The sequence below is a fragment of the Podarcis cretensis genome, assembly GCF_951804945.1.
Source record: "Podarcis cretensis genome assembly, chromosome: 16".
Lineage (NCBI taxonomy): Eukaryota > Metazoa > Chordata > Lepidosauria > Squamata > Lacertidae > Podarcis > Podarcis cretensis.
This window is the reverse complement of record NC_137186.1, coordinates 9942690-10057908: the sequence shown is the minus strand read 5'-3', so window position 1 is coordinate 10057908 and position 115219 is coordinate 9942690. Positions and strand designations below refer to the sequence as shown.

Sequence of the window (115219 nt, the reverse complement as noted above, 5' to 3'; positions counted from 1 at the left end):
AAGAGGCTATTTCTTCTTCCTGGGGTTACGGTCTTTAACCCAACTGTGAATTTCTATTTCATTTCTACCCTATTAATAACATAGGGCCCATCTCGGTCCGTACAGTGACATAGAATGAGGGGGGCACTGGGGTGGTTGCCCCGGGTGCAAAATAGGGGCACAAAATTTCAATACCCAGTGCTGCCTCAATATACTCGGTGCAAACCAGGAAGTGACCTTTCCAGATAATGGAACGACTCTTCTTTTCTTATCTTTGTGGCTGCAATCTCCTGGGTGATGCGGACAGACACCATTAGGCAGTTGAATCATAGCTGTCAGCTTTTCCCTTTTCTTGCGAGGAATCCTATTCGGAATAAGGGAATTTCCCTTAAAAAAAGGAAAACATTGACAGCTATGAGTTGAATGCACATGCTTATACTCTCTGTCCCCCATCCCCCAGTGCTGCCACAGGCACTGGCAACCAAAGCTACGCCACTGGTCCAGCATCCTTCCTGCTGATGGAAGGCCCCCAGGTAGGGCACTTAAAGCATCCTTGATTGTTTCTCTCCAGCATCTCTCCAGTTCAGGGGTAGACTGCCTTAGGAGATGGAGGCTCTGTTTTGAATGATCCTGGCTGTTAGCATAAGAAGAGCTTCTGGATCAAGGCAAAGAGGCCCATCTAGCCTAGCATCCTGTTCTTACAGTGGCCGCCCAGGTGTCCAAATGGGAAGGCTGCAAACAGGATCCGAGCAGAAGAACGACTCTCCTGTGGTTCCCAGCAACTGGTATTCACCCACTGTGGCCAGTAGCTGTAGCTCTGCATGAGTTTGCCTTGTCCTCTTTCAAAGTTGGTGGCTACCACGGCAGCTTCATCAGCTATGAACCCGAAGAAACACTGCAAAACTTGGAGTTCGTAGTTCGGGGTTTGTAGTTAATGATATCTCATCACAGCCTCTTCCTGGAGCAAACCTTCGTCCATCCTTTTCTCAGTCCTCCCTTTCCTCAGTCCTAAGTCTAGGAAGTTTGCAAGCGGGACCTGAGTGCGACTGAGATTCAGAGGCATCCTCCATCCAAGCATGGAGATTCAAGTCTGCCGCACAGCTACCTTTGTGAGGATGCAGAGGGCTGGGATCCCAGCTGCCCGCCGCCACTGAGCATCCTGGATGCCGTTCTCCAGATGTTCTCTTGTAATCCTGGCCTCGCCCCAGCTACTTTCCTCTTTTTGCCAAATAGGGCAGCTCGAGATTATTTGGGGAAGGAGGGGTCTTATGTAACTACAGTTACATGGGAATGTGTGGGTGGGGCTTTCTTAAAGCCTGTTGCGGAATTAGGATCGCTGCTGTTCACACACACACACACACACACACACACACACACACACCTGCTCTGGTTTGGGGCTACGAGAAATCCTGGGGTGTCAGAGGCCAAGGATCTCGAGTACAAACTAATTTCCAGAGTCTGCACACCTGGGTTTACTGTTTTCTTCAGTCTTCACCTATACTAGCAGAAACTTTTTGTGTTCTGTGTCAATTGATCCAGATTATCTCTCGCATCCTGGCCCTGGGGACTGTGTACCCAATATTCTCTGCCCGCTAGCTCAGGTTCAGTATCGTACAGGGTTGTAGCCAGCTAAGTTTTACTCAGAGTAGAACCACTGACTTTACTGAGTGCCACTAACTTAGGTCTATTATTCTCAGTAGGTCCGCTCTGCCCATTCCCAACCATCATCACCATCTTTTATTTTGCTGGGGATAGCTCAGTTGGTGGAGCACAAGACTCTTAATCTAGATGACCCTGGTAAAGGTAAAGGGACCCCTGACCATTAGGTCCAGTCGTGGCCGGCTCTGGGGTTGGGGCGCTCATCTCGCTTTATTGGCCGAGGGAGACGGCATACAGCTTCCGGGTCATGTGGCCAGCAGGACTAAGCCGCTTCTGGTGAACCAGAGCAGTGCATGGAAATGCCGTTTACTTTACCTAGAGTGGTACCTATTTATCTACTTGCACTTTTGACTTGCTTTCGAACTGCTAGGTTGGCAGGAGCAGGGACAGAGCAACGGGACCTCACCCCGTCGCAGGGATTCAAACCGCTGACTTTCTGATCTGCAAGCCCTAGGCTCTGTGATTTAACCCAGTGGCATAGCGTGGGGGTGCAGGGGGGCCGGCCGCACCGGGTGCAACATCTGGGGGGGGCGCTCGCCGCCTCCGGAGTCGCCAAAGAGCCTCGGGCGCAGGCTGTAGCAGAGCCCCATGTCTCGTGGAACCGGCGAGCTGTGCGCGCGTCTGGGCTGAAGGCGTCCGGCAGGCAGCGGCTCTCAGCGCTCGCCGCGGTCCCCGCGCGTCAGGGCTGCGGAGGGCGCGCCAGGCAGCCCCTCCTCACAGCCCCGCCGCCACTGCTGCTGCAGCTGCTGGGCCATGTTGTATTTTCCTCGCCTCTCTGCCCTCCTCCTCCTCCGGGCAAGCGGCGTGGTTTGGGTGGCAGCGCCAGCGGCAACTCGCCTCAGATCACCTGACACGGACCCGCCGCTGCCGCCGTGGCTACCTTACCGTAAATACCCCAGCCCAGGCAGCAGCAAGAAGAAGCTGGCAGCGGCGGCAGGTTAGGGGTTAGGGGCGCAAATTACTTGCCTTGCCCCGGGTTAGGGGGTGCAAATTACTTGCCTTGCCCCGGGTTAGGGGGCGCAAATTACTTGCCTTGCCCCGGGTGCTGACAACCCACGCTACGCCGCTGGTTTAACCCACAGCGCCACCCACGTCCCGATGACCCTTGTGGTCCCTTCCAATCTTACAATTCTATTATTTATTAATTGCATTTATATACCATCTCCCCCACACCCCAAGGAACTCAAGGTGGCATATGTTGTTCTCCCCTTCCTCATTTTATCTCCACAACAACCCTGTGAGGTAGGCTAGGCTGATAAGCACTGACTAGTGCAAGGTCAGCTAGGTAGCTTCATGGCTGAGCGGGGATTTGAACCCAAGTCTCCCAGGTCGTAGTCTAACACTAACCACTACACCACACTGCTTCTGAATAATATACATTTGTTCATTAATATCAAATACCAAACCTGCTGCCCAGATAGCTGCAGTTCAATGTTGCAATTTTTATTTAAAAAAAATAAAATTAAAAAATAAATTTATTTATTTGAGAAACCTGCTGTTTCCATCTGTGGATTTTTGGGTAGCTGTTTTTTTTAATTGTTCATTAATTGTTCTCCTTGTTCATTTTACTGGCAGTGCTGTTAAGTGGTTTTCTAATTTGATCAGTGTATAAGAAATATTTTTATCCTCTCTTAGCTCCAGCAGATCCCGGAAGTAGTACAGGTGGCTTTTAACCTTGACCTTCAGGTGTGCTGGGCAAATGCGAGCCTCTCCGGTGTGGGGGACAGGCAGTGGGGAGGGGCGGGAATGTCCCTTCCCCGATTGCTTTGTGATTTGCAAGGCCATCGAGTCCCAGGCTTTGCTGGCTGAGGCAGAGCAGGGAGAGAGTTACCTGGATGCTGTGTCCATGGCAACCTGCCACCATCAACCTTTGGAGGAAAGACAGTGTGTGTGTGTGTGTGTGTGTGTGTGTGTGTGTGTGTGTGTGTGTGTGTGGATGGGAGCCTCTTAGAGAGCAGAAAGTGGGAGAGCAGAATCAGGGAGGGGCGGGGGGCAGGCGAGAGAAGCATTTCCCCAAAATAAGCAGGTGGATTATCAACAACTCGTACATTAGTAAACCCATTGCTTTCCCAATTACTGGTGGCTGATGATCAGGGTGCACTTGTGCCAAAGGAGTTTCCTTATGAAGATCAAACCTGTCCCTATTATTATTATTATATTATTATTATTATTTCCTTCCGTCCTTTTTGTTCCCTTTCTCTCTAATCCTCTCTTTCTTGTCTTTTTGATTCTATCTGTTCTAAATATTACTTTTTTGCATTGTGAAAACTTTAATAAAAATTGGGGTTTTTTTATTTTAAAAGTTGCATACTATTACAGCGAAAGAACACGTTCTTGGTGAATTGGTGAGCTGGATTCTCCACACGGGGCAGAGCAGGACTCTCCATTTGAAGCCCAGCAGAGCTGCTTGCCAGTCAAAGTGGACAATACTGAGCTAAATGGACCAAGGGTCCAACTCAGTGTCTGTGTGTACTGTATGTATGTGTATATATATCAAAGTTTTTAATCAATTTTAATTATAATCAGTCTATTAATGTGGCAGCCCCAGCATGTTGGAACCATAGCATAGCTGTCAACTTACAGATTTGAAAACAAAGGACCAGCAGCCTCGAAAATAAGGGATCAGCAGCCAAAATAAAGCATCAACAATTACTTTGAGAAAATACATATTTTATTGTGTGCAAATGGTTTTAGATACCTATTAGGTCCATGAATTACCATATAGCATATATTCAACACACAAAAAACAGCAACAATTTGTTGTTGACAAAGGACAGCTGGAAATAGAAAGGGCCCCATTACCTTCAGTAGCTTATTTAAGGGACATCATCAATAAGGGACAGTAGCGGGACATGGCGCTGGGATAAGGGACTGTCCCACCAAATAAGGGACGCTTGACAGCTATGGTTGGAACTGCCTGCCTGTTGACCTCAGGCTGGCACACTTTTCAGAACCTGCTTAAAACATTTCAGCCTATTGAGACATGTAGAAGTCACATGTGTTTTACTCTGTTTTTATTGTAAATATTAATTATTCCCTTTCTTAAAAATAATGTTTTTAACTCTATCTCTTATTGTCAGTGGGGAGCAGTGGTTAGAGCACTACACTCCAGCCTGGGAGACCAGGGTTCAAATTTCCACTCAGCTACGAAACCCACGGGGTGAATCATTTTCTCTCAGCCTTGCTTACCACACAGGGTTGTTTTGAGGAAAAAACTGAGAACTATGTACATCCCCTTGTGCGCTTTGGGGAAAAAATAGGATATTAATGTAGTAGTAGTAGTGGTAGTGGTAATAATAATAATAATAATAATAATAATAATAATAATAATAATTGTTATGTACTGAAGTTCTCACCCTGGGCCAGCAGGGGGATACTGTAGATAGTTATGCAAATGAAGGATCGTAAGTGACGTTCAGTGATTGGATAGTTTTAGAAAGTTGTTACAGTAACGTGGTACTGGAGCTCTATATAAGCAGGCTGACTGAGCCCTTCAGTCAGTTCTGTCCTGGCCTGTGAATAAACAAGAGCTGTTTGAAGAATCGCTGTGTTGTCTGATATGTTCACCCACAACTTAACAACAACAACAATAATAATAAATAAATAAATAAATAAATAAATAAATAAATAAATTTTTTGTAACCCACTTAGATGTTCTATGTACAACCAAGCAGTATGTAAATTTTATTAAATAACTGAAAATAGACACCGGCTCCATCGTCATAACAACCACTTTGAGGCCTGCCAAACCATCCCTAAAGTTGCGATTTTCCCAGAAGCCTCCAGGTTTGCCTGTGGTCTTTCTCTCTCTTTTTGGCTTCATCTGGCATTCCACTTGGGACTCTGTATTTGGCAGATTGGCTGTTTCTCTTTTCTTTTTGTAAGGCTCATGGATGAAAGAGATTTATTTCTCAAAGGCAAGGACTTCAACAAGAAGTGTGTGTGTGTGTGTGTGTGTGTGTGTGGAGTTTGGCTTTCGGAACAAAGACTGCAAATGTTTCCCACGAAATTACAATGGGCACTTTTTCCTCCTGGCTTCCATGGCGATCACTCCCGGTTACGTAACAAGTTTGGACTCTTTTGCAGAGGACAACTGGAGGGAGACGGAAGTGGCCAAAGGGACAGTGTGACATTGGCCGGCCGTCAGCTCCCAGAGCGGTCATCTGGGGTGCAAGTGGAGAGAGACCGTTGTGCAGCGGTCAGTGGTCACAGGCTGCGTCCAGGCAACATGGAGGGAAACTAAGAAAAGTCTTGGGAGAAACTATGAGCCTAGATTGGAGAGATAATCGTTCCGGCAGAAAGGAGAGCTCTAGAGATTTATTTGTGATCTTTGTTTTTTTGTTTAATTAAGAGTTTACAACTGGGAATCGCAGCAAAAACCTTGCAGCACTGAGTGAGCCTGTTCAGGGTTCCAATGGGCCAGCCATGCCCCACTTGGGGCTACTCCATTCCATGCCCTCTCTACCCAGTTTCCCCAGTTTCCTTTCCCAGTGGACACTTAAATGTTCTGTGGCTCCTTGGGCCTCACTGGCATGGCTCCCAAGAAAGAACATGTGTCACCAAGAAAGAGGAAAATGTGGCTGTGTTTATGTCTCGGTGCCATTTTAGAAAGAAAGAATGGCTACAATTAATAATAATAATACAAGAAAACTCACCCTGGTGGGGAAGACAGCGCTGTGTACCTGCTGCGGTCTAAGCACTCGTTGTGAATGGTCCACTTCAGGGCTCCCTCCTGCCCTCCCTATTTCGGGTTTAAAGTACACTAGATAGTCCTTCAGGCAGAAGATACATTCAAATAAGGTCAGTGGCGTAGCGTGGGGGGTGCAGGGGGGGCCGGCAGCACCGGGCGCAACATCTGGGGGGGGGGCGCTCGCTCGCACTCGAGTGCTAAAATCCACAGGTTAGGGGGCGCAAATTACTTGCCTTGCCCCGGGTGCTGACAACCCACGCTACGCCACTGAATAAGGTGTTTCATAGAATTCGTACTGTTTAAACGGAAAGGGTTGGAACTATCACAAAAGGCGTTGAAATTCTAGAAGGTTGGATAGTTAATGATGGAATGGTCTCAGGGGTGAGGTGCACATTTTTATTCCTATTTACGGTATTTCTTATTACTTTGCCAAAAAACAACAACCTTCAAATAGAGGACATGTAAAGGACATGCAACACATACGTATAAGAACATGAGCCAATGGTCCATCTAGTAATAGAATCATAGATTTGTGGCGTTGGAAGGGACACAAAGGATCATCTAGTCCAACCCACTGGAATGCAGGAATCTCAGCTAAACATCCAGTCTAGCATCCTGTTGTCAAAGTTGGCCACCCAGACCCTTGTGGGAAACCCCCGCCCATCCCGCAGCTTCCAGCAACTGTTATTCAGAAGCAATGATAGACCTCTCCTCCGTGAATCTGTCTGATCCTCTTTTAAAGCCTCCCAAATTGTCAGCCATCTTGCAGGTGGGAGTTCCACAGTTTAACTCGGCGCTGTGAGAAGAAGGTCTTCCTTTAACAGTCCCGATCGCTTCATCGGATGTCCCCGAGTTCTAGGGTCATGAGAGAGAGAGAAAAAAAACAGTTTTCTCAATCCACTTTCTCGATGGCATGCATAATTTCATAAATTGCTTTTGTGTCACCTCTCACCTTTTCTCTCTAAACTCCAAATGCTGCAATCTTTCCTCATAGAGGAGTTGATTCATCTCAATGATAATTTTGTTGCCCTTTTCCGAACTGTATAATACCCATCTAATTGTTTTAACCTGCCCAGGGACCTTAGGGTGAAGGGCAGATAGAAGAAGAAGAGTTTGGATTTGATATCCCACTTTATTACTCCCCTAAGGAGTCTCAAAGCAGCTAACATTCTCCTTTCCCTTCCTCCCCCACAACAAACACTCTGTGAGGTGAGTGGGGCTGAGAGACTTCAAAGAAGTGTGACTGGTCCAAGGTCACCCAGCAGCTGCATGTGGAGGAGCGGGGAATCGAACCCGGTTCACCAGATTATGAGTCCACCGCTCTTAACCACTACACCACACTGGCTCTGAAGAAGAAGAAGAAGAAGCAGAAGAAGCAGAAGAAGCAGAAGAAGCAGAAGCAGAAGCAGAAGCAGAAGAAGAAGAAGAAGAAGAAGAAGAAGAAGAAGAAGAAGAAGAGTTTGGATTTGATATCCCGCTTTATCACTACCCGAAGGAGTCTCAAAGCGGCTAACATTCTCCTGTCCCTTCCTCCCCCACAACAAACACTCTGTGAGGTGAGCGGGGCTGAGAGACTTCAAAGAAGTGTGACTGGCACAAGGTCACCCAGCAGCTGCATGTGGAGGAGCGGGGAATCGAACCCGGTTCACCAGATTACGAGTCCACCGCTCTTAACCACTACACCACACTGGCTCTGAAGAAGAAGAAGAAGAAGAAGAAGAAGAAGAAGAAGAAGAAGAAGAAGAAGAAGAAGAAGAAGAAGAAGAAGAAGAAGAAGAAGACGACGACGACGACAGGGCCTGAGTGGATATTTTTGTGGGGAGGGGATGTGTTTGGTACTCTTGCAAACTTCATGTTTCCTTAGTCTAAGCATACAGAAACCTCCCCAATTACTCCCTTTTGGAAGTATTTGTGCTGGCACTCACCACCTGATTTCACTTATAGAAGGAACAAAGGAAATTTATACACACACACATCATAAATCTATTCTGTTTTCAAAGTCATTCAAAAGACTCGGAACAGAAGGAACAAAAATCTGCATCAGCCACTTGATGCAGCTGTTGTTTGAGTCAGAGTGAAAGGCGAGGGAGCAAGGAGGTTGTGGGAGGGGCCTTAGCTCAGTGGGCGGAGCATCAGACATAGGTGAACCAATGATATGACTCAGATGTCTAGGCTTCTATTTAAGCCCTTTATTAAAAACGATGAGGACTATAATATATTTTTTTTTGGGGGGGGGGGTAAGCGCCATAACTCAGTGGGTAGCGCATCCACTTTGCTGGCCGGAGGTCCCAGATGCAATCCTTGGTGTCTCCAGATGGGACTGGGAGTCACTGCAGACACAATTAAGCTGGGTAGACCAGGTGTCTTAGTTGATAGGCAGCATCCAACATTCCTATTTAAACCAGCCCTTCATTTAGACTTGGTTAGAGTGTGGTGCTGATAAGGCCAAGCTTTCAGGTTCGTTCCCTGTGCGGGACAGCTGCATATTCCTGCTTTGCAGGGGGTTGGAACAGATGATTCTTGGGGTCCCCCCAAACTCTACGGCTCTATGACTGACAAAGACTAGATTCTTACTTTGCTTTGAGGGAGAGTGTATTGCAGGCATGGCCAAACTCAGCCCTCCAGATGTTTTGGGACCATAGCTGTCAACTTTTCACTTTTCTTGCGAGGAATCCTATTCAGAATAAGGGAATTTCCCTTTAAAAAAAAGGGAAACGTTGACAGCTATGTTTGGGACTACAACTCCCATCATCCCTGACCACTGCTCCTGGTAGCTAGGGATGATGGGAGTTGTAGTCCCAAAAAACATATGGAGGGCCAAGTTTGGCAATGTCTGGTGTATTGACGCAGCAGATTTGCATGCAAGAAAGCTCCAGGTTCATTCCCTGCCTGAAACCCTGGAGAGCTGCTGCCAGTTGGTGTGGACCAGGCTTCCTCAACCTCGGCCCTCCAAATGCTTTTGGCCTACAACTCCCATGATCCCTAGCTAGCAGAACCAGTGGTCAGGGATGATGGGAACTGTAGTCTCAAAACATCTGGAGGGCAGAGGTTGAGGACGCCTGGTGTGGACAGTACAGTACTGAGCCAGGGGGACCAAGGCCACTTCTTAGGGGAGGGCCAGGAGGCTCTTACAAGTGGGCCCCAGCAGACCCTTCCATAGCTGTCAATGTTTCCCTTTTGTTAAGGGAAATTCCCTTATTCCAAATAGGATTCCTTGCAAGAATAAGGAAAAGTTGACAGCTATGGACCCATTCCCAAATGCCCTGCCCATTGGCAGGGCCAATGTCTCTCCAACCGCAGAATCTTCTTGTAGAGCTCAGATTTCTTTCTTTTTCGGCTTCGGTATTTTCCTAAGACCATTCCGAGACAGACGGTTCTGTTGGTTTTCCAAGTAACCCTTCACTAATGGGCCATCCTGAGTCAGCACCCTGCAGTTCCTTCAGGAAGTATCCGATGCAGATCCTCGCTGGCCGGAGGCAACCTTTGCATTAAATGCAAAGCGCAAAACGCCTCGCTCCTGAGAGTTTGGAGGAGAGGGGAACCCCGCTGCTCCTTCTGCATTTGATGTCGTTGTCTAACGGGATGTGAAATTAAAAGCAATATTTCTTAAACGAACCCGTCCTGCTGCCTAGGGCAAGCAGGACGCGGGCAGAGAGGTGTAAAGCGTATGGCACCAACCGTCGTTCTTGCTTCAGAAATAGCATTAATGTGCTCCGTTTGGTGGCTAACGCCCAGGAACCTTTAAGTGTACTATCTAAGTGCACTTTTCTCAAACTGCACAGTTGGTGCCCTGTGCCATTTTACTCTTCGGTAGGCCAGCTATGAAGCGGGTTTACTGCCTTTCGTCTTCAGGGGGCTTTCTGCATCCTGCTGCCAAAATGGTTTAACCTCCAGTGTTACACAACACTCCCCCCTTTTAATAATCTAATTAAATAATCGTCCTTCAACAGCCAGCAGTCTGTGGCTACAGAGCAGGCTCAGGGGGTCGCATTTGAGACTTTATCGCTTTAGAGAAAAGGAGAGTAAGAGGTATATAAAAATATCCATAGCACAGAGGGGTGTTTTTCCTCCCTTGTTAACATCCAAACTGGTGGGAATCCAATGAAGGTGAATGTTGGAAGATGAAATAAAGTATTTCTTCACATTAAAGGTAAAGGGACCCCTGACCATTAGGTCCAGTTGCGGACGACTCTGGGGTTGCGGCGCTCATCTCTCTTTATTGGCCGGTGTACAGCTTGTGGGTCACGTGGCCAGCATGACTAAGCCGCTTCTGGTGAACCAGAGCAGTGCACAGAAAGGCCTTTACCTTCCCGCCGGAGTGGTACCTATTTATCTACTTGCACTTTGACATGCTTTCAAACTGCTAGGTTGGCAGGAGCAGGGACCGAGCAACGGGAGCTCACTCCGTTGTGGGGATTCGAACCGCCAACCTTCTGATCGGCAAGCCATAGGCTCTGTGGTTTAGACCACAGCGCCACCCGCGTCCCTACTTCTTCACATAGCACATTGTTAAACTGTGGAACTCACTCCCACAGGAGGCAGTGATGGCCAACAAATTGGGTGGCTTTAAAAGAGGAGTGGGCAAATTCATGGAGAAGAGAGTTATGTGAATGGCTGCTAGCTGCTATGGCTCTGCTCTGCTTCCACAGCCGGGGGCACCAATGCTTCTGAATACCAGTTGCTGGAAATTACAGGAGGGGAGACCTGCTTTTGTGCACAAGGGGGTTTCCCATCTGGCTGGCAACTGTGAGACTAGGATGTGTGACTAGATGGACCACTTGTCTGATCTAGCAGGTCTCTTCTGCTCTTAGTCTTCACTGGTCTGGTTTTGAGCTTCTTTAATCTCTCCTAGACCCCTCCACCCCCACTTTTGGTACTAAATTCAGGTGTTCCTTGTATTTGGTTGGTTACTCTTTTGGCTTCCCCTCTATTCACAGCCTGAACGCTGGAAATAGAGAATGTTAATTCGTACAGCATCATCAGAATGTCTGGTTTTTGGAGAGGGATGACAGATCAGTAGTGCACCCATAAGGTCTCAGATTCAATTCCTGCCATCTCCTGTTAAAATGACTGGGAGATAATGGAAGATACCACTCTCTGCCTTGGGGGGCTTCTGCCAGTCGTAACTGGTGGTACTGGGCTTGATGGGCAAATAATCTGACCCGGAGAGAGGCAGCTTTGCAGAGCAAGCCTAAGGGCAAGTCCCTGCCCCAAGGAGGTTACAATTCGGGGAGGGAGGAACAGGAAAATAGAACTGATGGCTAGGGCCCTTTGGGGCTGGGAAGGCAAGGAGCCCAACAGTAGGTGGCGCCAGAGCCAATGAGAGGCCAGGCCAAGAGATTATAGCTTTGCCCCTGAGGGAGCTGAGCCTCTTGGTCAGAGAAGAGCTTTTTGCAAACACTCAGCTGCTTTTTGTGTTAATAGATGTAAAACGCATCAAGACTGATACTCCTTTTCTTCCTGGCCTGAATCTTCCAACCTTCCAAGGATGACCTCATGTCCTGGTAAGAGGAGACGGAGAAAAACTTATCCCATCCACTTTATCTCCTCCCTCTCAGGTGGGAATACATACTCTCCAACATTTCTCTGATGAAAATAGGGACTTCCTGTTCCATCATGATCATTTTATTATTTATCCTCTGCCCATCTGTTTTTTGTTGTTGGTGGTGGTTCAGCTGCAGCTTTTTGCTTCCAGAAAAGAGATAAACAGCCACCATGTGGGACCCTGCCCTCTCCTGATATGGAGTATCAGAGGTTGGATGGCCACCTGTCATGTATATTCACTGATATTCCTGCATTGCAGGGGATTGGAATAGATGACCCTCGGGAAGTTATCCAGATCGGTGGCCATTTCTCTCTTTCCTGGAAGCAAAATTCATAGTACAGTGGTACCTCAGGTTAAGAACTTAATTTGTTCCGGAGGTCTGTTCTTAACCTAAAACTGTTCTTAACCTGAGGTACCACTTTAGCTAATGGGGCCTCTCACTGCCGCCGGAGCCCGATTTCTGTTCTCATCCTGAAGCAAAGTTCTTAACCCGAGGTACTATTTCAGGGTTGGCGGGGTCTGTAACCTGAAGCATCTGTAACCTGAGGCGTCTGTAGCCTGAGGTACCACTGTATGTGCTTTGGGTAACCATATGATACACCAGGCATAGGCAAACTCTGCCCTCCAGATGTTTTGGGACTACAGTTCCCATCATCCCTGACCACTGGTCCTGTTAGCTAGGGATGCTGGGAGTTGTAGACCCAAATAATCTGGAGGGCCGAGTTTGCCTATGCCTGTGATACACCATGTCCCTGTTCACTCCGGGGATCAACTCTCATTTCACTGTATGTTATATGTCTCTATATGCGGCTTTATTCGGTCAGATCTGTCTGCACTGACTGGCAGCAGCTTTCCAGGGGTTCATATAGGAATCTATCCCGGCCTCACTTGGAGATGCTGCCGGGACTGAACCTGGGGAGGCCTCCCATTGGCCATTTTGGGAACAGAATGTTGGACTAGACAGAATCACAGAGCTGGAATGGGTCACGAGGATCATCTAGTCCAGCCCCCTGCATTGCAACAATCCTTTGCCCAAGGTGGGTTTCGAACCCATGACCCTGAGATTAAGAGTCTCACGCTCTACCGGCTGAGCTATCCCAGACCTGGCCTGATCCAGCATGGCTCTTGTTAAGTACGCGAACAAACATACATAGATTAAAGAGAGACATATTTATTTGGTTTGGAGTTGTTTCACTCCATCCTTCCATGTGCACCTCTCATGAGGGATAGAACTGACTGGCAGATAAGACTTGTTGTTGTTGTTTAGTCATTTAGTTGTGTCCGACTCTTCGTGACCCCCTGGACCAGAGCATGTCAGGCGCTCCTGTCTTCCACTGCCTCCCGCAGTTTGGTCAAACTCATGCTGGCAGCTTCAAGAACACTGTCCAACCATCTCGTCCTCTCGTCTCCTTCTCCTTGTGCCCTCCATCTTTCCCAACATCAGGGTCTTTTCCAGAGAGTCTTCTCTTCTCATGAGGTGGCCAAAATATTGGAGTCTCAGCTTCAGGATCTGTCCTTCCAGTGAGCACTCAGGGCTGATTTCCTTCAGAATGGAGAGGTTTGATCTTCTTGCAGTCCATGGGACTCTCAAGGGTCTCCTCCAGCACCAGAATTCAAAAGCATCAATTCTTCGGTGATCAGCCTTCTTTATGGTCCAGCTCTCACTTCCATACATCACTACTGGGAAAACCATAGCTTTAACTATGCGGACCTTTGTTGGCCCTTTATGGATCACTGCCTTGCCGTGGCGAAGGGGCTTGAATAACTCAGAGAAGCTATGAACTATGTCGAGCAGGGCACCCAAGATGGACAGGTCATAGTGGAGAGTTTTGACCAAACGTGATCCACCTGGAGCAGGAACCGGCAAGCCACTCCAGTATCCCTGCCAAGAAAACTCCATGGACAAAGACAACAGGCAGATAGACAGACAGACTGGTATAAATCAGACCAGGGAAGGGATGGAGAGAGCGAAGACAGACACACGCCGGCGGGTGAAAATCCCACCGGCAAAGCTTCGCAGCGGATGGGCATGCAAAGCTTCACCTGTTGATCTCCCCACCTGCCTCACACCCCGCACCTCGGTGCCGCGGACTCCTGCCTGGACTCGCGTGTCCGATGGATCAGCCTCGCGCGGCGATCCCGAGAGAGCCAAAAGCGCAGCCCAGCCGTCCGCCCAGTCGAGGGCAAAGGCGCGGCGGACTCCAATTCCCGTGGTGCCGCGGGGCGCGCACAGGCGCACTGGCCGCCGGTGCCTTTGGGGAGGGGGCGGCGGGCGGGGGAGGGGGTGATGTCAGCCCGGCGGCTGCTCCCGGGCAGCCAATGAGCGGCCTCCGACGGCAGGTGGGCTTGGCTGGCGGCGCGCGCGAGAGGCAGCGCTGGCTGGCTGGCCATTCAAGCCCCGCTCGCGGCTCGGCTGCAGCAGCTGGCGCCGGCAGCTCCGGGCCGTCGCTTCTCCGCCGCCGCCGCCGCCGCCGCCTCGCCACCCCGCCCCGCCCCGCAGGCTGGGCATCCGAGGGGGCCGCTTGGATGCCCCTGCCCTGGGGGAGGCAGCGCGCTGAGCCCGGGCAGGGGCAAGCCAGGGCCGGGAGATGGAGCCGTCGGGGCCCTTCCACGACTCCGGCGTGGGCGATCTGGACGCCGACGAGTCGCGCCCGCCTTGCCCGCCCTCGGGGGACGAGCCGCGCCCGTCCGCCGCGCCCCCCAGCTTGGCTCCAGCGGCGGCGGCGACGACGGCGGCGGCGGCGGGTCCCCTGCGGGCTCCTCCCCCGGTGGCCGCCCTCCGCCCTTCCTCCCGCCAAGGGAGCCAGCCCAATGTAAGCGGCGAGCACTGGGCGGCCCCGGGCCACTCGCCCAGCTCCAGCGGCGGCGGCGGCGGCGCGGGCACGGGCGGCAAGCACCGGCAGGCCAGCCCGCTGGCGCACCGGCGGGACAGCAACCCCTTCACCGAGATCGCCATGAGCTCGTGCAAGTACAGCGGCGGAGTCATGAAGCCGCTCAGCCGCCTCAGCGCCTCCCGTCGGAACCTGCTGGACGCCGAGGCCGCCGCCGAAGCGCAGCCGCTGCAACTTCTGGGCGCCGGGGCTCACCCGCCGGAGATCGTCATCTCCCGGGAGGACAACCACTCCCCGCAAGGGCTGCACCCCAACACGGCCGGGCTGTCGGGGACCGGAGGTGCCCCCCACAAGCACCCGCCCGTCGGGGGGCCCTCCTTCGCCAAAGCGCCCAAGCGCAAGAACCAGAACATCGGCTACCGCCTGGGCCACCGGCGCGCCCTCTTCGAGAAGCGCAAAAGGCTCAGCGATTACGCGCTCATCTTCGGCATGTTCGGCATCGTCGTGATGGTCATCGAGACGGAGCTGTCGTGGGGCTTGTACTCCAAGGTAGGCGCGGCTCCCCCCGCCCCCCCCCGGAGCCTCGGAAGGCGTGTGTGTGGTTTTATTTGGGGGGCGGATGTCCTGGAAGGCGCCTTCCAACCTCTCCAAAAAGCGCGCACCGGCGCTCTCCAAACCAAGAAGGCAATTTCTGAATCGCGACGCGTGACTTTGTTGGGGAGGGAGGGGGGAAGGAAAAAGGGGAGCCACGTCTAAAAATTGGTGAGGGTACCTTGCATCGTTTTGGGGGGGTGGGAGGTGGCGTTAACATATCTCAGTCGTAAAGAGGGTGGGATGGAAAGCTGCTCCCCCCCCCACCCGCCAACAGCAACCGAAGTTGCGCGCATGAATGTGCTCCCCATGGTAACGTTAGCGCCAATTGAAGTTTGCCTGGGTTTTCCCCTCCCTCCATTCACAGTTGCGGTTGATTCTTTTTTGGGGGCGGGGTGGCGGAAGGGATGGCATGCTTAGGTGAGAGGGAAGACTCTGGTGGCTCCTCCCGCCCAAATTGCTCCCTTACCTCCCCAGAAAGAAGGCTTGATGGACCCCCCCACCCCCTTCTCCAGTAAGAAAGGGATACAGGTGGTATTGGGGGGGGGGAGGCGGTGAATAGAGAAAGAGAGAGAAGGGCGGGGTCACAGTGCTTTCCCCCCTGCTGTGTAATCCAAACCGTGCCTATTCGGAATTAAATCCCATTAAACCCGGCGGGGTTTACTCGCATGTAAATGGGATCGGGCATGCAGCCTGGAGTGCATTTTCCCACCTAGCCAGCTTCCATCTCTGATCGCTATTGGAAGATGCTTGGGGGTGGGGAGCAGGAAAAAAATGATCAGTGGGTTTCTGCTCACAGTATTCTTATTTTTCACCCCCCCCCCACTTGACTCTTTGGCTTGCACACCCTACTGCCGCCTCCATAGGAGAATATTCCAGGATTGGGGGTGGGCATTGGTTGTAGTACATCATAGCGGAAAGGTGATGGGTTGCATTTTGAGAGCTCCCCCACCCCCTGATTTAGAGCCAAAATTGTCCTCCATGTTCCCCCTCTTTCTTCAATCGGGGTTTTCCATGGGGTAATCCGGCTGTTGATTTCTGTAGGGAGCTACTGGGGGTTGCAGCTGCTTTTCAGCTTGCAGTCGTGTGATTTTTGACTAGAGTGTGTGTGTGAGAGAGAGAGGGGAAGATGATGGACAGGAAACCCCTTAATCATTTGAGACAGGAGGCACCCCCTTTCTGGGCCCTGATGCTGCTGGGTTCGTGGGCCCCCCCCTTCTGAATCTGAAATGCACAGTGGTTCTTCTTCCCTCCTCCCTTGTGCTGCTGCTGTAGCTCAGTGGCATAGCATCGGCTTTTGCATCAGAAGGTACCTGGTTTGATCCCCAGTGACATCTCCAGGTAGGGAGGTCCCCTTCTTGCAACCCTGGAATGCTGCTGCCAGCCTGTGTAGACAATATTGAGATCAGTGGTCTGAACTCAGGCAGCTCCCCATGTTCCCTTTTTGCTGGCCCTTTTCAATAAAAAAAAGGCACCTAAGAAAAGCCTGGCTGGATCCGGCCAAAGGCCATCTAACATGTTGCTCTCAGTAGGGCACACCTTTTCCTCCACTAGATTTATGCCGGAATTAAAGGGCTTTGGGGATGAAATAACTCCTCAAACCCTTGTTTAGAGGTCCCTCTAACCTGACATTTGAGCTTCATGGGTACCAGAACTGTGGGGGGCAGAATTAAGGGTGTTGCTCTGGTTCGGTATCTGCTGAGAGCTTTTATTTCTTCGGAGCTGCCTTCCCTTGGGGGCTGTTTGCTCCCTATCTGAGCCCAGTTAGCCTTGCGCTGTCCTGTGGCATGGAGTTCCAGAGGTTAACTCTGTGCTGAAAAATTCCCCTGTTTCAGCTCATTGATTGTGGAGATGGGGAAACTCAAAGCACTCTGTATGTTGCTGGACTTCCGATGGACTGGTCATGAGCGATGGGAGCTGGAATTCCGCCACAGGTTCTCCATCCGTTGTTAAAGGAGTGGTGCTGGAGGAACGAATGTTTAGACAATCCTTGGTTGCGTGGACAGCTAGATACTGCTACCAACAATTGACATAATATTAAAACGTATTTATTTATCGTTAAATTTCGTTTACAAATAATTTCCCAGCGGGCATCCCAATGCCTTTTGCAATATCGTGAAAGCATATATCAAACAGCTGCATGTGTTTAAAAACACTTAAAATATTAGCGTATTTTAAAGACAATCTTAATTTTATATATAACACCCATCTTAAAACAGAACAATCGCTCCTATATCATATAGATACAAGTGAGCTTAGCATGTCAGACTCAGACCTGGGAGAGCTGGGTTCGAATTCACACCCAGCTGTGAAGCTTAGTAGGTGACCTTGGGCCAATCACTTACTCTCAGCCTAGCCTACCTCCCGGGGTTGTTGTGAAGATAAAATGGGGTGGAGGGGAACAACGTAAGCTGCCTTGAGCTCCTTGGGAGGAAAGGTGGGATACAGATGTAATTCATAATAATAATAATAAATTATAGTATCATTTGTGCATATGATCCTTTGGGAGGGCGGGTTCTGTTCTGAATCCTCGCTGCCAATTAATGTCATTGGGTCATTCCCCAAATTTCAATATTAGGAGGAAAAGGCAATCGCTTTTTCTACCCATCTCCTTGACACCACTCCCATTTCATAAGTTCCTGTTATGCACACACACATCCCAAATCACTCACCTTATTTTCCTTTTTTTAAAAAAATAAATTATATTTATTAAAATTTCAGTAAAAAAAAGGTTACAAAATTGATGAAAACAAAAACAAAAAATACAAATTACAGAAAAAATAAAAACAATTAAAAGTAAATCCCTCTTTCTATATCTTAGAGTTCATTTACTTATTTTCATGACTTCCTCAAACCTCCCTTTTTTGTATTCCAGTTCAGATAGTTAATTCAGCAAATCCTTACCCTCTTTGTTTTATCTTATTTCTTAATCGATTTTTACATATTCCTGTTTAACCTTATTACTAAAACCGCTTCGTTTCATTCCGACGTCATTTTAACATTCAATAATTTTCTCACTCACCTTATTTTCCAACCTGAGGATGAGGAATCCAGTGGCCCTTTCCAATATTGCTGCCTTCTGACTCCCATCTCAACAGGCCAGTGCTGGCTGGGGATGATTGGAGTTGTAGTCCAACAACATCTGGAGAGTGACAGATGTTACCAGCCCTGTTTTATGCCACATTTGAACCGTACATTTCAAGCACCACAATACCACTCTAACCAGTCATGGCTTCCCTCCCTCCTCCCACAAGACTTATGGGAACTGCAGTTTGTTAAAGGGGCTGAGGGTTGTTAGGAAAACCCCGGTTCCCTTCGCAGAGCTACAATTCCCACTTCCCTGTTAAGAGGCATTGATTGTTAAACCACTCCTTAGGGAGGAAGAGCAGCCTACAAATGATACATATAAAAAACAGACAGCTGGACAAAACTGGGAAGCAAGATGTGGTGGTGGAGCATTCCTTGATGTTCGCTCCCCTCTAAGGAGCCTGGTATGGAGAGATAGACTGCCACCGGACATGGAAGTTCATATTTAGGCAAAGGTAAAGGGACCCCTGACCATTAGGTCCAGTCGTGACCGACTCTGGGGTTGCGGCGCTCATCTCGCTTTATTGGCCGAGGGAGCCGGCGTACAGCTTCTGGGTCATGTGGCCAGCATGACTAAGCCGCTTCTGGCGAACTAGAGCAGCGCACAGAAACGCTGTTTACCTTCCCGCCGGAGAGGTACCTATTTATCTACTTGCACTTTGATGTGCTTTCGAACTGCTAGGTTGGCAGGAGCAGGGACCGAGCAACGGGAGCTCACCCCGTCTTGGGGATTCGAACTGTCGACCTTCTGATTGGCAAGTCCTAGGCTCTGTGGTTTAACCTGTAGGGCCACCCGCTCACAGGTGGATTGATTTTGCCCCCTGAACTAGCTTGTTTGGAAAAATTGTTCCATACGCCACAGTAGTGGCATAGAGAATTTTAGGCTTGGGGGTTCAAGCCTCTCTAACTCCCTCCCTCCCTAGGCTACCTCCCCAGCCATTCTGTTTAAAGACTCTTCTTCGTATCCTCCATGGATGTTTCTGTGTGGCTGGAATGCATTCTTGAACTCTGATAATGCATCTTGTTTTCCTTGGAGGAAAATGTCATGGAAATGTAGAATCGTCACTTTGGAAGGGACCCTCAGAGTCATCTCGTCCAACTCTCTGCAGTGCAGGAATCTCAGCTAAATGTAGAAACTAGCCAAAAGTACGGAAGTGAAAATGGGCATCTGTTGCCCCGCCCACTTTGTCCTCTGGCCCCGCCGACACCTGGCATGTGGCCCCCAGCAGGCAGTGTGGCCCTCAGACTGAAAAAGTTCCCCTCTTCTCCTCCCATCGCTGAGCATGTCCTGTCTCCCTCTGTTTTGCCCCTGCCCCCATTTGTGTGTTTGGCACTGTAAGCTCCATGGAGGCTGAGACCTAACTTCCCCTCTAGGAATCTCCCTCCGGGGACGTCTGTGCTGCTGCTTTTCTTTTCACAATGACACTCTGCAGCATTTCAAGGTGCCTTTCCTTCTGGAGGGCAGAAAGTGCCTGCGGTGCTTTAGCTGGAGAGCATCTGACCAGCAGGGGTGAATGGCAGGACTTGAGCTATATGAGTGCACAGGGGGCTGGGGAGGCTGCAACTCTCCAGGTCTTGTTGGACTCCAACTCCCAGCAAGCCTAGCAGCGGCCATGGCCATGGCAAGGAATCATGGGAGCTGTAGTCCAGCCAATAATCTGTAGGACTAAAGGCTCTCCCATCCGTGACCCAGGTGAAAATTTTAATTTTAGTTTTTTAATTTTAATTTTGCTGCTTCTTCCTGGCCTCTTGCTAAACACAGATAATGGTGGGGGGGGGGCGTCATGTCCCCACGGGGGCCTCTTTTCTTGCTTTGTAAGGGAAGGGGCTGAAATTGTATGTGTTTTTAGGCGTAATAATACAAATCTTTATTTATACCCCGCCCTTCCCAGTTCAGAAAACCGGGCTCAGGGCAGCTAACAACAAATTTAAAACACTTAATTGATGCGACAAAAAACAGCATAAAATACAGTATAAAACGTGAATAACAATAAATTCAGAATTCAAAAATCAATTTAGGGGTGAAATCCATCCAATAAACATTAGATGATCACCAGGGCTAGCTGGCTAAATTAGTTCTATTTGGGCCAGCGAGGAGACCTGGGGAGAATTAGCTGCGGGATCCCAGAGCGGGTAATCTTCATAAAAAAAGGAGGGGGAGGGAAGGAAGGGGAATAAAAGACCAGGCTAAGTTCAAGCTGAAAGCCAGGCAGAATAGCTCTGTCTTACAGGCCCTGCGAAAGGAAGTTAAATCCTGCAGGGCCCTGGTCTCATGGGACAGAGCATTCCACCAGTTCGGAGCCATCACTGAGAAGGCCCTGGCCCTGGTAGAGGATAGTCTGACTTCCTTAGGGAATGTCCTAGATCCTATTCATTCCGAATTTCATTTCGATCCCCCTCCCCATTGCCCTTCCATCAAGAGTCTGGGGCAGACAAGGGGAAGGTGCGCTTTAAGATTCTGACACCCGAGGAACATGCATTTACGGCTATTGCGACCCCTTTGTGCCACGGGACTTTAAATCTCAGATTCAGAGAGGAATCATAGTAATGTAGAATTGCAAGGGGGCACCAGGGTCATCTAGTCCAACCCCCTGTAATGCAGGAGGCTTTTGCCGAATGTGGGACTCAAACCCACGACCTTGAGATAAAGAGTCTCCTGCTCTACTGACTGAGCTGTCCAGCACCTAGGAGCTTGCAAACTCTTTGGAGCTGAACTCAGTACTGGGGGAACTGAGAGCGGTGTGGCAGTTAGAGCGCTATACTCGGACTGGTAGAGATGTGGGTTCAAATCCCCACCCAGCCGATTATGTTCATGGGGGACAGGAATCTTGCTCCAATAATAATCTCTTGGCCTAACCTACCTTGCAAGGTTGTTGTAGCGTAAGGGGGTGGAGGGAGTGGGGTGGGCGTGGCAGAGCGGAAGGCGGGCAGCCCAGCAGTGGGTGGAGCCAGAGCCAATGGGAGGCTGAGCCGTCCCCTGATTGGTTGTAGTTAAAAGGGCAGGTAGGTGGGGTTGGCTGAGGACAGACTGAGGCTGCCAGAATGAATCTTTCTCAACCTTGGGCTAATTGCTCTTTCTTGCCTACCCCGCAGGGCGGTTGTTGTGTGGCAAGAAAATCTGGCAGTTGCTCTCTCTGCACATAACCTTCCCTTGCAGAGATACAGCGCTGGGGGAAGCAAGAGCACCACCACCTCTGAGCTCTTTTGAGGAAGAGGTGGCGAGAAAATGCAAGGAATAAAACAAGCAAATAGACCTTCCTGGCTGGGTGGGTGTGAGACGGTTTGTCAGCTGGGAAAGTGCGGCTGCTGTGCACATGCGCAGGAGGCATTCTCCTCCATTAATTCATCTGCTTGTTCCTGTACTGCATCCTAGCCCAGGGAGAGAGCAAGCACACCGCGTCAGACTTGCAAAGTTGTGGGTGGGATTGGGAATCTTAAGGGTGAGCATGTGTCCACCGGGACCTCTCTGTCTGGCTCTCCACGCCACACCCCTCGCTGGTTCTGCATTGCACCCCGATTATTTCCCCCAGGCTGGATTCCCGATTGTGGCTGCCTCAATTCCCCGCCCCTTCCTTAAGCGCTCTGCCTCGATGCCCTGTCTGCATTATGGCTATAACAACAGTCATACTGAGGAGTAGTAGTTTGGGTTTGATATCCCGCTTTATCACTACCCTAAGGAGTCTCAAAGCGGCTAACATTCTCCTTTTCCTTCCTCCCCCACAACAAACACTCTGTGAGGTGAGTGGGGCTGAGAGACTTCAGAGAAGTGTGACTGGCCCAAGGTCACCCAGCAGCTGCATGTGGAGGAGCGGGGAATCGAACCCGGTTCACCAGATTACGAGTCCACCGCTCTGAACCACTACACCACACTGGCTCTATACTGCCTTGCAGGGTTGTTGTGAGGATTCTGTGGAGTGATGCATAAATGAGGGTTAGGGAAAACTGTGACCCCCCCCACACACACATTGATTGCATTCATATCCCACCATTTTCTCCAAGGAGATCAGGACAGTGTACATAACTCTCTTCATCTCCACAACAACCCTGTGAGGTAGGTTAGACTGAGAGGGAGCGACTGGCCCAAGGTCACCCCATGATCTTCTTGGTCAGGTGGGGATTTGAACCTTGGTCACCCAGGCTCTAGTCCAACACTCGAACCACCACACTACTATGGTAGATACTGCAGGTCTCATAATCCCTGAACATTGACCATTCTGGCTGGGGGCTGATGGGAGCTGGAGTCCAGGAGACATCACTGCACCCTTCTGTGAGTGCATTTAACATGTGGTCCCTGATTGGTTGGGACATGTGTTTAGGAAGCCATTGAGGCCTTCCAGGTGTTGCTGGACTTCAGCTCCCATCATCCCTGACCATTGGCCATGCTGATGGGAGCTGGAGTCCAGGAGACATCACTGCACCCTTCTGTGAGTGCATTTAATATGTGGTCCCTGATTGGTTGGGGCATGTGTTTAGGATGCCGCTGAAGCCCTCCAGGTGTTGCTGGACTCCAACTCCCATCATCCCTGACCATTGGCCATGCTGATGGGAGCTGGAGTCCAGGAGACATCACTGCACCCTTCTGCAAGTGCATTTAATATGTGGTCCCTGATTGGTTGGGACATGTGTTTAAGACGCCGCCGAAGCCCTCCAGGTGTTGCTGGACTACAGCACCCATCACCCCATGTGCTATCTGGGGGCTGCTGGGAGCTGGAGTCCAGCCGCCTCCCCCGAGGGCACTGGGTCCCCCCCCCCAATCCCTGGGCTGAATGCTAAGATATTCTCCCTTGCCCTGATTGCTTCTGATTTCGACACCACCTTCCCCGCTCTCCTGCCAGGCTCGCCTGGGTACCTGCGTGTCTGCATTTAGAAGGCTGGAGGAAGGAGTGAAGTTCTCTGTGGGGAAGGGAACGTTGGCATGGGAACTCTTTCCAGGGCCTGAGAAGCCTGGCGGGGAGGCAGGGCTGCTCTTTGGGGACTTGCCAAGGAAAATCACACACCCTCACACTCTTCTCCCCACCACCACCCGGAAAAAAAAAAACCACACAAAACAAAACCCCACGAAGAATGTGTGTGACGCTGGCACTTTGCCACCCCTGGGGTTGGTGTGATCCGTAGTCTGCCCCTTGTTGCAACACAATAGCAGGTCCCAAGGTTAGGCTGGGGGAAGCGTTTTTGCTTTCTTCTCATGCCAGTTGGTAGCTAAATATATCTCTTGCCTTCTCTCTCTCTCTCTCTCTCTCCCCCCCCCAATCTTGATTCTGCATTCACTCTTTTCCCAGCTCTGAGGAAGAGCAGCACTTGATATCTTTTTTAAAAATATATATATTAAGGAGGTGATGGAGATCAAGGCAGCTAAGCAGTGTGAGCTCCCAGCCCCAAATCCCTGATTCTTTGTGAGTTGAGCTACTTTGTGCGGGGGAATCTGCGCATCCTCAGGGGCACCCTTGTTTTAGCCAGATCCTTACCTTCTTATTTTGCTTTTTTTTCAAACCAACCCCCCCCCCCCCAGTTGAATTTTAATAGCAGCTTCCAGGAAAGGGAAAGGAAAGGAAAATAAAAGGAACTAGAAAGATTAAGTTGTCAGAGTTCCAGGGTCTGGAAACCAAGCCTTATGAGGAGCGGTTGAAGGAGCTGGGCATGTTTAGCCTGGAAAAGAGGAGATTGAGAGAAGATAGGACAGCCATCTTCAAATATCTCAAGGGCTGTCACATGGAAGATGGAACTCCTGCTCTGGAGCGTACGACCTGAACAAATGGTTCCAGGTTACAAGAAAGGAGATTTCGACTGAACATCCCTTAGGAGACTGTGCATCTTTGCATTAGCTGAGATTCCTGCATTTCAGGGGGTTGGACTAGATGACCCTTGGGGTCCCTTCCAACTCGACAATTGTATGGTTCTGTGATTTACTGAGTTGACCATTCCCTTCGTTACTTAGAAAAACATTAGTGCATTTTTGTTTCATTTTTATCAACATATTTGTTAATCTTTAAAAACTTCGTACAGAGGAAACAATGGAAAAAACACAGGATGAATAATAATAATAATAATAATAATAATAATAATAATAATAATAATTTATTATTTATACCCCGCCCATCTGGCTGGGCTTCCCCAGCCACTCTGGGCGGCTTCCAAAAAAATATTAAAATACTATAATACATCAAATATTAAAAACTTCCCTAAACAGGGCTGTCTATAGGGCTGAAAATAGACCCATAAATGTATCTGCTTGCTTGTTTAGATGCTCAAGTTTGTCACCTGAATCAAAGCTACTACAGTGGTACCTCAGGTTAAGAACTTCATTCGTTCTGGAGGTCTGTTCTGAACCTGAAACTGTTCTTAATCTGAGGTACCACTTTAGCTAATGTGACCTCCTCTGCCGCCTCCACCACACAATTTCTGTTCTCATCCTGAAGCAAAGTTCTTAACCTGAGGTACTATTTCTGGGTTAGTGAACTCTATAACCTGAAGCGTATGTAACCCAGGGTACCACTGTACATACCAGATTTTATCAATTTGTCCTGCCACTGTTGGAGGGTTACTTTCCTTGGGCCCTGCAGGCTCTCTCTGTGAGGTTCTGGATATTCAAAATGAAATTGCAGAGATGCAACAGTCAGAGCTTGGTTTCCTCCTTCCCTCTCCCAAACTGACTTTTATTCTCTCTCCCCTGCTGATGTGTAAATAAATCTTGCCAGCCCAAGGTCTGGTTGGAGCGTAGCTGTTGTGCCTGTTATGAGTTTGAGCTGAAATCTAGGAACTGTGAAATTTTTAGGAGGGATGATGGGTCAAGTGAGATCCTGGAAGGAAAAACAAGCACTCCTGAAAGCTGTCATCCTCACTTTGTTTTTTTTTACCTGGGAGTAAATCCCATTGGACACAGTGCGGCTTCCTTCTAAGTAGACTGAGGACTGCACGGTTAATCTTGTTTGTTCAGTGAGAGAGGCCGTAGGCACAGTGTGAAATTTCTCAGATGAATCCAATAGAGCTTAAAGATCACCATAGAATCATAAAATTGTGGAGTTGGAAGGAACCCCAAGAGTCATCTAGTCTAACCCCCTCTCAGTCTCCTCTTTTCCAAGCTAAACGTACCCAGCTCCTTCAACCGTTCCTCATAAGGCTTGGTTTCTAGACCCTAGATCATCTTTTTCTTAAAAAAAAATATTTATTATTTTCCATACAGAAATATAACAAAAGAAAAGATTGACAATAATAAAGAAAAAAGAATAACACAGAAAAAAGAAAGAGAAAAAAGAATATAAAACATAAAATACAACAAATCTTCACTACACTAACACTTAATTAATTAGAATCCATCTTCATAAACATATTATTTGACTTCCTTAAATCTCTTCCATCTGAATTTCTTAGTAATTATTGTATAGCAGTTTCCAAAATCATTATTTCATAAACCATATCACAGTCATAATCATATTTCGACCCTAGATCATCTTGGTCGCCCTTCTCTGCGCACGTTCCAGCTTGTCATCGAGGCCACATTCACAACATACATCATAGCTTCTCCCAAAGAATTCTGGGAGTTGTAGTTTGTCAAGGGTGCTGAGAGTTGTTAGGAGGTTCCCCCCATTCCCCTCTCAGAACTACAGTTCCCAGAGTGGTTTAACAATCGATTCTTCTTCCCAGGGAACTCTGGGAATTGTAACAAAAATAAGAACACATTATTGTTATTTTGGGTGTGACTAGTGCTATACAGAGTCCAAGAGGACAGGGCCCTGCCCCTGTGAGCTTACAGTCTTACAGATTTGACCACAGGTGAAACAATAGAAGAAGACTGGAGGCCTAAGTAAACAAGGAAGTGGTATGCAATGGTTAAGCTCAGTTAACAGGCACATTTTGAATTTTGAGAGAGCACTGAGGGCGCCTGTCACAAAAAAGCTGCTTATAGGGGAATGGGCACGGCCTAACGCAAAATGGCTGCAGCATGACACAAAATTAGAGAGACAGCCACCCCATGCAACTGTATTCTTACCACAGGAAATCAGTTTTTTCCTGCTGATCCTGATTGTGGCGATTACACAATATTGATTTTTTTTACACACACAAACTGATGCTGTTGGTGTCTAATAGTAACAGGGAGCAGCATTCCACAGTAGCAGAAAAAAATATGCAAGGTGGCCACAGTCACTCTCATTTTGCAGAAATCGCTTAGGATGTCCCTGCACATTTCTTCGTATTTATTAAGGGTGCTGAGAGTTGTTGGGGTCTCATATTCCCCCTCACAGAGCTGCAATTCCCAGAGTGGTTTAACAATCGATCCCTCTTCACAGGGAACGGTGGGAATTGTAGCTCTGTGAAGGGAACGTAGGCCTCCTCTGAAGAACTCTCAGCACCTTTAACGAACAACACTTCCCAGAATCCTTTGGGGGGAAGCCATGACTGTGATACCATAGTGCAGGCATAGGCAAACTCGGCCCTCCAGATGTTTTGGGACCATAGTTGTCAACTTTCCCCTTTTCTTGCGAGGAATCCTATTCGGAATAAGGGAATTTTCCTTTTTTAAAAAAAAGGGAAACGTTGACAGCTATGTTTAGAACTACAACTCCAATCATCCCTGACCACTGGTCCTGTTAGCGAGGGATGATGGGAGTAGTAGTTCCAAAACATCTGGAGGGCCGGGTTTGCTTATGACTGCCATAGTGCTTTAAACAAGGGTGTGAATATGGCTTAACAGAGGCAATTTCAAGTACAGTGATACCTCAGGTTACATACGCTTCAGGTTACAGACTCCGCTAACCCAGAAATAGTGCTTCAGGTTAAGAACTTTGCTTCAGGATAAGAACAGAAATTGGGCTCCGGCGGCGCGGCGGCAGCAGGAGGCCCCATTAGCTAAAGAGGTGCTGCAGGCTAAGAACAGTTTCAGGCTAAGAACAGACCTCTGGAATGAATTAAGTACTTAACCCGAGGTACCACTGTACAGGACCCGGCCAAACAGCTGTGGTGGTAATAATGGTCACATATACACCATCCATCTAAAGCACTGAGTGCTGTAACCAGTCATGGCTTCCCCCAAAGAATTATGGGAACTGTAGTTTGTTAAGGGTGCTAAGAGTTAGGAGACCTCCTCTCCTTCCCCTCGCAGTGCTACAGTTCCCAGAGCGGTTTAAGGAACAGTCCCTTCTCCTCTGGGAATTATAGCTCCGTGAGGGGAAGGTGGAGTCTTCTAACCACCCTTAACATATGTCGTCTCCCAGAATCCTTTGCAGGGGAAGCCATGACTGTTCAAAGTGGTATGATGCTGGTTCACATGCAGACTGCAGATGGGACCAATCTCTTTCTGTCATTACCCACTGCCAGCCAGACCAGGGCAGAGGAGGTGGGGGGCAGCGTCCACAGTTGAGGGGACAGCTTGGCAGCTTTCTCCTCTCGATTCCATGCTGTTTGGCTCAAAGTAGAGGGTGGCACGCCGCTCCCCTTGCTTCCCGCTTTTTGCGGTGGAGCTGGAGATTCCTGGGAGCTATAAATAATGCTCCGCAACCGCGCCTCTCCCCACCCCAAAAGCCCCAGTTCCTTCCCCCTGCCCTTCCCCGGCCAATCCTATTGTGTTGAGGAAATTGGAGCTGAGTTGGCAAGGGGCACCCTTTGCGTGGGCGGCTGGGGAAGAGGGGAACTAACAGCTGTGAGCAGAGGCGGGCAGAGAATTCCCTTCCACCAGGGCTGGGCTCGAGTGGCGCCTTGCCAGCAGTGCCCCTGCAGGGATGCCAATCAGCTTGCCTTTATCCTTAGAAATCTGCATGTTGCAGTCGTCGTCTTCTTTGAAATGGGCAACATTTTGTGCCGAAACCTTTGCCAGTTCCTCCCTCTCGCTGCTCTGCTTCGAGCCCCCATGGTCTCCCAACTGGGGTATGCCTTTTTATTTTGTGGGGCGGGAGGAACAGAGTTTTTCTTTTTGGAGGGGGGCTGAATGCAGAGGAGCGGCTTCAAGCTGTTTATTTATTGCATGCATATCCCACCTTTTCCTGTACAGAGCTCAAGGTGGCTTGCATGGCTCTCCCCCTCCTCTGTTAATCCCCACAACAACCCTGTGAGGTAGGATAGGACAAGAAGCCATGACCCCAGTGAGCTTCATGGCCGAGTGGGGATTTGAACCCTGGTCTCCCAGGTCGTCGTCCGACACCCTAACCACTGCACCACACTGCCTGTTATTACATTTCTATCCCACCTTCCTACAGGGACCTCCAGGCGGCATACATGGTTCTCTCTCCCTCTCCATTTTAAACTCACAACAACCCTGGAAGGTTGGATAGGCTGAGAGATTATGGCTACAGTGGTACCTCGGGTTAAGTACTTAATTCGTTCCGGAGGTCCGTACTTAACCTGAAACTGTTCTTAACCTGAAGCACCACTTTAGCTAATGGGGCCTCCTGCTGCCGCCGCACTGCCGGAGCCCGATTTCTGTTCTTATCCTGAAGCAAAGTTCTTAACCTGAAGCACTATTTCTGGCTTAGTGGAGTGTGTAACCTGAAGCATATGTAACCTGAAGTGTATGTAACCCGAGGTACCACTGTATTTTATTGCCTTAGAATCCTTAGGACCCTTGGGGCCCCAGTCAGTGTGGCCAATGTCCAGGGAATTATGGGAATTGTAGTCCATCAACATTTAAAGTAACCCAGGTGAAAATAGATTTCATGCAAAAAAAAAAAACACACCCCCAAACCCCCCTAGTTACATGCAAGTAGTTGCATTTTCATGGGGTTGTTATCTTCCTCTTGCTTGAGTGAAAGTTCTGAAATTAGACATAAAAGAAAAACGGGGAGGGGGTCTGAGGATGTTTCCCTCACATCCTCAGACCCAAGGTGTGGAATAATGGCAAGAGGAGAGACTAGTTCTCCCCAACAGCCTTGTGAGGTTGGCCCAAGTTATGGCGACCAGCCCAAGCTGACCTTGTGAGCTTTGTGGCTGAGTGTGGATTTGACTGCATCTCTTTTCCACCCTAGACTGACACTCTTGAACCACTATGCCACATGGTTAGAGCACTGGGGTAGGATTTGGGAGACACCATTTCGAATCTCAGCCCATCCGCGAATCTCGCTTCATGAGTAAGGCCCTTGGCTTGAGTTGAATGGATGTGGCTAGACTCCCAGCTCCTATGGCCAATGGTCTAATTGCTCATGTTTAGTTGATTTGATCCAGGTAGCGTTTAACAAAGAGAGTATCTAAAATTTTCCGGTCTCTCTCTCGTCTCTCTCATCTTCAAATACATAACGCAGCAAGGCCAAACTATTAAGAGAGATCGCTCCATCCCAATTTCTGTGCTTCTTCCTTGCCCGTTCTCTGCCAGTGAGTCCAAATCTATTCCAGGCTAACATAATAAAAAAAATGAAACCTTTCCCTGATTTCTCTGGCCGGAGGATTTTTCCTCAGACCTTGCGATCCAGCATAGCTACGTGTATGACACCCCTGTTTAACAAGGGGATGGAGCAACATCGGGGCTTTCAGTGTTCGAAACTAGCCAGGCACTGGGCGCATTTTGCACCTGGCTTTTGACCACTTGAGACCAAGTGAAGATGCCGGGCGCCTGGCATCTCTGCCTAGGGATTATTGGATCTGGACTGTTCTCACATACTAACACTCCTGATCATGTAGAATTCTATCAGTTATATTTTATCTGCACAATCGGAATGAATTTCTGGAAACAAAATGCTTTTTCTGTGCAGCCTGAGCGTGAGCAGTCACCATTAAGAAAAAGGGGTCGGAATAGGCCAATATATATGTGGACTGTCCCTGGATCAAACAACTTTTCTTCTTTTAGTTCTCAAAGCTCTTAACCTAGCTCAGGGTTGACATCTGAACTAGCCAGATGCTTAGCTGAGAATCAATCACAGTCAGTCATTCATCTGAAAAATAAGGCTTTAGAGCCGTTTTGCCCCAAAATGGCAACTAGATGTTATATTTTGGCGACTGCAGCCTTGGTTTTAAGGAGCCGTTTGGTGCCTAGCTTACATATCTGAGTTCCTAACATTGGCAGGCTTTATGGGTTAGAGCAGGGGTCAGCAAACTTTTTCAGCAGGGGGCCGGGCCACTGTCCCTCAGACCTTGTGGGGGGCCGGACTATACAGTGGTACCTCGGGTTAAGTACTTAATTCGTTCCGGAGGTCCGTTCTTAACCTGAAACTGTTCTTAACCTGAAGCACCACTTTAGCTAATGGGGCCTCCTGCTGCTGCCGCGCCGCTGGAACACGATTTCTGTTCTTATCCTGAAGCAAAGTTCTTAACCTGAGGTACTATTTCTGAGTTAGCGGAGTCTGTAACCTGAAGCGTATGTAACCTGAAGCATATGTAACCCGAGGTACCACTGTATTTTGAAAAAAGAAGAACAAATTCATGTGCCCCACAAATAACCCAGAGATGCATTTTAAATAAAAGGACACATTCTACTCACGTAAAAACATGCTGATTCCCGGACCATCCACGGGCCAGATTTAGACAGTGACTGGGTCGGATCTGGCCCCCGGGCCTTAGTTTGCCTACCCATGGATTAGAGAAAAGGAGAAATGTTGGAGGTGTGGATAGGGGAGTTTCAGGAAGGTTCAGGGCAGGTGAAAGGAACTACTCTGCACATGGTTAAAATTTGGAATTGGCTCTGAGAAGAGTGAAGGCCACCAACTTGGATGGCTTTAAAAGAGGATTGGACAAAATCATGGTGGGCACGGCTGTGTTCTGCCTCCACTGTTGGAAGCGCTAATGTGCACCTGAATACAAGTGTCTGGGAATAGCAGATGTGGGGAGTTGCTGTTGCGCTCAGGCCGTAGCTGTCAACTTACAGATTTGAAAATAAGAGACCAGCAACCTCGAAAATAAGGGATCAGCAGCCAAAATAAGGGATTTTCCGAGCACAGGTATGTTCAACTTCTGAGCCCCTCCGAGCCAAAGGCAGAAAGCCCAGCCAGCAGCCACACAAAGCCTCAAGCGGTGGTTCCCACAGCGCAGCAACCCGGCAAAGGGGATGCAGCAAGGAAAACCACCGTCACCTCTTCGCTGGGAAGCGCTGAGCAAAGGCCAGTCCCCAGGCAACGCGGCCGATTTGATCGGGACAAGGCATGCAAGCTCCACCCCCCAGTCCTTCTTAGACTCCTTATTGGGTGAGCAACGCAGCCAAGCAACACAGTTGGAGTCTCCCTCCTCCCTGGCCGGCAGGGAGGGAGGGAGAGGAGCTGCTTCCTTTGAAACCTGGGAAATTTAAGGGACATCATCAGTAAGGGACAGCAGCGGGACACGGCGCTGGGATAAGGGACTTTCCCGCCAAATAAGGGACGGTTGACAGCTATGGCTCAGGCCTTGCTTGCAGCCCCCCCCCCCCGGCATGTTTGGCCAGCCACTGTGAGAACAGGAGGCTAGACCTGGTGGGCTGTTGGCCTGACCCAGCAGGCTGCTGTTATGTTCAGTGGGGATTGGCTATGTTCTGGATTGCAGCCTGTGGATTTTGGGAGGAAAGCATTTTTGGGATGGCAGGTGCGTGTGGGGTAACCGCCGCCATTTGCTCTTTCCCCCAGCGATTCGCAAGTGGCTAATTTCAGGTCGCTTCGATCCATCCAGAGACACTAATTGGGTTTTGCGCTAGGCTGGGATGAGAAATATCTAAAGCCTCGAGAGGGTCAGGGCAAGAGTGTGTGCTCCTTGCGGATGGTACTAAGCATAATGAGGCTTTAATGCCTTTTTTGGTAAATGAAGGGGCTCTTTCCAACGGAGGGCTAACTTCTCTGTTCCTCAACGAGGGAGAGAGAAATCGATGGACAGTAATGGAGAGGATCAGAAGGAAATCGTTCTGAGAAATAACTTTGGGTTCTCCGCTGCCTGGAGGGCCTCTCCTTTAAGCTCTCCTAGAAATTGCCAACAGTCCTTTGCTCTGCGGGGCTCCTGTGCCTTTTTAACAGCTGCAAAAATCCAGCAGGGATGTTTTACCTCTCCCCATTGTCAGCCCTGTTGAATTTCTGCAGGAGGAAAGGAGATAACACAGGTTCACCACCCCCTTTCTAAGATCCCCACCGTTAAGTTGTGGGTGAACATATCAGACAACACAGCGATTCTTCAGACAGCTCTTGTTTATTCACAGGCCAGAACAGAACTGAACTGAAGGGTTCAGCCAGCCTGCTTATATAGAGCTCCACTACAACGCAACAGTAACCACTTTCTGTAACTATCCAATCACTGAACGTCACTTTCAATCCCTTATTTGCATATGTGGACCTGAGTGAAAACTATCTACAGTATCCCCCTGCTGGCCCAGGGTGAGAACTTCAGTACATAACACCCACCGCTGCCCAGTGGGTTGGGAAACAGCTGAATAAGCAATAAAGAGGGGGTTTGGACTGGGTGTCCATCAATATGCAGATGATACCCAGCTCTACCTCTCTTTCAAATCAGAACCAGTGAAGGCGGTGAAGGTCCTGTGTGAGTGCCTGGAGGCGGCTGGAGGATGGATGGCGGCGAATGGATTGAGGTTGAATCCTGACAAGACAGAAGTACTGCTTTTGGGGGACAGGGGGCGGGCTGGTGTGGAGGACTCCCTGGTCCTGAATGGGGTAACTGTGCCCCTGAAGGACCAGGTGCGCAGCCTGGGAGTCATTTTGGACTCACAGCTGTCCATGGAGGTGCAGGTCAATTCTGTATCCAGGGCAGCTGTCTACCAGCTCCACCTGGTACGCAGGCTGAGACCCTACCTGCCCACGGACTGTCTCACCAGAGTGGTGCATGCTCTGGTTATCTCCCGCTTGGACTACTGCAATGCGCTCTACATGGGGCTACCTTTGAAGGTGACTCGGAAACTACAGCTAATCCAGAATGCGGCAGCTAGACTGGTGACTGGGGGCGGCCGCCAAGACGACATAACACCGGTCTTGAAAGACCTACATTGGCTCCCAGTATGTTTCCGAGCACAATTCAAAGTGCTGGTGTTGACCTTTATGGCCTCGGCCCAGTATAAATAGTCCAGATGGGATGAAGGAGCGTCTCCACCCCCATCGTTCTGCCCAGACGCTGAGGTCCAGTGCCGAGGGCCTTCTGGCGGTTTCCTCATTGCAAAGTTACAGGGAACCAGGCAGAGGGGCTTTTCGGTAGTGGCGCCCGCCCTGTGGAACGCCCTCCCATCAGATGTCAAAGCGATAAACAACTACCTGACATTCAGAAGACATCTTAAGGCAGCCCTGTTCAGGGAAGTTTTTAATGTGTGACATATTAGTGTATTTTTGATCTCTGAGGAAGCCGCCCAGAGTGGCTAGGGAAACCCAAGCCAGATGGGTGGGTACAAATAATAAATTATTATTATTATTATTATTATTATTATTATTATTATTATTATTATGGGGTGGGGTGCATTGTGAACTCCGCTTTCTTAGTCACACCCGCTGCCAACATGAGGACCCTGCAGGGTTTTGCTCTGAGCAGATGAGGCCCCCCACTTAGCAGATCCCTTCTGTACCCAGCTCTCAACTCTTTTCCCCTTTGACAGGGAGCTGCTTTTCGATGAATAAAAATAATAAACAAGGTGCCCCTGAGCACATGCCGAGTGCAGCCCTCATAAATGCATCTCATGGCAAGTAGAACAGCAGCAGCAGCGAAATGCTGCTAGATGCTTATTCTGCTTTTGCCTCCTGAAAAAGAATAAATCTTTATTTCTTTTTTCTGTAAAATGAAAGAAGCCGGAGGGAGTAAGGGCAAGGAGGACGGAATACAACAGCCAATACAAGCACGGTGGAGAAATGGAAAGGACACAGTTATTACCCAAGTAATATCCTAAACTAATGAGTGTGTGTGCACAGGAAAGTGTACTGGGGCCACCGAGGAAGCAATTACCATTAAAAAACAAAAATCAGTGAGGGATGTGTGCTCAGTAAATGAGGGCATGAATGAAAATGGTGATTATTTTCGTTCCAAGCTTTATTTTGCCCTCCAGAAACAGCAAGCACTGCACCCCTTGCAGAAGCAACTGATGGAACAAAATGCTTGTTAAGAAATCAAAATGCCTTTGCACTTCTTTGTGGCTTATTCTTTTTTTTTTTTTTTTTTTTGGAGGGGGGAGACAAGGAGACACGACTGGATCACTTTTATTTGACCTTAAAGCACCCAAGGATGGGGAAACGCCTGCTGCTGTTTCAAAATCATTCAAAATCATCTCCCCAGCTCAAGCTGACCTTAGTTGCTGAGAAATGAGGCTGCAATCCTCACCTGACTTACTGGGGAGTAAACCCCATTGAATTCAGTAGGACTCCCTTCGGAGTAGATGTGGTTAGGACTCTGGTGAAAGTTAATAAATAGTCCAGATGGGATGAAGGAGCGTCTCCACCCCCATCATTCAGCCTGGACACTGAGGTCCAGCTCTGAGGGTCTTCTGCTGGTTCCCTCACAGCGAGAAGTGAGATTACAGGGCCTTCTCAGTGGTGGCGCCTTTCGTCTAGCGGGTTTTCCGGTCTTGCGAGGCGTTCGTCTTGCGGGGCACCACTGTACTGCTTTATATGTATGGTGCTGACAGCTGCCTCAGTTATGTTGATTTCAGTGAATGTACCATGAGTAGGACTACTATAGGTGGCAACCCTGCTATTATTGCTATTATCCATCACCCTAAAAATACCCTGCTGCTTCAAGCCCCCCTGAGAAAGGGAGAAGGGCCTGCTCTGCAGGGTTATTGTGTGTGTGTTGCTTTGAACTTTACAGCTAACCTCTCCCTTCCTTCTCGGTTTGACAGGGCTCCATGTTCTCACTGGCGCTCAAATGCCTTATAAGCCTTTCCACCATCATATTGCTGGGACTCATCATTGCCTATCACACCCGAGAAGTTCAGGTAATGCCCCTGCGGTCCTACGAGTTGATGTTACATTGATTTCTCTATTATTATTATTATTATTATTATTATTATTATTATTATTATTATCATCTAGTATTACCAATTGCTTAAAGTTAAACTTGCAGCCTTTCTCAACCTGTGGGTCCCCAGATGTTGTTGAACTACAACTCCCATCACCCCTAGCTAGCAAGGCCAGAGCTCAGGGATGATGGGAGTTGTAGTTCAACAATATCTGGGGACCCACAGGTTGAGAACCGCTGAAAGGTTTCAGCAGAACAGCAGTCTTCTCTGGCTGGCAGTGCCTGGTGGGATTTGTAGTCCAAAAACAACTGGAGGGCTCCCGGGTTGGTGATGACATTTGTGTATTTATTTATTTATATACTGTTTTTTTAGCCTAAAGGGACCCCGAACGCAAGGAATGACATATTAAAACGAAATACACACACAGCAGGGTGTGATAAAAGTCGCATAAATCAGTCAGCAAAATCACATTGGCCGGGGCACCCGCAGAGAGCTTTCCCTAGCTAGAGAACAAATGGGTGCTGCCGCCAGCTCTTGTTAAGGACTAGAAACCCCGAATAGACTTTTGAAATGCCAAACAAGTCTATTAACATCTCTTCTTTATGCTTCGATGAAGAGTTTCATTCTCGCTTTTCTGTACGCCACCTTTTTGGAATCCCTTTTTGAGGAACGGCAGCTGAAAGATTTGAAGCTGCAGGGTGGCTTCTAGGGGTAGTCTGTGAATAGTGACCATATTGGTGAATATTCTGGTTGGGGCGGATGAGAGTTGGGGACAGCAACATTAGGAGGGCCACTGCCCCCCCTTGCTTTAAATGAAGAGTTTTGTGGGTGCAGCTTGAAGGAACCCCAAGTCATAGAAGGAGGGGGACTGGAATGAGGCCTGACAACTCCCAACATGGACCAGCCCGGAGGGGCAATTATTATTTATTAAATCTATATATGGCCCTATACCCACAGGTCTCAGGGCGGACAATAAGTGTGGGGAGGGGATTAGGTTTGTCTTTGGGGTTTAGGCATTGCTGTGCAGCTCCTCCTCTCAGCCCATTGACACCATCCTCCCGGTCTCTCCCTCAAATTTTGGGGTTTCCTTAAAGCAGGGGTCAGCAACCTTTTTCAGCTGTGTGCCAGTCCACTGTCCCTCAGACCATGTGACAGAGGTAAAGGTAAAGGGACCCCTGACCGTTAGGTCCAGTTGTGGCTGACTCTGTGGGGTTGTGGCGCTCATCTCGCTTTACTGGCCGAGGGAGCCAGCGTACAGCTTCCGGGTCATGTGGCCAGCATGACTAAGCTGCTTCTGTTGAACCAGAGCAGCGCACGGAAACACCATTTACTTTCCCGCTGGAGCAGTACCTATTTATTTACTTGCACTTTGACGTGCTTTCGAACTGCTAGGTTGGCAGAAGCAGAGACCGAGCAACAGGAGCTCACCCCGTCGCGGGGATTCGAACTGCTGACCTTCTGATCAGCAAGCCCTAGGCTCTGTGGTTTAGACCACAGCGTCACCCACGTCCCTGACCATGTGGTAGGCAGGACTATATTTTTTGGGGGGGAGGGGAAATGAACGAATTCCTATGCCCCACAAATAACCCAGGGATGCATTTTAAAGAAAAGCACACATTCTACTGATGTAAAAACTCACTGATTCCATGGGCCAGATTGAGAAGGTGAATGGGCCGCATCCGGCCCCCAGGCCTTAGGTTGCCTACCCCTGCTTTAGAGAGCTGATTTTCGCATCTGTTCTAGTAAAAAAATATGTGTGAATGTGTTGGGGGAGGGAGCTTCCCCTTTCTCCCCTTCCCCAAAATGCTTTGTGATCAGTAGGAAATGTTCCATGGACCCAAATGGCTTGAGAGTCCATCCTTTTTTTTTGGGGGGGGGGCGCAGCCCAATGGGTGACAACTAGGCCTCCTCCTTGCCACTGTCTGGCTGTGGGTTGCCAAGGTTACCAGAGCAATTGACATGGCTTCCTGGCATTTTTGTTTTTGCTGATTGCATGTTCTCCTGCCCCCTTCCAGCAGGCTTGAATCGGGTGCTCACAATCAGGCTCGGGGTTTATTTCGGTTTTTTTGGTGGGGTGGTGGTATGGGCACTAAACTAAACCCACAACCTTTCATTGCCAGGCATTTCCTCCTCCTCCTCCTCCTCCTCCTCCTCCTCCTCCTCCTCCTCCTTTTAAAAAAAAATGTTAGACCCCACATGTGTGGATTAGGTCTTGCCTCTGAACATGTGCAGAGTGCCTCTCAAACGGTGCAAAGTGGATGAGAGGCATGGAAGTGAGTGTCCAACGGTGCAAAGTGGATGAGAGGCATGGAAGTGAGTGTCCAACTTCAGCATGTGGTATACCTGACGCTTTTATGTATATACAAAGATAATTGGGTGGAAGAGGGGATTTTATTATTAATTATTAGATTTCTTGCCTGCCCTTCACTGTTAGTGAGGCGATGCCACAGTTTCAGATGGGCTTGTTGACAGCACTGATCAGCGAGCCCCTCTTTGAAAGAAACATTCAGGAGCTCTCTTGAACCTTCCCAATGCTCCTTTGGAACGGTGCCTTCTATTTTATTTTTTGCAGAAAACAGTCTCACAGGCCAAATTAGGAGCCGTGTTGGGCTTAGTAAGATCTGTAGGCCGGACGTTCCCTACCCCTTTCCTAGTCCAGCCACGACTCGACTCTGGCTCCTTTACACTCTCCCCCCTCAGCTGCCAATATTTAAAAGCAATGAAAGAGGAGCTGGGGAACAATTTACACTGTTTTTCTTTCTTTCTGTATTCTGCTTGGCCTTGGCTTAGAAAACCCACCCCATTCCCCTCTGCAAACGAGTATACCCAGTGGTTCCCTCTGAAATCCACCCTTGCCGGGGTCACCCTGACCCCATTGCTCATCATCTCCTTCCCCACAGATTTTATTAGCTCTGCAGCGTGCCAGGAAAGCGATGGGAGAAGGAATTACTCCTTCAGCTGTGTGTGTTTTCCTTGCTTGTTAAACGGGAACCGCTGCCAGATGGAACTGACTCTCTGTCTGAAGCATTCATGGGGGTCTTTGGGTCCAGGCTAGGTGTTTGTTGTGTGCAGCCAACTCCCATTTTTGGAGTCACACTCCCCATCGCAACCCCCATCTCACAGAGACTTACCCTAATGCGAATCACAATTATTTATGTGCATTTCAATGTTATTTTGTTGATTTATTGCAGGCATAGGCAAATTTGGCCCTCCAGATATTTTGAGACTACAATTCCCATCACCCCTGACCACTGGTCCTGTTAGCTAGGGATGATGGGAGTTGTAGTCCCAAAACATCTGGAGGGCCGAGTTTGCCTATGCCTGATTTTTAGCATTTATACAGCACCCTTTAGCCAAAAAGGCACTCCAAAAGGGGTGAGGTTTTGCCCCTGCACCTCCAGATATCAAGCACAAAGTTGGGGGTGATCTCCAGAAACCCCACCCCACCCCTTTCCCCAGCTCTCGGCCTGGGGCTAGGGAGGTAGTTTTGGTGGACTGATCCTCCAATGGAACTGTGTCTCTGAACCACTGCAAGTGGATCCCAAGCAACTGAGGAAATCGGCTGCATTGTGATGTCACGGTAAACTGTGGTTTGTCATTTTGGTGTTGAACCTAGCTTCTACTGGGCTTGTGCGTGCCCCACCCCCACCCCTTTTCACCTCCATTTTTGAACAGTTTTAACCACAGTTTAGGGTGTGGGTGCAATCTTAACTGTGGTTTGTTTGAAACAAGCTGACTTTGTAAACTGTGGTTTGAAGTTGGCTTGTTTCAGACAAACCACAGTTTTTTTCAGCTTTTGGGTGACAAGACACACTGTAGTTAATCAAAACTGGAAGAGGAAACCTTGAAACTTTTCCTGGTCAGGCCAGCAGTGAGAAGAGTAAGAGCCCAGGGTGGAAACTGGACTTGCTCCCATTTTGATAAAACCATGGTTTATTGTGATGTCCAAAGGCAACAGCCTTTCTTACAGCTCCAAGGCTGGAAGGAGAGGGAGGGCTCATCATGCCCTCCAACAGAATTGTGGCCCGCTGTTTCTGTACTTATGCAACTGCTTCATGGCAGGTAGGCATTCAACAGATGTAGCAACTCAGAATGCTGCTGCTCTATACCAAGAGAAGCTTCAGATTTTGAGTTTCTCCCCTTCAGACACTAAAAATAAATTGTGTTTGAGAGATTTGTTTGTGATGAGCCTGCACACTTGCCTACGTCTTTCGGGCTTCTCGGAGTTAATGATATTTTGTCCGCTGAACTCCTTTTTGCTGTTGTCATTGCTGAGTTTTCTGTGTGCTTGTCTCGCTGATTGTTTTATTTTTAGAATGCATTTTTACATAAGCCAACAAATCTGGGAAAGGTAGCATATAACATTTTAAATAAATTAAGCACACCCACCCAACCCAAATTTGTATATCTAGTAAAAGCTCCCTTGATAAATAAATAGATCCAAATTTGCATGTGCCCATTGGCATACATTATTTTACTTCTCTCGGGGCTCTCGCTTCTGAAATTTCAACTTTCGGCCCATGTATTTTTAAAACACCTATCTTGAGGTCCTTTTAAGAAATAAAGAAAGAAATTGGATATTTCCAGATGTGGAGTTACTCATCTGGTATAAAGCCTGCATTTTGCAATTATGGGGTCTCCAGAACCATCAAATATTATTATTATTATTATTATTATTATTATTATTATTATTATTATTATAAACAACAACAATAATATCTATACGCCGCTCATCTGGCTGGGCTTCCCCAGCCACTCTGGGTGGCTTTCAACAAAATATTAAAATACAGTAATGCATCAAACATTAAAAGCTTCCCTAAACATCTCTAAGATCTGGGATTTCAGTCTAATCTGGGACCAGCCCACCCATAAGGCAGAGGGAGGCAACTGGAAGCAGGATCCGCAGGGACAACAGATTCTGATGCCTATCTTTCTTCTCCTCCTCGTTCCTGCCGTAGATCTTCCCTCGCCCCCTTCTTTCCTGGTGCCATTTTGGAGTCTGTCTTGGGATGGCACTGGGTTCTCCCGTTGGCGGTTTCCCGTCTCGTTCCTCCCAGCATTCCTCTGCTTCCAACCATGACAGTGGCTGTGTTCTGCTTGCATGGCCGGAGGCAGCAATGATTCTGAATGAATACCAGTTGCTCTTGTGCCCTTCTAAACCTGTTTTTCCAATAAGGGCATGCTGGCTGCCTCTCCTGTTTCAGTGCCGCCACCAGCTCTCCCTCGGGGCTAGTCTGACGCCTGTTAACGGATTGCAGCTCTCTTTAGAGGGACGTGCTCTGTTTGGGAGTGTGCTGTCCGCTCCCCTTGTCGGTGGGGGGGAATTGGGGGCACATTTGTCCATTGTCAGGCAGCTGTCAGCGGTCCTAAAGACCTAATGGAGAAGTGGAAGGCTGTAGGGGTGGGAGTGCAGAGTTAACCCTCGACGTTATGGACTGGCTGGATGCAGAGGAGAGGTGGGATGCTCCAGCTGGGGAACCCCCAAAGGAAGAAGACTTAGAGCTTGGGGATGGGTGGTGGGACTGTTAAGTTGTGGGCGAACATATCAGACGACACAGCGATTCTTCAAACAGCTCTTGTTTATTCACAGGCCAGAACAGAACTAAACTGAGGAGCTCAGTCAGCCTGCTTATATAGAGCTCCAGTACAACGTAACTGTTGCAACTTTCTTAAACTATCCAATCACTGAACGTCACTTTCGATCCTTCATTTGCATACAAACTATCCAATCACTGAACGTCACTTTTGATCCTTCATTTGCATAACTATCTACAGTATCCCCCTGCTGGCCCAGGGTGAGAACTTCAGTACATAACAGGGACGACGATAGGTGGTCAGAGGGAGAAGACAGGGAGGAGGTGTTGCCTGAAGCTGAAGAGGTAACAGGGTTTAGTGAGCAGGGAGAATCTGTGGCAGAGAGGAGGCCAGAAACAGAAACAGAAACAGAAGCAGTAGCAGGAGAGAGGCCAAGAGGCAGATATGAGTCCGGCTGGCGAAGAAACATGGGTTTTTCACCCTGTCTCCCAGGACCAGGGGCGTTATGAAGTGGGAGGAGCAAAGGCAGGTGTGCCGGCATAGTCTCAGATTGCTTGTGAAGGACCGGGGAAGGAGTAGATTGAGGCAGCTGTGGGAAGTGGGGAGTGGATCTTCAGTCTCCACAACTGCATCTACTGAGAAGAATTGCTGTGCTCATTAGGCCTGGTCCTCCTGAGCAGACCTTGTTTCTTCTAATAAAGAGTTGTCTTCACTTACTCCATGGGGTTTATTGTTGGCTCGCTTCTGACACTTAGGGTGGTCTTTCTCTCTCTCTACAGTGGTACCTTGGTTTCCGAACAGCTTAGTTCTCGAACAACTTGGAACCCGAACGCAGCAAACCCGGAAGTGACAGTTCCAGTTTGCGAACTTTTTTTCGGAAGCTGAACCTGCCCTGTTTTTAGTATTCCGCTTCCGATTAGAGTGTTCCTCTTCCTGTTTGAGTGTTCCATTTCTGATTTGAGTCCCCCGTTTCCGATTAGATATTTGGAGCTTATATTTGGTGCTTTTGTTTTTGCGGCTTTTTTGGTTAATTTGTTTTTGTGACTGTGTAGAACCCAGTTCAGCTACTGATTGATTGATTGTGCGAGTGAAGAAATGGATAAAAGCTGCAAAGCCAAGAGAACCATTAACAGAACAGCAATAAAAGGTAAAGATACCCCTGCCCGTATGGGCCAGTCTTGCCAGACTCTAGGGTTGTGCGCTCATCTCACTCTAGAGGCCGGAAGCCAGCGCTGTCCGCAGACACTTCCGGGTCACGTGGCCAGCGTGACAAGCTGCATCTGGCGAGCCAGCGCAGCACACGGAACGCCGTTTACCTTCCCTTACGGTCCCTATTTATCTACTTGCACCCGGGGGTGCTTTCGAACTGCTAGGTTGGCAGGCGCTGGGACCGAACGACGGGAGCGCACCCCGCCGCGGGGATTCGAACCGCCGACCATGCGATCGGCAAGTCTTAGGCGCTGAGGTTTTACCCACAGCGCCACCCGCGTCCCTAGAACAGCAATAGAGGTAGTAAAATTCATGCTAAATTTCTGTTTTAGGGGTTGTTTTTAAAGTCTGGATCGGATTAATCCATTTTGCATTACTTTCTATGGGAAAGTGCGCCTTGGTTTAGGAAAGCTTTGGTTTGGAACAGACTTCCAGAACGGATTAAGTTTGAGAACCAAGGTACCGCTGTATATACCATAGATCTGTGTACAGAAAGTCTCAGTGGGGCAGTCCCCCGTCCCCTCAGCTTAAAGGATCTGGAAATCGGGGGGGGGGGAGCCTCTACTCTGGGGCCAAATACAGCCCTTGAGACCTCCTTGTCTGACCCTCAGGTCTCTCCCTGCATTAGTTGCTCCGCCCACTTTTGTGCCTCTGGCCCCACCCACCACTGTCATATGCCTCTCGGCCCACAGAAGGCTGCCCAGGAGGAAATGCGGCCCTCATGCTCAAAAGGGTGTGTCATGCAATCGTAGCATGGGGACAGCTTTGTTTAGCACTGCTGCGAATGGGGCTGCCTTGATTATTGAATGAGCTGTCAGGGCAACTCATAAAACCATGTTCCTTTGATGGACTCCCGTGGGCGATTTACCTGCAGGGATGGGAAGTCGGCTGTGCTCTAGGTGTGGGTGGCGAGGTATAAGAAACAGCAGTTTTGGAATAACACGTACCAAAATACATAAAATCTGTCAAAAGAGCAGTTTCCTACAAGGCACCCAAAACCCTCATATATAATGTGAAGGAGATAAATCTTTAGCTTTATCATTAATAAAAGTGATAAAAATCCTAACACTGTCCGGCAAAGTAATATACAGTGGTACCTCGGGTTAAGAACTTAATTCGTTCTGAAGGTCTGTTCTTAACCTGAAACTGTTCTTAACCTGAAGCACCACTTTAGCTAATGGGGCCTCCTGCTGCTGCCGCGCCGCCGGAGCACAATTTCTGTTCTCATCCTGAAGCAAAGTTCTTAACCCAAGGTTATATTTCTGTAACCTGAAGCATCTGTAACCTAAAGCGTATGTAACCCAAGGTACCACTGTATACCGTATTTTTCTGTGTATAAGACTAGGTTCCCCCCCCCCCCAAATGTAAAAAATTAGGGGGCGTCTTATACTCTGGGCCATCTCTCCCCATTTTCTTAAATCTGAGTCTCCCAAAATAGGGGGCGTCTTATACATGGGGGTGTCTTATAGACGGAAAAAATATGGTATATATTGCTTGTCCCCTGATTACTTTCAAGTTATGTCAGTTTTCCTTGAAGTTGTGTAGGAGACTTTAAATCCCTGGAACAGCTCAGTCGGTAAGGGAATGGGACTCCTAATCTCAGGGTCAGGGGTTTGAGCCTGATGTTGGGCAAAAAAGATTCCTGCATGGCCTGGGGTTGGACTAGATGACCCTGGTGGCCCCTTCCAACTCTACGATTCTGTGAGTGGTTCAGAGGGTGTACGACGCAGCTGCATCTAGCAGAGCCTGGTGTGGCCAGGAGCCTATGATCCATACTGAAGCTGGGATGGCTTGCACGCTATTGCACAGATGGCCTCCTGCTGCTGCTGTGACAATACACAGCCGCTCCCAGCTGCCCTTTCACCCTGAGTACACAGAGGAAATCGGCTTCGTGTAACTAAGCATGAACCCGGCAGCTGCGGAGGGTGCTAATCCCACCTCCTCGCCCTGTGCAAAACATCTGCTTTCTTCCGCTCTGCTAGGCTCAGCTTCCCTTCCCGGTTTTTCTCAGGCGTTTTTGATACTGGTGGGAGCCAGGAAAAAAGAACGAGAATTTGCCTTGTTGGCAATTTCCTCCTCCTTTTAAGAAAAAGATGCCCAGAGACTTCAGCGCAGAATGCTCTGCTGTTGGCCAGGGATGCATTTTAGAAGAAGAGCCCAGAACGGGGGTCAGCAAACTTTTTCAGCAGGGGGCCGGTCCAATGTCCCTCAGATCTTGTGGCTGGCCGGACTATATTTTGAAAAAAATATATAAATGAATGAATTCCTATGCCCCACCAATAACCCAGAGATGCATTTTAAATAAAAGGACGCATTCTACTCATGCAAAAACACGCTGATTCCTGGACTGTCCGCTGGCCATATTTAGAAGGCGATTGGGCTGGATCTGGCCCCCGGGCCTTAGTTTGCCTACCCATGGCCCAGAAGGATCAGGGCATCCTGATCAAATTTGCAGATGACACCAAACTGGGAGGGGTGGCTAACACCCCAGAGGACAGGATCACACTTCAAAACGACCTTGACAGATTAGAGAACTGGGCCAAAACAAACAAGATGAATTTTAACAGGGAGAAATGTAAAGTATTGCACTTGGGCAAAAAAAGCGAGAGGCACAAATACAAGATGGGTGACACCTGGCTTGAGAGCAGTACATGTGAAAAGGATCTAGGAGTCTTGGTTGACCACAAACTCGACATGAGCCAACAGTGTGACGCGGCAGCTAAAAAAGCCAATGCAATTCTGGGCTGCATCAATAGGAGTATAGCATCTAGATCAAGGGAAGTAATAGTGCCACTGTATTCTGCTCTGGTCAGACCTCACCTGGAGTACTGTGTCCAGTTCTGGGCACCACAGTTCAAGAAGGACAGTGACAAACTGGAACGTGTCCAGAGGAGGGCAACCAAAATGGTCAAAGGCCTGGAAACAATGCCTTATGAGGAACGGCTAAGGGAGCTGGGCATGTTTAGCCTGGAGAAGAGGAGGTTAAGGGGTGATATGATAGCCATGTTCAAATATATAAAAGGATGTCACATAGAGGAGGGAGAAAGGTTGTTTTCTGCTGCTCCAGAGAAGCGGACACGGAGCAATGGCTCCAAACTACAAGAAAGAAGATTCCACCTAAACATTAGGAAGAACTTCCTGACAGTAAGAGCTGTTTGACAGTGGAATTTGCTGCCAAGGAGTGTGGTGGAGTCTCCTTCTTTGGAGGTCTTTAAGCAGAGGCTTGACAACCATATGTCAGGAGTGCTCTGATGGTGTTTCCTGCTTGGCAGGGGGTTGGACTCGATGGCCCTTGTGGTCTCTTCCAACTCTATGATTCTATGATTCTAGGTCAAACTTTGACCGTCAAAGGCCTATCTTGTCAAGCACCCTGTTCTCCCAGTGGTCAACCCAATGCCTCAACAGGAAGCCCACAAGCAGGACCCGGGTTCAAGAGCTACTTTCCCCATCTGTGTTTCCCAGCAGCTGGGAACATTACTGCCTCTGACTGTGGAGGGAGAACGTAGGGAGATCCTAGCCATTGTGGCTAGCAGGCATTAATAGCCTTCTCTGAGTATTTGCCTAGTTCCCTTTTAAAGCCGTCCAAGTTGGTGGCCATCCCTGCCTCTTGTGGCGGGGAGTTCCATAGTTCAACTATGCCTTGTGTGAAGAAGGACTTCCTTTGATCTGTCCTGAATCTTCCAATGTTCATTGGGTGTCCCCATGTTCTAGTTACGGGTAGGTAGCCGTGTTGGTCTGCCGTAGTTGAAACAAAATAAAAAAAAATCCTTCCAGTAGCACCTTAAAGGTAAAGGGACCCCTGACCATTAGGTCCAGTTGTGGCCGACTCTGGGGTTGCGGCGCTCATCTCGCTTTATTGGCCGAGGGAGCCGACGTACAGCTTCCGGGTCATGTGGCCAGCATGACTAAGCCGCTTCTGGAGAACCAGAGCAGTGCACGGAAATGGCGTTTACCTTCCCGCTGGAGTGGTACCTATTTATCTACAAGCACTTTGTGCTTTCAAACTGCTAGGTTGGCAGGAGCAGGGACCAAGCAACAGGAGCTCACCCCATTGCAGGGATTTGAACTGCCAACCTTCTGATCGGCAAGTCCTAGGCTCTGTGGTTTAACCCACAGTGCCACCTGCATCCCACCTTAGAGACCAGCTAAGTTTGTTACTGTATGAGCTTTATCTGAAGAAGTGTGCATGCACACGAAAGCTCATACCAATAACAAACTTAGTTGGTCTCTAAGGTGCTACTGGAAGGAATTTTCCCATGTTCCAGGGTTATGAAAGAGGGAGAAAACCCATCCCCTTTCTCGACGCCATGCATATTAGCATAAATGGCTTTTGTGTCACCTCTCTCTCAGATTTTCTATCTAAAACTAATAAATTCCAAGTGCTGCAATCTTTCCTCCTAGGGGAGCTGTTTCATCCCCTTGATCATTTTGTTGTCTTTTTTTTGTAATATCCATCTAATTGTTGTAACCTGCCCTGGGACATCATCATCATCATCATCATCATCATCAACAACAACAACAACAACGGACAAGATCCAAGTGCAACAGCAACTCTCCCTTCAATTCCCAGCTGCTGCTATTCAGAGGCATGCTGGGGGAGAACATAGTCTCTTCTTCCATAAACTCATAAACTTCTCCAAAGCTATCCAACTTGTTCGCCATTATTTATCTTGCAGGGGTGAATTCCAGAGTGAATTCTGAATGGACCCTCCCCATTCAGAGGCAGTCTACCCCTGAATAGTGGATGCTGGGGGAAGAACTGCGGGCAGTCAGAGAACATACAAAGATAAGAAGAGCCCTTCTAGATCAGGCCAGGGGTGAGACTCTCATGCAAAATGGCTGCCCTTCCACCGAAAGAGCAGAAAAGAGCAGAGGAACGTAAAGTTGTTGGGGGGAGATAATCTATTCATTTGTTGTTGTTGTTCATAAATGAACATGTTTGAAACCCTTTCTTCTTTTCTCAGCACTGTTCCATCTTGGTTGTTATATCACCTGTCACTAGTGTGCTGCTGCTGTAGGTTAGAAAACATTTCCTCCCCCTGAACCCAGGAATCATTTTGAATTACTGCAGCCAGCTATAATATGCATAGCCACAAATGAAAAGGCATAACTCAATGCTGGCTGGCAAATTCTTTAACCGTCTTTATGGAATAAAAAGGAATACAGTGGTACCTCAGGTTACATATGCTTCAGGTTACATACGCTTCAGGTTACAGACTCCGCTAACCCAGAAATAGTGATTCAGGTTAAGTACTTTGCTTCAGGATGAGAACAGAAATCGTGCTCTGGCGGCGCGGCGGCAGCAGGAGACTCCATTAGCTAAAGTGGTGCTTCAGGTTAAGAACAGCTTCAGGTTAAGTACGGACCTCCGGAACGAATTAAGTACTTAACCTGAGGTACCACTGTACAAGCAAAATACACAGCAAAACCAACAGAGCATTAAACAGGAGGATCCTGGCGTGACTTCCCATAATTGTACCAGAAGAGACTTAACCTGTTGAATTTCTGCCCGCTATACAGCACAAGAGCCCTGTTTCCCCCCATGCCAACCAAAGCCTAGGTTGCCATCCTGTACCTGCTTACCTGGGAGTAGGCCCCATTAAGAGACTTCTGAGTAGACATGCCATACCTTTGTAACACAAGTTTTTTAAAACAGTGCCTGGTGTTTAGCTCCTGCACAGAAAGAGGCATGCCTGAGCCTCTTTGTAAAGTTTTCAGATTTGCTTTTTGGTGAGCGAGGGGGATTTTTAAATAAAAAAATCATTCTGCTACCTTTATTGTATAGTAGTATTTTCAGAAAGTAACTTCTATTTCTATGGGTTCCAAGCTGTTTTTGGACTACAACTCCCATCATCCCTAGCTAGCAAGACCAGTGGTCAGGGATGATGGGAATTGTAGTCTGAAAAAAACAGCTGGAGACTCAAGTTTGGGAAACACTGGGTTGGACGCTTGGAAGTCGGAAGACCTTCTCGCTGATCACTTGAGCTTCTGTCTGCTGTAGATAATGTGTGAACACTGGTGGTATTTTTTTTAATGTGTTTATACGGCCATTGCATCAATGCTCTGTGCTATCCAAAAAGGAACCTCCTTTGTAGACTGGTCCAGGCTTTGGTGGATGGTGTGGAGGTTGTCGAAATGCAGGTGGAATTTCTCCCCAGGGGCCCCTCCCTGCTTGGCTCCAGGTGATGCAGATGTTATTGATGTGTCTCAGGTAAAGGTCGGGCCTCTGGGGGAGAGGAGGCAAGAGAGCTTTGTTCCAAATCAGACAGGTGATTGCATTCTGGCACTCTGCAAAAACGCCCATGGCGTCGTGATGCAGCTCGTGTTCCCGAACCTGAAATTATTGCGGGTTGGCATAGAAAGTTGGTGGAGGAAATATGGGAAAGCCGGGAGGGGGGGGAATGAATGGTTGTGTATTTACAAGCCTGCAACAAAATGTTGCTACGTTCTGTTCAGCAGCTCTGTTCCTCCTCTCCCTGGTTTTCCACTCTTGACCTCCCCAGCATTTAGCATTCTGTGCTCATTTGGTTTCTCCCCACCTACAAACGAGTTTTCCCTCCTCCAGATCTTTTTATTGTTGCAGAATGGGTATAGCTCAGTGGTAGAGGATTTGCCTTGCATGCAGAAGGCTCCGGGTGCAATCCCCAGGCATCTCCAGGGATGTCTGGGAATGTTCCCTACCTGAAATGATGAGGAGCCTCTGCTTGTCAGTACAGTGGCACCTCGGGTTAAGCACTTAATTCGTTCCAGAGGTCCGTTCTTAACCTGAAGCACCACTTTAGCTAATGGGGCCTCCTGCTGCCGCTGCCACCACCGCGGCGCCACCGGAGCATGATTTCTGTTCTCATCCTGAAGCAAAGTTCTTAACCTGAAGCACTATTTCTGGGTTAGCGGAGTCTGTAAACTGAAGTGTATGTAACCTGAAGCCTATGTAACCCGAGGAACCACTGTATAGACAACACTAAGCTAGGTGGGCCAAGGAAGTGTAAGATTGGCAACAGAAGGTAATGGAATACTCAGAAATACAGTGGTACCTTGGGTTACATACGCTTCAGGTTACAGACTCCGCTAACCTAGACATAGTTCTTCAGGTTAAGAACTTTGCTTCAGGATAAGAACAGAAATCGTGCTCTGGCAGCGCAGCAGCAGCTGGAGGCCCCATTAGCTAAAGTGGTGCTTCAGGTTAAGAACAGTTTCAGGTTAAGAACGGACCTCCGGAACGAATTAAGTACTTAACCCGAGGTACCACTGTACTGGAAAAATAACAACAATAAGAAGTAAAATGTACAATGCGATCAAAATAAACAATAGTTTCAAATGATATGTACAGTGGTGCCCCGCAAGACGAACGCCTCGCAAGACGGAAAACCCGCTAGACGAAAGGGTTTTCCGTTTTGGAGGCGCTTCGCAAAACGAATTTCCCTATGGGCTTGCTTCGCAAGACGAAAATGTCTTGCGAGTTCCCGCGGGTTTTTTTCGCTTTTTTCGCCCTTTTCCTAAGCCGCTAAGCCGCTTATCAGCTGATCAGCTGATAAGCTGCTTAACAGCTGATCGCTAAAAGCCGCTAGACCGCTAATAGCGCTAATCCGCTAAGCTGTCAATGGGGTTGCTTCGCAAGACGAAAAAACCGCTAGACGAAGAGAATCGTGGAACGGATTCTTTTCGTCTTGCGAGGCACCACTGTAGATAGACAATAAGAATTGTATATATAGAAGGATTTATTCATCTACAGACATTTTATGGACAAATGTGGAAGGAGAATAACAATATATTAAATGGATAAAGACAATGTGAAAAACTTAGAGGCAATATAAAGAAGTCAGAAGAAGGAAGGAGGGAAGTCAGCTCTTAGGAGCAAGTACAAATGTAAAATGTAATAGAATATGTATATGTAATATGAAATCTGTAAAACTAATAAAGATTATATGGGGGGGGGGAAGCTAGGTGGGCCCAAGGGTCTGCAGAAATTATAAGGCAGCTTCCTACGTGTGAACTGTGCTACCTTTTAAGATGTGTTAGTTTGCTCTAGGGAAGTTTCTGGTGACAGATGTCCACTGCGAGAAGCAATTTCATCTTGTCTTCTTTGCCAACTTCCGTGAATCCTGCTCAGACAGTTACTTTTATCTGTCTTCAAGGGCTGGGCTAGGAGGCTGTGTGTTTCCAGACTCTGGGCTTTGCACAAAGCCAAGGATTAGCTTTGGAAAGGAGGTGGGCCATTAAAAGTCTGCAAGGTTGTCTAACCTCATCTGTGCTTGCTGGACCTCTCCAAACTGCAGAACTGGCGTTGTTGCTGCTGCTGCTGCTGATGATTAAATTTGTATACCCACAGGTCTCAGGGCAGTTCACAACGTAAAATCACTATGTTGTTGTTGTTGTTTAGTTGTGTCCGACTCTTCGTGACCCCCTGGACCAGAGCACGCCAGGCACTCCTGTCTTCCACCGCCTCCCGCAGTTTGGTCAAACTCATGCTGGTAGCTTCGAGAACACTGTCCCACCACCTTGTCCTCTGTTGTCCCCTTCTCCTTGTGCCCTCCATCTTTCCCAACATCAGGGTCTTTTCCAGGGAGTCTTCTCTTCTCATGAGGGTGGCCAAAGTATTGGAGCCTCAGCTTCAGGATCTGTCCTTCCAGGGAGCACTCAGGGCTGATTTCCTTTCAGAATGGAGAGGTTTGATCTTCTTGCAGTCCATGGGACTCTCAAGAGTCTCCTCCAGCACCATAATTCAAAGCATCCATTCTTCGGCGATCAGCCTTCTTTATGGTCCAGCTCTCACTTCCATACATCACTAAAATCACAATACAAAAACACAAAATACATAACAATACAAAATTACTTTGTCGTTAGGCTGAGCTTAATCTCACCAAAGCTTAGGAGAATTAAATACAGCCTTTTGCTTCTCTAAAGTCCCGTTTTGCTCATGCAGGGGATGTGTTCCAGGTTTGTAAGCAGTTGATCTTTTAGTGTGGCTGCACCTGCACTTTGGAACTCCCTGCCTGTGGACACCAGGCTGTATTCTTTCTGGCACCTACTAAAAGCATTTTTTTAAAAAATAAAATAGCAAAAGCCCATCCAGACACATAGAGCATGGAGATAGAGGTTTTCATCTGGTTTTTAGCTCATCGTTGACTTTAACTTTTAAAAAGGGTTTTCAGTTGTTGTTTTTAAATGTTTACAGATAATTTCATTGTACAACATTGTATACCACTTTGGTTTTTTTTTAAATAAAAAACAACAACACACACAATCAAGTGGCATATTAATTTTATGAAATAAAACCTTGGTTTAAGAACTTAATCTGTTCCTGAAGTCTGTTCTTAAACCAAATCCGTTCTTAAACCAAGACGCGCTTTCCCTAATGAGGCCTCTCACCGCCCGTGCCCTTCCACTGTTCAGCTTCCGTTCGTAGACCGAGGTAAATTTTGCAAACTGGGACACTACTTTCCAGTTTTGCGGTGTTTGTAAACAGGACTGTTCGTAAACGGAGGTACCACGATAAATGAATAAAAGGCAAGTAGGTGGTTTGGTGACTGGGTTTGTTTGTGATAAGGTAGGGTTAGTCTGGGTTTAGTTTTGGCTCCTAGCAGAATGGGGGGGCAAAAATAGGAGCCCTGAGCCTCAGTCAGAGGATGCAGGATTTAATTTGGGCCAAAGCTGAAACTGAAGTTAAACCCCAGAACTATTTGTTGAGTGCCCCCTACTTCAGTGCTGCATGTAAAGTGTGTGGGATCAGGACCCTCCCCTCCCACCCATTAGATTTAGTATAAACATTAGAGAACCAGCTGTGTTATTATAAAGACTAAGGTCTTAGAAGCAAATTACAGAGAATATTGTAGAGATTAAGACTTAAACCATATTTTAACTGCTGCCATAACTGTCTTGTTTATCGTTATATTGATTGATAACTTAAAACTTAATTTTATTGTGTTTCTGATTTGTTTAGTATGGTATGTGAGTCTGGTCTGGGACCGTAATAAATTCAATTCAAATTCAAACGTTAAGAACATCGAAAGAGCCCTGCTGGATCAGGTGTTGGGCAAAAGATTCCTGCATTTCTGGGGGTCGGACTAGATGACCCTTGTGTTTCCGTCTGACTCTACAATTCTGTGATATTTCCTTGATAATGTCAGGCCAGAGGCCCGTCTAGTCCAGCATCCTGTTGACCTGAGTGTGATAGTGTTCTCTCTACTTGTCATTTTCAGTAACTGCTAAAGGTAAAGGTACCCCTGCCCGTACGGGCCAGTCTTGACAGACTCTGGGGTTGTGCGCCCATCTCACTTAAGAGGCCAGGGGCCAGCGCTGTCCGGAGACACTTCCGGGTCACGTGGCCAGCGTGACATCGCTGCTCTGGCGAGCCAGAGCCGCACACGGAAACGCCGTTTACCTTCCCGCTGGTAAGCGGTCCCTATTTATCTACTTGCACCCGGAGGTGCTTTCGAACTGCTAGGTTGGCAGGCGCTGGGACCGAGCAGCGGGAGCGCACCCCGCCGCAGGGATTCGAACTGCCGACCTTTCGATCGGCAAGTCCTAGGCGCTGAGGCTTTAACCCACAGCGCCACCTGCGTAGCGGCAAATATTTCTGGGGTGAGCTGTCCCTGGCAATGAGTGGCGGATTCTGGAGTTAACACCTGCCTGAGTTAAAGCTCCTTTAACATGCGAGGGAATCCTTGCCATGCATGACAGCATTCCCCTCCCCCCCCCCCCCAGCTCTTTCATTAATTAGCATTTCACTCTGGGCAATTCCAAATGGGTTTCCTCTCTGAATTGCAATGCAATCCCACCACAGCCCCAAGAGAGACTTAAAAAGGGAGTGTTTGTGGTTGGGAAAGCCAGGCATTTAAGCTTCTGGCATGGAGTGTGGTGTATATTTATTTACGCCTGCTTTATTTATGCAACGAGAGAGGAGGGGAAAGGTTGTTGGCGTGGGCATGAGGATGCCCAATTGTCCTTGATTTGATTGGCTTCCATTATGCTTTGGGGGCAGGTGGGTGATATTGAGTAAGATGCATTTGGTAGTCCCTCCTCTCCTCTGTGTTGTTGTTGTTGTTGTTGTTGTTGTTGTTGTTGTTGTTGTTGTTATTTATTAATTATTATCACCTTCCCCCCTTAAGAAGATTTTCAAAAAAACCCCATAAAATATAAAACCAAACTAATCTAAACAAATCCTGCCAACCTAGCAGTTCGAAAGCACATCCAAGTGCAAGTAGATAAATAGGTACCACTCTGGCGGGAAGGTAAACGGCGTTTCCGTGCGCTGCTCTGGTTTTGCCAAAAGCGGCTTAGTCATGCTGGGCACAAGACCCGGAAGCTGTACACCGGCTCCCTCGGCCAATAAAGCAAGATGAGCGCCGCAACCCCAGAGTTGTCCGCAACTGCACCTAATGGTCAGGGGTCCCTTTACCTTTACCTTTAATCTAAACAAATATGGAGTGGGGAGGGGAAAGAGTAGTGTAATACAAAGTCCTTTTTCGCAGGTAAATCTTAACCCACACATAGAAAGGTGAATATATACACAGTGGCGTAGCGTGGGTTGTCAGCACCCGGGGCAAGGCAAGTAATTTGCGCCCCCTAACCCGTGGATTTGCGCCCCCTAACCCGTGGATTTGCCCTAACCCCAGATGTTGCGCCCGGTGCGGCCGGCCCCCCCTGCACCCCCCACGCTACGCCACTGTATATACATTACTGTCAGGGAACTGACATCAGAGCGAGAGGCAGAGGCAGGGCTCCAGAGCGATGCCGGAGAGGGGACCAGCAGGGGGGAAGGAATTCAGCGTAACACCTGTAGAGAAGAGAGGGAGATGGAGGAATTGGAGACAGGGCTCCGAGACCCTTCACCAGAAACTAGTGGAGAGCCTTCCCCTTACTTGCGCAGACGAGTTCCGCGCAGGGAACATAGGCGGAGACTTGGCGTCAAACAGCTTTTATGCTGGAAGAGGTTCAAGAAACGCCCACTGACGGATTCTGCGAGTGACTAACAGGTCACGGAGGGCGAGCTGTGAGCCTAAGCATGGTTGGGCAAGCAATCAAACTAAACCGAAGGCAATTTACGCACAAGTAACCCCCTTATAACTATTACAATTACCAAAAGAAATGTTATCATAGTTAAGCAGACCTTAACCTAATACGGTATTTATCTCTGACTTTGTCCATGGAAAGTCTATGTTTGTCCGCAACTTGTTCATGTGTAGTGAGTTTGTACATACCTTCAATCCATTTGTACAAGGGAGCTGCGTTTTTTATTTTCCCTGTTCGTCAATACCTGTCTTTTTGCCGTAGTAAGGAGAGTTCATTCATATTGTCCCTTTGTTTAGGTTCCATGTATTGGGTGTATAATTCGAAAGGATGTTTTCCTCACAAATTTAAGATTATTCCGTATGGGTTGTGTTGATCGTCTCTATTACCTTCCGCCAAACATTTAACAATATGGGACATTGCAAAAACGTACCGTATTTTTTGCTCTATAAGACTCACTTTTTCCCTCCTAAAAAGTAAGGGGAAATGTGTGTGCGTGTTATGGAGCGAATGCAGGCTGCACAGCTATCCCAGAAGCCAGAACAGCAAGAGGGATTTCTGCTTTCACTGCGTAGCGATCCCTCTTGCTGTTCTGGCTTCTGAGATTCAGAATATTTTTTTTCTTGTTTTCCTCCTCTAAAAACTAGGTGCGTCTTGTGGTCTGGTGCGTCTTATAGAGCGAAAAATACGGTATGTTTTAGAGAAGCAATACCCCTGTGACATCTCCAGCAGCTAGAAATCTTAGGTAGTCTTTTCATAAACAAGCGTAAAGGAGTCCAGAAAGTTATAAAAAATATCTATTGTTGTATGAGTCTGAATTTGAGGTCCGGAGACTCCCTTGTTTAGTTTGAGCCAGTAGTGACTGGTGGGGTGGAAGGCAGCTCACAGCTCAGGAAGAAAGCCTTAGCGACCCTTGAGAGAGGGCCTAGCTGTACCTGGCCTTCCTGGAAGGCAACTTTTAACCTAACCAGAAAATATGTATAATTCAACATTTACTCCAAACACTTTAAAAGCACTGTAATGCTAATGAAAACAGTCATGGTTTCCCCCAGAGAATTCTGGGAGCTGCCTTTCATTACGCTTGCAGAGAGGCGTTAGAAAAGACCCGTTCCTCTCCCAGATCTACATTTCCCAGAGTTCTCTGTGAAGAGGGACTAATTGTTAAACAATTATGGAAGCGATAGCTCTGTGATGGGGCCTATTGGGGCCTCCTGACAACTTTCCGCACCTTTAACAGCCATGGCTGCCCCCAGAGAATTCTGGGAGTTGGCGTTCATTCAGGTTAAAAAGGGTAAAGGGACCCCTGACCATTAGGTCCAGTCGTGACCAACTCTGGGGTTGCGGCGCTCATCTCGCTTTATTGGTTGAGGGAGCTGGTGTACAGCTTCCGGGTCATGTGGCCATCATGACTAAACCGCTTCTGGCGAACCAGAGCAGTGCACGGAAACGCCGTTTACCTTCCCGCCAGAGCGGTACCTATTTATCTACTTGCACTTTGACGTGCTTTCGAACTGCTAGGGTGGCAGGAGCAGGGATCGAGCAATGGGAGCTCACCCCGTCGTGGGGATTCGAACCCCGTTCGTGGGGATTCGATCGGCAAGTCCTAGGCTCTGTGGTTTAACCCACAGCGCCACCCATGGCCCTCTCATTCAGATTAGGAGAGTCCTAATTCCCAGAGTTATCTGGGATGAAGAGAAGATCTATGATTTAACCTCTCTGGGGACTATAGCTTTAGGAGAGGAACGGAGCGGGGGGGGGGGAGTCCCTAAACATTTCTCGGCACCCTTAAACTACAGCTCCCAGAATCCTTTGGGGGAAGCCATGAGTCTTTAAAGAGGTATCATAGTGCTTTAAATGAATGTTGTAGATGTGGCCTTCCACTCTGCTCTCTCTTCCCCTGCTGCCAACTTAGCATCTGGGAAGACTAATTAGGTACCTCTGGACTTAGGATGGGGTTGCCATGGAAACCCGGTGGCAACGCTCACATGTTGTTGGGTGGGGTAGGAGAGAGCCCGTCTCCGAGAAATAGATCCATTCTGTTGTTGTTTGGGGCAGAGGGAGGACGGATGTCAAGAGAGATCAATGGCATTTCCCCCCTCTGTGGGTTTCTGTGTGTATGTAATGGAGCCCCAGGCAGGAAGGGCCGAGTTGCTGGCTGGCGGTTGGCCCAAGGCCCCTGGCTCCCTTTAAATAGACTACAGCTGACTTGCAGATAGGCAGGCATGAAAACTTTCCAAGGGGGGAGCCCAGACGCACCTCTTGGTCACGATCGGTGGTGGAGGGTGGGAAATAATAGTCTGCATTTCTCACACACAATCCCATTAATATACTTGCAGGAAATCTCGACTCTCCCCCTTCCCCAATGGGGAATATTTCCTGCAGGTGTATTAACTGTGAGAAATTATCTGTGAGAAATGCAGGTTGTAATTAAGTATTGGTTTCCTATACACACAATGGAAGATCTCCACCTTATTGGCCAGCGGTTATCCTCCCTGCTCTGTGGGGACAAAGGTTGTCTAAGAGCCCACTTGAATCGAGCCACCGCTGTCTCTGGCCTTGTATCCTGTTTCTCACACTGGTCCTCCGGCCCCATGTCTCCAGGAAATGGACAAGTGGAGACTATTGAGGTGAAGAAGAAGGGGGCAGAGGCCGGAGAGAGAACTGTGAGTTGGAAAGGGTGTCTTTTCTTTCCATCTTCTTCAGTATCCTCTAGGAAACACGCCAAACTTTGGTACTTAGGACTGGGTGTGGACTGTGCGGCTGCCTGATGAATGGGACACAGCTATGGGCAGTCTTGAGGGTTCTGTGGAGAGCGGGTGGGGTGGGGGGTAGATGGGGGGGGGGAACTATGAGTGACAGCCAGAAGGCTGAAAGGGAAGGTGTGTCCAAAGTCAATAACTGAATATTGGTTTATATTTTTTAGTAATTTTGTATTAATGTAACATTTTTATAAGCTAACTGTGCAACTTTTAATACTTGTTGTTTCAGTTGTCTGTTGTTGCTTTAGTCGGTACATTGCTTAGAATTACACACACACACACTGCTTTTTTTCTGGGGGTACACATGCCCCTAAACATTTTGTGAATCTAAGTTTGGCCTCATTGAGGGGCAGTATTTCAATATGAGTAGGAAAATGAGAGCACTGCTAAACATTTTTAAAGAAAAAAAAGCTCTGTGTGTGTGTGTGTGTTTGTGTGTACATATATACATATACATACATATACATATACATACACACCTACACCCACCCACCCACATATATACATATATATATATGAATGTATATATATGTATATGTGGGGCAGTATAGAAATGGTGTAAATAACAATAACAATAATTATCCACTATAGCCCTAAGTTAAGGTCACTTATGCTTGACCCCAGTGCTTTTTTTCTTAAAAAATGTTTAGGGATATTCTCATTTTGACTCAAGAAAACCACCATTTTATAGTTCAAATTGGGAGAAATAAATACAGCAAATGGACAAAAGTACAAAGATTCCCAAATGTTTAGAGGGGAATGCTTACCCCTGCATACCCCCCCGAAAAAAAACCACCACTGCTTGAACCTATCCACTCACAAAAGGGAAGTGTTGGCACATCTTGAGGGAATCCCCAGAAGAACCAGAGAGAGAGAGAGGAAAAAACTTTTCTTGAAAAAAAAATCCTTAACTCAGTGAAGATTCATCATTCTCAATGTCCATTGAATGATAAGCATCTGCTGGGGAGAAACTGGGGCAGGACGGAATGGAGTATCGTGGAGTGGGGCACGGCTGGGTGACTGGCAGACATCCTTTTACAGGAATGCCCCACACTGTGACAACATTCTGCTGCCAGCCCCATCTCTTCTAACCCTTGTCGTTTTCTCCCTTCCCTCCCCCCCTGCCAGCTCTTTGTGATTGACAATGGTGCCGACGACTGGCGGATCGCCATGACCTACGAACGTATCCTCTACATCAGCCTGGAGATGCTGGTGTGCGCCATTCACCCCATCCCCGGGGAGTACAAGTTTTTTTGGACGGCCCGGCTGGCCTTCTCTTACACGCCTTCGCGGGCGGAGGCGGACGTGGACATTATCCTCTCCATCCCCATGTTCCTGCGTCTCTACTTGATCGCCCGGGTCATGCTCTTGCACAGCAAACTCTTCACGGACGCTTCGTCCCGCAGCATCGGGGCCCTCAACAAGATCAACTTCAACACCCGCTTCGTCATGAAGACCCTCATGACCATCTGCCCCGGGACTGTCCTCCTGGTCTTCAGCATCTCCTTGTGGATCATTGCTGCCTGGACGGTGCGTGTGTGTGAGAGGTGAGCTCGCGAGTCGCGCACGGAGATGCAGGGGACGTGCCGTAGGGAGGTGCCTCTTGTGTGTGTCCAGCTGGGGGCTGATGGGAGTTGGGATCCAGGAATATTCATTGTACTACAACTCCCATCGTCCCTGTCTATTGGCCGTGCTGCCTGGGGCAGATGGGAGTTGGGATCCAGGAATATTCATTGTACTACAACTCCCATCATCCCTGCCTATAGGCCGTGTTGTCTGGGGCAGATGGGAGTTGGGATCCAGGAATATTCATTGAACTACAACTCCCATCACCCCTTTCTATAGGCCGTGTTGTCTGGGACTATGGGAGTTGGGATCCAAGAATATTCATTGAACTACAACTCCCATCACCCCTGTCTATTGGCCGTGTTGTCTGGGACTATGGGAGTTGGGATCCAAGAATATTCATTGAATTATAACTCCCATCACCCCTGTCTATTGGCCGTGCTATCTGGGGCTGATGGGAGTTGGGATCCAAGAATATTCATTGAACTACAACTCTCATTACCCCGTCTATTGTCTGTGCTCTCTGAGGCTGATGGGAGTCGGAGTCCAGTGAAATCTGGAGGCATATAGGTGCGACCTCTCCTGCCATAGGCATCTGGGAGCCAAGGGCCTATATTTGTGTGGGGAGGGGAGAGGTTCTTCTATGAACTAAAAGATGGATGTTGGTGGGCTCAGGAATGAGAGCAAATCATTCCTCTGCAACCTGGGCCATTCTGCACCATACAGTTCAAGCACGTTGACAGCCATTGTTTCCCCACAAGGATTTTTGGGAACTGCCATTTGTTAAGGGCGCTGAGAGTTCCCTATTCCCTTCTGTTAAGTTGTGGATGAACATATCAGACGACACAGCGATTCTTCAAACAGCTCTTGTTTATTCAGAGGCCAGAACAGAACTGCTCAGTCAGCCTGCTTATATAGAGCTCCAGTACAACGTTACTGTAGCAACTTTCTAAAACTATCCAATCACTGAACGTCACTTTCGATCCTTCATTTGCATAACTATCTACAGTATCCCCCTGCTGGCCCAGGATGAGAACTTCAGTACATAACACCTTCACGGATCTGCAGTTCCTAGAGTGGTTTTAACCATCCATCCTCCTTCCCAGGGAACTCTGGGAATTGTAGCTCGGGTGTGTGTGGGATAAGGGGCCTCCGAACTCTCCCTTGACAACCAACAGCTTGCATGGTGCTTTCGGCGAAGCCATGATTGTTCAAAGTAGTACGATATTGCTTTAAATGTGCAGTGCCCATGGAGGTCTTACTCGCCTGCCCTAGGCATTTGAAACTCTTATGATACCACTTTGTCGTGGCTTTTCCTGTGGAATCCTGGGAGCTGTAGTTTGTTAAGGATGTTGCGAGTTGTCAGGAGAGCCGTACTCCTGTCCCAGAGCTACAGTTCCCAGAGTTCTCTGGGAGGAAGGCCTGATTGTTAAACCACTGCGAATTGTAATTCTGTGAGGGGAATACGCAGCTCGCCTAACAACTCTCGGCACTTTTAGGCACTCAGCACAGTTCCCCGGATTCTTTGGAGGAAGCCATGACTAGTACCAGTGTTTTAGTGATACGGTTCTGTGTGTGCCAGCGTGCAGCTCTGCCACCCAGCATTAAATAAACTACAAAAAGGCAGCATTTGTGCACTCCTTTTGTTTCGTTGCTTTGCATAAGTACTGCTGGGGGTTTTTGCCACTCACAAAGGGATAAGGGCACGGAAGGGAAGAGCTGTGGTTCATGGGTAGAGCACTTGCAGTCCGAAGAACCTAAGAATAACTAAAGCCCATCTAGTCCACTGTTCTCACGGTGGCGAAACACATGCCTGAGGGAAACATGCAAGCAGGACCCGAATGCAATAGCACTCTGCGCTTCTTTGGCTTCCACTAGCTTCTTGGGCTTGCCGATTGGAAGGTCAGTGGTTCGAATCCCCAGGACGAAGTGAGCTCCTGTCACTCTGTCCCAGCTCCTGCCAACCTAGCAGTTCGAAAGCACGCCAGTGCAAGTAGATAGATAGGTACCGCTCCAGTGGGAAGGTAAACGGCATTTCCGTACGCTCTGGCTTCCGTCGCGGTGTCCCGTTGCACCAGAAGCGGCTTAGTCATGCTGGCCACATGACCCGGAAAGCTGTCTGTGGACAAACGCCGGCTCCCTCGGCCTGAAAGCGAGATGAGCGCCGCAACCCCATAGTCGCCTTTGACTGGACCTTTACCTTTTTTCCTTATTCAGAAGCACGGCTGCCTCTGACCGTGGAGGCAGAGCACAACAATTGTGGAAATAACAACAACAACAACAACAACAACAACAACAACAACAACAACAATAATAATAATATATTTGTTTCCCAACGTCCCTGGCCGAGCCATGCTCAGAGTAGCTAATATCATAAAAACAACACAATATGCATAAAAAGAGACATCAATTACCGTATTTTTTGCTCTATAAGACTCACTTTTTCCCTCCTAAAAAGTAAGGGGAAATGTGTGTGCGTCTTATGGAGCGAATGCAGACTGCGCAGCTATCCCAGAAGCCAGAACAGCAAGAGGGATTGCTGCTTTCACTGCGCAGCGATCCCTCTTGCTGTTCTGGCTTCTGAGATTCAGAATATTTTTTTTCTTGTTTTCCTCCTCCAAAAACTAGATGCTTCTTGTGGTCTGGTACGTCTTAAAGAGCAAAAAATACAGTAATTAAAATACATCTTAAAATTAATTCAGACAAGTTATAATCTGGCCAGGTGGCAATTATCAGGTTGGAATTGAGAGTGGTTCAAGCTGGTCCCATGTCCAATGCTCAGCATTCCCAGATTGGGCTGGAAAAGACTCCTGTTTGGGAAAGCTCTGGAGAGCCGCTGTCAGTCAACGCAGGTCAAGGGTAGCCAACCTGGTGTTCTGCAGATGTTTTCAGACTGCAACTCTGATTATACCTGACCCTTGTCAGTGCTGGCTGGGGGTTGGCGGGAGTTGAAGTCCAATGACATTTGTGTTTATTCAGATTTAGCCCCTCTTCTCCAACAACAACTCATGGGCCCATCGGTTCCCCAGCCAAAACTGGGCAGCGTTTGTCGGCCAGACCTTCCTGTCACAAAACCTCTGCCACAAAGAGAGGTGGCTTTGCCCGGCGACAGATGACTCAGGACGAACCAGCTGCCTCCGATTGGCAGGAGAGGCCTCTGGCGAGCGGAGCACGAGACAGGCGACCCCCGCCTTCAGCCGTCAGCCCGGTTCCTGATTTGACAGGGGATCGGTTTAAAGCGGCAACTGCGTTTCTGCTCTTTTCACCCGTCCCCAGAAAACCTCACCCACCCACCCACCAAAAAAAGACCTGTTGCCACGGACAAAAAAAAAAAAAACACCTCCCAATGATGCGAGATTGTGTGTGCCAGTCTCCGAACCGTTTGCGAAGCTGGGTGCCAGGGAAGAGTCACCACTGGTGGGCATTCCTGCAAAAATAATAATTAAGGGAAAGGACTGACTAAGCCTTTCCCCCACCCCAAACACCCACGACCTCATTAGTGCCTGGCAAGCGATGGGAGCGGCTTAGAGGGTGGAATATACCCCTGTTGCCAGGCTCCCTGAGAAGTGGATGGAGAAGGGAGAGAAGAATGAAAGACTCAGCGAGCGGCGGATCTTTGCCAAGGTGGGGGAGGTTGGCAGGATGCCAGCGGGTGCCCTGCGGAACGCCAGATGCCAACAATTCTCTAGCTGCCAGCTTCTTTTACTCCCCCTTCGCTTTCCACACTGAGTAATCCGGTCCACCCTAATTCCACGTGTGTGTGCATTTAAGAAGAAGAAGAAAAACGATTCATTCTCCACATTCTATCTATCATCTATCTATATCTCTATCTATCTATCTATCATCTATCTATCTATCTATATCTATCTATCTATCATCTATCTGTCTGTCTGTCTGTCTGTCTGTCTGTCTGTCTGTCTGTCTGTCTGTCTGTCTGTCTATCTATCTATCTATCTATCTATCTATCTATCTATCTATATCATCTATCTATCTAATCATCTATCTATCTATCTATCTATCTATCTATCTATCTATCTATCTATCTATCTATCATCTATCTATCTATCTATCTATCTATCTATCTATGTATCATCTATCTCTATCATCTATCTATCTATCTATCTATCTATCTATCTATCCACAGTGGTACCTCAGGTTAAGTACTTAATTCGTTCCGAAGGTCTGTTCTTAACCTGAAACTGTTCTTAACCTGAGGTACCACATTAGCTAATGGGGCCTTCTGCTGCCGCCATGCCGCCGGAGCACGATTTCTGTTCTCATCCTGAAGCAAAGTTCTTAACCCAAGGTAATATTTCTAGGTTAGCAGAGTCTGTAACCTGAAGCGTATGTAACCCGAGGTACCACTCTATCTATCTATCATCTATCTATCTATCTATCTATCTATCTATCTATTTTTTCTTCAGGTTGCTCATGGTTCTCCCCCCCCCACAACCCTATGAGGTAGTTAGACTGAAAAGTACAGTGGTACCTCAGGTTAAGTACTTATTTCGTTCTTAACCTGAAACTGTTCTTAACCTGAAGCACCACTTTAGCTAATGGGGCCTCCTGCTGCTGTTGCGCTGTGGCGTGATTTCTGTTCTCATCCTGAAGCAAAGTTCTTAACCCGAGGTAATATTTCTGGCTTAGTGGAGTGTGTAACCTGAAGCGTCTGTAACCCGAGGTACCACTGTATCTATCTATCTATCTATCTATCTATCTATCTATCTATCTATCTATCTATCTAATTTGTATCCTGCCTTTTTTCTCCAAAGAGCTTGAGGTGGTCTACGTGGCTCTCCCCCTTCTCATTTAATCTCCATGACAACTCTTTGAGGTAGGTTAGGCTGAGAGGACACAGGGACTGTCTTAAAGTTGCTCCCAGTGAACTTTTGTGGATGAGATGAAGGTTTGAACCCTGGTCTCCCAGGTCCTAGTCAGGTTGGATAGCTTAGTTGGTTTGAGCGTGGTGCTGATAACGTCGAGGTTGCAGGTTCGATCCCCGCAGGAGACAGCTGCATATTCCTGCATTACAGGGGGTTGGATGAGATTATCCTTAGGGTCCCTTCCAAATTTGATTCTAGTCCAATGCTGTAACCACCACACCATGCTGGCTCCCCAGTGGATAATGTCTACCTGCGCTGTAAGAGGCAGTGGTATGCTGGGCATCGCAGGTGGGCTGTGTGTTGTCCTCAAGTCCTGCTTTCCAAGAGGCAACTGGTTGGCCAATGGGAGAACTGGATGCTGGGACTAGATGGGCCATTGGCCTGATCCAGAAGAGCTGATCTAGGTTCTTAAGAAGCCCTTTAAGGGTCAACATCAACACAACAGGGGTCTGCAACCTTTAAGACAAAAAGAGCCACTTGGACCCGTTTCCGAAGAAAAAAAACCCTGGGAGCCGCAAAACTCGTCATTATAAAAATAACCTTTTTGTCACTTTTTAAAATTATTTCTTTGTTTGACCCCTCAGAATTACTCCTCCTCATAGAAATAAACGTTAAATTAACAAGTTACCTTTTTGTGTGTGTGTGTTCTTTACTCCCCTTCAAAACAGTGACCAGCCTACATGCCCCCTTTCAATGCAGTGACCAGCGTACATGCCCCTTACAATGTAGCGGGCGGGCGGGCGGGAAGGTGACGTCGGGACGGTGCGTGACTAACGCACGCACCACCCCCATGCGACGTCACAGCCAGTACAGCGCCCGCCACAGTGGGGAGTGTCGGGGCGCACAATGCGCCTCCTCCCCTCGCTAGTATCCCCCCCTGGAGCCGCGGCAAAGGTGTAAAAGAGCCACATGCGGCTCCGGAGCCGCGGGTTGCTGACCCCTGCTCCAGGGTTCCAGGCAGGGACACTTCCCAGCCCTACGTGACAATGCTGGGGATTTTTCTGCATGCAAGGACCTTCTGCACGCAAGGCAGATGTCGTACCACAGGTGGAGATGCATCTGCAGGGAAAGGGTCAAGTTAAACACAGACACCCCTTTCCACCTCTGTTTCTCTGCTTTCAAGAGGTCGATCTGTTCAGTGGTAGGGGAGGGGTGGTGTTTAACTTGACCCTCATCTCTTCCTCTTTGCAAAGGGGTGTGCGGATAGCCTAGCTCTAGGAGTCTAGCATGCAGAAGCCTTGCTCTTTTTCCTTGGAAAGAAACCCCCACCCACTCAACACGCAGCAGACGCAGTGCTTGGGAGCTGAGTGGAGAGAAACCGTTTGTCGGGGGCCGACAGTGAGACAGTGTGCATGTGCGTGAGAATATGCATGCGCACGCCAAGGGTCCAGATGTTTTCACCGAAAGCAGGAACAGTTCACATGAGAGCAACAACTGGCCTCCAACCAGACTCCCCCCCCCCCACCAAATAAAAAACTCCCAAAGGAACAGAACAGAAATTTCGCTGCCGGTGCCAAGTGCAGATATCATCTGCTCTCTGTGGACACCCAGCCTTATTTGTTTCCTTGGTTGTCCTCCCCTCTTTCTCCCCACACCCAGCAAGAGGGAGCAGTAGGGAGGGAGGGGGTTTCCTTCCATGGCTGTGGTACCCCAAATTAACGACTGCTAAGCCCTGCTAAACAGGGCAAGGCTGGCTCAGTTGAGGAGGCCTCTGTTTTGATTGTCACTGTCTGTTGTTCTCTGTTTTAAAAAAAAGGAAAATAGAGAGATGGAGGGCATAGAAAACAGGTGGGGTGGTGGGGAAGGGGTTAAGATAATCACCACTAGAATGGGGGGGGGAAGGGTTATGTTAACCACTACCCAGAGAGGTGTGTATGAGGGATGGGGTGAAGTTAACCACCACTGGAAGAACAGGTGAGGGAGGAGGGAGAGGGTTTAGTTAGCCACACACCCCCTTCCTGCCTGCGGTTTTTCCTTTACTAAAAATACCCTTCCGCTGTGCTATGGCATTATTCAGCAGATACGGAGCTGGGAACCGGCACCCCATGTTTGGAATAAATGTGCAGTTAGAGAGATGCACAAACACACTCTCTCACTTTCTCTCTCGCACACACATGGAGCCTTGGTGTTCACAAACAGCCTTGTACAGGAGTTGCACGGGGAAGAATCGTGAGGGGGGTGCAGGCGGGACTCCCTGGCAACCAGGGAAGAGAGCCAGGAATAGCCACCTGCCAGAGTAGCTCTAATTTAGAAAATGGGGAATGAGCAGGGATGTGGCGGGGACAAGAAGGCATGTGTCAATCGGTTTTTAAAACCCCGTTTTGCTCAAGGGATCTCTCTTTTGAGTTGCTGGAGGCGACTGGCACTGGCTGGCACTCTGGCACCACATTTCCTTATGCACCCCCCCCCCCAAGCATGCACAGCCCCCCCTCCGTTCATTGCCCCACTCACTCACTCACAGAATCATGGCTTAGCAGCAGAGCTCATCCTGCAGGAGATCCCAGCTTCAGTCCCCAATGGCCTCTCCTGGTAGGGCTAGGTAACCCTGCCTGCAACCCCGGGGAGCTGCTGCCAGTCAGTGCGGGCCATGCTGAGCTGGATGGACCAGTCTTCCGACGCAGTGTGGTGCACGACTGTAGCTCAGCTGTAGAGCGTTGGTTGGTTGCAGGTCCAGCAATCTCTAAGTAGGGCTGGGAATGCCCTTCGTCTGAAATTCTGGAGAGCTGCTGCTGGTCAGTGTAGACAGTATGGAGCTATACTCAGTATAAAAGCAGCTTCCGATTCTCTTTAAAATCAGCTGTTGGTGCAAAAACATGAGGGCTGGTATCTTTATAGGGAAGGGGCTTGTGAATAGGGTGTACAGTGGTACCTCGGGTTAAGTACTTAATTCATTCTGGAGGTCTGTTCTTAACCTGAAACTGTTCTTAACCTGAAGCACCACTTTAGCTAATGGGGCATCCCGCGCCACTGGAGCACTATTTCTGTTCTCATCCTGAAGCAAAGTTCTTAACCTGAAGCACTATTTCTGGGTTAGCTGAGTCTGTAACCTGAAGCATATGTAACCTGAAGCGTATGTAACCCAAGGTACCACTGTACTGAGGGGAAAGTAGCTTGGATCCTGGCCAGTTTTTTGGCTGCCCCTAATTTTTAAAGGGTAGAAAGGCAGTGGGTGCCGCAACAAAATGTTTCAGCAGGAAACGTTCCTGCCCAGGGTGCAGCCACGTATCACTGCCATTTTTTCTCTTCTCATTCCCCTATGAATCCATCAGTCTTCTGTGCCTGTTGGACATGCTCAGACCTCATTGGTTTGCTTTTTTGGGGTGGGGGTTCCCCTCCTTGTCAGCGGCGTAGCGTGGGTTGTCAGCACCCGGGGCAAGGCAAGTAATTTGCGCCCCTAACCCCTAACCTGCCGCCGCTGCCAGCTTCTTCTTGCTGCTGCCTGGGCTGGGGTATTTACGGTAAGGTAGCCACGGTGGGGGCGGGTCCGTGTCAGGTGATCTGAGGCGAGTTGCCGCTGGCGCTGCCACCCAAACGACGCCGCTTGCCCGGAGGAGGAGGAGAGCAGAGAGGCGAGGAAAATGCAACATGGCCCAGCAGCTGCAGCAGCAGCGGCGGCGGGGCTGTGAGGAGGGGCTGCCTGGCGTGCCCTCTGCGGCCCTGACGCACGGGGACAGCGGCGAGCACTGAGAACCGCTGCCTGTCGGACACCTTCAGCCGGGACGCGCGCACAGCTCGTCGGTTCCGCGAGACATGGGGCTCTGCTACAGCCTGCGCCCGAGGCTCTTCGGCGACTCCGGAGGCGGCGAGGGTGCCCCCCCCAGATGTTGCACCCGGTGCGGCCGGCCCCCCCTGCACCCCCCACGCTATGCCACTGCTCCTCAAACTGCTGCTGTTTCTCTTGCACCTAGTGCTGTTTTGGCTACATGAGGATACAGCTGGCGGAATGAATTTGCTTATTAATATAGAGCAGCGGGGGGGGGGGGGGGGCTTTTCCAAAGCCCCAGAGCTGCATTCCACCCCCCTTTTTAAAAACTCATTTTCCATTTTTCTATTTACAAATCATACTTTACTGTCAAATATTCTTTCCATATAGCCTTCCAAGGCATTCGTAATACATCCACTATTGCTGCATATCCATATACAGTGGTGCCTCGCAAGACGAAATTAATCCGTTCCGCGAGTCTCTTCGTCTAGCGGTTTTGTTGTCTTGCAAAGCAAGCCCATTGACGGCTTAGCAGATTAGCGCTATTAGCATCTTTTAGTGGCTTTTAGCAGCTTATCGGCTTAGCGGATCAGCTGATAAGCGGCTTAGCGGCTTAGAAAAAAGGGGGGGAGGAAAAAACCCCCGCAGGAACTCGCAAGACATTTTCGTCTTGCGAAGCAAGCCCATAGGGAAATTCGTTTTGCGAAGCGCCTCCAAAACGGAAAACCCATTCGTCTAGCGGGTTTTCCGTCTTGCGAGGCGTTCGTCTTGCGGGGCACCACTGTATTAATTGACCCTACTTTTCCCCTTCCAGTCCTCCTTTGTATTTCTTGTTCAGTGGCTTACCCCTATTTGTAGTTGCGATTTAGCATCAACTCCCCAAAAGTTCCCCGATTCGCCCTTCATTTGTTTTCCATCCTGATTCCTTATTTTGGCTGTCATGCTCGTCAGCTCGGCGTCTTCTGTCAATTTATAGAGCCATTGTTCTTTTGTTGATATTTCTTTTCCTTTCCAACTTTAAGCATGCACTATTCCAGCCACCGCTGTGGCATAAAGAAATACCATATTTTTTGCTCTATAAGACTCACTTTTTCCCTCCTAAAAAGTAAGGGGAAATGTGTGTGTGTCTTATGGAGCGAATGCAGGCTGTACAGCTATCCCAGAAGCCAGAACAGCAAGAGGGATTGCTGCTTTCACTGTGCAGCAATCCCTCTTGCTGTTCTGGCTTCTGAGATTCAGAATATATTTTTTCTTGTTTTCCTCCTCCAAAAACTAGATGCATCTTGTGGTCTGGTGCGTCTTATAGAGCGAAAAATACGGTAAATTGAGTACCCTCGAGGGGAGGTCATCACCAATTATTGCTAAAAGAAAGATTTCTGGATTCTTTGGAAATGCATTTAAAAAGAAAAAGAAAAAAAGCTCACCATAGACCATCTCTTAGTATTTGGTGGCATAATATTTGCCACCACCTTTGTATAATAGTAATAATTTTTTATTTATACCCCGCCCTTCCCTGTTCAAAAACCGGGCTCAGGGCAGCTAACAACAAATTTAAAACACTTAATTATAAAAGCAGCATAAAATGCAGTATAAAAACATGAATAACAATAAAAATCAAAAATCAAAAATCAATTTAGGGGAAATAAGCATTAGATATGTATGAAAGATCCCTCAATCTCTTCACATTTCCAGTTTGGACCCTCTCTTGTACATTTTAACCAATTGACTGGGCGTCAGATACCAACCATAGAGCCCTTTTTGTATGCTTTCCTTTATCAAATAGCAGGCCGGAAAGTTTATGGTTTTGTTCCACAGCTTTTCCCAGGCTATGATTTCGATGTTATACCCCAGGCATAGGCAAACTCCGGCCCTCCAGATGTTTGGGACTACAATTCCCATCATCCCTGACCACTGGCCCTGTTAGCTAGGGTTGATGGGAATTGTAGTCCCAAACATCTGGAGGGCCGGAGTTTGCCTATGCCTGTTATACCCGATACCTATAGCCCAGCGCACCATTGCGCGGGAGGCCTGAATTCCCATCTGGGCAACATTCTGGGGGCTACATGCCACTGACGGTCAGGACTGGGGCAAAAACGGGCAGTTCAATGAATATAAATAAAACAATAATAGATTGTAGCCGGGCTCAGCCACAACAGTTTTATAATCTCCACACCCACCCACACCCACCTTTGAAGTTATATCTGTGATCTATTTCCCAGCTCAGTTTCAGTGACGTGCTGGCAGACATCCTTGAGACTTCTCTTTTTATTCGCAAGCGCCTGTTGAGGATGTGCAGAGCGCACAGCTGAGCAGCCACACCGCACCGCCTTGTGTCTGTGCTTTGTTTCGGGTGGACGGCTAGCGGTCCTGGAACTGCATTTCCAAGCACACTTGAAACCATCAACGCCTCCCTTTTGGAAAACGAATGGTTTCCTTGTGGGATCAGAATATTTGGGGGGAGAGTGGTTGTATCCTGCGTGAGCCCTCCTCCGAGTTAGACCCATTGAAATGAACAAGCAAACTGAGGCCCTTGTGTCTACTTGTGAGTAGGATTAGGCCCCCCCCCCGCCTCTTTCAGATGGGGAGGCAAGCATTCCTTCCTTCTCTACTTCTACAGAGGCTGTGGGTTGATTTGAGATGGATAAAGGGAGTTTATTTGACGCATGGGCTCCACCTGCTGAGGCCTAGTTTCTTTCCTCTGCTTAGCCAGAGTCTGTCAGCCACAGAGGATTGCTTTTTTGGGGGGCGGCGCTGCTTTCCGAAGGGACTCCTGTTAAGCTTGCTGGGTTTTAAGCCGGGAGAGCACTTCTGATGCCAGGTGGGGCTGTGACTTGAAAACGAGCTGCACAGAAACAGCGAGCTCCTGAGCATGCACAGAGTACTAACAAAACTGCTACCCCCACCCCTTTGAGCTGGGGTGCTTGGATTTCCATGTTTTGCCAGGTGTAGAATGTTATTCTCATAGGGCGCTTCTTGTATGAATGCCTTTGATTACCGGTTGCAGGGAGAGATCCTCTCGTACAGGCTTCCCTGCTGGGGCATCTGGTCGGTTATTGCAGGGTCAGGATGCTGCGGTCGACAGATCCCTTTATTTAGCCTTGTCCCGCAGGGCTTTTCTTACCATAGAGAATAAGGCTACCGGTGACTATTCGCTGTGATGATTCAGTAGTGCTTCTGAATGCCAATTGCTGGAAAGCTCAGGAGAGGAGAGCTGTCTTGCGCTCAGGTTCTGCTTGCATTGGGTTGGCTGCTGTTTAGACAGGATGCAGGAATAGATGGACCATTGGCCAGATCTGGCAGGACCCTTCCTGGGTTCTTCTGCGAACACTCTTACGACTGAGCTGCTTCTCTTGAATGAATTTTATTATTTCGGTCACAGACCAGGTCCAGCCCACATACAATATCAAGGAAGTCATAAAACACGATAGGGAGACATTTGAATTTGCAGTTAGGTAAACCACAGAGCCTAGGACTTGCCGATCAGAAGGTCGGCGGTTCGAATCCCCGTGATGGGGTGAGCTCCCGTTGCTCGGTCCCTGCTCCTGCCAACCTAGCAGTTCGAAAGCACGTCAAAGTGCAAGTAGAGAAATAGGCACTGCTCCGCCGGGAAGGTAAACGGCGTTTCCGTGTGCTGCTCTGGTTCGCCAGAAGCGGCTTAGTCATGCTGGCCACATGACCCGGAAGCTGTACGCCGGCTCCCTCGGCCAGTAAAGCGAGATGAGCGCCGCAACCCCAGAGTCGTTCGTGACTGGACCTAATGGTCAGGGGTCCCTTTACCTTTACTTATAACAGGGACAATACAGATATAGCAACAGTTAAAAATATATATAAATTAAAACTTAGTCACTAACATACAGTATAACCTAAAATTATCATTTAAAACCTTAATCATTATGATAGCACAGCTTGTTCCCTAAGTTTTATGGTAATTGCACGGAATTTGGCTACCCTTAACGTGATCTCAGGATCCTTGTCCTCTACCAGGATTTTAGACACTGAAGTTCGGATTCATTTGGAGAGTTTTGCATAGCAGGGGTAAGAAATACCGAGTGTCTATCCCCGTAGAAATGGCAGCCTTACAAGGCATGAGAGACAGTTTCTACCTCCATCAAGCCGCAGGGGCCGACTCGTTCTGCGTATGGTTTACACACAAATCTGCCTACAATAAGCCAGATGGCAACATGTTGAATCTAGCGAGGGTAAATGACCGTCTGTATTTAGGTATTTGTGTGAGCTGCTTCTCTTCCCTTCCAGTGCCATTGGAGGGTGAACCTGAGGCCTTCTGCATGCAGGGCAGGTGCCCTACCACCAAGCTGTAGTTCTTTCCTTAAATGTAACAGCAAGACTGCAGTTCTCATGGTTCTGAACAAAGGGCTGCTTTAAATAGGGATTTGAATAGCTGCCTCATAGCAAATTGGCCCATTGGCCTATCTAGTTCAATGCTGTCTACACTGACCAGCAGTGGCTCTCCAGGGTTTCAGGCGGGTCTCTCTCCCAGCCTTGCCTGAAACAATGCCGTCAGGGACTGAACCTGGGATCTTCCGCGTGCAAAGGAGATGCTCTGCCACAGACCTGTTGAACTCCGCTGCCGTCAGAGGTCTTTTTAACTGGAGATGCGGGGAATTGAAGCCAAATAATTTCTTGGGCTCCATGATCACTGCAGATGGTGACAGCAGTCACGAAATTAAAAGACGCCTGCTTCTTGGGAGAAAAGCAATGACAAACCTAGACAGCGTCTTCAAAAGCAGAGACATCACCTTGCCAACAAAGGTCTGTATTGTTAAAGCTATGGTTTTCCCAGTAGTGATGTATGGAAGTGAGAGCTGGACCATAAAGAAGGCTGATTGCCGAAGAATGGATGCTTTTGAATTATGGTGCTGGAGGAGACTCTTGAGAGTCCCATGGACTGCAAGAAGATCAACCCTATCCATTCTGAAGGAAATCAGCCCTGAGCGGTCACTGGAAGGACAGATCCTGAAGCTGAGGCTCCAATACTTTGGCTACCTCATGAGAAGAGAAGACTCCCTGGAAAAGACCCTGATGTTGGGAAAGATGGAGGGCACAAGGAGAAGGGGACTACAGAGGACGAGATGGTTGGACAGTGTTCTCGAAGCTACAAACATGAGTTTGACCAAACTGTGGGAGGCAGTGGAAGACAGGAGTGCCTGGCGTGCTCTGGTCCAGGGGGTCACGAAGCGTCGGACACCACTAAACAGCTAAACAACAACAACAGCAATGCCAGCTGCTGAGGATCCCCACCAGGGAGAGAGCTGCCATTGCCGTCTGGTCCTGCTTCCGGCTGTCCTGGAAGAGGCATCTGCTTGACCTCTGGGAGAAGAGGCTGCTGACCTAGATGGACCTTTAGACTGATCCAGCAGCCAGGCTCTTATTGCATCCTTGGGCAGTGAAGCCTTCCTCCTGCATCAAAGGTTTGTCAGTTTTTCTGCCTTCTTGACAAAGGAAATGCAGCCCTTTCTCATTAGGTACTGGGAGCTGTTCTCCTCCTCCTCTTCCTCCATGTAAACCTCTGTTTGTTTGCTTGCTTGCTTGCTTGCACACACCTGCCTGCCTCCAATTCGCTTAAGGAACACAGCCAGAGATCTGCAATATTCCTGTCTGTCTTCTTCAGAGAGGAGATGTTTCCTTTATCTTATAATGAGTGGCAGGCTCTTGTGCTTTGCCAGTGCGTTCCACGTGGCCCATAATAGCAGGTCTTCTCCCTAGCGGGTCTTCTCACCCTGACCTTGTTGTTTGCCTCACCATCCCAGTGCTGGAAATCACAGCAAAGTTTTATTTTAAAAAACTCTTTTGGATAAGTCTTGGATAAGTCATCCACGTCACATTAGGGTGGGTGCGGCTTTCTGACTTGTTAGGTCCTGTTCTCTTTTAATAATGTGAAAACCCTAATTATCCTAATTATCTATAGAAGATTTTAAAAAGTGAGCACCTCCTTATATGCGCGGAATATTTCCTTGTCCAGGTTTTCATTGAATTGCTGAGCTAAGAACATCAGAAGCTGCCCTGTTGGAGGCCCTGTTTTAATCAGCCCTTGGTTCAGAACCATGAGGACTAGAATCTTACTATCATATTTAAGGAAAGAGACACACAGTTACCTCAAGCTAAACATGAGTGGCACCTCCCAAGAGCGGCATCCCACGACCCCATTGGCAACCCTTTTCTCCAAGGAAAACCCTGAAAAACTACTGGGAAAACCATAGCTTTTACTATACGGACCTTTGTTGGCAAGGTGATGTCTCTGCTTTTTAAGATGCTGTCTAGGTTTGTCATTGCTTTTCTCCCAAGAAGCAGGCGTCTTTTAATTTCGTGGCTGCTGTCACCATCTGCAGTGATCTGTTATTCCTAGGAATATAATTAGAGGCCTGCTGGACAAGGCCAGTGGTCCATTTGTTCCGGCATCTTCTCACAGTGTCCAGCCAGATGTATCTTGGGGAGCCAGCAATGGGAACCTGAGAGCAAAAGCAGGCTCTCCCTGCTTGCGATTCCCAGCAACGGATAATTCAGAGGCACCTGCCTCCAACAGAGGAGGCAGGACCCGACTCTCGTTCCTCACCCCTTTTTGCGTGAGCCTTGTCATAAATCATCTCTGACCTTTCAGTTCCCTTCCCTATTTAGCTCCGACCTTTAACATGGGACCTTGTTTTCTTGACAGGTTTGTCCCTGTCTGCGCAGTTGATCGGCAGCTAACGTTTTATTTGCAGGAGGGATCACTTTGAAGTCAGCTGATGGGCAAATTTTCCCTCCCTCCCTGTAGGATAGCTGGTAAATCCCCATTGCCAAACCAGCCACCCCTAAACTGCCAAAGACCTGTGCATAGAGGTCTTTATAAAGCAAATGTTCCGCAACAAAGATGTTCAACGCAGCTCTGTGGGGTGGGAGTTTCACAATTTAGTGCTGTTGACATGAGTCACCTTAAGCTGGGGCAATAGTCCTGACTTCCTAGTCAAAGGCGTTAGCCGTATTCATCCTGATGCAGAGCTCTGTGTAACTTAAAACCTTGTGTATTCTAAGAGTTCTGTGTAACATGGAAGATGATTTTTTTTAAAAAAAAAACCAACTACCCCCACCCTAGGACAAAGTCCTAGGGTGGGGGACAAAGTCCTAGACTTAATCTAAAAACACTGAGAGATTTTCAATTGTTCTTTAATCCTTCAAATTCCCTGGGTTGAGCCTTAGCTTAGTAGATGGGGGTCTGAGCTTTTGGTTGAATTCCCCCTGCCCAAACGTCCTCCACTTTCTGCAAAATAGAATTCAGGGAAGGCAAGTGTTTCAGGTGAACATTGAATGGGCCTGTTTGTCTCTGTGTACGTACATCATATTTCACTTTTATGCTCCCATACTTCACGAGCCTCTTCACATCCAGGAGATGTTGGGAATTAGATTTCCTCTCCCCCCCCTCTCCTTCTTTGGGAAGAAGAAAAAAATTGCATGCTCAAACCCCCATAATTCTGAGAGTGATGGGTTGAGAAACTTGGACCCAACTGATCCTTCAGAAACCAAGCCAAAATAACCCCATCTGGCTTTTGCCTGTTTAACGATCTGGTAGAGAGGCTACGAAAGAGGAGGGAGACGTACTTTGGGATCCCGCTGCTAACAGCTGGGCCCTCTGTCCTCCCCCAAAAGCAAGACGAATCCCATCTTTAAGATGAGAATGTCCAGTGTTGTCAAGTGGCCGGCAACTTGATTTTATGTTGCTGTTGTCCAGCCGTGGCACCAGGGTATTGATAGGGGTGGGCCCAGCTTCGGCTGAGGAGGGCAGGATATTATTATTATTATTATTATTATTATTATTATTATTATTATTATTGTTATTGTTATTGTTATTGTTATTATTAACCCTGTCTTTTCCTGCCTGGTTCAAGTGCTTCCAGGTAGGTAATGATTTCCTGTGTGTGTGTGTGTGTGTGTGTGTGTTGAATTAGAGTGGGGAGGAGGGGGACTTTAGGCATTTGGGCTGAATGTGGCCCTCCAGACCTTTCTGTCTGGCCCTTGGAATTCTCTCCAGACACCACCTCCCCAGTGGTTTTTTCCCTTTCTATTGCCTTTCTAGCCAATAATCTTCCTGGTTGCAATTTTAACCCGTTGGTTCTCTAATCCTGCCTTCTGGAGCATCACAGTACAAAGTCTACTGTTTCTCCTGCATGCATTGTAAAAGGATGCAAATGATTTATGGCAGTGCTTTTTTTTTCTTAAAAACAAAATAAAATGTTTAGGGGTACTCACATTTTGACTCAAGAAAATCACCATTTTATAGTTCAAATCTGGAAAAATGAATACAGTAAATGGACAAAAGTAGAAAAAGTCACAAAAATTTTAGGGGTATGCATACCACTATGTCCCCCCCCCCCCGAAAAAATGGAATAAGAGTGAACAGGGTTGCAGCCTTAGGGTTTTTGCCAGGGGTGTGGAAACTCTGGCCCTCCAAACCCCCTTTCCTGGCCCTGGGGGCTCTCCCCAGGCCACACCCACTCCCTGGCCTTGCTCTGCCCTCTCCTGTTGTGTTTTTGCCAAGCTGGCATTTGTCCGTGAACTCTGATCATGACCAGATGAAGGATAGAGAGGGGCGCAAAACATCTACAGAAATGAGCCTACGGTCCTGATTGGTTTGCAAGGAGATCAGGCAATGTTGTATCAAATAAAGGGATAGCTCAGTCAGTAGAGCACGAGACTCTTAATCTCAGGGTTGTGGGTTCGAACTTCACCTTGGGCGAAATATTCCTGCATTCCCTGGGGTTGGACTAAATGACCCTCGGGGTCCCTTCCAACTCTACAATCCTATGACTTTTTGCCCTTTCACTGCATCTCCTCCCCTCCATGACTTTCCCTATTGTAATTTGTTCAATTTCTTTTTTGGGGGGTGGGGTGGGGGGTGGAGAGCAAGTTTGTTGTGCAAGAATTTCCCCATCGACTATGATTTCTCACCCAGCCTTTTCCAGGCCATGATTGGAACCCACCCTCCAAAAAAGGAATACAGCGGTGCCTCGCAAGACGAAAATAATTCGTTCCGCGAGTCTCTTCGTCTAGCGGTTTTTTCGTCTTGCGAAGCACGGGCATTAGCGCCTTAGCGGATTAGCGCTATTAGCGGTTTAGCGGCTATTAGCGGCTTAGCGGCTTAGAAAAAGGGGGGGGGGGAGGGAAAAAAACTCTCAAGACTCTCAAGATGTTTTCGTCTTGTGAAGCAAGCCCATAGGGAAATTCGTCTTGCGAAGCACCTCGAAAAACGGAAAACCCTTTCGTCTAGCGAGTTTTTCGTCTTGCGAGGCATTCGTCTTGCGGGGCACCACTGTAGCTTGGTTGAGGATGTAAGGACATAAGAAGGACATGGATCAGGCCAATGCCCATTCAGTTCAGCATCCTATCCTCACCTTGGCCAACCAGATGCCTGCAGGAAACTTTCAAAGCAGGACGAAGCACAAGAGCCCTTTCCCAACTCGGCCGTTTACAGCAGCTGATAATTCAGGGGGGGAAATTGCTGCTTCTGACTGTGGAGGCAGAGCGTAACCACGGTGGTTTTTTGTTTAGTCGTTTAGTCATGTCCGACTCTTCGTGACCCCCTGGACCAGAGCACACCAGGCACTCCTGTCTTCCACTGCCTCCCGCAGTTTGGTCAAACTCATGCTGGAAGCTTCGAGAACACTGTCCAACCATCTCGTCCTCTGTCCTCCCCTTCTCCTTGCATCCTCCATCTTTCCCAACATTAGGGTCTTTTCCAGGGAGTCTTCTCTTCTCATGAGGTGGCCAAAGTATTGGAGCCTCAGCTTCAGGATCTGTCCTTCCAGTGAGCACTCAGGGCTGATTCCCTTCAGAATGGAGAGGTTTGATCTTCTTGCAGTCCATGGGACTCTCAAGAGTCTCCTCCAGCACCAGAATTCAAAAGCATCCATTCTTCGGTGATCATCCTTCTTTAAGGTCCAGCTCTCACTTCCATACATCACTACTGGGAAAACCATAGATTTAACTATACGGACCTTTGTTGGCAAGGTGATGTCTCTGCTTTTTAAGATGCTGTCTTGGTTTGTCATTGCTTTTCTCCCAAGAAGCAGGCATCTTTTAATTTCGTGGCTGCTCTCACCATCTGCAGTGATCATGGAGCCCAAGAAAGTAAAATCTCTCACTGCCTCCATTTCTTCCCTTTCTATTTGCCAGGAGGTGATGGGAGCCTTATTCCCCTCCGTGAGTTTGCCCAATCCTCTTTAAAACCCATCCCTTTGGGGGCTTAGTTTCAATCTCGCTGCAAGGCAAAGCTGGCTTCTCAGCTGCCTGTCCAAGTGTGCTTGTGCAAATGTGATGCACGAGCGTTAAAGAGTGTTGGCGCCGTTGGCAGCCCGGCGCCTGGGTTGGCTCGACAGCAGTTTTGCTGCCCTCACAGGTCATCATCACCTGTCAGAATCTGAAGCCTGCCTTCAGCTGAGCTCCCTCTCACTTCTTTTCCACTCAGACCCTTACAGCCGGTGGAGGCCAGTCTGCTAGGGCAAACAGGGCACTGCCTCCAACTCTCCACCAACACCGGCCACGTTTTTATACTTAAAACCAATGGGTTGCACTGTGACCTCCTTGGTTGCTGTATTGCACTTACCCTTGTGTAAATTAAACATTAATAAATAAGGAAAAATGGTACGATGTGTTATAAGAAAGTATTAGAAAATATATTAAGTGTAAGGTAATAAGTATAAGTACATTCAATGTTGTATATGTAAAGTACATCGGGAAATGAGAGGAAGTCTGTCTCGACATAGTTTAGTTTATTGGATTCTACTTTGGTTTATTTTTGTTTAGTCAGAAAGTATAAGAAAAGAGCACATATAAGAGCACGTGTAAGTACAAGTTTAAATCAATATTTAACGGTATAATTATTTAAGGTTGTTGTTATTATTAGTTTTACCTTTTCTTTGTACATTTTACCTTTAGTTTTACCTTTTCATTGTCTGTTTTCGCTATTTATTTCACATTTTTGTTTTTGTGGCTCTTTTTTTGTTTTTTGTGGTTGTGTGGAACCCATTTCAACTACTGATTGTGTGACTGCAGTACAGTGGTACCTCGGGTTAAGAACTTAATTCGTTCCGGAGGTCCGTTCTTAACCTAAAACTGTTCTTAACCTGAGGCACCACTTTTGCTAATGGGGCCTCCCGCTGCCACCGCACAATTTCTGTTCTCATCCAGAAGCAAAGTTCTTAACTCGAGGTACTATTTCTGGGTTAGCGGAGTCTGTAACCTGAAGCGAGAGTGAGAGATTTTACTTTCTTGGGCTCCATGATCACTTCAGATGGTGACAGCAGTCACGAAATTAAAAGACGCCTGCTCCTTGGGAGAAAGGCAATGGCAAACCTAGATAGCATCTTAAAAAGCAGAGACATCACCTTGCCAACCAAGGTCCGCATAGTTAAAGCCATGGTTTTCCCAGTAGCGATGTATGGAAGTGAGAGCTGGACCATCAAGAAGGCTGATTGCCGAAGAATGGATGCTTTTGAATTATGGTGCTGGAGGAGACTCTTGAGAGTCCCATGGACTGCAAGAAGATCAACCCTATCCATTCTGAAGTAAATCAGCCCTGAGCGGTCACTGGAAGGACAGATCCTGAAGCTGAGGCTCCAATACTTTGGCCACCTCATGAGAAGAGAAGACTCCCTGGAAAAGACCCTGATGTTGGGAAAGATGGAGGGCACAAGGAGAAGGGGACGACAGAGGACGAGATGGTTGGACAGTGTTCTTGAAGCTATGAACAAACTGTGGGAGGCAGTGGAAGACAGAAGTGCCTGGCGTGCTCTGGTCCATGGGGTCATGAAGAGTCGGACACGACTAAACGACTAAACAACAACAAACCTGAAGCGTATGTAACCTGAAGCGTATGTAACCCAAGGTACCACTGTACATTGTTTTTTGCTTTCATTTTATGGATCAATGGTCTTGTTAGTAAAATTCAAGTAAAATTGCTATTTTAGGGGTTATTTTTAAAAGTCTGGAACGGATTAATCCATTTTGCATTACTTTCTATGGGAAAGCGCGCCTTGGTTTTGGAATGCTTTGGTTTTGGAACAGATTTCCGGAACGGATTAAGTTTGAGAACCAAGGTGCCACTGTAATTAAAAATAAAACGATTGAACCCGCTACTCTTCAGAAAGTAAGCACCCTCCCTCTCCCTTTTAGTGTGGTCAGGCACAAAGTTTTTCGTTTGGGGTGGGGAACAGTGGATATATGCAGAACCGCAAGAACATTTATGCAGTTCCCAGATTCCTGCCAGGGGCATTTTTGAGGACATGGGTTTCTTTGATTCACAGAAATGTCCCTTTCCAGCTGCACGTTTTCTTGCTGCCCCAGAATGGTACATTTGATGTCTGGTTGGCGTTCTAGGAAATAAAAAGTCCTGGGCTGCCTCCTCTTGAGAATATTTTGAGAACACAGTACCCGTTTTTCAGTTTGAAATGTTTTATGGTCCCTGTCTAACATGCAGCGATACTTTTTGCACAATGGCAAGAGTTGATTACACCTCCTGGAGGTCTCACTGCACTAGTCTGAAACTGTCTCACGATTCCTGTTCATTCTCACCACAGACATATTTTATTTTATTTAAAAAAACCCTCTAAACTGGTTTACATAAAATGTAATAATACAGATTAAAATTGCCAATGAAAGTCAGAAGCTAAAAGCTGAGGGTTGCATTCAGTGCTAGTCCTACTCAGAGTAGACACATTGGAAGTTAATAGACATGATTAACTTAGATTCGTTCATTTTGATGGGTTTACTTTGAGTAGGGCTAGCATTGGCTACAATCCAGGTTGGCCTTATTCCCCCCCCCCCCATTATAATTATAATTAAAATTGGATAAAAATATATAAAAATCCACACCAGCTTTACACAGATGGGCAGGCTTGCCTAAGCAAAAAATATATTTTTTGCAGGCACCGAAAACTAAAGCGAAGGCGCCAGCCTAATCTCAACAGGCGGGTTGTTCCAGAGAATAAAAGATTGATTCTGTACACAATAAACAATTATATGACACCTGAAGGCAGCCCTGTATCTGGAAGATTTTAATGTCTGTGATGTTTTGCTGTGTTCTGTTATATTCTGTTGGAAGCTGCCCAGGGTGGCTGGGGCAACCCAGTCAGATGGGCAGGGTACAAGTTAATAATAATAATAATAATAATAATAATAATAATAATAATAATGGGATAGCCTCTCTGTTTGGCCCATGGGACTCTCTGTAAGCCACACCCCTTCTCCCCAGGCCACACCTTTCCCTGATCCTGTTTTGACTCCTTGAGTGTTTCTGCTTCTTTCAAATCTGATATAATGCCTCTTGTTTCTATGGATGTAGTCTTGCGAGAATTGTGTGTAGAAACCAGCCTACTGTAGGAAGGTAAAGTTTGCATTTCTTGCTCCGCCCACTTTTGCTGCTGGCCCCTCCCCCTGCTGCCTCATGGCCCCCAGAAGATTGTCCCAAAGGCAATGTGGCCCTTGGGCTGGAAAAGGTTATTTATGTATGCTACTACTGCGGCCCGTGTTTTGTTAGCCAAGAAATGGAAAACGAGCGAGGTCCCAACTAAAGAAGAATGGCAATGTAAGCTGACGGAATATGTGCGCCTTGCAGATTTAACATACAGAATTAGCGAACAAGAAGGTTTAGAGAAGATTGGAAAACGTTTATTGAATATCTGGGGGGGAATTGTGCATACCTGAAAACATTGGCAGCATTAAGATAAACTCGACAGTGTAAATAAGGTTTGATGGGTGCAATAATGGAATACTGAATGGTTTAGTTTTTGAAAAATATGCAGGAATCTATGATATGTGTTAAGTTGTGGGTGAGCATATCAGACGACACAGCGATTCTTCAAACAGCTCTTGTTTATTCACAGGCCAGAACAGAACTGAACTGAAGGGTTCAGCCAGCCTGCTTATATTGACCTCCACTAGAACGCAACAGTAACCACTTTCTGTAACTATCCAATCACTGAACGTCACTTTCAATCCCTTATTTGCATATGTGGACCTGAGTGAAAACTGAGAACTTCAGTACATAACAACATGCAAAACGAACAATGGAAGGAGAAGAACGGAAGTCACTGATGTTTTCAGGATGTTAAAATGAGTGTTTTAAACTGTGTAATATAAAATTTAATGAAAATTCTTATTTTTTAAAAAAGTTCCTTACCTGTGCCTGTATTTCCTCGGCAGGTACCATGACCAGCAGGACGTTACCAGCAACTTCCTGGGTGCCATGTGGCTCATTTCCATCACGTTCCTGTCCATCGGCTACGGCGACATGGTGCCACACACATACTGCGGCAAAGGCGTCTGCTTGCTCACAGGCATTATGGTAAGGGGGAACCTCGTGGGGGCAGTCCTGGGGGAAGATTAAACATTCTGCGTCTCATCTGAAGTGCTGTTTCAGGGCTGGCAGCCTCCCGATGCTGTTGGACTCCAACTCCCATCAGCCCCAGCAGGCACTGACCAATCCCTTTGTTCCCCTCGGAGAGCTACAATTCCTAGAGCGGTTTAACAGTTGGTCCCCTCTTCCCATGGAACTCTGGGAACTGTAGTTCTGGTAGGGGGGAATAGGGCATCTCCTAACAGCTCGCAGCTCCCTTAATAAACTACAGCTCCCAGAATTCTTTGGGGGAAGCCATGACTAGTGCTTTAATAATAAGAATAACAGAGGGACGCGGGTGGCACTGTGGCTTAAACCACAGAGCCTAGGACTTGCCGATCAGAAGGTTGGTGGTTCAAATCCCTGCGACGGGGTGAGCTCCCATTGCTCAGTCCCTGCTCCTGCCAACCTAGCAGTTCGAAAGCATGTCAAAGTGCAAGTAGATAAATAGGTACCACTCCAGCGGGGAGGTAAACGGCGTTTCCGTGCGCTGTTCTGGTTTGCCAGAAGGAGCTTAGTCATGAGCTGTCCGCTGGTTCCCTTGGCCAATAAAGCGAGATGAGCACCGCAAACCCAGAGTCGGCCACAACTGGACCTAATGGTCAGGGGTCCCTTTACCTGACCAATAATGCATTGGGGAGGGGGCATTATTGCATTGTTCTTGTTTCTAGTTTTATTATCTAACTTGTGTTTTCCGGTTGTGATTTTATGCGGTGAACCGCCCTAAGACCTGCGGGCGTTGTGCGGTGTACATATTTAATTAATAATAATAATTAATAAATGCAGGCAAGTGGGGTCTGCCTGGCAGCAGCCTCCCCTGCTTGCCGCTGTGGGATGCTGAATGAAGATGGCTGTTCTCGCCTGAACCGGCGGAGCCTCTTTGGTAACCTCTGCTGGTTAGGAATGGAACCTCCATGTCCAGTGGCAACCTGACTCTAAATACCCAGCTGCTAGCAGCTGTAGAGGATAAAGCACAGGAAGGGCTGTTGCCCCCACGCCCTGCGGGGTGTGATTTCTCAAGAGCCTCTGGCCCAAGACTGTGGGAATCAGGATATTGGACTGGTGGACCATCCAGCAAGGCTCTTCCTGAACACTTTCTGCCGTGGTTCCAACCTCTCCAGAGTTGTCCCAGATGTCTTCTGGAGCCAGCTGTGGAGCTTTCTTGCCTGCCCACCCCCAGCCCACTCCATTAATCCAAGCTACTTACACACACAGCACCATTTCTTGTTTGTTTATCTCTCATTTAATTAATGAGCTGGCTTGGGCTGCCCCACCCCCGCCCAGAGGCAGCAAATCCTGTTTCCTCTCCCCTTCCGAATGTTGCTGAAGGTTTGCAACTGGGTGGAGATATTCCTTTGCCAGATTTATTTCTCGGAAGCCGGATCCACAGCCTGCTGAGAATCCCAGAGCTTTATGAGTCGATGAGCGACGGTCCAAAACTTCTGCGTATTCAGGGTTCAGGAAAGGAGCACAGGCTCTGCGGCAATGTCCAGCTCCCTGAGAGGCATGGCTTTAATTTAAAAACCATGCCTCTAGGCCTCATGATGGAGAAGAAGCTCTTGAATTGCCGGCTTTGGATATCATTCCTATAGGTGTCTACCAAGAACTGAGGATCAACTCATACCATACATTTAAAGCGCAGTGTTACGTGGCTTCCCCCAAAGGATTCTGGGAGCAGTTGCTTGTTAAGAGAAGACCCCAGCTCCCAGAGTTACCTGTAAAGAAGGTTTGATTATTAAACCACTCAAGGGAACTGTAGCTCTGTGGAGGAAGCAGGGCTCTCTAAATAACTCTCAGCTCCTTTAACAAACTACAGCTCCCAAAGTTCTTTGGGGGAAACCGCAGCTGTTTAACGTGGTTCCATGAGGTGTTAAATGAATGACGTAAAGTTAAAGGTAAAGGTAACGTAAAGGTAAAGGGACCCCTGACCATTAGGTCCAGTCGTGGCCGACTCTGGGGTTGTGGCGCTCATCTCGCTTTATTGGCCGAGGGAGCCGGCGTACAGCTTCCGGGTCATGTGGCCAGCATGACTAAGCCACTTCTGGCGAACCAGAGCAGCGCACGGAAACACCGTTTACCTTCCCTCTGGAGCGGTACCTATTTATCTACTTGCACTTTGACGTGCTTTTGAACTGCTCAGTTGGCAGGAGCAGGGCAGGGACCGAGCAATGGGAGCTCACCCCGTCGCGGGGATTCGAACTGCTGACCTTCTGATCGGCAAGCCCTAGGCTCTGTGGTTTAACCCACAGCACCACCCGCGTCCCAAAATGAATGGTGTAAATTAGCCTAAATCCCATGGAGTTTGGCGGGTCTTTCTCCCAGGTCGGTGAATAGAGTTTTGCAGCCTATATCTCAGAAAAGGCAGCTGAATAAAGATTGCTGGTTTCTGGGTTGCTTGAAAACTTTTTTCCCTTGCTGGAAAAGGCCAACCAAAATCTTACAACGTTTGGGGCTTTGGGATTTAGAGGAAAGGGGGAATGAGAGGCGACATGATAGAGGTATCTAAAAGCAAACACGGCATGGAGAAAAAATGCATAGAGAAGCTTCTCTCTTTCATGATACTTGGAGCCATCCGATATAGCTTAACTGTCGGAGGATTTGGGGCAGATTAAAAGAAGGCACTGCTCCACGCTGCACATGGTTACTCTGTGGAACTCCCTCCCAAAAGGTGTATTGAAGGCCACCAGCTTAGGTAGCTTCAAGAGAAGATGAGACACAATTCATGGAGGAAAAGATTATCAGTGGCTACCAGCCACAGTGGCTATTTTCTGCTTCCACTGTCAGAGGCCGCATTGTTGGGGATCGGAGGTGGGGAGAATTGCTGTTGCTCTTGGGCTCCTCCTTGGCCTTTGGGGCATCAGAGTGGCCACAGTGATAACAGGATATGCTAGGTCAGGTGGGCTATTGGCCTGATCCAGGAGTCGGGCTCTTCTTATGAGCAAAACCCAGGAAAACGATTTGTGCAAATGGGTGAGCCTTCCCCTTCTTTTGCAAGAAAACGTTCCTGTTTATTTATTTCACTATTCAGAAGCCTGCCAGCGCAGTGTTTAAGAACACCATTTCGCCGACTCCCCAGAGGTCAGTTCTCTGGGATGTGCAGCGGTGCCTTGACAATTCTTCGCCATCAATCAGTCGTCAATAAATAAATACCACGTGCTTTATTTGGAAGGGCTTGGCCAGCCTAAAACCTTTCCATCTGTCCTGACCTCGTCTTCTTCTTCTTCTTGGGAACTCTTTTTTTAAAGACCCATCATTAATCTGAGACTAGGGAGGTTTCCACACGATTTATCAGCGCTCTGGCACGGCAGCCTTCAAGGATCATCTCCATTGCAGCTGGAGAATCATTAATTCAGCGACACCCAAATAATCCTGGTGTGACCTCTTGATGCATGTTGGGATGGATTCTGGGAAGACACACACACACACAGCAGCTTCTTTAAAGTTTCCAGGGTTCAGCCTGGCTTCTTTTTGAACTTTGGCAGAGCTGGGGAATGATTTGCAGCCTGGGGCCACATTCACTTCTAGGAGCTGGTGAGGGTCTATGGTAGGGTTTCCAACTTAAATAAAATACAGTATTGGGATGTGTGTGTTTTGTTAACACTTTTCACAATACAGTCATACCTCGGGTTACAGATGCTTCCAGTTGTGTTTTTTTGGGTTACGGACGTGTCAAAACCCGGAAGTACCGGAATGGGTTACTTCCGGGTTTTGGCAGTCGCTAAATCACGCTTTGCGCATGGGCAGAGGCTCTGAATCGCAATCTGCACATGCGCAGACGCACTGCTGCAGGTTGCGAATGTGCCTCCTGCACGGATTCGCAACCCAAGCGTCCACTGTACAATAAAAGAGAACCTAAGCTACATAAAAAAATAAGAGGAAGAAATTAAATGAAAAGAAACAGAAGAGACAAAAGAATGCAAGAACCCCTCTCACAAATATTTCTTAAACTTTGCCCCATACAGAAAAAGGTGTGTACCCGCAGCTCTCACCTGGGAGCATCCCTCTCTTCTCCCACTTCTCACCCTGAGAGATCTCTCAGGGGGTTGGATCCCTTCCAACTCTCCTATGATTCTATGGACCCAACATTTGGAGCCCAGGGGTGCTGGGTAGACCAAGTGTCCTTCAGCTTTGGGTCCCCCAGGTGCTGCTAGACTACAACCCCCATTGTCCCCAGCCAGCTTAGCCCGATGATCATGGATGATGGGGATTGTGGTCCAGCAAAGTGTGCTTGGATCCTGCACGCTTGCGGGTTTCCTGGTTGGCCTCCGTGAGAACAGGATGCTAGATTAGGCGGGCCATCGCCCTGATCCAGCAGTGCTTTTGCGTTCTCAACATCCCGAGACCCAAGATGAAGAACGACACCATAAATACTGAGCTAGATGTCTCTGGTTGCAGCATAAGGGAACTTCCTGCATTCCTGAAGAGGGGCGATTGCTGGGCCAGAGGGTCCCTCCCTCTCTTTCTGTCTGGTGGCTGCCTCTTGCTACTTTCTGACCCGTACCAAGCGGAGATGAGAGACAAAACAGCGGCTTCTCTTCCTCCTGCTCCGCTGGAAACCTTGGAAGCTCGATTCCACCCCATCTCAAGGCCTGCAGTTTGTTCTCCAAGGTTCCCATCCCTCTGAGCTTGGCGCCTGCTCTTGTTTATTTTCGCTAACCCTCCTTTGAACACCCGCCGATGGAAAGGGTTGATCAGCCGTGTGCTTTTCCTTGGGGCACATAATCGGGATCTCTTAACGCAGATCGATTTCCCCTTAGTGCTAGTTAACAGCCCTGCTGTCCACAGTCATGTAGGTTTTTGTGTGTGTGTGTGTGTGTGTGTGTGTGTGTGTGTGCGTGCGCTTTTAACCCAAAGGAGCAGCCTTCACTGAGTCAGCTCAGCTTTCTCTCTCTCATACACAGCCTTCTTTTCTTCCTCTCTGTGATCCATTTACTGGTGATTCCAGGAATTGAACCAGCACCCCTTCTGTATGCAAGGCAGCCGCTTTGTCAGTGAGCTACAGCTCCTCCCCAGCATCGCCAATCTCCTTCCAGTCCTCATCTGCACATGGAATAGAATGATGAAATCGGTTGAACCACCTTAGACTGCAGGAAATGTTACTCCCCCCCTTTTTTATAAAAAAAGATGCTCTCTTGCCTTTAAAAAGCTCCCTACAAATAGTGAGCCAGCACACATGTCCTAGCTCAGGCATAGGCAAACTCCAGCCCTCCAGATGTTTGGGACTACAATTCCCATCATCCCTAGCTAACAGGACCAGTGGTCAGGGATGATGGGAATTGTAGTCCGAAACATCTGGGGGGCCGGAGTTTGCCTATGGCTGTCCTAGCTATTTCCCCCCCCCCCACTTGTAAGGCTTTTAAAACAACAACCTAACAACATTTATTAAGTGTTACTTACATACACAAAAAGCAAATTATGGAATAATTTTATAGAAAGGAAATGATAAATACTATAACCAGCAACATTAACTCATGGTTCTCGGGCTTAATGCAATAAGGTATATTATTTATATACAGTGATTTCTTCTATAGCTAGAGCAAATTTCCGATGTTCCTTCTCCTTTTATATTTTCAGGGAATCCCGTGTGGATAGGAACCACATGCACAACACAATTTCCAATTACATTGCAGGAATATTTGGAGTTTTTAAATCTGGAAGAGCACTCTGAAGTGGTGCAGTCCAAAATTGTGCCATTCGTTTTATTTACTTGTTCTGCTACATATGTTGATGGAGAATGACAGCCGACCAACGGTGATATCAGCTGATTGACAGCTGGGAGTGGGGTTTTTTGTTTTTGTTTTTTTGGTGGGGGAATGGCCTCTTGAGCCAAGATTGGTATATAGGCCAATTACTATTGCTTCAAGCTGAAATCTGCTTCCCTTCCATTTTAAGTCATTGGTTCTAATTCTGCCCAGCTAAGTTCTACTCAAAGTAGATCCACTAAAGTTAGTCAGGCCCATTACAGTGGTACCTCAGGTTAAGTACTTAATTCGTTCTGGAGGTCCGTTCTTAACCTGAAACTGTTCTTAACCTGAAGCACCACTTTAGCTAATGGGGCCTCCTGCTGCTGCTGCGCCGCTGGAGCATGATTTCTGTTCTCATCCTGAAGCAAAGTTCTTAACCTGAAGCACTATTTCTGGGTTAGCAGAGTCTGTAACCTGAAGCGTATGTAACCTGAAGCGTATGTAACCCGAGGTACCACTGTACTTTCAAGAGATCTATTCTGAGCATGCAATAGATACAAAAACAAGAGGCACACATAAGAGTTCATCTTATTTTAAACATGCAGTTTAAAAAGTAATGGGCACACCACATTAATGTGGGTATGCGCGTGCGCACACACACACAGATACTGTACACCTCATGAACACAGAGATACCTAGCTGTCAGGATTGAAATTAGCTATTGTTAAGCCAAATTTTGTGTGTGAGAATGAGAGAGAGAGAGAGAATGAATGAATGAATTTCCTGCAGGTTGCAGCTGGGGAGAGAAGGGTTAACCCAGGGGTCAGCAAACTTTTTCAGCAGGGGGCCGGTCCACTGTCCCTCATACCTTGTGGAGGGCCAGACTGTATTTTTTTCGGGGGGGGGGGAACGAATTCCTATGCCCCACAAATAACCCAGAGATGCATTTTAAATAAAAGGACACATTCTACTCATGTAGAAACACACTGATTCCTGGACCGTCCGTGGCGGAAGGGGATTGGGCTGGATCTGGCCCCCGGGCCTTTGGTTGCCTACCTATGGGTTAACCTTTCCAGGAAAATCACAAGCCCCTTGCCCTGCAATTAGACTGCGGGGTGGGGAGCCTTCTATTGGAGTGACGTGAAAGCTTTTTAAAAACCTAATTGAATCAGGGGAGGGGAGGAAAGCCCCCCAGGGGCCACATTTGGCCTGCAGGTTACCAGTTCCTCATGCCTAGCTTAAGGGCTCGCCTCTTTATCTTTATTTTTTGTTCTTAGAAGAAAGCCGAGTTTTTCAAGACGCCAGATTGTTGCGCTCCATGCAATATTCCGCACTTACACGGTAACACTTGTGGGATTGCGGGACACAGCCAGGGATAAGCAGGAACAAGGCAGGGTGGTAATGGAGACACAGCCGAGCTGCGCATTGGCTGCTTGGAGAGCTTGAGCTGAGCTGGAGAGGAAACCCCCTCCAGACCTGCAAGAGTGACCTTTCTACGCCATTCATCCAGAAAATGAGTCTTTTAGCACCTGAGGCTTCTTCCCTGCCTGGCTGGCAGATCTCAGAGCACAGAGGTATTAAAAAACAACAACGAAATCTCCCGCTAAGTAGGATCCTGCTGCTTCAGGGCCTAGTGGGCAGGAGGGAGGGAGCGGATAACTGCAGAGTTCCTCCAGAGCGGCAGGGCTCTGCTTAATATTTAAAACCAGGGCTCGGTTGGCAAGTTACCGTATTTTTCGCTCTATAACACACATCTGACCATAACACACACATAGTTTTTAGAGGAGGAAAACAAGAAAAAAAAATTCTGAATGAAACAGTGGATGTATCATTTTGGTGCTTCGTGCTGTGGCCACAGACATGTGATTTGACGGTGAGTTTGGGGTAAGCCAATGCAAAAATCCTGAGAATCCATGTGGATCTGTGCTTTGTAACCACAGCAACCGAAAACAGCTTTTACAACTTTGTAAACAAAGCAACTGAAAACAGAAGAGGGTGGGCAATAAGACCCTGAGGCAGAATGCAGGAAAGCAGCAGCCTCCTCTCTGCAGTGCGCGATCTGATTTTTGCCTGATTTTTGCCCCTGCACTCGGGCCAGTCGGCTCCAGGGACTACACATTCACTCAATAACACGCACAGACATTTCCCCTTACTTTTTAGGAGAAAAAATGTGTATGTTATAGAGAGAAAAATACGGTACTTTTTATGTGAATGCTTAAATGAAGAATGATAAATTTTAGTAGGGCATCTCTGGGAGTAATGGGCCAGCTCATCCTTTAGTTTGTCAATTTTGTTTTCTCGCTGTTCCCCCTTTCCACAAGCTTTTTGTGTGTGTGCATCAGCTTGCATTTTGGGGTGTATTTCTTCAAATACCTGTAACCCTAATGTTTACATTTTTGCAAGTGCTTTCCCAGCGGTGGTGTAGCAAGTGTTTCCCAAACTTTGGGGGGCTGCCACCCGCACCCGTTTGTGCCGTATACTCACCCCTACCCTGTAAAAAAAAAAAAAAAGCATTTGGAATTATTCAGAATTAAAAAGCATTATTCTAAGCAACGTTCAAAATTTCCTGGCTGCAAGGTGCATTACGCAACCTAGTGAAGATGGTAGGATGGGATCTGAAGTCTCCACCATCTGAACATGTATGTCTGGGGATTCTTGGGTTTTGACTGCTTTCACATACTAGCAACACATCCTGCAGAATTCTACCAGTTACCGTATTTTTTGCTCTATAAGACTCACTTTTTCCCTCCTAAAAAGTAAGGGGAAATGTGTGTGTGTCTTATGGAGCGAATGCAGGCTGCGCAGCTATCCCAGAAGCCAGAACAGCAAGAGGGATTGCTGCTTTCACTGCGCAGCGATCCCTCTTGTTGTTCTGGCTTCTGAGATTCAGAATATTTTTTTTCTTGTTTTCCTCCTCCCAAAACTAGGTGCGTCTTGTGATCTGGTGCATCTTATAGAGCGAAAAATATGGTATATTTTATCTGCACAATCAGAATGAATTTCAGGAACCAAAAATGCTGTTTTGAAAAATACGACTTTCGAGCTGTCTGGCCCCAAAATGGCAACTAGGCGTTGACTGTAACCTTGGTTTAAGGAGCCGTTCGGCACCTGGTTTATATATCTCAATTTCTAACGCTGGTTCTGAGTTACTGTGGAGCAGGCTTCTGAAATCTTTGAAGCTTGGCAGAGAATATCTCCCGCAGATTCCAATTAGCAGATGATGCATCATTGACCATTCCTTTCACGGATATGTGTATTTTTGGCTGGAGAATTGCATTTCAAAATTCAGGGCAGCTTTTCAGAGGATAAGTGTGTTTCGGTTCATGCATTGGTTTCGGGAAGGGCACAGTTGGTAGGTTTGCAAGGTAAATTAATCCCCCTACTTCTCAGAGAGCTGGGATAGCTTTCGCTTCCCCGCTGAGTGTGCAGCTGGTGGCAAACCCAGGTTTAATATGTGACACATAGGAGTGTTAAGATTTTTCCAGAGTTGAAATACGCTTCCTGTTGGAGCGCAACTCAGCTTGTATTGATGCTGATGGGATTTGCCTTGGAAGGAAGGTGATAGAGAGGATAACCTCCTGACTTCCTAGACTGTGTTTCTGACCTAACCTGTGCTGACCGTCCTTCTGCTTTTGGACGGATGCTCTCAGGGTTGCTGACCTCACTTCCTCCTTCTCAGCACCACCTTGGGAGAGAAGACCCCCCCTTCCTTTTTTCTCCCTCCTGCAAATATCAAAGAGCAAGCGTGGTTCTTTGCATCTCCATCTTGCAGCATTTGAGAACTTTAAGTTGAGAGAAAAGGCGAAGGTGACATGATAGAGGTTTATAAAATTATAAAGTTATGAACTCTAGAGGACACGTGGCCATCCAACAGTGGAAGCAGAGCAGAGCCACCATGGCTAATAATAATAATAATAATAATAATAATAATAATAATAATAATTTTTATTTATACCTTGCCCTCCCTAGCCAAGGCCGGGCTCAGGGCGGTTAACAAGCAATAATAAAAACAAGTTGAATGAATACAACTTAAAAACAACATTAAAAAACAACATTAAAATATTAAAATGCAGCCTCATCACAGGAGGAGAAAGGAAAAAGAAAGAGGGGGAGGGAATCAAATTGGCTCCAAGCCAAAGGCCAGGTGGAACAACTCTGTCTTACAGGCCCTGCGGAAAGAAATCAGATCCTGCAGGGCCCTGGTCTCATGAGGCAGAGCGTTCCACCAGGCCGGAGCCAGTGTTGAAAAGGCCCTGGCTCTGGTTGAAGCTAATCTAACTTCCTTAGGGCCCGGGACCACTAGGGTGTTGCTATTGATGGACCTTGAGGCTCTCCGTGGGGCACACCGGGAGAGGCGCTCCTGTAGGTATGAGGGTCCTAAGCCGTGAAGGGCTTTAAAGGTCAAAAGCAGCACCTTAAACCTGACCCTGTACTCCACCGGGAGCCAGTGCAGCTGGAAAAGCACTGGGTGAATATGCTCCCATGGCAGAGACCCCGCAAGGAGCCTCACTGCAGCATTCTGCACCCGCTGGAGTTTCTGGGACAGCTCAAGGGCAGCCCCGTGTAGAGCGAATTACAGTAGTCAAGCCTGGAAGTGACCATTGCATGGATCACTGTGGCCAGGTCGGGGCGGGAAAGGTAAGGGACCAGCTGCTTAGTAGACTTTGTTGGGGGCACCGATGTTTCTGAATACCAGCTTCTAGAAACCACCAGAGAAGAGACAGCTCTTGTGCTTGGGTCCTGCTTGTTCCTCACAAGCATCTGATTGGCCACAGTCAGAGCAGGATGCTGGACTAGAGAGGCCATTGGCCTGTTCTAGCACGTCCTTATTCTCTATTCTTTATATATATAATTTTTTATTGAATTTTATAAAAAAAAAATTGACAAAACATCCATCTTGCATATAATATATAAAGACCACTTGGCCATCTTGGCCCGAGACTTCCCTCCTCCTCAACTAATGGTTTTCCTAATTATGCTCTGATATTGCATTTTGTTATTACAGTGGTACCTCGGGTTAAGAACTTTGCTTCAGGATGAGAACAGAAATCGTGCTCCAGCGGTGCAGTGGCAGCAGGAGGCCCCATTAGCTAAAGTGGTACCTCAGGTTAAGAACAGTTTCAGGTTAAGAACGGACCTCCAGAATGAATTAAGTTCTTAACCTGAGGTACCACTGTATTATTATTACCCTTAAATCCAGATCTTAAATACAACATTTCAACGTCATATTGATAATGATTGACATCTCTAACCTTACAAAACTTCTTGTAGCCCTACTAATGATGTCAGTTGTTTACAGTTGTCTCTCAGATACAATGTAAATTTATTCCAGTCTTTCAAAAAGGCCTGGTCCTGCTGGTTCCAAATTTTCCTGGTTAGTTTCACCGACTCGGCATAGTCCATTAGCATCACTTGCCACTCTTCTTTTGTTGGGATCTCTTCCTTTAGCAGGTCCTTGTTCTCTTCCTCCTTTGGATAGAACTACAACCTTTTCTAACAAGCCTCCATTTCCTCTAGCAAGCTTAGTTTTCTCATTTTCATACTCAAAAGTCTCAGTGGGGCTGCATATCACAGGGAACTGAAGTCTATTGTGCAACAGCATGTGTGAAGGTCACATGCTTAACAGCTCTTAGAAAAACATCAGTCTACCCACACATGGGGGACGCGGGTGGCGCTGTGGGTTAAATCACAGAGCCTAGGACTTGCCGATCAGAAGGTCGGCGGTTCGAATCCCCGTGACGGGGTGAGCTCCCATTGCTCGGTCCCTGCTCCTGCCAACCTAGCAGTCTGAAAGCACGTCAAAGTGCAAGTAGATAAATAGGTACCACTCTGGCAGGAAGGTAAACGGCGTTTCCGTGTGCTGCTCTGGTTCGCCAGAAGTGGCTTAGTCATGCTGGCCACATGACCCGGAAGCTGTACGCCGGCTCCCTCGGCCAGTAAAGCAAAATAAGCACCGCAACCCCAGAGTCGGCCACGACTGGACCTAATGGTCAGGGGTCCCTATACCCTTCACCTTTACCTACCCACACATGGCAGCAGGCACCTACAACTTGCTGCCCAGTCTCCTGGCAATTGGAGAGATGCCTTTTTTAAAAAACGCCCCCCTGGCCTTGGGTTCAGACTCCAACATCATCCTTGACCAATGGCATTGCTGGATGGGACTGGTGGGAGCTGGAAGTCCCCCAACATCTGGATGGGCCCAGGTTTTTTTGAGGACTTCTCCAGTTTAGCTGACACCTCTCGCATCCAGCTCACTTCAGGTAGCTGCTCATTCAGAGTCTCTCTGAAGATGATTTCCTCAAAAGGTTTGTCGTTTACTATCACTCGAAAGCAGCAGGCTCACCATTTTCCACATGGCTTGGGTTTTAGATTTCTCTCTTTTGCCGCAATAGGATTTTGCCTTAAAAGAGCGGCCTTAAAAAGAAAACCTTTGCATATTCAGGGAGAGAGTGTGGTGTGAATGTGTGTGTGTTGTGTTTGGAGATAACAAAAGCCCTAAACCCCACCAGGCCAGGGCTTAATGGGAATGCTTCAGAATTGAGATCGGACCAGGCTTGTTAATTAAAGACTGAGATGGGCTTACTGGAGTGTCTAATCTCCAGGGTGGTGGCAGGGCGGGGGGAAAGCAGAGAGAGAGAGAGAGAGAAAGGGCAAAAATAGATGTGTGGTTCTGTCAAGTTGGACATGCGTTCATATGCCAAACACCTGCTGTGGACATGTACACAGACACACGCCACGACACCCATAAAACAATGCTTCTACCTAAACTGTTTGGAGGCCTGGCAGCTGTCTGCGTTTAGCAGAGGAAGCGGCTCCTCTGCCCACCGTCCCTCTGCCAGATGCGCCGTTCTGCGGCCCCAGCAGGTCCTGATTGGGATGTAATCACTCGGATAAAGAGAAAAGACACAGCCCAGCTGTCATTCTTCTGGGCCGGCAAGGGGGGAAGGCGGGCAGGGAGGCACAGGCTACAATCTTTCTCCGCACCCGGCCTCTGTTTTGTAACCCGGCGCCCGGAGCTTAAGAACCACTTCACTCTTTACATGGCAATTTGTGATGGCTTTGCTGCTCCCTCCCCTTTGGCCAGTGGGCCAAGGGGGGAGGGGAGGGGTGGGGGATGGGAAGCCTTTGAGGGGCTGAGGGCTTCATTCTCTTCTGGTCCACCTTCTGAGGGCCGCTGGATAATAGCAGGCAAAAGAAGGCAGAGCAAAATGTAAAATAAGGATGCAAAAAAGGTGAGGTATGGGGAAGTCCGAGAAAGGAGGCTTATGAAAATGAGGTTAAGAATTTCTATTTGTGTGTTTGTTTGTATTGGTGGATGTTTTTATATCGTTCTTATTGTTTTGTTTTAAAATTGGAAAACTAATAAAAATTATTATAAAAAAAAAAGAAGGCAGAGCAAAATGTATACAGGTTTTGACCTTTGAAGCCCTTCACGGCCTAGGACCCTCGTACCTACGTGACCGCCTCTCCAAGTATGCCCCACGGAGGACCTTGAGGTCCATAAATAGCAACACCCTAGTGGTCCCGGGCCCTAAGGAAGTTAGATTAGCCTCAACCAGAGCCAAGGCCTTTTCAACACTGGCTACGGCCTGGTGGAACGCTCTGCCTCATGAGACCAGGGCCCTGCAGGATCTGATTTCTTTCCGCAGGGCCTGTAAAACAGAGTTGTTCCGCCTAGCCTTTGGCTTGGAGCCAATTTGATTTCCTCCTCCTCTTTCTTTTTCTTTTCTCCTCCTGTGATGAGGCTGCATTTTAATATTTTTACTGTTTCAATATTTTAATTGTTGTATTTCAATCTTGTTTTTAAGTTGTATTCATTCAACTTGTTTTTATTATTGCTTGTTAGCCGCCCTGAGCCCGGCCTTGGCTGGGGAGGGCGGGGTATAAATAAAAATTATTATTATTATTATTATTATTATTATACACGTTTTACCATTGCACGACAGGCTAGTTCCAGTGTTCACTCACACATTCGCTCTATTCTCGCCAAGAGAAGCGAGGTCCACAAACAGAGCTCAAGGGCATCTTCCAGCCAGGCAAAAACACTCAAGCAGGGTGAGAAAAACAGGGCTGGTCTGGGGAGAGACTAGTGGGCCAGATGGAGAGGCCTGGAGGCCACGTTCGGCCCCCCAGGTGTGTCGTTCCCTCACCACTCGTGCAGGTGGCTGTGATAAGGTCATGGCAACAAAGGGTGTGGGAACCTGTGGTCCTCCGAATATTGTTGGACCACAACTCCCATCATCTCTGACCATTGGCCCTACTGGCTGGGGGCTGATGGGAGTTGGAGTCCCAAGCACTTCTGGATTGCCCTTGATCAGGGAGGGCTGCCTTAGGTTGCAAGTCTGCAGTCTAGCCCGACTGTGTTGGTTTACAGTTCCTAGGTGCTTATTGTTGCTTGTAAGAATACCAGTAAAAGGCATTTATCCTTAATGTTCTCATTAATAAACAAATTCATTTTTTAAAAAGCCCCAGTTCTTTTAAGGCAATTTCTTGCTTAACGGGGCTTGTGGATGAACAGCAGGCACCACTGTCCACTTCTGGAACAAGCAGGTGCTGTTTCAGCACCATGGATAGCGGCTCAGATGCAAATCTTTAGGGCAGAGGCTGTTGTATATCCTTGTCTTTTTCTCCTTGCTTACTTTGACTTTGGGGAGTTTTGGAGTTGAGGTCCCAGGACAACTGTGAATGGCATATTTCGCCTGACACTCCCCGCCCCCGATCATTCACCTGGAGGGAACCAGGACATTGCAGCTGCCTTGGACTCTGATGACAATAATAATAATACAGTGGACGCTTGGGTTGCGATTCGGCGCTTCTGCGCATGCACAAAGTGCAATTTAGCGCTTCTGCGCATGCGCAACCGCTGAAACCCGGAAGTAACCCGTTCTGGTACTTCCAGGTTCTGGCGGTCTGCAACCCGAAAAGACGCAACCTGAAGCGGATGTAACCCGAGGTATGACTGTATTGACGATAACAATAGCAGCAGCAGCAGCAGCAACAACAACAACTATACCATGCCCATCTGACTGTGTTGGCCCCCCCCCCCACTCTGGACAGCTTCCAACAGAATATAAGAGAACACAGAATACATCAAAAACTTGCCAATATAGGACTGCCGTCAGATTTCTGTGGAAGGTTTTATAATAATAACAATAACAATAACAATAACAATAACAATAACAATAACAATAACAATAATAATTTATTTATACCCCGCCCATCTGGCTGGGCCTCCCCAGCCACTCTGGGCGGCTTCCATAGAAACCAAAAATACAGTAAAATATCACACGTTAAAAACTTCCCTGAACAGGGCTGCCTTAAGATGTCTTCTGAATGTCAGGTAGTTGTTTATCGCTTTGACATCTGCTGGAAGGGCGTTCCACAGGGCGGGCACCACTACTGAGAAGGCCCTCTGCCTGGTTCCCTCTAGCTTTGCTTCTCGCAATGAGGGAACCGCCAGAAGGCCCTCGGCGCTGGACCTCAGCGTCCGGGCAGAATGATGGGGGTGGAGATGCTCCTTCAGGTATACAGGACCGAGGCCGTTTAGGGCTTTCAAGGTCAGCACCAACACTTTGAATTGTGCTCGGAAACGTACTGGGAGCCCATGTAGGTCTTTCAAGACCGGTGTTATATGGTCTATATAGAAACTATAATAGTTTCTGTCTTTGACATCTGACGGGAGGGCATTTCACAGGGCAGGTGCCCTGTGCTGTCTATTATTACACTTTGCATTCTGTTTTTATTATTATGGTTCGTAAAATGTGTTCTTAATGTTGTACACTGCCCTGGGATCTTTTTATAAAGGGGGATATATCAATCAAATCAGTCAATCAATCAATCAATCAATTGGGGCTGAAGAATCTTTTATGTCTGTGATGGGGGGGGGGGACAGAGAGGCGAGAGTGGGCAGAGATAGGTTTGTTTCTACATACCTGTTTTGTATCCTCCTCTCAAGACAAGCCAGAGGCAGTGTCCGGGTTCAAGGACACGTCCAAGCAAGAGAAAAGACACAACAAGGGTGCAGAGCAAGGCCAGCAGGAGTGTGTGGCCTTGGGGATGGAGGTGGGGTTGAGGAAGGGGCTGTGGCCTAGGGAGAGTTTTGAGGGCTGGATTGAGAGGCCTGGGGGGTCACCTTGGTCCCCCAGGCCTGAGTTTCCTCACTATACAAAATGGTTGGGGGTGTCAGCCAGAAACATAATTGTGGGCTAGAAAACAAAAAATATTAATGGTAGTAGCCGCAAGGGCAAGGATTTCTGTTCTTGGGGAAATTCAAAACAGCTGCCACGGGGATTTCAAACCGGCTGCGGCAGCAGTGCAAACAGGAAGCTGAGTTAATATTTGGGTTGGATTTATGGCTAACTCTCAGTGTTGTGTTTTGTTTTTGGTTCTTTCCTTCGCCTGCCAGGGGGCTGGCTGCACCGCCCTGGTAGTGGCTGTCGTGGCACGGAAGCTGGAGCTCACCAAAGCAGAGAAGCACGTCCACAACTTCATGATGGACACACAGCTCACCAAGCGGGTAAGCGGCTTGCGAGCGGGTGGGGGGAGACCCTTCTGCGAGACGGAGCATCTGCCTTGCATGCACAAGGTCCCAGGATCAGGCCCCAACATCTCCAGGTCAGACTGGGGATGCCTCGTGCCTAAAACCCTGGAGAGCTGCTGTTGGTCAGTGTAAACAATATTGAGCTGGGTGGACAGTGGTTCACTTCAGAAAAGCTGGTATTCAGGGGTAGACTGCCTCTGATGCTCGAGGTTCATAAGAAATCACGGCTAAGAGCTGCCGATAGACATACCCTCCACAAAGTTGTCCATTCTGGGACTTGAGTACCTGATATTACAGCAATGCTAATTGGCAATGGAACGGGTCCACTGCAGACATTAAAATATTCCGATTTCGTTCATCTTTATGCTTGGATTTGGCGAAAAAGGCTGCATCAGAACTTTCTTTTTTTAGGCTGATGCTTTTGCCTAGCAACTTCCTCGCACCTCCCCTCTGGTCCTCTGGGGCCACCTCTCTCCCCCCCTCCCCCTTCCGCCAGATTCATTATCTAAATTGCTTTCTCTCTGGCCTCTCTGGATAATTTCCCTCGCATTGCTTATGGAAGTCTTTTTTTAGATGAGGTGGAGAACAGGAGCTCTTGGTCCCTAGGGGCAGGTTTTGCAAGATCCCTGAGCTGCCCAAGGTTGGAGCCGGGAGAAATGTCAGAGGTGTTCTCTTTGAAGGGGAGTGAGAAAAAGAGGAGAACGGCCTGAATAAGGAGGCTGAAAGGCTTGTTCGGAGCAGGCAGGGGCTGTGTGCATGTCCATCAGGGGAGCACTAGAGCAAATTAATGATTCGAGAAGCTGTTTCTTCAGAGGCCCTGTATCATGACAAGTTCCCCAACACTTCCAAGCCTGCGTGAAGATCTCCCAGGTCTCGTGCCTGTCAGACAACTGGAGGGGGAGAGAGATTTATCTGGCAAGGCAGCATCAAGGTGTTAATAAGTTTTTTTGTGTGCCAGTTGTATTTTATTTATGTATTTTTTTCTTCTGGGTTTTGTTTTTAAAGTACTCTTAATTGGATCAGATCCCAGAGGAGGATACATTTTTCAAAGCATTCAACATTTTGGGGGGGAAGGGGTGTCATCAAGCAACTCATTTCCCTTGGGGGTAATCCTTTGGGGGCTTCATGATGATTGTAAAGGTAAAGGGACCCCTGACCATTAGGTCCAGTCGCAGATGACTCTGGGGTTGCGGCGCTCATCTCGCTTTACTGGCCGAGGGAGCCGCCATACAGCTTCCGGGTCATGTGGCCAGCATGACTAAGCCTCTTCTGGCAAACCAGAGCAGCGCACGGAAACGCCGTTTACCTTCCTGCTGGAGCGGTACCTATTTATCTACTTGCACTTTGACGTGCTTTTGAACTGCTAGGTGGGCAGGAGCAGGGACCAAGCAATGGGAGCTCACCCCGTCGCGGGGATTCGAACCGCCAGCCTTCTGATCAGCAAGTCCTAGGCTCTGTGGTTTAACTCACAGCGCCACCTGCGTCCCTTATGATGATTGTGGATAGGGCCAAAGTCAGAGGCAGAGAAGATGAAACCCAAACCTGGACAGGGCCACCCCCCCTTTCTCTCTTCCCTACATCCTTAACATCTTTCTCCCCACTAGGCGGGATGCTGGGGGGGAAGGAACTGGCTGTTTTCAGAAGGAACCTGAACTGATTGCTTGCAGATAGCTTTTAAGATTGGGCCAGTGGCTGCCTCAGACAGCCAGAAGTGGAGAACCTTACAAAAAAACACAAACACACATCATCTACAAGCAATAATTGCAAGTCACTATAGAAATAAATTATGGGGAAACTGTTTGTCCCATCAAGAAAATGATTAACTCTCACGAAAGCAAATTCAAGTAGGTTTTGAGGGTTTTGAAATGACAGAAATCCTGTCATTTTTATGCTAAATAATATTTTCTTATAGAATGTTACCACCTGGTGTATTTCCCCCCCCCCCCCTGGAGCGGCTTTGTTAATAATTGTCAAACGATTTATTTGTTTTATATAAAAGAGGGTTGTGCCAGCCACAATAAGGAAATAAACCCCTCCAAAAGAATCTCCCCAGAAATCCAAACAAACTGACAGATTTGTAAAGGGGCAGACAGCCTTCTGGGTAATCAGGAAAGAAAACCTCTGCCTTAAACTAAACCCAGTACCAAATCTACAGAAGATCATCTCAGGAGAGTTCTTAGTATGAGGAAGCCTATCTTCAATTTTACACTCACTGAGATGCAACATGCAATCAGCCAGCCTCTTTCTTCTCCAGCTCCACCCAGGCACGGACATAAGTTTCACAGGTGATGAGCAAAGCACAGCTCCCAATCCATCATTTTTATGTTACACATGCATGGTGGGTTTGCCGCCCTCCCAGGTTGCTAATTCCAAGAATCCATTTTCTTCGAGAGCTTTTCCGAAGGAGCCCTTGTGCGTAGCAAGAATGATTCATGGACAGAACCGGCCTTCCTCGCCTCAAAGCTGCTTCTTTTTAGCTCCTTGAAAAGAAAAAGGAAAAAAAGACGAACTGTGAAAGGGGAGTCGAGAGAGCAAGGCTTGCTTTTTCACATCTCCCTAGACATAGGTGTGGCCAGAGAGCCTTGCCCTCTGAAAGATCGAGTACATAGCTTGGGGGTTCTCCTGGATCCTTTGCTGTCATTTGAGGTTCAGGCGGCCTCAGTGGCACAGATTCAGTGGTAGAGAATCTGCCTTGCATTTAGAGCAGAGGTCAGCAAGGTTTATCTGCCTGGGCTGGATCTGTCCCGCAGAGATCCCTCCGTGGGCTGGAGTGCGTGCGTGCATGCCTGTGATTTCTGGCATCTGCACATGTGCAGATGCAATTTCTGGCGCCGCAGAAGTGAGTCCCCGTGCTGCACCGGTTTAGCGCAGCGTGCAAGTGGGCAGCTCAGTTCAGGGGCAGCTTGTGGGGCAGTCAAACGACCTTTGCGGGCTGCTTCTGGCCCATGGGCCTTAGGTTGCTGACCCCTGATTTAGAGGGTCCCAGGTTGGGAAGGACCCCCACCGCCCAGTCTGAAACCCTGGAGAGCTGCTGCCAGCCTGTGTAGGCCACAAGTGGGAAACTTTGGGCCCTCCAGATATCTCTGAACTACAACTTCCATCAGTCCTAGTGAGCATGGCCAAAGACCAGGCATGGCGATGATGATTTATTACTTATACCCAGTGCTTTTTTTTCTCTTTAAAAAATGTACCTTCATTTTCCTACTCATATTGAAATACTGCCCCTCAATGAGGCAAAACTTAGATTTACATAATGTTTAGGCTTCCAACAGAATACAGAAAGCATAACAAAACACCAAACATTAAAAACTTCCCAGTGGAGGGCTGCTTTCATATGCCTTCAGAAAGCTGTATAATAATTGACTGAGTCAGACCACCGGCTCAATATTGTCTACACTGACTGGCAGCCGTCTTCCCAGGTTCCAGGCAAGATTCTCTTTCTTTGGGGCAGGAAACTGCTGCTGTGAGCTGCCTGCCTGCCCCTCTCCCTTCCGCCAGTTGCCAGCCCCACCCCCTCCCCCTTTGCAAATGTCTCCATAGCCCTGTAAATTAAAAAGGTATTAGCTGCTCGGTGTGGCATCCATCTCCAGGGCTGGGGAATCAAAGTGGAAATTGAGTTGTTATTGGCATTAGCTTAACCACACATTGCAGATAATTTAATTGGATCCAGAAGGAAGCTCCTTTCCTCCAGAGGGAGGGGCTCTGCCGCTTAGCGGGTAGGTCACATGCTTTGCATGTAGAAGGTCACAGCTTGAGTCCTCAGCGTCCTCTGTTAGAACAGGAGCAGGGGCCCTGTGGCACTCGGGATGTTGTCGCTGCCCCCATCAGACCTTGCCAGAGAGGCCAAGGGTTCAGGGACAGGCAGGATCCGTCATCCAGCAGCAGCATCTTGAGCATGGGTAGGCAATCTAAGGCCCAGGGGCCGGATCTGGCCCAGTCACCTTCTAAATCCGGCCCGCAGATGGTCCAGGAATCAGCGTGTTTTTACATGAATGTGCCCTTTTATTTAAAAGGCATCTCTGGGTTATTTGTGGGGCCTGCCTGGTGTTTTTATGTGAGTAGAATGTGTCCTTTTATTTAAAATGCATCTCTGGGTTATTTGTGGGGCATAGGAATTTGTTCAATTTTTTTGCAAAATATAGTCCGGCCCCCCACAAGGTCTGAGGGACAGTGGACCGGCCCCCTGCTGAAAAAGTTTGCTGACCCCTGGACTAGATCATGGGTAGGCAAACTAAGGTCCAGGGGCTGGATCCGGCCCAATTGCCTTCTAAATCCTGCCCACAGATGGACTGGGAATCAGCATGTTTTTACATGAGTAGAATGTGTACCTTTATTTAAAATGCATCTCTGGGTTATTTGTGGGGCATAGGAATTTGTTCATTTTTTCCCCTCTTCAAAATATAGTCCGGCCCCCCAACAAGGTCTGAGGAACAGTGGACCGGCCCCCAGCTGAAAAAGTTTGCTGACCCCTGATCTGGAGGGTCAAGGAGTTAGAAGAGGTGATCAGATCTTGTTTTTGCTTAACTATAACTCCCATCAGCCCCAGAGAGCATAACCTACGTCTGGGAGTAATGGCAGTTGTAGTTCACCAACTCCTGGAGGACCAACCGCTCCCCACACCTGCTCTAGGGTAGTGGTTTTGGGACACCTGAGTTCTTGTCCACACTCGGCCATGAAGGTGACCTTGGGCCAGTCTCTGACTCAGCTTAGCCCGCCTCCCAGGGGTGTTGTGCGGCTTAAAACAGGGAGAAGGACAAGCATGCAACTGCCTTGAGCTCCTTGGTGGAAAGCTGGGATATAAATATGAATGAATTAATCATTGATATGATAATAATTAAAAAAAGCAGAGACATCACCTTGCCAACAAAGGTCTGTATAGTTAAAGCTATGGTTTTCCCAGTAGCAATGTATGGCAGTGAGAGCTGGAGCATAAAGAAGGCTGGTCGCCGAAGAATTGATGCTTTTGAATTATGGTGCTGGAGGAGACTCTTGAGAGTCCCATGGACTGCAAGAAGATCAAACCTCTCCATTCTGAAGGAAATCAGTCCTGAGGGCTCACTGGAAGGACAGATCCTGAAGCTGAGGCTCCAGTACTTCGGCCACCTCATGAGAAGAGAAGACTCCCTGGAAAAGACCCTGATGCTGGGAAAGATGGAAGGCACAAGGAGAAGGGGAGGACAGAGGACAAGATGGTTGGACAGTGTTGTCGAAGCTACTAGCATGAGTTTGACCAAACTGCGGGAGGCAGTGGAAGACAGGAGTGCCTGGCGTGCTCTGGTCCAGGGGTTCACGAAGAGTCGGACACGACTAAACGACTAAACAACAACAACATGATAACAATTATAATTAATACTACTAATAGACAGGGGTAGGCTGCATGTAACTGCCACACAACCCCAGCCAACATGATCTGCTTAGGCTGGTGGCCCAGCTACAACCAGACCAGGGCTTGGGGTAACTTGGCTACAGGAATCTGTGGCCCCAGTGGTAACTGGAAGGTCGGACTACTGCAGTGTGCTTTAAAAATGACTCAGAAGCCTCAGTTAGGACCGAATGCGGCTGCCCGACTTGTTGACAGCTTCGAGGCAAACGAGATTGCATGACACCAATTCTGTTAACAGCTACATTGGCTTCCTGTGCAACTCAGAGTGCTGGTTTTGACCTAGAAAGCTCTTTACAGCTCAGGACCCCAATACCTCCTGGAATGCTTCTCCTGATTTCAACAAACCCAGGCCCTTAAGAGTTTCTTTGAGATCCTTCTCTGGGCTGAGGGAATGGGTGACGAGGGCGTTGTTGTTGTTGTTGTTAATTTATTTTTTAAATGCTTTTTATTGAATTTTTCCAGAAACAAAATAAAACAATCTTTACAGTCATTCTTAGCATCATCTTATTTACACTGCGTAGAATCATGCCTCGACTTCCTTCCTTCCCAGTTGCGCTTTTCTTACTATACATCTTCTCTTACAGTTTCTTCTTCATTTCTATACACGTCACAAGAATTATATTAACCCTGCTGCAGCTTTTAAACTTCTACAGTTAATTCCTGTGTATGTTACAAATTTACCCCATTCTTCTACAAACTTTGCCCCTTTTTGGTGTCGGATTTTATACATCATTTTTGCTAATTCTGTGTATTCAAAAAATTTAGCCTGCCATTCCATAACCGTTGGGATCTCCGGCGACTTCCATTTTTGAGCTACAGGGATCCTAGCTGCTACCATGGCGTATTGGAATAATTTATGATCCTCCTTTTTTACTTCCTCCCCTATTATCCCTAGTAAGAAAGCCTCTGGTTTTTTTGGGAATGTGTACCTAAAAAGTTTCTTGAGTTCATTATATATTAGATCCCAGAATTTTTTCATCTTTTCACATTCCCACCACATATGGTAGAGATCCCCATCCTTAAGTTTACATTTCCAACTTCTTCTTCTTCTTCTTCTTCTTCTTCTTCTTCTTCTTCTTCTTCTTCTTCTTCTTCTTCTTCTTCTTAATATTATTATTATTTAACCTGCCTTCACCCTAAGGTCCCAGGGCAGGTTACAGTATTAAAAACAGTTTTAAAAATACAATTAGAGTTAAACTGGATGCAAAATTTAGCACAGCAACTCATTAGCAGAGGGTTGGGGAATATCTGGCTCCCTGCCCTCACTTGTGTTGGCGTATTTTTTGGGTCAGACCAATAGGCCATCTAGACGTGTGCAGAGTGCAGCTCCTTCTGTGTATCTTGGGCCAGCTCCTTTTCAGATCCCAGGATGCCACGCTTTGGCCTAGGGCGTCCCCAGAAACGCAGCACACAAGAGTGCCATTCAACACATGCAGAGTGCAGTTCCTTCTGTACTAATAATTGTCACCCATCTGGGATTAAAAGGGAGGCAGAGAGGCCTTCATGGAGAGAGGGGCGGCATGGAGTCTGGATCCCAGGGCTGGCCCGCCTAAGAGCCTCTCCCTTTACAAATTAAACCCACGAAAATGGCATATGCAATAAAGGGGACCTTTCAGACATACCAAATATATAACTAATGGGCTATACAGCCAACCTTGTGCCTTTGTTGACATCTTTCTGGAGCCAGGGAAAGACTGAGCTCAACACAGAGACCTTTCCATAGACTGAGATGATGTTGTTTTACTATTTTGCTGCCACAGGTTCCTGTAGTTGTTATAAGGGTTGTTTTATTCTGGCTTTTTTGTGGTGTATTGTATTTATGTTTATGGTTTAAGTGTGTTGTAAGCTGGTCTGGGACATGGGTGGCGCTGTGGGTTAAACCACAGAGCCTAGGACTTGCCGATCAGAAGGTCGGTGGTTCAAATCCCCACGACGGGGTGAGCTCCCGTTGCTCGGTCCCTGCTCCTGCCCACCTAGCAGTTCAAAAGCAAGTCAAAGTGCAAGTAGATAAATAGGTACTGCTCCAGCGGGAAGGTAAACGGTGTTTCCATGCGCTGCTCTGGTTTGACAGAAGCGGCTTAGTCATGCTGGCCACATGACCTGGAAGCTGTACACCGGCTCCCTCTGTCAATAAAGCGAGATGAGCGCCGCAACTCCAGAGTCGGCCACAACTGGACCTAATGGCCAGGGGTCCCTTTACCTTTACCTTTAAGCTGGTCAGGGATCTTTGGGTCACAAGTGACTTAAGAAGTCTCAATAATAATAATAAAATGCCCCCCCCTTTACTGGGTTGTTATTTTAACTTCATAATACCTTGTAAATCAAATAAATAATAATATTATATATACTGTCATTTTTTAAAAAATAAATCATTATTTACAGGCACAGTGGACCCATTGGAATAGATGCACCCTAGTTAGTTGTAGTCATTAATTTTAGAGTGTCTACTCTTGAGTAGGAATAACACCGCTTACAACCCAATGATTGATTCTTCCTTTAAGTATTAACCCTTTGCTCTCTCGTGTTTTTTAAAAATGTATTTTTTTTAAATAAAAAATATGTTTTAGCTTTGTTTGTTCGGAAGCTGCTGAGAGACATTTGGGCCACAAGCGCTATTATAAAATAATACTAATACTAATAATAATAATAAGTGATCGGGGGTGTTGGAAGTTAAAATTCAGCTTCACTTGGAGGGCACCACCTTGGAGAGCTAACCTTGCAGAACCTCACAAAAGCTGGTTGCACTTGGTACCATCTTCCCCTTCCTTTTGCGCTCCCAACACAGTTATGCATCAAGGATTATTGGTTGGTTGTCCTGGAGCCAAGGCTGTAGCGTTGTTTTAATCCTACGCGTATAGAAGGAGCTGTGGTCCCGTCTGCTGGCCGTTCCCATTGCGGGGCTTCCGTAGCTGTGAACTTCAGGCCCATGGGAAGAGAAAACATTCCTCTGAGCATGTGCAGAATGCCGTCTCTTCACACCATATATTGGTGCTATGATACTCTTTAAACTGCCATGGCTTCCCCCAAAGGATTCTGGGAACTGTAGCTTGTTAAGAGTGCTGAAAGCTGTTAGGAGAGCCCCCTACCTCTGTGCCGCCTGATTTCAGGGAATTTTAGTTCCTGAAGGGAATTGGGTTCCCCAAAGGACCCTCAGCACCCTTTGTAGTTCCAGTAATTCTTTGGGCAAAGCCACAATGGTTAAAAGTGGTATCATAGCTCTTTGAATGCAAGGTGTGAATTTGTCCTGGGTTTTTTTGCTCAGGGAATTTTAGTTCCCCAAAGGACCCTCTGCACCCTCTCTCAAAGGACCTGTTGACAGCATTTTACCATTGCACTGTGGAGAGTGTATTAACTTATGGTCTGTGTGTGCGGTTTGGGAGCTGCACGGCCAGGGGAAAAACAATGCTGTCCAGGGTTGTAAAGACTGCAGAGAGAATAATTGGGTGCACTCTTCCCACCTTGGATCAAATCTACGCTTCCAGGTGCCATAAGAAAGCTTCAGAGATAGCGCAGGATAGTGCACACCCAGGAAATGACCTCTTTCAGCTTCTGCCTTCTGGAAGAAGGTATAGGGTTGTAAAGGCCAGGACTAGCCGCCTGAGAAACAGTTTCTACCCAAATGTAATTCTGGTTCTAAACGCGGCATAAGGGGTCTCTATAGTATAGTGTATTTTAAAATGGGGTTTCAGAGTTTTTAGGGGTTTTTGAATGTTTTATGTAGTTTTTCAATTTCATTGTTCTGCATGGGACAATGACAATAAAGATATCGTACAGTGGTGCCTTGCAAGACGAAAAGAATCCGTTCCGCGATTCTCTTCGTCTAGCGGTTTTTTCGTCTTGCGAAGCAAGCCCATTGACGGCTTAGCGGATTAGCGCTATTAGCGGCTTAGCGGCTTTTAGCGGCTTATCAGCTTAGCGGATAAGCAGATAAGCGGCTTAGCGGCTTAGAAAAAGGGGGGGGGAGGGAAAAAAAGTCGGAAAAACTCGCAAGACATTTCGTCTTGCGAAGCAAGCCCATAGGGAAATTCGTTTTGCGAAGCGCCTCCAAAACGGAAAACCCTTTCGTCTAGCGAGTTTTTCGTCTTGCGAGGCATTCGTCTTGCGGGGCACCACTGTATATTGTATTACAGTTCCAGTAATTATTTGGGGGAAGCCACGATGGTTAAAAGTGGTATCATAGCTCTTTGAATGCAAGGCGTGAATGTGTTTTGGGTTAACCACAGCCAGCCTCCGCACCTCTTAACACTGATTTGCGGTTGTGAAATTTTACGGAGGTAGCCACTAGCTCAGGGCTGTCCTGACAAATGGTGTGTTGGGCTCATCGGTGGCTCTGAGCTGTAGTTTTCAAAATGGAACCTCTTTGGGCAGGGGCAGTCTACCTCTGCCAGGGACTGTTCTCTTTGTGTGTGTGTGTGTGAAAGAGAGAGAGAGAGAGATGATTAAGAGGGCTTACTCAGCCCTCATTGGACTGTTTTGGGGTCGTCATCCCCACTTTTAGGAATTTTTTTGCAAATAAAGATCTGATGTTCTTATACAAATGTTGAACTTCATCCCAGACTGCTGGTCCCTCCTCCTTGGGCCTGGGAGGACCAAAATGTCATCTGCAAAAGAATTGGCACGTTTTACCTGAAGATGGAGAATACTTGAAAAGTAATTGTAACGAACAGATTACGCTAGTAGGATTGCAAGAAGTTCTGTAAGGAGGACTATATGAAATATTGCAAGAAAGACTACGAAGAGAATTATTCGTTAATGATAATTAGGAGAAATTAAGAAATACAGAATAAGTGATAAAGAACGGGAAATCATCAGAGGTTGTTGACGGAAGTCTAAAACATTGTATAAGTTATGTTAAATGGTTGTTGAAAATGATATGTAAAAACCCCCAATAAAAATGTATTTTTTGACAAAAGGAAAATAAAGGGCCTGGTGAGAGCCCTCTGCTCTGAGAGCCTGCCTAATCCTTCATAGAGCATAAGATCAGTTGTTGGCTATGTGCTGTTTTGGGGGAGGAAGAGAGAGAAGGAAAAAGTTTACTTCACCTGGGCAGGTGAGCTAACCCCGGGCGGCCCGGCTTTTTTTTCTCTCCCCTTGCAGATCAAAAACGCGGCTGCCAACGTCTTGCGGGAGACCTGGCTCATCTACAAACACACCAAACTGCTGAAGAAAATCGACCACGCCAAAGTCCGGAAGCACCAGAGAAAATTCCTCCAAGCCATTCATCAGTAAGCTGGGCTCTTTTCTCCTCTGTTCTGCCTCGCTGGCATCTCCTAACTATAAGGGGTAGCAGGTTGCAGAGCCTGCGGAAAGCTGCTCCTGGGACGTCAGGAGTCGCTGTAGCCATTTGGAGCAAGGCTTTTCTGCGCTGGGGCAGCAAAGGGCTTCTTCCGTCCAAAAGAGCATCTCCACCCCAATCGTTCTGCCCAGACGCTGAGGTCCAGCGCCGAGGGCCTTCTGGCGGTTCTCTCATTGCGAGAAGCAAAGCTACAGGGAACCAGGCAGAGGGCCTTCTCGGTAGTGGCGCCCGCCCTGTGGAATGCCCTCCCACCAGATGTCAAAGCGATAAACAACTACCTGACATTCAGAAGACATCTTAAGGCAGTCCTGTTCAGGGAAGTTTTTAATATGTGACATTTTAGTGTATTTTTGGTCTCTGTGGAAGCCGCCCAGAGTGGCTGGGGAAACCCAGCCAGATGGGCGGGGTACAAATAATAAATTATTATTATTACTAAGGCAGCTGAGGAAGGGCTTTGGGTCCGTGGAAGAGCAGCCGCCTTGCACGCAGAATGCTGTGAGTTGAGTCCACAGCATCCCCAGGTTGCTGTTTTGGGAAAGAACAGTTAAAAAAAAAGTCAGTTAACAAGTGAAAGGGAAAACAAGATATACCAACTATCGAAGAATGGCAGATGAAGATGATGGACTATATGGAACTTGCCGAACTGACCGGGAGACTCCGAGACCAGAGGGAAGAGACGGTGGAAGAAGATTGGAAGAAGTTTAAGGAATATTTGAAAAAAATATGTTAATATTTGAATCTTAGAATAGCTTTGGAAGTGGATATAGGCAGTAGGGTTAGACGTAGAAGATATATTTTATAAGTGATAAAATGTGAAGTTTTTTACGGTTAAAGTAAGTGTGTGTGGGGGGGAAGATGGTTAGAAATTATGATATATGTAAACTGTTAAAGATGAAGTAAACTGAAAATCAGATAGGTGGGATAAAATAAACCGTCCCGGTGCGGGTGCAAATTTAGCCAGCAGAAGATTAATCCAGGATGGCGTACAGGTGAATGGGAAGGGGCTCATCTACGGGTCTTCCTCCGGTAGCGCCGCCGGCAGTGTTTGACCTCCAGGCAAAGGCTCGGCTTGCCAAGGTTCTAGTCATCATTGGGAACCCAGCAAGGCAGCAGTTGGAATCAGAGCTCTGGGCTTTGGATTGGGTGGGGCAGACGGGACGCACCTTTTGATGCCCGCAAGCTGATTGGTTGCTCTTTCCCCCCTTTTCCAGGTTAAGGGGTGTGAAGATGGAACAGAGGAAATTGAGTGACCAAGCCAACACCCTGGTCGATCTTTCTAAGGTAGCCGTCTCTCTCTCTCTTTCTCTCTCTCCTGGGATTTGAGACAGGAGTGAGGAACCTTTTGCCCAAACCCGAGAGCCGCATTCCCTCCTGGGCAACTTTCCAGGGGCCACGTGCCTGGGGTGGGCGGGGCCAGAGGCAAAAGTGGGTGGAGCAACTAAGGCAGATTTTACCTTTCTACAGTACTGTCAGGGAACTGCCATTGGAGCCAAGGGGGGTGGTAAGGCTCCCCGATGACGCTGGAGAGGGAACCAGCAAGGAGAGAGGGAGAGCTTCCGCTGGGGAAGGAAATAGACGTGACACCAGAGAGGAAGGGGAGGCGGAGGGAACTTCGGAGGGAAGGCTCAGGGACGGTTCCAGCGAGACCAGCGGGGAGAGCACAGGACCTCCCCTTGGGATGCCCACTCTGCGCAGAAAGCTTCCGCGCAGGGAAGCTAGGCGGCGACTTGGTGTCAAAGAACTCTTATGTTGGAGGAAATTCAGGAAACCCCCACTGACGGATTCTGCCAGTGATTGAGACAGCCACGGAGTAAGGGCTGTCCGGCCAGGGAAAGGTTTAACCAAACCACTCAGCTTGGAGCAGTTTGGGGCTTACGCACAAGCAACCCCATATCCCATTACAAGTACGCTAGTTTCTGCACATGCACTCATCCAAAGAGGCATTATCTAGTGCTCAGGAATGGCAGAAACGCTAAAGGAGGCAGGTCCAGGGAATAGTGTGACCTGGAGAACAGAAGTGCTTTGGGGAGAGTCCTAGGGGCCAGACAGAGGCTTGGAGGGCCATATTTATTATTATTATTATTATTATTATTATTATTATTATTATTATTATTATTATTTTAAAGTAAAGGGTAAAGGGACCCCTGACCATTAGGTCCAGTCGTGGCCGACTCTGGGGTTGCAGAGCTCATCTCGCTTTATTGGCTGAGGGAGCTGGCGTACAGCTTCCGGGTCATGTGGCCAGCATGGCTAAGCCACTTCTGGCGAACCAGAGCAGCGCACGGAAACACAGCTTACCTTCCCACCGGAGTGGTACCTATTTATCTACTTGCACTTTGACGTGCTTTCGAACTGCTAGGTTGGCAGGAGCAGGGACCGAGCAACGGGAGCTCACCCAGTTGCGGGGGTTCGAACCACCGACCTTCTGATCGGCAAGTCCTAGGCTCTGTGGTTTAACCCACAGCACCTTCTAAACCAGGCTATTTACACACACACAAAAAATAGAACAGTTAAAGACCCATTGAACTTGGCCTGGTTGCAGATTGCCAACCAATGCAAATTCCTCCTGCAGCTCAGGTGTCCATACATTAGCAGGAGTTTGCCCCCACAAGCCACTGTGTTCTGCAACAGCAGCCTCCAGACCAACCCCCAAGGGCAGCCCCACAGAGAGCTCATTGCAGCCATCAGGTTACCAGTGCATGGACCCCTGCGGTCCAGGCCAGAGGTACCCCCATGCCTGATTTAGGAGATGGGGGGTAGGATGAGGCGATTTGAGTCCTACAGAGTGTATCTGTGGACTGGCTTGGACTATACCATGCCGACATCAGGATGGTGCCAAACTTGCATTTGTGGCTACAGTGGTACCTCAGGTTAAGAACTTAATTCGTTCCGGAGGTCTGTTCTTAACCTGAAACTGTTCTTAACCTGAAGCACTACTTTAGCTAATGGGGCCTCCTGCTGCCACCACACCGTCGGAGCACGATTTCTGTTCTCATCCTGAAGCAAAGTTCTTAACCCAAGGTACTATTTTGGGGTTAGCAGAGTCTGTAACCTGAAGCATCTGTAACCCGAGGTACCACTGTGCAGTGGTGCCCCGCAAGACGAACGCCTCGCAAGACGGAAAACTCGCTAGACGAAAGGGTTTTCCGTTTTGGAGGCGCTTCGCAAAACGAATTTCCTATGGGCTTGCTTTGCAAGACGAAAATGTCTTGTGAGTTCCTGCGGGTTTTTTCCCCTTTTCGCCCCCTTTTTCTAAGCCGCTAAAAGCCACTAAACTGCTAATAGCGCTAATCCGCTAAGCCGTCAATGGACTTGCTTCGCAAGACGAAAAAACCACTAGACAAAGAGACTCGCGGAACGGATTCTTTTCGTCTTGCGAGGCACCACTGTTCTTGGGTTTGATCTGAAGATGCTCACCAAAGGAACCCCAGAAGGGAGATGAGGGTACCCCACACTGCAGCCGTGATCTTTCTTCCGAGCCAGCTCCAGTCCTGGACAAGGCTGCCTCCTCCCCCTTGCCCGAAATCCGTTCCCTCCAGCTTCTCTCGACTGCATGGGGATTCTGAGTCAGGGAGGGGTGGCAGAGGTGGGAGGCAGCAATCTGGCACCTTCCATGCGGGGCTTCCCCGAACGTTTGGTTGCCAGGCAACCCTGTGGAAGGAAGTGATAACACACTCTCTTCTCAGCTCAGACCTGCGACGGGTGGCGGTGCGTGGAGCAGGGAAAGAAATGTGTTTACCTAATGGAGCTCACTGCTTGCTTGCTTGCTTGTTTGTTGCTTGCTTGCTTAAACGGCCTCGGCCCAGTATATCTGAAGGAGCGTCTCCACCCCCATCGTTCTGCCCGGACACTGAGGTCTAGCTCTGAGGGCTTTCTGGTGGTTCCCTTCTGGCGGAAGCCAAGTTACAGGGAATCAGGCAGAGGGCCTTCTCGGTAGTGGCGCCCGCCCTGTGGAACACCCTCCCACCAGATGTCAAAGAGAACAACAACTACCAGACTTTTAGAAGACATCTGAAGGCAGCCCTGTTTAGGGAAGCTTTTAATGTTTGATGTATTACAGCATTTTAATATTTTTTGGGAAGCCGCCCAGAGTGGCTGGGGAAGCCCAGCCAGATGGGCAGTGTATAAATAATAAATTATTATTATTATTATTATTATTATTATTATTATTATTAAGAACATCGAGAAGAGCCTGGCCGCTGGATCAGGCCAATGTCCCATCTAGTCCGGCATCCTGTTCTGACAGTGGCCGGCCAGCTGCCTCCATGGGAAGCCCCCAAGCAGCGCCTGAGCCTCAGAGCTCTCTCCCCTCCTGTGTTTTCCAGCACCTGGTATTCAGAAGCATTCCTGCCTCCCAACTAGCCTTTGTGGCTAGTAGTTGTTTATAGCCCTATTCTCCCTGAATTTGTCGGGAATTTAAACCATCCAGGTTTGTTGGTTCTTGATGCCTGTACCACCATTCCTAGATACTTATAATTTGTGACTTGTTCTAATTGATGGCCTTGAAGTTCCCAGCTTCTAAGCTTTGGTTTCCCCCCAAAAGCGAGTATCTTGGTCTTTTGATATCATATTTTTCGCTCTATAAGACGCGCCAGACCACAAAACACACCTAGTTTTTGGAGGAGGAAAACAAGAAAAAAAATATTCTGAATCTCAGAAGCCAGAACAGCAAGAGGGGTCACTGCTCAGTGAAAGCAGCAATCTCTCTTGCTGTTCTGGCTTCTGTGATAGCTGTGCAGCCTGCATTCGCTCCATAAGATGCTGTCAGGGACTCAGCGGGAGCGCAGGGAGGAGAGGAGATGGAAAGTGAGGGGGAGCAATCCGAGGGCAGCGTAGGAGAATATGACAGCAGCCCGATAGATTCCATGAGCCTCTCCAGCGAATCGGAAGATTCACAGAAGGGGGCGCCGATGGGCAGGGCAAGGGGCGACCCAAGGGGGACACCCCAGAAGCAAGGGGCCAGCGGGGACTCCCAGAGCAGCAGTTGCAAATCAGGACCAGCTTCCCCACCAGAGCGTAGTGGGGGGGAGGAGTCCCAGGTGTCAGAGCCCACATATGCACCACCAGCGAGAGAAGATGAGTCAGGGTGGACCACGCCTCCATCGGAGAGCGAGTTAACGGTTAAGAGGAAAGTTGCAGGCTGGGCGCGCGCGCCAAGTTCAAAGGTACAGGCGAGCGGCACAGAAGGTAGCCCGGATAGGGAACCAGGTCCTAAAGCCCGCCGGAAGGAGGGACAAGAATCGTCAGGGTCAGCGTCAGAGGAGTCCAGGAAGGATGAGACCCTAGCGGGCAGGAGGGCCCAGAGGAGAAAGGAATTTAGGAAGAGGTGGAGCAAAGCGAGAGTCTTAAACTGGTGTGGAGGGGGAGGAGACTCAGACAGGACTTCGCCGGTCTAAGGTCGGGACGTAGAGCTGCACGCTGCGGCTTTGAAATGGAGACTGAATCTCAATAAAGACTTTTGTACATAACTACAGCCTAGCGTTGGTCCTCTGTGAGCTGGGACCTGGAGGCAGCTCTGACAGATGCACACACATTTCCCCTTACTTTTTAGGAGGGGGAAAAGTGAGTCTTATAGAGCAAAAAATACGGTAATTGATTTTGAGATGTTCAGTTTCACAGTATGCTGCGAGTTTTCTTAGTGCTCTTTTGAGTCCAATGGGGGTTCTAGATAAAATTGCTTTCCTTCCGGGATTGTACCCCCAAGTGTGTTTTATAAGCTGGTCTCTGACTGCAATAAATTATCTATCTATCTAACCATCCAGGTTGCTGGCCATCCCTGTGGAACTGAGGCCCACACACTTATCCCCTCTGCCCTCCCGTCTAAGCAAGCAAAGAGGCTTTGCTGGTTTTCATGACACGTTCCAGCCAGGCAAAAACACTTGAGGAGGGTGCAGAGCAGGGCTGGTGAAGGGGCGTGGCTTGAGGAGAGAGGGTATCCCTTAGGCTTGTTAAAGGTAAAGGGACCCCTGACCATTAGGTCCAGTTGTGACCGACTCTGGGGTTGCGGCGCTCATTTCGCTTTATTGGCCGAGGGAGCTGGCGTACAGCTTCCGGGTCATGTGGCCAGCATGACTAAGCTTCTGGCAAACCAGAGCAGCGCACAGAAATGCCGTTTACCTTCCCGCCGGAGCGGTACCTATTTCTCTACTTGCACTTTGACGTGCTTTCGAACTGCTAGGTTGGCAGGAGCAGGGACCATGCAACTGGAGCTCACCCCGTCACGGAGATTCAAACCGCTGACCTTCTGATCGGCAAGTCCTAGGCTCTGTGGTTTAACCCACAATGCCACCCATGTCCCTTCCAATCTCAATGTAGCCTGCTAATTTGCCTCTTCTTTTTTTTAAAAAAAATAAAAATTCTTCTTTTAATTTTTTTTTTAATTAAACAGATGCAGAACGTCATGTACGACCTCATCACGGAACTGAACGACCGGAGCGAAGACCTGGAGAAGCAGATAGGCGGGCTGGAGTCCAAACTGGAACAGCTGAATACCAGCTTCCACTCCTTGCCCTTGCTCATCACGGACGCTCTGTGCCAGCAGCAGCAGCAGCTCTTGGCCACCATCCTCGAGGCCCGGGGGGTGAGCATGGGCGTGGGCGCCCCCCAGACTCCGCTCTCGGACAGCCCTTTGGGGGTCAGCTCAACCTCTTTCCCCACCCCTTATACCAGCTCCAGTAGTTGCTGAGCCCCGTCGGACGTGAGGGAAACGACAAAAACAACACACGCACGCACACGTGGGTCTTTGTTATCCGTGTGGGGGTGTCAATCCTGGCCCCGGATGTGGGGGGGGGGGGGAAGCAGAGGACCCCGGCCGCCGCCTTGTGGGGTCGCCTGGAAACAATGCGAGCTTGTCTCGGTGGTAGCGCCCCCTGTTGTCGGGGTGGGGTGGGGTGAAACGGGCGTTTTCAGCAGAGCCCCTCGCAGCGGCGTTCGGTGGACCGTAGGAATCCACGTTCAATCTCAGGTCTTCAAAAATCGAAAAACAAGCCAACTCCAAGGGCATCGATGCAACGGCGCAAGGTAGGGGGACCATTCCACTGTGTTGGACCCCAAGCCACTGGCATTGGGGTT

The 115219-nt window shown here is 48.2% G+C and overlaps 1 protein-coding gene across 1 annotated transcript; it reads left to right on the top strand.

Annotated features, from left to right (window-relative positions):
• The first annotated feature begins 14342 nt into the window (after nt 1–14342).
• Nucleotides 14343–114851, top strand: KCNN3 (potassium calcium-activated channel subfamily N member 3). Its single transcript, XM_079958045.1, has 8 exons — nt 14343–15253; nt 35079–35174; nt 57839–58257; nt 81053–81194; nt 97335–97445; nt 107950–108077; nt 109360–109429; nt 114537–114851. Exons 1-8 carry the CDS (start codon nt 14462–14464, stop codon nt 114831–114833), a joined length of 2055 nt encoding a protein of 684 aa, XP_079814171.1. The 5' UTR covers nt 14343–14461; the 3' UTR covers nt 114834–114851.
• The last annotated feature ends 368 nt before the right edge of the window (nt 114852–115219 follow it).

What these genes read in the sequence shown, in the direction of transcription:
- KCNN3 (XM_079958045.1), top strand. Translation starts at nt 14,462, where the DNA reads ATGGAGCCGTCGGGGCCCTTCCACGACTCCGGCGTGGGCGATCTGGAC. An exon ending in GCTTGCTCACAGGCATTATG is followed by an intron (nt 81,195 to 97,334) that starts GTAAGGGGGAAC and finishes TTCGCCTGCCAG; the next exon opens with GGGGCTGGCTGCACCGCCCT. An exon ending in CCCTGGTCGATCTTTCTAAG is followed by an intron (nt 109,430 to 114,536) that starts GTAGCCGTCTCT and finishes TTAATTAAACAG; the next exon opens with ATGCAGAACGTCATGTACGA.